We start from the raw sequence: 144,179 nt of genomic DNA, 5'->3' as shown, positions 1-144,179 counted from the left end.
ACATATCTCCACCTGCTTAGCTGGACCTTTGCCTGGCTTTGTTGTAACTTATTTCCTTTGGGAAAATTTAGTTGCTTTCTGTTATCAGCAGCTGTAATGGCTACTGTGTTTGCAGTAAGTCTCTGCTGTGCACATCTGCCCTTTGGCTCAAAGCTTCAAATTAAGAAAGAAAACCTTTGCTGCAGATCCATTTTTCTACTTAGATGCCAAGCTTGGTGTATATTGAAGCTTTAAGAAACTGGCCTCTTCAGCAAAATAATCGTGATTAGAATCACTTACTGTATCTCCATATCAAAATTCTGAGCCACAAATCCTGCTGCATTACCATTTCAAGAGCTAAATACACATTCGGATTCCTCAGTACTTAAAATGGCAGCTGGCTGATACAGCTACAAACAACAGAGAAGATTTTCCAATTTCCTGCAAATGCGTTACTATGGGGGAAATAATAATGGTTCATTTTGGTACTTCATACCCTCTAAATCTGAATGATGGATCAAAATATAAAATATTGCACAAGAGCAACAGAAAAAGACCGCATGGGAGTAAAATCCAATGACTCCCCAAAATCCCTATTCAATTCTATGATTCTGACCGCATTATTTATAGACTATTTCAGTGGGAGGCTGCGGATAGAGAGAACTGCTGAAGATGGCCAGCACTCTGCATTCCAGTCCTTCCGATGGTTTTCGACCCAAAATGTCGACTGTATTGATTTCCATAGATGTCCCCTGGTCTACTGAGTTTCTCCAGCATTTTGTGTGTGTTGCTCAGATTTCCAGCAGGATTTCCAGAAGGATGTGGCTATTTCCTGGGAACATGCAGCAAACTGAGACAAACATATAAACTTTTTAATCACATAGGGGACATTGATTTGAAGGAATACAGTGAGATCTTGCTTTTTCATGGGAATCAGTCAATCGCCAATGATCAGGCCAAATGTACAAGACATCTGTTACTGATGGGGAAGCACTAGGTAAATACAATGATCTATAATGTTCACAGAACACCAGACTTCCTACAGAAGCTTTAGATACAGTATAATGTCTTTGCGCTCATTCACACCTTGGTGTTATTGGGCATAAGATTCCTCTGGGAGACAAACTGATTATTCTAGGCCAGGGCTGTAAGCTGCAGGTAGAGGAGGTCCTGTGGATGGTATATATGAAAATCATTAACATAATGTGTCCGGGGCTTTGTGTACAGGCTTGGGATTGATCATGTGATGTCCTGCTCAGTGTGAGATCTCTACAGGCTATAGTTGCCTGTGGCTCCTTTGCAAATAGAAGTAGCCAGGCCAGGCCTAATAGAAGACGTTAATAGGCTTCAGTTAGAAATATAGTATTTCCTCCGGCTAATTGATAACCATTCAAGGAGGGCTGTATTTTGGATTGCGCACCTCAACAGAGTACACAGAAAAAGCAATCTGAGGAGATATTTTCGGACAGAGCATTGAAAAGCTGGATGCAGGTAGCACTATTCTAAGGTAAGGTCGTGGCTGATCTTTTAACTCAACACGACTTGTCTGCACTAAATCCCATATTCTTTCATTGCTTTTAATATTTAAACATTTGGCAAATTTTTTCATCCAATGGGATCCATCATAAATTGAAATCCTTGCAACCCAGTGTTCATTGGGAAGGCTGAACAATTGGCCAGCTGCTAAAGAAAACAATGTAGAGACAGTTGCTGGACAAATGTGCCAAGCAACTTGCGAATCACCAGCTAGTATTCTTTCTTGCTACATACAGGACTACCCTCTTTCCGTCACATGATATTCCTTGACTAAGATGCTAGTATTTGCAGACGATGCTGAGCTTGATACTGTCTAACTTGAGAGGACAGGTGAAAGCGAGGAAGACAAAGGCAGACAGTCAACAGTAGGAGACATTGTTAGAGTGTTGTGGCCAACATTTCATGGAGGATTGTCAAGATGGAGCAGTGAGGGGTTTGTGGAAGGACTGGGAGTCAGGAACTTTAGGGTGGGTATGAGTGACAAAGCACAGTGATGTCCTAAAAGTTGCTGATTAAAACATGAGGTACAAAAGAGGAATGAACAAGAATTATAGAATGGTTCCTATGATGTGAAAACTACTGGACAGGCCATGTGTCAGACGCCACAGGAGAGACACAGCAGAAAGGATATCACATGTATTATACATTGATTGATGACATCATCTGACTTTGGTATATGTAATATGATGTTCACTGTTATTTGTATATTAAATCTGCATGTCTGTCACAGGCATACTTTGGATCTCAAAGAGCAGTCAGATCCTTCCATATGTGGGTACTTCAGACTCCAGGATGGCCCACTGAATTTATGATAGCAGTCTTATTCATGATCATTAATTTCAAATAATACAGGAGTAATTTCATTGGGATCTGCAGATGAGAGATATGCTACTTTCTCATCAGCTGCAGAGTTGCCTTTTTCCTGGGTGCCAGTTTTGCCATCTGAATTTTAAAAAAATGAGCATACTCTCCTCAAAAGCATTTATCAGGATCGATATATATAGTATGCAGAGCAAACAACAAAGGCTTATTTCTAGTTAGAGAAGAGAAATTAAACGGGAATGCCCAAACAATATTTTAAATAATGTTTTCTGAATTAACTTATTTAACATCCAAGAGTTTACTATTCTTATTTTAACTACACGTTAATTATTTTGAATAATTCACATTGAAATCAACAGCCTTTTTACAAATATTTTTATGAGTAGTGTGTAATATACAGTATGTGACATTATTTACCAGTAGAACACCAGGTGTGCTGCTTGGATAATATTTGTTAATTTATAACTCTGAAGCCTGAATGGTGTATAAGTGCTTTCAAATTCTGAGATTAAGGTATGTGTGGGAGAAAGGGGACTAAAAGCAATTTGTTCCTTGCAAAGAAAATAATTTGCAGTATTATCATATATATATATATATGTATATATATATGATATATATTATATATATATACAATGCAGCAAATGGAAGATTTAAATGTGCAACTGAATCACATTTTGTATGATAATTATTTTCAATTAAACTTCTTTTAAATACCTACACTAATGCTTTTCTCTGTTTCACATTTTCAGCAAACTCACTTATGGACATTTATAAGAAGATTTCTTCTGGTGCTACTTATCTTGAAATTCCCACTAGAGTTGTTCATGTAAGATGAGATTGAGCTGTCTATCTGAGATCACCAGGAGCTATCTTTCATTCACCAGTTTCTGAGAATTAAAGGTAAAGCCATCTTTGATAAGACTGTGTAATGTTTGTACTAGTATCTAAGATGGTATGGTTCTGACAGAATTTGAATTGTATATTACTAAGCAGCTTATGGGTGAATGTGTAAACTTTTATTATATTTTCTATTCCAATGATTTTTTTTTCCTCTTGGAGTTTAGATGCCAGGGAACCTAGCTGTTCTCTCTTTTTTTTTACACATTTATGGAGGCTTTTATCCTTTCCATTTTGATATTCCACTCACTTTCAGTTATTTCTTTACAGAGATATGATATATTTAAAAAACACCACTAAAAGAAACTGTAGTTAACTTTAAAGTTTATCTTGTGGCACTGCAAAACATGGTAAGTGGAATATTCAAAGCAGATCTGACAACTTAAAATTCGGCATTGACAAGCACCTGCGGCAATCAATCCCAGTTGAAATGTAGGCCACTGCAATCTGTAACATGTGGCCTTGCATATCCTGAACTCCACTACTATTATCAAGTTATGTATCAATACCAGTTTAATGAGGAATGCAGAAAGGCATGCCAGGAGTAGCATCAGACATGACTAAAATGACAAGTAGCTGTCCTGGTGAAGTTGCAATGCAGGACTAAACAGCAAAAAGAGTTTTCAATAGACAGCAAGCTCATAACCAGTGGATCAGATCAAAGCTTGCTATCTTATCTTGTAATGAATGGCAGTAGATATTAAATAAGCTATGGAAGGAAAAGACTGCAGGAACTTACACATCCTTAACATTGGCACAGTTCAGCTTGTCAGTGCAAAAGAAAAGGCTGAAACATTTGCAAGCATATTCTGCCAGAAATATTGGCTTCTTCCTGAGATCCCCCATCACAGAAACTAGTTCTCAGCTGCCATATGCCATCAATACATGCTTCAATGCATTGGATAGAACAGAGGCTTCGGGACCAGTACCATACCTGCAATAGTACTAAATACTTGTGCTCAAAAACTATTTGCACCTCTAGTTTAGCAGATATTGGTTGGAGTTGATTGCTAAGGATGTGGTTTCGGAGTAATTGCAGGCACATGACAAAATAAGCCAAAGTTAGCATGGTTTCCTTAAGGGAACTCTTGCCTCAAAAATCTGTTGGAATTCTTTGAAGAAATAATAAGCAGAATGGACAAAGGAGAATTGGTGGATGTCCTGTACTTACATTTTCAGAAGACCTTTGACATGGTATCGCACATGAGGCTGGTAACCAAGATAAGGGCCCAGGATATTACAGGAAAGGTACTAGCATGGATAGAGCATTGGCTGCTTGGCAGCGGACAAAAAGTGAAAATAAATGGATCCTTTTCAGATTGGCTGCCGGTGACTAATGTTGTTCTACAGTGGTCTGTGTCGGGACAGCTTCATTTTATGCTATTTGTCAATGATTCGGATGTTGAAAGTTTGCAGTAGAGGGGCAGGTAGCGTTGAGGGAGGTAGAGGCTACAGAAGGACTAGACAGATTAAGAAAATGGGGCAAAAAGGTGGCAATGGAATACAGTTTCAGGAAGTGTGTGGTCATGCTCAGACTCAAAATAGAGGGTCATTCATTTAGAAATGAGATGAGGAGGAATTTATTTAGCCAGAGGCTGGTAAATCTGTGGAATTCATTACCACAGGTGGCAGTGGAGGTCAGGTCACCGGGTGCATTTAAGGTAGAGGCTGATAGGTTCTTGATTAGTCAGGCATGAAAGATTATGCGGAGAAGGCAGGAGAATGGGGTTAAGAGGGGAATGGATTATCCATGAGGAAATGGTGCAGCAGACTCAATGGGCAAAATAGCCTAATTCTGCTCCTATTTCTTTTGGTCTTATGGTTTTCTAGTACAGTTACAGCACTAGCAACTACCAGACGATGTGGAAATTTTACGTGTTATGCCATAACTAAGGAGAGCTAAGGTACCGGTGACCCCTGTTTCCATCCAGGGGGTCAGCGTGGACATGGTGGAGGATTACAAATACCTGGGGATACGAATTGACAATAAACTGGACTGGTCAAAGAACACTGAGGATGTCTACAAGAAGGGTCAGAGCCGTCTCTATTTCCTGAGGAGTCTGAGGTCCTTTAACATCTGCTGGACGATGCTGAGGATGTTCTACGAGTCTGTGGTGGCCAGTGCTATCATGTTTGCTGTTGTGTGCTGGGGCAGCAGGCTGAGGGCGGCAGACACCAACAGAATCAACAAACTCATTTGAGAGGCCAGTGATGTTGTGGGGATGGAACTGGACTCTCTCACGGTGGTGTCTGAAAAGAGGATGCTGTCCAAGTTGCATGCCATCTTGGTCAATGTCTCCCATCCACTACATAATGTACTGGTTGGGCACAGGAGTACATTCAGCCAGAGACTCATTCCACCGAGATGCAGCACAGAGCATCATAGGAAGTCATTCCTGCCTGTGGCCATCAAACTTTACAACTCCTCCCTTGGAGGGTCAGACACCTTGAGCCAATAGGCTGGTCCTGGACTTATTTCATAATTTACTGGCATAACTTACATATTACTATTTAACGATTTATGGTTCTATTACTATTTATTATTTATGGAGCAACAGTAACGAAAACCAATTTCCCCCGGGATCAATAAAGTATGACTATGACTATGACTATGACTATAATCACAAAAAAATCCCTTGTGGTTAATTACCAGTCAAGCAGTTTCCCTATCAGTAGAGAGATGGACAATGCTGTTGACAGTGCTTACAGTACTTTCTCATCAGTAACCTACTCGTTATGCATGATTTTGGTTCTCTAGGACCACTCAGCTCTAGGTATCGCTACATTCTTGCTCCAAATATGGACTGAGTTGCTCAATTCTGGGTGTGAGGTGAGAGTGGCCTTCCTTGACATCGGTGCAACTTTTGACCAAATGTGACATGAAGGCATTATGGTAAAACTGATGTCAATGGGTATCAAAGAGAAAGTGCTCCAGTGGTTGTGTCATACCTTACAGTAACACTCACAACACGCTGGAGGAATTCAGCAAGTCGGGGCAGCATCTGTAGAAATGATCAGTCATGGTTTTGGGTTGGAACCTGACGAAGGGTTCCGGCCCGAAAAGCCGACTCATCATTTCCACGGATGCTGCCGACCTGCTGAGTTCCTCCAGCGTGTTGTGAGTGTTGCTTTGACCCCAGCATCTGCAGAGTATTTTCTGTTTACGAATACCTTACAGTAAGGAAGGTAATTATGTTTGGTTGTTGGGAATCAATCATTCCAGCCAAAGGACATCACTGCAGGAATATGTGAACTTTAGTCCTCGTCCAACCATCTTCATCTGCTGGATCAGTGACTTTTTTTTGATCAGAAAGGTCAGAAGCAATGATATTTTCCAGTGATTACACTATATTTTATCCCACTCACAGTTCCTCAGCAATTGAAGCAGCCCATGCCTGCCTACAGCAAGACCTACAAAACATTCAAGCGTTTGACAAGTCACATTTGCACTGCCAAAGCAGCAGGCGCTGGACCTCTCCAACACAAGAGAGTGCAGCCACATGTTCTTGAAATATTGAGTTCTCTACCACCGGTGTCCCGAGAGTTCACCACTGATCAGAAAGTCACCTGGAGCAGCCATACAAGTATTGTGGTGACAACAGCAGAGCAGAAGCAAAGTATCCTGCAGTGACTGACTTACCCTCTGATCCTCTCAGCCCTTCCACCATCCATACCAGGAGCTTGATGCAATTGCTGGGATGAATGCAAGTGCAGCAACGTTCAAGAAACTTTCCATCTTTCAGGGCTAAGCAGTCTGTTTGACAACCTATTAACCACAGAGAACATTAATTCCCTCCACCACAGGCACCCTCTGTGCCTTCCACTAAATGCACTGAAGTTACTCACCCAGAAAGCTCAAGCAATACATCCAAATTCAAATTCGGTGACATCTACGCCCAGGAAGGACAAGGTCAGCAGCAACATGTTCTCCCCCAGTTTGCACACCATCCTAATTTTGTAGCCTGGGGAAAAGCACACACTCAGGACAACAAATACTTTTTCGTGTTTTAATTCCTTTATCTGTCTTAGATGGTTTAGTGCCAGAAGAGGATCTCAAAACAAAACAAACAAGTTTACAACTAACACACATCAAAGTTGCTGGTGAACGCAGCAGGCCAGGCAGCATCTATAGGAAGAGGCGCAGTCGACGTTTCAGTCTGAGACCCTTCGTCAGGACTAACTTTACAACAACAACTAAGTTTACAACTAGTTCCTGCCGTTACACTCAGTTTAACTTTCGATCCACACCCTTGTGTATTGACGAATTGCGTATGCAGTATAAAAATACATAAAGCAAACTGCACAAAACTAATATGGTAGTGACAATTCTGAAGGGACACATTACAAACAACATTAGAATCCCACCAACCCTGTATCTTATACATAGCAGCAAAAATGTAAGCAAATACATCTCATCTAAGGCGTCTACTCCCTTTTAGTACACACATGCTTAACTTCCAAACAGAGACTATACATTCACATTCTGCTGTTACATTCACAATCAGTCATGATATAATAAAGTTAGACAAAAGGTACACTTTGGCACAACTTTTACAAGATGTTGCCTGGTAGTTAAATTACAGGAAGACAGACCTACTTGGCCGGTAAGGAACTTTGCACAACCCACATTGTCCAGCGCTGATGCCCTCACTCATGAAAATCTAAAGCATCCACATGTAAACATGTCAAATTACTGATATTCTCGATTCGCCAACAAGCATAAATGAATTCACATGGATTTCATCAATTAATACTCACCTTTCCTCACCATGCCCAGTTTCTCTGGGAGGAACTTAATCTCAAAGCCTCACAGCTGCTTCTGCAGAAAACAAAAATGGTCTCCCCACTATCCCGCACGTGCATAATGACATCACCGTCTCTACTTAAAGGCACAGACAACTATTCTAGCATTACCCGGATGGATGCCTAAGTACACTTTTAACGATAATGAATAAGATTCAACAGTCACTCGTTTACACTAATATGGAAATATATTGCCATCCTTCATTGTGGATATCCAAATCCCGGAAATTCCTATGCAACATCTTTATGACTCTATCTTCAATCAGAATGCAGAAGTCAACAAGGACAGCTCAGCTGGTCCTCCTCTAGGATGCTAGGGATGTACATTAAACATTAGCCTTGTTAGTGACAATAAAATAGACCTTTCTTATCTCTCCTGATCTTCCTTTTATTGTAGTTTTGATGCTATTAATTAAAGTCACAGATTCTGGGAGGAATTGCATCATGGTATTCCTTTGGTATTATTGTGTTTTATAACTACATATCAATTAAAATAAAAGCATTTATGTGGGAGAGCTTTAAATGGTGTACTCACATTGCAGAGAGAGAGAGACAGCACAGATCAAAGTGCATGTGTGGACAACAGATCAATGTGCATAGGTAAGTTATCAGTCCATAAGTAATGCTAGGGGGAGTCATTGCTCTACCATACATTATAGGTATATGCACAGTATATCCAGTCTCTAGGCAAAGTCCAGTGATACAAACTTAACATGAAACATTAAAATTGTGGTTCTTTATAATAGTTTCCTTTCAAGCAGAGGGATGAGAACCAGAGCGCCAGAAAAATAGTAGATAGCTTGTGGTGACGTATTGTTAAGAGCTCAAATAAAGTCAGAAATCAAAAGGTTGAGCATGGTGCAACTAATATTCTGAGCTTTGAAAATTTCATTCCAGGAAGTATTGTAGGAAAGGCAGGTGAGCCAAGGGTGTAGAGAAACACATGATATCGTAGCCATTTGTGAGACTTGTTTGCTGGAGGGGCAGGACTAGCAGCTCAGCATTCTGGGGTTTTGTGGTTTTAGACACAACAGAGCAGGAGGGATTAAAGAGTGAGGGGTAGCATTACTATTCAGGGAAAATGTCATGGCAGTGCTCATTCAGGACAGACTGGAGAACTCACTTAGTGAGGCTTTATAGGTGGAACTGAGGAATAAGAAAGGTATGACCATGTTCATGGGGTTATATTATAGACTACCCAACAATCTGTAGGATTTAGAGGAATAAATCAGTAGAGAGATTGCAGACCGTTGCAAAAAACAGAGAGTTGCCATAGCAGGCGTTTTTAACTTTCCACATATTAACTGGGACTTCCATATTGTAAAAGGACTAGATAGGATTGAGTTTTTCCAAATGTGTTCAGGGAAATTTCCTCAATCATACATAGAACTCCTAACAAGAGAGTGTATGATACTTGATCTTCTGTAAGGGAATGAAGTAGGGCAGGTGACAGAAGTTTGTGTAGGGGGACACTTTATATCTAGTGATTATAACTCCATTAGTTTCAAAGTAAATATGGAAAAAGATGGAAACAACAGGAATTCTGCAGATGCTGGAAATTCAAGCAACACACATCAAAGTTGCTGGTGAACGCAGCAGGCCAGGCAGCATCTATAGGAAGAGGCGCAGTCGACGTTTCAGGCCTGACGAAGGGTCTCGGCCTGAAACGTCGACTGCGCCTCTTCCTATAGATGCTGCCTGGCCTGCTGCGTTCACCAGCAACTTTGATGGAAAAAGATGGGTCCAGTCTGTGGATTGAGATTCTGAATTGGAGAAAGGCCAATTCGATGGTCTCAGAAACGATCTGGCAAGTTTGGATTGGGACAGGCTGTTTCCTGGCAAAGGTGCATTTGGTAAGTGGGAGGCCTTCAAAAGAGAAATTTTGGGAATACGAAGTTTGTATGTTCCTGTCAGAATAAAAAGTAAAGTAATGGGTCTAAGGAACCTAGGTTTTCAAGAGATATTTAGGCCCTGATTAAGTAAGAAAGTGAGTTGCATAGCAGCTCTAGGCAAGTAGGAACAAATGAGGTACATATGAAATATGAGAAATGCAAGAGAACACTTAATTAAGAAACCAGAAGGCCTAAAAGTAGGCAGGAGGTTGCCCTAGCTGTCAAGGTGAAGGAGAATCCTAAGGGATATGTTAAAAGCAAAGGTTTGCAAGGGACAAAATTGGTCTTCTGGAAGATCAGAATGGAAATCTTTGCATGTGTCCAAAAGAGATGGGGGAGAACTTAAATGGATTATTTGCATCTGTATTTCCTCAGGAGATGGGCTCAGAGACTATAGAAGTGAGGCAAAGCAGCAGCAGTGAGGTCATAGACCCTATACAGATTGCAGAGGAAGAAGTGTTTACTGTCTTGAGGCAGATTAGGTGGATGAATCCCCAGAGCTTGACAAGGTGTTCCCTCAGACTCTGTGGGAAGTAAGTGCAGAAATTGAGGGGCCCTATCAGATATACTTAAATCACCCTTAGTGACAGGTGAAGCACCAGAGAATTAGAGGGTAGCTAATGTCGTTCCACTGCACTGATTAAGAAAGGCTCCAAAAACAAATCAGGAAATTATAGGCCCGTGAACCTGACATCAGTAGTGGGAAAGTTATTGGAAGGTGTTCTAAGGGACCGGATATATGAATATTTGGATAGACATGGACTAATTAGGAATAGTCACCATGGCTTTGTGCATGGTAGGTCATGCCTAAACAATCTTATAGAGACTTTTGAGGAAATTATCAGGAAAGTCAATGAAAGCAAAGGAGTGGATGTGTTTATGTAGACTTTAGTAAGGCACTTGACAAGGTCCCACATAGGAGGATGGTCAAGAATGCTGCTTGGCATTCAAATTGAGGTAGTAAATTGGATTAGACATTGGCTTTGTGGGAGAAGCCAGAGAGAGGTAGTAGATGGTTGTCTCTCTGACTGGAGGCCTGTGACTAGTGGAGTGCCACAGGAATAGGTGCTGGGTCTGTTCTTGTTTGTCATCTATATCAATGATCTAGATGATAAACTGGATTAGCAGAATTGCAGATGACACCAAGATTGGGGGTGTAGTGGACAGTGAGGAAGACTATCAGAGCTTGCAGTGGAATCTGGACCAGCTGGAAAAATGGGATGCAAAATGGTAGATGGAATTTAATGCAGACACTTGAGAGGTGTTGCACTTCAGTAAGACCAAACAGGGTAGGTCTTACACAGTAAATGGTAGGGCACCAAGGTGCGCGGTAGAACAAAAGGGATTTGGGAATACAGGTCCATAATGTGTTGAAAGTGGCATCACATGTAGATAGGGCTGTAAAGAAAGTTTTTGGCACATTGGACTTTATAAATCAAAGTATTGAGTACAGGAGATGGGATGTTATGTTGAAGTTGTACAAGATGTTGGTGAGGCCTAATCTGGAGTACTTTGTGTGCAGATTTGGTCACATGAAAGATGTAAATAAGGTTGAAAGAGCATAGAGAAAATTTAGAAGGATGTTGCCTGGACTGGAGGACCTGAGTTACAAGGAAAGATTGAATAGGTTAGGACTTTATTCCTTGGAGTGTAGAAGATTGAGGGGAGACTTGATAGAGCCATACAAAATTATGAGGGGTATAGATAGGGAAAACGCGACCAGGCTTTTTCCACTGAGATTAGGTAGGATTCCAAATAGAAGAGTGAAAGATAAAAAGTTTAAGGGGAACATGAGGGGAAACTTCACTCAAGAATGTGGAACATACTGCCAGTGCAAGTGGTGCATGCGAGCTCCATTTCAACAGTTAAGCAGTTTGGATAGGTACGTGGATGACAGGGCTATGGTCCGGGTGCAGGTCAATGGGACTAGGCATCTTAAATGTCTCAGTGCAGAGTAGATGGGCTGAATGGCTTGTTTCTGTGTTTTACTCTTCTATGACACTATGTCTCAGAAACAATATATATGATATGTGTTAAATCTAATCTCAGCAAAACTAAATTCAGCACCAAGTGCAAAGCTCTAATACTGGTATATAATAAAACTTCTCCTTTCAATAGTAATCTTGTATGATGTTGGATCTTCAAGTTAAAAGGTCCTTCTGTTTATCATTGAATAAATGATGCAAACCAATGAAAATTAATCCTAAACTGTGTTTGCTGAAGATATAATATTCTGCTTGACAGAAAGTAGACTTGTTTCAAAATATGTTAGCTTATTCTAAAATCTACTCCAAGATTACGTGTCAGCTTCTTTGATTTATGCAGTGAGTAACTTGGCCAAGAAAACCCAGAATATGTGTGCACTTCAAAATGGTCAACAATGGATTACTCACGGCTCTTTTTTTAAACCTTAGGACAAGGATGGCCTTCAGATCTATCAGGTTCAGCTGCGATAATGGATGGTGATGCAGCTCTCGTAAAGAAATAAATTCAATCATTACAACATATCTGGTCTGGCTGCCACTAAATTAAAGACTGTGGTTCTCCACTGTCCAAATGTAAAAGCCATTTTCTAATGAGATGTAAGGAAGAAAATAAATGAAGTAAATGCCCTCTGCCTTTGGCTACAGTTAAACTTTAAACAATCATTTAGTCTGGTGAGCTGATTAGAATCAACTAATGAAGAAATACTGCATCTCGTGTATGGTGAGGTACGCGTGTTACAGGAGGAAAGTAAAATGTTGTTACGGGGAATCAGATTCACAGAGTCAGTGATTGGGACAGAAGACGCTAATTGTGAGTAAGCACGTTAACATTTTATTTACAAGACAAACAGTGAAACACTCAACCAAATATCTAAGTCCAGCAAGTTCAAACAAACTTGAGTCAATGAAAAAAGCTTGACAGTTGTGGCAGGGCCTGAATACTATTACCTCTTACAAGTTAAATCAAGCAATATAGGCAACAGCGGGGCTTTGCATTCAGGTGAGCTCAATGCCTTCTATGTTTGCTTTGACCATCAAAACATGGAGGGACCCTGACAAACTCCCACAGCCACCAACAATCCTATGATTTCCATCTCTGAGGCCAATATGTGAACAGCCTTCAGGAGGGTAAACCCATGAAAGCATCTCGCCCAGAAAGGGTACCTGGCCAGGTACTGGTTTGTGCTGACCAACTGGTTGGAGTGTTCACTGAGATCTTTAACTTCTCACTTTAGCAGCGTGCTCAAACAGGGTTCAATTATACTAGTTCCTAGAAGAGCATTGTGACCTGTCTCAATGACTATCGCCCAGTAGCACTTATGGACATTAACATTGATGATGTGTTTTGAGATTTTGTTGATGAAACATATCAACTCCTGCCTGAGAAGTGACTAAGATCTACTCTAATTTGCCTACCAGAGCAACAGGTCCACAGCAGATGCCATCTCATTGCATCTCATCTCATCACTCCACCCTGGAACATCTGGACAGCAAAGATGTATACATAAAGGTGTTCTTTATTGACTACAGATCAACATCCATACCGTCATTCCCTCAAAACTATTCAATAAGCTCCAAGATCTTGGTCTCAATATAACCTTGTGCAACTGGATCTTGGATTTCCTCATTTGTAAACACCAGTTAGTTTGGATTGGCAACAAAATCTCCTCCATGATCTCCATCATTGCAGGTACACCACAATGCTGTGTGCTTATCTCCCTGCTCTTCTTGCTTTACACTTATGACTATGTGGCTAAGATCCAATACCATATTCAGATTTGCTGATAACACCACTGTCATAGGCCGAACCAAAGGTGGTGATGAATCAACATATACAAGGGAGATTGAAAATCTGGCTGAGTGGTGGCATAGCAGTAAACTCTTACTCAATGTCAGCAAGACCAGGGAGCTGAATATTGACTTCAGGAGAAGGAAATGAGAGGTCCATGAGCCAGTCCTGGTCAGAATGAGAGGTGGAGAGAGTCAGCAACTTTAAATTACTCTGAGTTATTATTTTGGAGGACCTAACCTTGGCTGAGCATCTTTAATTCCTTAGGAGTTTGTGGAGATTTGGCATGATATCTAAAATTTCAACAAACTTCAATAGATGTCTACTGGAGAGTATATTGACTGGTTGCATCCCAGCCTAGTATAGAAACACTAATGTGCTTGAATGGAAAATCATACAAGCAGTAATGGATTTGGTCCAGTCCATCATGGGTAAAGCCTTTCCATCATTGAGCACATCTATATGAAACACTGTTGCAGGAAAGCAGGATTCATCATCAGGGACCCCATCCACCCAGGACATGCTCTCTTCTCGCTGCTGTCATCAGGAAGAAGGTACAGGAACCTCAGGACTCACACCACCAGGTTCAGGAACAGTTATTACCCTTCAACCATCAGGCTCTTAAACCAAAGGCAATAACCTCACTCAACTTCACCTGCCCCATCATTAAAATATTCCCACAACCAATGGAGTCACTTTCAAGGGCTTTTCGTCTCATGTTCTGGATATTTATTGCTGATTTATTTATTGTTATTATTTCTTCTTGTATTGCACAGTTTGTTGTCTTCCGCACTCTGGTGGTACACCAAACATAAAAATTGCTGGTGAACGCAGCGGGCCAGGCAGCATCTATAGGAAGAGGTACAGTCGACATTTCGGGCCGAGACCCTTCGTCAGGATGTCTCAGCCCGAAACGCTGACTGTACCTCTTCCTATAGATGCTGCCTGGACTGCTGCGTTCACCAGCAATTTTTATGTGTGTTGCTTGAAATTCCAGCATCTGCAGATTTCCTCATGTTTGGTGCACCAAAGTTGGGCAGTCTTTCATTGATTCTGTTATGGTCATTATTCTATAGATTTATTGAAGATGCCCACAAAAATGAACCTCAGGGTTGTATATGGTGACATATATGTCCTTTATAATAAATTTGCTTTGAACTTTGACCTTATCTAAGCCCCCTAAGTTACAAGACCACAAAACTAAACGTTCAATGACCCTTCAAGCTAAACCCAGTTACAGATTTTTATCTCAACTGAGCTCCCAAAGTCGAAGGACAAAACAGACAATAACCATACACACAGAAGAAAGTGCTCAACTAGAGTGTATGGACTGGTCTTCTACTCTACTTCATATCCCCGTCTTTACTGTTTCTGCAGCACCCTCATTTACCTAGTCCACGGTGGCCTGACAGTATAAAGAGGCCACATGATTACCATGCACTAGATTTAAAACCCCACCGGCACCGTGATGTCACCAGCTAAGCAGAAGCTCATGGGAGTGGTAGCAGTGCTCCTTACATGGACCAGTCCTAACCTCTCACAGTGGAGTGGTTTTCAATGAGCAGGTAATTTAAGATCTTTACTGCAACAGATGTATATTACATAAGTTAACGAGGAAACCCATTGTAACCACAGCTTCTGAATTTTGGCCAATAGTCAAATTGAAATATAGAGATCAAGATTTAGCTACTCTGCAAATGTTGCTCTGAAGAATTGTGTGTTTGATTGTTTCCCTCTCAGGTACACTCTTGGAGGAGTGCTGTTAATCATTTTAATCAAGTAGCTTCCTGGGTTGCCTTTCCTTTGATAGCCTTTTATTTCTGCTTATGTCTCCTGTGTCTGAGGTTGGCTAATGTTTAATCTAAATCTGAGTACTCAAATAACCTCCACTGCCCTCTCCCCAACACCCACCCGTCCTTGTGGAGTTTGGTAATGGATGAGGAAAGTAGAATGATAAAAACAAAATGAGTTTATTCTATGTAATATTTTGAATGGCAAATGGAAGGTGTTCATGGATTCATAAAAATTACAGCTTTTTACAGGGTATGCATTTGGAAACCTCTGGTCTAAAATATTACATTCAAGCATCCTACAGAGTCAACCACTGTCCTCTGTTGCCATTTATCTTCATTACTGCAGTTCTTCAAAGAAGCAAATATGCTTAGATTAGATTTCCAATACCTGATTTCCATTAACATCAAGGTGGCAGTCTTCTGGTATATTGTACGTTGAATCTAGTATGACTTTGCTCTGTGGCAGCCTTCAATGATCACTTAATCCTCCTCACTGTTGTATTCCAAGCTCCTGGACATTAACAACTCCATTTCATTCTGTCATTCTTCAGTCTGATCACCAGGGGGCCCCAGCGTCCTCCAGGTTCTGATGTTTCTCCTCCCCTGATTATTAGTTGGGTGGTTTCACCTGTGTCTCGTTATAGGTATTAGTGCATACGTGCCTTGCTTTGCTTCTCTATTTATGTTTCCTCTGTTTTGTTTGTCTTTGCTTGGTCTTGAGTCTACCTACTCTGTGTGTAGTGATGCTTAAGTCATAGTCTGTATTCACTACAAACTAATCCCCAAGAAAAAGTTCTTTGTTCAACTCCATCACCACCTTTTGTCTGCTCTGCCCTTGATCCACCTGATCTAAACCTCTCCTAGTAGTTCATGGGTTAAGTATACAGAACTTCACCATAACAACCGCAGATCAAACATAGCCTGGCAACTACCTCTGTTAGGCATTCACTGTGTATCTCAGTTCCAATATTCCTGTCCTTAGCTGTATCACTGAACATTATTGAATGGATCTGATTTTGCTTGCTGTCACTGATGTTTTACTTGAGACTGGGAAATCAAAGTCTGATTTTAAGATAAGTTTCATTATTATGGTACGAAATACATATATCTGCTTCTGCTGGATCTTTTGCTATCATGCAGAGTTCCCAACCTTTTTCTGGCCATGGTCCAATACCATTAAGCAAAGGATCTGGGGATCTAGGGTTGGGATCCCTGTTATCATGGATCAGTTATCACTGTGTCCACTCACATCTCTCGCCAAAACATCTGTTCACTGGCAAAATCACTCTCAGCATCCTTTAGCTTACTCTGGGTGACTGCATAGCAAGGTCCTTGGCTTGAATTATTATCCATGTTTATTTATCCATAGATGCTATCTCACTAGCTGAGTATTCTAACCACTTTCAGTGTTTTACTCAAATGTCAATTATTTGTAGTACTTGGCCTTTTACATTTCACTAACTGCCACTACCCTGTTTATCACCTTCGCCCTCATGTGCAACAAATCAAAGAGCTCACTGGCTTTGTCACGATGATGGATAGCACCTAGTTTACTGTTTTCTCCCCAGCTCTGATCCTAAGCTCTATTTTTCTTTATTTTCTCCAGGTTCACGAGAGTGATTTCCTCCTCCATCTGCTCTCAGGACGAGGTTTTTCATTCTAGGACGAGGGAGATGTCTTCCTTTTTTAAAGAAAGGGGCTTCCCTTCCTCTACTATCAACTCTGCTCTTAAACGCATCTCCCCCATTTCACGTACATCTGCTCTCACTCCATCCTCCCACCACCCCACTAGGAATAGGGTTCCCCTGGTCCTCACCTACCACCCCACCAGCCTCCGGGTCCAACATATTATTCTCCGTAACTTCCGCCACCTCCAACGGGATCCCACCACTAAGCACATCTTTCCCTCCCCCCCCCGCATTCTGCAGGGATTGCTCCCTACACAACTCCCTTGTCCATTCGTCCCCCCCATCCCTTACACATGCCCTTACACTTCCTCCCTTACCACCATTCAGGGCCCCAAACAGTCCTTCCAGGTGAGGCATCACTTCACCTGTGAGTCGACTGGGGTGATATACTGCGTCCGGTGCTCCCGATGTGGCCTTTTATATATTGGCGAGACCTGACGCAGACTGGGAGACCACTTTGCTGAACATCTACGCTCTGTCCTCCAGAGAAAGCAGGATCTCCCAGTGGCCACACATTTTAATTCCACATTCCATTCCCATTCTGACATGTCTGTCCACGGCCTCCTCTACTGTAAAGATGAGGCCACACTCAGGTTGGAGGAACAACACCTTATATTCCGTCTGGGTAGCCTCCAACCTGATGGCATGAACATCGACTTCTCTAACTTCCGCTAGGCCCCACCTCCCCGTCGTACCCCATCTGTTACTCATTTTTATGCACACATTCTTTCTCTCACTCTCCTTTTTCTCCCTCTGTCCCTCTGAATATACCTCTTGCCCATCCTCTGGGTCACCCCCTCCCCTCCTTGTCTTTCTTCCCGGACCTCCTGTCCCATGATCCTCTCGTATTCCCTTTTGCCTATCACCTGTCCAACTCTCGGCTCTATCCCTCCCCCTCCTGTCTTCTCCTATCATTTTGGATCTCCCCCTCCCCCTCCAGCTTTCAAATCCCTTACTCACTCTTCCTTCAGTTAGTCCTGACGAAGGGTCTCGGACGACTGCGCCTCTTCCTACAGATGCTGCTTGGCCTGCTGCGTTCACCAGCAACTTTGATGTATGTTGCTTGAATTTCCAGCATCTGCAGAATTCCTGTTGTTTCCTACTCCATAAAGCAAGTTCAAACGACTTCCCTATTAATCATATTTTAGCTGATGTTATTAATCATTCTTCTGATTTATTTTGAAAGCTGATTGTCAAGTAATCTTAATCCCTGCATTACTGAACTCCTGCCATCCTACCTTCAATGTCCATTTCTTCTCTATAGTCTTTATGCGTCTTGTGTCCTCCCATCCTATCCTTGTCCTTACTGGGACTCCTCCCAAGAAGTCTCTGTGCTGCTAGTGCATCGAAATATGTCTGGTCAAAATCACTGTTGGCATACTACAGTACTGTGCAAAACTACTGTACATATATATAGCGAGAGTGCCTAAGCCATTTCCACAGTACTGTGCTTGACAGCCTGCAGCAGGCAGCCAGTCTGTAAATCTGATGAGGGCAAAGGATGTTCGGCATGGCGAGGATGGAGTGCTGCAGGATGGGTGTGGAGCAGATAACAGAGAAGGACTACCAGGGGCGTGATGAGTTGCAGGTGCGGACACACCTAGTTCTCAGACACCAGACAAAGCAATTTGATTCCAAACAATTTACTTTCGTTATCATTATAGAATGTCTCACTGGTGCCTCCCGTTCCTTCCTCTCTCCCTTCCCCTCTTCCCAACCATGATTCACTTTTCTCTGCCCTCTTCTCACTTTCTGCTCTCAGTCCATATAGGAACCCACATCAGAATCAGATTTATTATTGTTCACAGAAGCCATTACATTTGTTGTTTTTTTTTTGAATTTCAGAAGTGGGGATCAGAGTAGAAAGTGCCAGGGATCAGCTATAATTGGTGGAGCAGGCTTGAAGGAGCCGTATTGGCTATCTTCGCATTTATTCCTCATGCTCTTATGTTATCTGCCTTGCAGCAGTTAAATCTGTTCAACGTTCGGATCTCATAAGTCTCATCACTAATATTGTCTGCTTTCTACTTCACCACCATCATGCTGCTGCTCTACTCAAATCAGCTACAGGTAACATTTCTATGCTGGCTTTTCATCTCCAGAACCACTGAGTTCAATGCACTCTTCTTGATCTCCTCTGTTCGTATTTTTATGTGATAGAGGTAATTTAAAGCTTTGCTACTAGCTAGTGCATTAACAAGAAGGTACTACATGATTTTTAACAGCAAGAAAAGGACATAATCAGACAAAGGCAATCTATCTTTGGATCTGATGGAAACAGCAGTGCTACCGCTCTGAGTCATGAGAGATGGTGGATGATTCAGCAGCTGGTTGGAGACAGGAGGAGATGTTCAAAGAATATTCTTATTCATAACAATGACAAGGCCTAATTTTGGATTGCTAAAGACAAGACTGAAGTACTTGCAAGTGTGCTCAGCTGGAAGGACCAGGGAGATGATCCACCTAGCTCAATTTCCTTCTCAGATCTACATCTGCACAGAAGGCAACTTTAAATCAATTCAATTCACTCTGCTGTATCTGTTTCAGGCATTTCTTGATATCACACAAAGGCTATAAGGCCTGTTAATAGATGATGTATGAGGGAATGATGGGCAGATGGAAGCAAGTAGGGGCAGGGGATGGGAGTGGGGAACAGAGAAAGAAGAACTAAGTGGACTATTAAGTGAGGTCTGAGAGAAGAACACTGGAGTTGTGGGTTACTTGAAATTACAGCATTTACACCATTGGTTTGTGAACTGCCTAGGGGGAATCTGAGGGGTACTCCAATTGGCATTTCATCAGTCTATAACAATGGAGAAATCCATAGATAGAGAATATCCCTAGGAATGCAGATTATAAAAAAAGATACAAAGGGGTATCACCACCTGTAATTTCTTCTCCTAGTTGTACACCATTCCAGTCTGGAGATGTATTGTTGATCAATAGATCATCATCACTGGATATAATTTCAAGTCAAGATGCTGAAGAGTGATCTTGGGGGACCTTACTAGAAGGTCAGCAATGCTTTAAGAAGCTGGCTCACCAGCACTTATAGGGAATTATAGACAACAATGCCATTACCTGAAAATGAATACAAAAATTACTGCAGTTAATCTGGACAATAAAGATCTTACTTCCTCAATATTTTTGGTGGTATCTTATGGATTTTGGGCTGCTGATCATGAAAATTGCCATGAAAATTTCCTATCACAAACCTTTTCTTTTTGAAATTGACTATTTTTGTTATTTCAATTCATAATACAAGTCAGAGTAGCATTATTAAGGTCTATTGTTAAGGACCTCCAGCACCCAGGGCCATGCTCTTTTCTCACTGTTACCATTAGATAGGAGGTACAGAAGTCTGAAGACACACACTGAATGATTCAGGAACAACCTCTTCCCCTCTGCCATCCGATCCCTAAATGGGCATTGAACCCATGAACACTACCTCACTTTTCTAATATATATTATTTCTGTTTTTTGCACAATTTTTAATCTATTCAATACACGTACGCTGTAATTTATTTATTTATTATTATTTCTCCTCTTCTTCTATATTATATATTGCATTGAACTGCTGCTGCTAAGTTAACAAATTTCACGACACATGCTGTTGATAATTAACCGGATTCTGATTCTGATGCCAAGATAAAGGAAGGCATTTTTGTTGGTCCACAAATCAAATAGCTCACCAATGACAGGCAGTTCAATGAACTTCTAGTGGGACTGCTGGAGAAAATCAAACGGAAGGCATTCGAGGCTGTTGTTGAAAATTTGCTCTGCAACTACAGAGCACCAAGCTACTTGCAGCTGATTGACAACATGCTTCAAGCATACAAAAACATGAAGCACAACATGTCACTAAAGATTCATTTTCTGCATTCCGGTTAGACTTTCTCCTTACAAATCGTTGTGCTGTCATTGACAAGCATGGTGAAAGACTTCACCAGGACATTGCGGTCATGAAGAAATGGTATCAGGGCAACTGGAATCCATCAATGTTGACTGATCAATGTCTTAAGCAAGAAGCCTCAGACATTGACTACAAACAAAAATCATCAACAAAACATTTTTAGCTTAGTTGAACTATTGCAAAGTGTCAGCTCTGTTATGCAAGTAAATGCATTATATTCAATAACCGTTAATTTCCTGTTTCTCCAAGTTCCTACGTGATACAAGTAGTCTGGAATTATTCTTGTGTTCAACTTCAAGAGGTCTATCATAAACTAAAAAATATGAGGAAGCAACACTTTCTAAAAAAATTTGTTGTCCAGTGTTATGACCTTTTCAACGTAAGTTATGCTGGTCTATACCAGCTGTTGGTAAAACATTAACTCTATTTTAGAAATTTTCATCCCTGTGTTCAGATGCAACTGCACTTTCATCCTTATTTTATCCGTGTAGGTCTTGCATTCTCTTATTCCATTTTTCAGTCCTTCCACCACTGTCAGCTGTGCTATCCACTGCCTAAGTTTAAGTTCAGGAATTTCCTCTCTAAATCATCCTGGCTTTCATTCCACCCTCACAGTGCTCCTCAAAGCTATATATCTGACTTCCTGTTAGTCATGTGTAGTAATCTCTCGTTATGCAACTGTGCATCAATGATGTGATAATCTTCGTGTGAAGTAGGTATATACAGTAAATATGTTTTATTTATATGAAAGAATCTATATAAAGAAAGGCTTGTTATAATTTTGGTTGAACATATGCATTTTAAAACTGTGTTATTGCCAGACAAGTTTGATTTATGTCAGCTGTTCAAAAACAATGTGTGTACAGCTAATATAGCATTAGCCATGTTTATATCATAAATAATAATGATTAGTTCTCTGTTCTCTTCTTTGCATTCCTTTAAGTTCACTGGCAAGGTTAGTAGACCAATATAAGTGCCCTTTCCTGAGCTAATATCCCTAACACTGACCTCAGTGTCCTGATTACACTCAGATGGGCAGACAGCATTGTTCACATCCCTACCATAAAGAGTAAAGCAGGCTCTTTATTTTGAGGTCTGTCATGTAACAGATTGGCAGAATGGACAGGAAAAAAATCAAGGACATGTTTTAAGCTTTCTTGGAAAAGTGCAACCTCCCTCTCAATTCCTGAGAAAGACAGCTCAAGAAGAAAGAAGCAATTCTGAAGGTGCAGCAGAGAGCACTCTTGTTATATGGAAGATACTTGTGCAATCGACATCAATACCTTAATTATTGTATTAGCATCAGTAATAATAAGAAGAATAGCAAATATGGCAATTATGTAGCCCTAAATCGTTTTCAACAAATTTTATGCAAAAAATAGTGGTCAACTTAGACCACTAAGAAAACTTCCTTTCATATGAGAATTACACAGAAACTTTTTATCAACTTTCTTGATAGCAGCTGTCAATCAAATCAAATCTTTTTTCTGTCAGAGATTGAGATCATTGATTTTCAAGGAAGCAGTTTGGTGTTTTTGCTAATTTTACTGTCTGAACAGTTTAGGACTTTAGCACAGTTCTTTGTTTGATTTATACATTTTTTGGCACATTGTAATTTTCATATTCTCAGTAATTATACCTAACTTGCCATCATGAAGAACCACTCAAACTAATAAATTGCACTAATGAAAAAGAATTAAGTGATATGAATGTTTTTAACAGTTAATTATAGACTTGGAAACCATTTTAAAAACAAGAAAATAAAAGTTAGTGGTTAGAACATATTACTGATAGGACTTTGATTTTTTTCATTTGTTTTGCAGTGCTTGCTTCCTGTGATATAGTATTCTATACACTGGGATGACCAGACCCATGTTAGCTGTGTGGTCTACAGAACCCCTTTGCTCATGGCCCACTTAGAGTTCACCTGGCACTTGCATGGGTCACATAGTGTCCTCTCTACTGGTCCTCCCTGGGTTATGGATGCCAGGCTTGTGCTCAGACCATACGTATAATTGAGCAGCTCCGGACTGGCAGGATGGATTGAGTTGGATTTGTTGTCAGACATCTTCTGTTTGGTGGGAATGGGGCCCTTCTATGTGCATTCTTTCCCAAATCTAGTGCTGCAATAATGAAGATAGGGTCAATCTGAGCTCAACTGCATGTATTCAGCAGATTTGATCACTCATTCACTGATTTAGTGAGTCTAGCTGGCAGCCACTCTTCCTGTACCTGTCTGCTTTCCCCTAACAGTGGTTTCTATGGAGACACAAATCCATTTTTTGCAACCCTGGAGCAAAAAAAATTGAGTTGCTGGAAGAATTCAGAAGATCAGTGATCCGTGGGAGGCAACGGGCAGCTGTTGTTCTGGGTGAAGACCCTTCATCTGGACATTACAGCTCATTTTGTTATCTCCCACATACTGCTTTTGATCATTTCTGACTTAAGATGAGTTTGGATAACCAGCAGCGCTGAGAAACTGAATCCTGACATAAAATTGGGGAGTGCTTATTAAATAACAACAGAAAGAACAGGCAGGAGATGAGGCTTAATCATAGCCAATGGTATGAGTTACAGGGTAATAGAGGCATGGTGCAGTTAGAACAGAAAACAACAAATACTAGTCTGAAAGTGTTATATTTGAATGCACACAGCATAAGGAATAAAATGGACAATTTTATTCTCTATGAGAATCTATGGGTTGAGCTAAGAAATGGCAAAGGTAAAAGGACCCTAATGGCAGTTGTATACAGGCCTTCAAACAGCAGCTGGGATGTGGATTACAAATTACAGCAGGAGATAGAAAAGGCGTGTCACAAAGGCAATACCATGATGATTGCTGGGGATTTTAACATGAAAGTGGATTGGGAAAACTAGGCCAATACTGGACCTCAAGAGAGAGAATTTGTAGAATGTCCAAGAGATGGCTTTTTAGAACACCTTGTTGTTGAGCCCACTAGGGGATCGGCTGTGCTGGACTGGGTGTTGTGCAATGATCCAGAGGTGATAAGACAGATTAAGGTTAAGGAACCCTTAGGGAACAGGGATCACAATATGATCGAGTTCACATTGAAAGTTGAGAGGGAAGAAGATAATCCAATGTGTTGGTATTACAGAAGAATAAAGGAAATTACAAAGGCATGAGAGGGGAACTAGCCAAAGTTGACTGGAAAGGGACTTTTGCGGGAAGGACAGCAGAGCAGCAATGGCTAGAGTTTCTGCGAAAAATGTGGGAAGTGCAAGACAGTAGTTACATTCCAAGTAAGAAGAAATTTTCAAAGGGAAGAAGGACATTAACGTGGCTGACAAGTGAAGTCAGAGCCAAAGTAGAAGCAAAAGAGAGAGCATACAAGGAAGCGAGAGCTAGTGGGAAGATAGACGATTGGGAAACTTTTAAAAACTTGCAGAAAGAAACTAAGAAGGTCATTTCGAAAGAAAAGATGAATTATGAAAGGAATCTGGCAACTAATATCAAAGAAGATACTAAAAGCTTTTTGAAGTATATAAAAGGTAAAAGAGAGTCGAGGTAGATATAGGACCAATACAAAATGACACTGGAGATATTGTAATGAGAGATGTAGAGACGCCAGAGGAAGCAAATGTGTATTTTGCACCAGTTTTCACAGTGGAAGACGTCTTCAGTATACCGGACATTCAAGAATGTCAGGGAAGTGAAGTTTTGCAGTGAAAATTATAACTGAGAAGGTGCTCAGAATGGTCTGAGGTGGATAAATCTCTTGCACCTGATGGAATGCACTCTCGGGTTCTGCAGGAAGTAGATGGAGAGATTGCAGAGGCATTAACGATGATCTTTCATGAATCAATGGATTCTGGCATTGTACCAGATGACTGGAAAATTGTAAGTGTTACTCCGCTATTTAAGAAGGGTGGGAGATAGCAGAAAGGAAACTATAAACCTGTTAGCCTGACATCAGTGGTTGAGAAGTTGTTGAAATCTATTGTTAAGGATGAGATTATGATGTACCTGGAGGCACATGACAAGATAGGCCAAAGCCAGCATGGTTTCCTGAAAGGAAAACCCTGCCTGACAAACCTACTACAATTTTTTGAGGAAATTACAAGCAGATTAGACAAAGGAGATGCAGTAGACGTGGTGTACTTGGATTTTCAGAAGGCCTTTGACAAAGTGCCGCACATGAGGCTGCTTGGCAAGATAAGAGCCCATGGAATTACAGGGAAGATACTAGCATGAGTGGAGCATTGGCTGGTCAGCAGAAAACAGAGAGTGTGAATAAAGGGATCCTATTCTGGCTGGCTGCCAGTTACCAGTGGTTTTCTACAGGTGTCAGTGCTGGGACCACTGCTTTTTACGATGTACATCAATGATTTGGTCTACAGTATTAATGGATTTGTGGCTAAAATTGTTGATGATACAAAGATAGGTGGAGGAGTAGGTAGTGTTGAGGAAACAGAGAGCCTGCAGAGAGACTTAGTTAGTTTAGGGGAATGGACAAAAATTCAGTTGTGAAGAAGATGAATGCAATGTTGGCATTCATTTTGAGAGGTATAGAATATAAGAGAAGGGATGTGATGTTGAGGCTCTATAAGGCACTCGTGAGACCACACTTGGAGTATTGCGTGCAATTTTGGGCTTCTTATTTTAGAAAGGATACACTAACACTTGGGAGGGTTCAGAGAAGATTCACAAGGATGATTCCAGGAATGTAAGGGTTACTGTATAAGGAACACCTGGCAGGTCTTGGGCTGTATTCCCTGGAGTTCAGGAGAATGAGGGGGGATCTTGTAGGAACATTTTGAATGTTAAAAGGCCTGAACAGATTAGATATGGCAAAGTTATTTCACATGGTAGGGGAGTCTAGGACAAGAAGGCATGACTTCAGGATTGAAGGATGTCTATTTAGAACAGAGAAATGGAGAAATTACTTCAGTCAGAAGGTGGTAAATTTATGGAATTTGTTGCCCCGAGCAACTGTGGAGGCCAAGTCATTGGGTGCATTTAAGGCAAAGATAGATAGGTTCTTGATTAACCAGGGGATCAAAGAGTACGGGGAGAAGGCAGAGGAGTGGGGATGACTGGAAGAATTGGATCAGCCCATGATTGAATGGCGGAGAAGACTTGATGGGCCGAGTGGCCTACTTCTGCTTCTATATGTTATGGTCTTATGGAAAGTGCTGGAAATATTCAGTAGTTCAGGCAGCATCTGTGGAAAGAGTAACCAAGTCATTATCTGCAGCCTCCCACAGAAACACAGTGCAGGAATGTTTAGTTTCACAGGGAGATTTGGGTAGATATATGTACCTGAACCACAATAAAAAAGTAAGGTCCATCCAAATATTTAGTACCTTAAATTCAGATCTGAAAAAGAAAATCAGTTTTCAATCGGGAAAATCAAAATTAGCTTCCCTTTAGGCTACGGAGATCTTCCTAACGGTATTTTATAAAATCTAAGAGTGTGGTATATATCCTCATGCTAAGCCTAGTTTACCGGCACAGTCTGAGATTTCTGGTTGTTTTATTACCACGCACATTCTATTTTATTAAATATATTTTGATTAGAGATACTCTTGCATTCTCCTCTCTTGCTTCTACCCAATCTGCGCTACAATGACAAAACAGGTCAAAGTATCAAGAGCCATAAAAAATGACAGAATTTAACTGAAAATCTACAAATAATTTCTGGATTTCATATCTATGATCACTTATATTTCTGAACAGGAACGTTTTAAAATTTTACTAGATAGAACCCTGCCAACGGGTTTTGGCCTGAAACATTGACAGTACTCTATTCCTAGAAGATACTTGGCCTGCTGAGTTTCTCCAGCATTTTGTGTGTGTTGACACATAACTTGAAGTTACCTAGATTTACATAGCAAGACTAAATGCAAAATATAGAGGAAACTTAGATCACTTGCATATTGCGTGCAATCATAATTTAATCTGATTTCAGGGTTTATTTTTCACTTGAAGTCTGTTTTCTTAAGCAATATGTGGCTTATTTATCAGACATATTTTTACATTCATTATGATTATTCGAAAGGGTGAATGGAAAAGTTTGCATTTATATGGCACCTTTCACAATTACTCTACAGACAATGAAGTACATTTTTAGAAGTGTAATTGTACTTCTGGAATGTGACAACCAATTTGTGCACACCTTTATGGTAAAGACTGCTATTGGAGCTATTGGTTGAAGGATAAGTATTTGCCCTAGAATACCCAGGAAAGCTTTCTTGTTTTCCGTGAAATGGGGCATTGTGATTTTCTAAGCCCGTTTAGAGGGCTTCATGGTCTCAGGTTAGTTAACATTTCATCTTGAAGCTTTTTTGCCACCAATATCATTTTAAAATCAAAATAAATATTGAAGAGCAGATGTGGATACCTTTAACAAAAATGCCACAAGAATATGATGCCATTCATACTAAGGTACCTACAATTTGATCTAATTTTGGTTTGTTTTACTTCTGAAATAAAGAGAAGTGTGACCTTTTAGGTTAGTTGTTCTTTGGTTATTTACGTGGCATAACCAAATGCAAGTGAATGTAAGTAAGGCAGTGTAGTGGATAACGCAACTTTAGTGAGCCCTTAGCTCAAGGCGTCCTGCAGTTCAGAGTTCATTCCATTGCAGTTCTGTGAGGAGTCACTGTACGTCTTCTCCGTGGTTTCCTCCCACAGTCCAAAGCCGTACTGGGTTGGTTAGTTGATCATTGTAAATTGGCCCATGATTAATCGTGGTTGTGGGGTTTCTGGGGAGGTGTGACTCAAAAGGCCGGAAGAGCCTACTCCACGCAGTATCAATAAATAAAAATAAAACAAATAAATTAATGATAATAACATTGAATCCACAGAATATTTTCCATTAACTAGAATATCATGTCTTGTTAAATGGAATGGATCAAATCAAGATGATTGTTGAAAAAAAATGATTCCAGTGTAGATGCTAAACAACAACCGCTAATCCAAGTACAGCATTATCTTCAACTTATAATCAGCCTGAGAAAGGGCTTATAACCCTGATTGCATTTTCCATTTACCAGTAAGTTTGCTGCCCATTCTGCTCCTTGTCATCTGAATCCAGAATTTCTGACAGTAATTTACCTTATACATTGCACCCCACTAATAGCTTTCAGAAAATCCAAAAATCCAAGCATCCCAAAACTTATCTAGTCTTCCTCTCATTTCCGGAAAGAATCTAATAAGGTTAGTAAAGCATGTTCTTATTTTTTTAATCCATGCTGTCGTTTTTTGTTTTAATCTGTTTCTCTTTTGCATGACAGTACAGGAGATGATGCAAGGATTCCATCACCTTTTCCAGACTGACATCAGATTAATTGGTCTATAGTTCAAGGGAATTATTCATTTTGCCTTTTATGTGCATGTGATTCACTGCCTGCTAGTTTTTCCAGCAATATTCACATTATATGCATGTAAATGTTACAGTTATATCATTCTGTCTGATACCCACAAAATGCAATGTATTCAATTGATTGGTTTTATCCCTTGTTTATTGTGCATAATGTAGCAGCTATCTCATGTAATTCTATCTTAAATGTCTTAATATCTGTTTTTAAATATCTCATTTTAATGTTGTGATCATTGTATTAATTTCCTTAATAAACAGTGTCACTGAATTATTATTTCATATTTCTGCCATTTCACTATCATTTACTATGCTTATTGGGTTGGATCACTGATTATTGTGACCAGTTTCAAATTGGTTGGCCAGCATATAGCCGTTTAAATTGCAGTGTATACCAGGCTTTCGTGCATGCATCATCAAATGAGTACGTGTAGCTTCCTGAGAGACAGAGATTGCCTGATTTGAGTGTTTATGGTGCTGAAAATAAAACAAAATTTCAGATTCTGGAAGTCTGAAATAAAGAAAAAAGAAAATATTGTAAGCACATAGCAAGTCAGGCAGAGTGTGTAGAAAGAGAAATACTTAATGTTTCAGCTCTGGGGCTCCTCATTGGTTTAACGGTTTATGTGCTGTTGGTCAGCATGTATTAGATCTGGCACAGGATCCAAGAATTGGCTTGCATCAATTGGGATTGTACTGTAGATTTGCAGAAATGAAACTAAGAGTAAATTAAATCAATCTTACTTTAGTTTAATATTTTAATTGCTTAAATGTTTAGATTTATCCCTACTTTTAATTTAAAATATATTTCCTTCAGTTGTAATGGTTTTATCTGTCTCTGAAACTGGGAGCAGTGTTTTTCCAGCAGTGAGAGATTTGAGGAGGGTGTAGGTGCATGGGGTTACTCAGTGCATCCGTACAGGCTCTAGTGTTGCACTGTTTGTTCCTGCAGAATGTTTACTATTTCTTTTCACGGTTCTTAATAACTTAATTTCATGATTTCTTAGTTTAGTTCTTGTGAAACCTGTCGAATTCTTTTCTTGCCATTCCCTCTTTTAATGCATGTAGTTAATCTCAGTCTTCCCTTTCTGCTGCTTCATTAATGGCTGAGCTGCTGTTACCTTTTAATGGGATATATTTTTCTTGGCCTTGATTGATTAGTTTTGAATATTTTCCACATGTACTTTCTACATCAGTAATTTCTATTTTGTTTTAATTGATTCTATTCAGATTCTGTCTGCCGATGTCACAGACTTCTCCATTATAATCTGTGGCTCTACCCTGTCTTGGCACATCTCTTTGTGAATACAGGAAGACAACTGAATTCTTCATCCCACGTTAGGATGAAGCTGATCAAATGAGAGCCAAGGATAAAACAGAAGCACTTAAGTTATGGTAACAGAGTAATTATGCTATTGGGCCTACAAAGCTCCAGGAAGATGACTTCAGATCCCACACTGGACCGGGAGCATTTAGCATTAAAAGCTAAACAGATCTGCTAAAAAGTTAGTATCATAAATGGTATTTTTATAAAAAAGCATCTTGATCACTAATAGCAATCAAGAAGGAAAAGTTTCCAACATTCCTGGGATTGATTTAATGTGACTCTGGCTCTACAATTTGGTTGATGAATTTCTCATTGCAAATTATTGACTCCAGATTCTCTTTCTTGTTTGTATACTGTGGAATTGCTCAAGTTACCTTATTCTTCATAGCTCCTTTGTATTTATGCTGCAAAACTATTTATTTCGATTGAATTTCTTCCTTGCTTGGCCTGATATTTATTCTCACTTCCCATCAAGTTTCAGGTCTATTATTTTAACCAGATCCTCCCCTGTCTTTCTAGTTTGTCTTGTTGACAGTGGGAAACTATTTCCATCTCAGCTATCATGGAATCTGTCTCAGTAATCACCTCCTTGTCACTGACTTCATGCAGACTTGTGTGAATGAGTGAGTGCCTTTGAGAAGCTAAACTAAAAGCTAAAGATGAACCAGGAGAATTGTAATCTGTTGAAGGCAAGATCTGGGGTATTTAAGACCGGTGATCCAGAACTATACAGAAAATCCAGGTCTGACCTACAGAAGACTATTTTAAGAGTGAAAAAGCAATTTTGATTGAAGTTAGAGATGGAATCAGATGCACATTTACTCTGGCAGGGTTTGCAGGCCAGTACTTCCTTCAAGGCAAATCCTAACATCACGAATGGCTGTGGTGCTTCACTCCCAGATGAGCTCAATGCCTTTTATGCTCACTTTGAAAGGGAGAATCTAACTACACCTGTATGAATCCTTACAGCCCTGTGACCTTTGTCTCAGAGACTGACATCAGAACATCTTTAAAGAGAGTGAACCCACGCAAAGCATCAGGCCTTAATGGTTACCTTGTAAGGCATTGAAAAACTGTGCCAACCAACTGGCAGGAATGTGAAAGAACATCTTCATATCTCTCATTGCTCCAGTCGGAGGATCTCGCATGCTTCAAAAGGGTTACCAGTGTCCAAGAAGAGCAGGGTGATCTGTCTCAACAACTATCTCCCAGTTGTACTCACATCTACTGTGATGAAGTGGATGAAGGGCTTTGAGAGGTCGGTCATGACAGAATCATCTCCTGCCTGAGCAAGCACCTGGACCCACTGCTATTTGACTATTACCACAATAAGTCGACTGCAATTTCACTCACTCTCCACGCAGCAGAGAATCACCTGGATAATAGCAATACCCACTTCAGGCTGCTGTCCATTGACTGCAACTCAGCGTTCAACACAATCATACCCTCAGATCTAATCAACAAGCTCCAAAACCTGGGCCTCTGTACCTCCCTCTGCAACTAGACCCTTGACTTCCCCACTGGGATAGCACAGCCTGTGTGGATCAGAAATAATATCTTCTCCTCATTGACCATCAACACTGGTGCCTCTCAAGGACGCATGCTTAGCTCACTGCTCTACTCCCCCTGCACCCACGACTGTACGGCTAGGCACAAATGTCATCCATAAACTTGCTGATGACACAACTATTGTTGACCGAATTTCAGATGGTAACCAGGAGACGTACAGACATAAAATAGGTCAGGTGCTTAAACAGTGTCACAGCAACAATCTTGCTCTCAACATGATTAAGACCCCGACTGATTGTGGACTTCCACAGGGGCAAGTCTGGGGAACTCCCAGTAGTCCTCACCAGGGGTCAGCGGTGGAAACGGTGAGCAGTTTCAAGTTCCTTTGGTGTCAACATTTCTGAAAATCAATTCCGGGCCCAACATATTGATGCAATTATAAAGAAGGGATGACAGTGGCTCTACTTCATTAGGAATTTGAGGATACCTGATATGATACCAAAGACACTCACAAATTTATACAGATGTACTGTGGAAAGCGTTCTAAAATGAACGTATGTCCATCGTTGTAGAGGTTATTCAAAGAAAATAAATGACCTTTTCTTCTCTATATCACTGCTCCCAATTAGAAATAATCCTTGCACAGTTGAATAGAATATGGAGGATGACCATCTCCCAGGCCTGTTCAATCTAAACCTCCTCCCATTCCTTAAGAAGAGTTGTCTGTGTTGCTTCTTCAAGGATATCAACAACCAGTAAGTTCTGATTAGAATGTTAACAGTGCACAGATGCTTCCTGCTCTGACCGATGATTCAAATTCAGATTTCTGGCATCCGCAGTATCTTCCCTTCATAATGTTTACTCACAGTTAGCCGCAAAGCTCCTGGAAGTCTAGAATGGCTAGCTGATGCCACAAAGGGAGCAGCCAATGTGGGTTTATCGATGAAGAAAAGTGACATCAGGCAACTGTGATAATCTGACAGTGATTTGCTAACAAACACAGAAACAGACCTCATTAGAATATGCTCAGGGAGACAAGACATTTATCTGCCACCTGCAGACTGGAACCTGACAACTTCTCATAACTGGAACTGAAATACAGTGGGATTATTTTCTGCTGACAGATTGAATGAGAGGAATGTCTTAAATGATTGTGATATTATGATCTACAATACTCCAGGGAAATGCTGTTGAAACAAAGAATCTGGTGCAGCATTCCCTGGGCTATTCTGCATTCATAAGAAACTGTGTTTATCAAAGATGATCTCTAAACAAACCAAATCAAAAGGAGGTCGAAAAAGGAAGTGGACCGTTCCATTTAATTTACGCTAAACTTTTGAGGGAAAAGTGGAAATCACATAATGGTCACAATGGTCACAAATTGTTCAAAGACTCTTGTGACTCTAGCCATTGCTAGATGTTCTGCTTCAGAGAAAGGTCTGCTAAGGGCACAATGAAAACAATCACAGAGAAAAACAAGCTTTTATTAGTGTAATACACTGGTTCCTTAAGGTTGTTACAGTCGGGGGTGGTAATGGGGACAAGCTCCCACTACCTATTGAATGCTCCCAATGATGTGTGACTCAAATAGTCTCAGACAAACAAGTCCTGTTCCTGGCCTTCACGTGTAGATTAGCTACTAAGCCCGGTGAAACTATTTCTACTGACAGGAGAAGGAGAAAAAGCAGGTTACTGATGGGGCTCGTCAGCTGTAGTTGACAGCTCACCTAGGAGAAGGAAAACTCTGCTCTCAAACCACTGCTTCCTTGCAGCTATACCCGCTCATGTGGACGACTTTGAGAGTAAACCCAGAGGGAAAAATCAGGAGCTGGAGTCCCTAAGGCAGTCCTACGATGAGTTCAATGCTGACTGGCAACTCCTGCAATGCTGCTGGTGCCAAACTCTATCGTCTCTGGTGTTCCTTCAGGTCCATCGGGTGTGTGGAGGGGGCGAGTTTGCCTCATGGGCAACAACTTGCTCTCCATATTCTACTGCCCAGGCTTGCATATCGAGACAACTAGGATGCAATATCCATAGTCAACTCTGATCTACAGAGGCCCTCACCTCACCCTCGTCCTGTTCTAAGACCATACTTTATTTTATTAATACAGTTAATTACATTTTACAATCGAGTGTTTAATTTTTGCTGTTTAAAATAAAAATTCAGTTGATTGATAAGTTAGGCTTGTTGAATTAGCCAATAGGGTTTGTCTTTGGAACATTCTAGAGAGAGTGTGGGATCAAAGAGGGAGAAATAAAGAAAATGGAAACAGACAATGAACAGGAGAAGAACATATTGAAATGCTCACAGAACACATTTGGAAGGACAAATATTGCTGTTGGGAAAATCAGGCAGAAAATATTCTCACAGAGAATGTGCAGATAACTTATAGTTAGCTAGTTATCACACAACCTTGGAGAAATCTGACACCTTTGTAGTTGGATGTTCTATGGATATTTATTCATATTTTGCTTGGACTGGGTTTTCAGACAGAATTCTTCGGTACTGTGAGTCACCGAAGTGAAGCAAACTGGATTGATTATGCAACAATGAGCTCCAATAATTATGTGCACACTATGGACTGATATATATGTAATGGGCCCTTTTTCTTTATTTTGTTTGTTATAGTTTAAAATATTTATTAACACAATATTGTGGCGACCCACTTTTTACACAAGCGAACCGGCTCATAAAATAGCCTGCACGCAGGGAGAGACTTTTGTAATGCACCCCTGACGTCATTTCCGCCCGGAGAGGGCTGAAAGGGGACTGCTTAAAAGTCAGTGCTGCGAAGTTTGAATAAACGAGTCTCGAGTGCGACTTACAGACTGCGTGTCATTATTTCTAGCTCTGTGTGTAGCACATCACTACACTGGTGACGCCGACAGTCCAAGTGGGATTTGGACCAAAGATGATCGACTCTTCATCTGTTCACGCAGTTTCGCTAAAACTGCCAACTTTCTGGACGCTGCGACCACGCGTGTGGTTTGACCAAGCAGAAGCCCAGTTCCAGATTCGGCAGATATCTTCGGATTCCACACGTTACTATTACGTGGTGAGCTCCCTTGACCAGGAGACAGCCGCACGGGTTGGGGGTTTCATACAGTCACCCCCCCCGCCCGAAGAAGGCAAATATGCAGCATTCAAAGCGCTGCTCATAGAGACCTTTGGCCTCTCATGGCGTGAGCGAGGTGCCCTCTTGCTGCACCTGGACGGTTTGGGAGACAGGCCGCCGTCAGCATTAATGAACGAGATGCTGGCCCTGGCTGAAGGACACAAACCCTGCCTCATGTTTGAGCAGGCATTCCTAGAACAACTGCCCGGGGACATACATCTGCTGCTGGCCGACGCAGATTTCAGAGACCCCCGGAAGGTGGCGGCCCGGGCAGACTTGCTGTGGAAAGCCAAGAGGGAGAGCGGGGCGTCCGTCGGACAGGTTACCAAGCCACGCACCCAACAGCAGGCCAGACCAGGCCTGGCAACGGAGTGCGCACAACCCAGAGGCAGGAGTGATGAGGCCAATGAACAGTGGTGTTTCTACCACCAGCGGTGGGGCACAGAAGCCCGCCATTGTCACCCGCCCTGCAAGTTCCCGAGAAACGCCAGGGCCAGCTGCCGCCAATGGCTATGGCGGCTGGCCACCAGGACAGCCTCCTGTATGTCTGGGACAAACAGTCGGGACGCCGCTTCCTGGTCGACACCAGAACGGAGACCAGCGTCTTACCCCCAACGGGGTATGACACCCGTAACAGGGCGACGGGACCCACCCTGAAGGCCGCAAATGGCAGCACGATACAGACCTACAGCACCCACACAGTGCAGCTAGAGTTTGGCGCCAGCCGGTTCACATGGGACTTCACACTGGCCGCTGTGGCCCAACCACTCCTGGGGGTGGACTTCTTGCGAGCTCACAGCCTGCTGGTCGACTTGCAAGGGAAAAGACTGGTCCATGCCAAGACTTTCCAGACATTCTCCCTGGGTGAAGCCAAGTTGCCAGCCCCACACCTGGACTCCATCACGCTGTCTGACAACGAATTCACCAGAATCCTGGTGGACTTTCCATCGGTTCTGGCACCGCAGTTCACGGCAGCCATGCCCAGACACGGAGTACAGCACCACATCCCGACCCACGGACCACCCCTCCACGCCCGTGCACGAAGGCTCCACCCGGACAAGCTCCGACTGGCGAAGGAGGAGTTCAAGAGGATGGAGGAATTGGGGATCGTACGGCGGTCCAACAGCCCATGGGCCTTCCCCTTGCACATGGTGCCCAAAGTAGTCGGGGGCTGGAGACCATGCAGCGACTACCGCAGACTAAACGAGGCTACAACTCCAGACCGCTTCCCCGTGCCGCACATACAGGACTTTGCAGCAAACCTGCATGGGCAAGCATCTTTTCCAAAGTAGACCTCGTCTGGGGGTACCATCAAATCCCGGTACACCCTGAAGACATCCCCAAAACAGCACTCATCACCCCGTTCGGCCTGTCGGATTCCTCCAAATGTCGTTCAGCCTGAAGAATGCCGCACAGACGTTCCAGCAGCTAATGGATGCGGTGGGATGTGACCTGGACTTTGCGTTCATCTATTTGGATGACATCCTCATAGCCAGCAGTAGTCGTCAGGACCATCTGTCCCACCTCCGTCAGCTCTACTCCCACCTGAGTGATTTCGGCCTCACTATCAACCCGGCCAAATGTCAGTTCGGACTCGACACCATCAACTTCCTGGGCCACAGGATTACTAAAGACGGGGCAACCCCTCTGCCCGCCAAGGTAGACGCAATTCGCCACTTCACCAGGCCCAACACAGTCAAAGGCCTGCAGGAGTTCGTTGGTGTGGTGAACTTCTACGACCGCTTCCTCCCCTCAGCAACCCGTATCATGCGCCCTTTGTTCACCCTGATGTCGGGTAAAGGCAAGGACATTACTTGGGATGAAGAGGCCGCAGCCACTTTCGTTAAAGCCAAGGAAGCCTTGGCAATGGCCGCGATGCTGGTGCACCCCAGAACGGACGTTCCAACCGCCTTCACAGTGGACGCATCCAACATAGCAGTCGGTGGGGTGCTGGAGCAACTCATCGAGGGGCGCTGGCAACCCCTGGTGTTCTTCAGCAGGCACCTACGACCACCCGAACTCAAGTACAGTGCCTTCGACTGGGAGCTGTTGGCACTATATCTGGAAATCCTGCATTTCAGGTACTTCTTAGAGGGCAGGCCGTTCACCGCGTTCACGGACCACAAACCGTTGACCTTCACGTACACAAAGGTGTCCGATCCCTGGTCGGCCTGCCAGCAGCGCAATCTGTCCTACATTTCCGAGTACACAACGGACATCCAACATGTCTCTGGAAAGGACAACGTCGTGGCGGACACACTCTCCAGACCAGCTATCCAGGCCCTGTCCCAGGGGGTGGACTATGCAGCACTGGCCGAGACGCAACAGGCAGACGACGAGATGCCGAGCTACAGGACCGCAGTCTTGGGTTTGCAGCTGCAAGAATTCCTCGTAGGCCCAGGTGAGAGGACCCACCTGTGTGACGTGGCTACTCGCCCCATCATCCCGGCAGCCTGGCAGCGGCGAGTTTTGGACTCCATACACGGCTTAGCACACCCATCTATCAGGACAACCGTCCGGATGGTCTCCAGCAAGTTTGTGTGGCATGGACTTCACAAACAGGTCAGCGAATGGGCCAAAACATGTATGCAGTGCCAAACAGCCAAGGTGCAGCGGCACACCAAGGCTCTGATGCAGCAGTTTGAACCCACCCACTGGAGGTTCGACCACATTCATGTGGATATCGTGGGACCTCTGCCAGTGTCACGAGGAGCGCGGTACCTCCTAACTATGGTAGACCGGTTCATGAGATGGCCAGAGGCGGTCCCGCTCACCGACACAACCTCCGATTCCTGCGCCCAAGCACTGATTACAACCTGAGTAGCACGCTTCGGGGTACCGGCCCACATTACCTCCGACAGAGGCGCCCAGTTCACCTCCAGCCTGTGGTCGGCTGTGGCCAGCCTGTTGGGAACATAATTACACCACACAACTGCCTACCACCCACAGTCGAACGGACTAGTGGAGCATTTCCACCGTCACTTAAAGTCAGCTCTCATGGCCCGCCTGAAAGGGCCTAACTGGGTGGACGAGCTTCCCTGGGTCCTGCTTGGAATCCGCACAGCACCCAAAGAGGACCTGCACACCTCGTTGGCCAAGCTGGTGTACGGTACACCCCTGGTAGTCCCAGGAGAGTTCATACCAGCCTCAAGGGGGCAAGAGGAAGAACCTGCAGGAGTCCTGGACAGACTAAGCGAAAGGCTCGGCAACCTGGCCCCCGTACTGACTTCACAGCACAGACAGATCCCGACCTGCGTACCCGCTGGTGGTAGACCTGAGGACAGCCAAGGTCCCGGTGACCCCTGTTTCCATCCAGGGGGTCAGCGTGGACATGGTCGAGGATTACAAATACCTGGGGATACGAATTGACAATAAACTGGACTGGTCAAAGAACACTGCGGCTGTCTACAAGAAGGGTCAGAGCCGTCTCTATTTCCTGAGGAGACTGAGGTCCTTTAACATCTGCCGGACGATGCTGAGGATGTTCTACGAGTCTGTGGTGGCCAGTGCTATCATGTTTGCTGTTGTGTGCTGGGACAGCAGGCTGAGGGTAACAGACACCAACAGAATCAACAAACTTATCTGTAAGGCCAGTGATGTTGTGGGGATGGAATTGGACTCTCTCACGGTGGTGTCTGAAAAGAGGATGCTGTCCAAGTTGCATGCCATCTTGGACAATGTCTCCCATCCACTACATAATGTACTGGTTGGGCACAGGAGTACATTCAGCCAGATACTCATTCCACCGAGATGCAGCACAGAGCATCATAGGAAGTCATTCCTGCCTGTGGCCATCAAACTTTACAACTCCTCCCTTGGAGGGTCAGACACCCTGAGCCAATAGGCTGGTCCTGGACTTATTTCATAATTTACTGGCATTATTTACATATTACTATTTAACTATTATGGTTCTATTACTATTTATTATTTATGGTGCAACTATAACGAAAACCAATTTCCCCCGGGATCAATAAAGTATGACTATGACTATGACAATGACAAAAACCTGCAGAACTGTAAGTTTGTATTCGTACGAAGGGGCGCACACCAGGCACCACTACAGCGGCCGTACGAGGGGCCGTTCAAGGTGATCAGTAACAACGGGTCCACGTACGTTCTGGACATTGGGGGGAAAGAGGAGGTTTTCACGGTGGACCGACTCAAACCGGCCCACGTGGACTTGGCGCAGCCAGTCAAGGTTCAGGCACCGCGGCGCAGAGGCAGACCGCCTAAACAGAGACTGATCCAGACTGTGGAGATTGGGGGGGTGTATCACCGGTTCTGGGGGGGGGGGTGCGTGTTATGTGGCAACCCACTTTCTACACAAGCGAACCGGCTCACAAAATAGCCCGCACACGGGGACAGACTTTTGTAATGCACCCCTGACGTCATTTCTGCCCGGAGAGGGCTGGAAGGAAACTGCTTAAAAGCCAATGCCGCAAAGTTTGAATAAATGAGTCTCGAGTGCGACTTACATACTGCATGTCATTATTTCTAGCTCTGTATGTAGCACATCACTACAATATCAATTTAAGTTTATACTTGTGTGAGTTAAATTATTGCTTCCTGGCAAACAATAAATTTTCATGGCTGTGTCATTATTCATTCATATATCAGTCCTGTGTTTGTCCATCATCGACGTCGATGAGGACCTCGACATCATTATGATGGTGTCGAGACTAGCGCATGATTTGGATTTAAGTGAGGGAGAGTTGTGCAGCGTCACCCTCACTCTCTCTTCCCAATTCCCATCTGGATCCAGTGGCAAGACAGAGTCGAGACAGCTGGAGATGGAACTAGGTGCAGTGGTTGACCAGGATGTCTTCTGTGTCTTGTCCTGCTCTACACGTTCCACGACGCTTGCAGAGACCGCCTTCTTGACCGTTGGACCTTTCATTGGTCTCGTCCACTCAATCCGCTGGAGTCTGTTTTCACATACTGGGATAGACAACTCCCTATCTCACCGAGGGTTTGAGACCCGTCGGCTACCCTCACCTGGTTTAGCCGGCTTGTCGAAGCCGTTGCCCGGGGTGTGGCCGCTGTCACATGCAAATAACCACGGGGAGCCTCAGGTGAGAGCTGAGTGCCAGGTGGGGACCAAAGTTGGACAAACCGCCTTGAAAAGGACACGACATGTTCCCCCACCAGAGGTGCTACCCCTCCCTGACACCCCATAACAGTCCTACTTTCCCTTATAGGAACATTCAAACTTCTATGTGTTGTGCTTACCTGAATCATATTTATCCTAGACGTGTTTATTTTATTGGAAATGGCCTTTTCATTGTTATTCACCATGCATTGTCGAGTTAGGTTGCTGTTAGCTTCTGCTGTCAGTAATAGCTAACTCATTATGAGCCTAGAGTGAGAGGGTTATATTGGTTTATTAATTTTCTTGGATTTAGTTCTCATTAGCAAAGACAGTGTTTATTGCCCATTCCTAATTATTGTTGCAAAGGTGGCAGTGAGCAGCTCTTTGAACTGCTTCAGCTTTCTATGATTTTCTGTAAATGCACTGGAACAGTCAACAATTATAAAAGGAAGACCAAGTATGAAATATTAACTATTTCTTTTTCCACAGTTGCTCACCTGACCTGCTGAGTGATTCCTGCTGCTTTTTTTTTATTTCAGATTTTCACTATCTGTAACTTTTTTTCTGATTTTCGTTTACTGCAATAGTCAGGTTTGAAGATAACAAAAGCATTAGCACAAGCCTCAGTAGTAGAAGTGATGGAGAAGGTGAACTATCTGACAACATCCCTATCTGGGAAACAGCTTTCAATTATTCCCCAATCAAGATGCAAATTTCTCCAAGCCATTAACAATAAATATATCACAAAAGAAGTATTGCTAAATGTGAAAAAAGACTATAATCAGCCATCTTGAGAATGTTAATTTGATCGATGTTAAGCTTCCAATTGAAGTAAATAGGGTCAGTCATATTCAATAATTCTTCTCAAAAATGGGGGTTCTTCATTGCTTCTCAGCTTACTGTTTTTCTCATTCATGCTCACCCATTTTAATATTAAACTATTTCTCATCTTAACATCTTTGATCATTCTGGTTCCTTAAGGTTGTTATAACTGGGTGGTAGTGGGTATAAGCTTCCACTATCTATTAAATGCTCCCAATGACATGCATCTCAAATAGCCTCTGACAAAAAGTCCAGCTCCTGGCCTTCACATGTGGCTCAGCTACTAATCCTGGTGGAACCCTTTCTACGGACAGGAGAAGAGGCTAAGAAGGGTTACTGAGGTCTTACAACCAGTCGCTTCAGGCAGATGGGGCTCATCAGCAGTGGTTGGCAGTTCATTTAAGAGAAGGAAAAGTCTGATCACAAACCTCCTCTGCCTTGTAGCTATACCAATTCATGGGGAAAATCTGGAGATGATTTCCCCAAGGCAATCCAATGTTGAGTTCAACACAGACTGGCAACTCCTGTGAAGACACTGGTGCCAAACTGTATCTGTCTCTGCTGTCCCTTTGGATTCATCAGCTGTGTGGAAAGGGGAGCCTGCTACACAGGCCAGCAGCTTGCTCTCCATATCGTACTGCCCTTGTTTGCATATCACTTGGATAGATGGGACACAACATCCATGTTTGACCCTGACCAATGGAGGGCCTCACTTCTCATCATTCTAATCTCTCTTAGAAGGCCTTCTGTCCACTTGCCAAGGGTATCATCATTATGATATCAACCGTGAACTCAAAATTACTATCAGAGTAGCTCTAGGAATCCATTCCAATTCAGAAAAATGGGTTTGCCAGTGGAATTTTGAAGCAGCTTCATTGCAAGCATTTTCCAGAGAGGAAAATCCGTTCAGGTGCTGCTGCTCAGTGATGCTGCAGAGTTCACTGGATATTCATTCCATGAATTTTCATGAGAAGGCAGACAGATTCAGTTTCTGCATCTTTCCAGCCCAATTTCCTTGCTTTTATTCATGAATAGATAACACAGTCAAATTATAAGCGCAGGAGATTCTGCTGATGCTGGAAATCTAGAGAAACTCATACAAAATGCTGGATGAAAATGAATAAACAGTCAACGTTTCAGGCCAAAACCATTCATTAGAACTAGAAAGGAAGGGGGAAGATGCTAGAATAAAGTGGTGGGGGAGGGGAAGGAAGAAAGGCAAGAAAGTGATAGGTGAAGCTATGTGGCTGGGAAAGGTAAAGTGATGGAGACAAAGGTACCTGTTAGGAGAGGAGTGTGGGACATGGGAGAGCAGGAAGAAGGAAGGACACCAGGGAAAGAGATAGGCATGTGAGGGGAGGAGGTAGAAGGCCAGAGTGGGGAATAAAAGAAGAGGGAAGGGGAGGGGAGGATAGGAAAAGTACTGGAAGGAGAAATCAATGTTCATGCCATCAGGGTGGAGGCTACCTAGACAAAATATGAGGTGTTGCTCCTCCACCCTGAGAGTGGTCTTGTCATGGTAGAGGAGGAGGCCATGGATTAACATGTTAGAATGGAAGTGTGGATAGAAATTAGAATGCTTGGCCACCAGGAAATTGTATTTCTGGCAGATGAGTGAAGGTTCTTCATAAAGCCGTCCCACAATTTATGTTGGGTAACTTATAATTCACTGTCAAAATTATCCTTTTGATTTAATATATAACTGGAATATTATTTATCCATTTTGAAAACAGACAAAGGAGGACCTATTGTGTAGTTCGAGAAGAACTTCCTTGCATTGATTTATTTTTCCCCAGTAATTGTTACAGTCCTTCATTGTAGATTTCACTGCCCTTGTGAAACAATTTCATTGTGATTAACACAGTTACAAGTAGACAGAATGATCAAGCGAGAATGATCAAGCATAGGAAGATTAAATGAGGAATTGTCTATGCAGCCCTTGAGCCTTCTGCCACTCAATGAAGTCATGACTTAGTTATCAAATTCCATATGGCTAACTTTGCAACATATCCCTTAATATGGTTAATAAAATGAGGTTTTTAGTTAATGATTGCCTGAGCATTAATTGATGTTTGCAGATTTGTAGTGTTCCAAACTTCTATTATCCTTTGCATATAGGAGTTTTTATTCAGCAATGGTTGACTCCTAGTTATTATTCTATAGCAACACACACACTAAATGCTGGAGGAACACAGCAAGTCAGGCAGCATCTATGGAAAAGAGTAAACAGTCATAGTTTTGGGCCGAGACACTTCAGCAGGGCTGGAAAGCCCTGGTTCTCCAAAATAAAAAAAATGGTGGGGGGAGGAGAGGGAGGATAGCTAGAAGGTGATAGGTGAAGCCAGGTGGGTAGGAAAAGTAAAAGTCTGGAGAAGAAGGCATCTGATAGGAGAGTGGACCATAGGATCAAGGGAAGGAGGAGGGAACCCGGGGGGAGGGATAGGCAGTTGAGAAGAGGTAAGAAGCCAAAGTGGGGAATAGAAGAAGAGGGGAGGAGGAGGAATTATTTACCAGGAGGAGAAATTGATATTTATGTCATCAGGTTGAAGACATTTTTGGAGTGGGGGTCCTCTTCAGGGGGTATGAATAGTAAATGTCAGAGAGGTGGAGCCTGGCCTCAGCAAGGCAGAGGTCAGTCTGCCACACTACAACAACTCCTCCTTTGTCTGCCGGTTTGATGGTAAGGCTGGGATTGGTGCGGACAGAGTGGAAGTCAGTGCGTTCAGAGGTAAGCCCAGTTCTGTGCTGCAGAAGGCAGAGAAGGAGATGAGGAATGCAGTAGTCATAGGGGATTCCATAGTGAGGGGAACAGACAGGAGGTTCTGTCAGCCTGATAGAGATACCCATATGGTGTGTTACCTCCCAGGTGTCAAGGTACGGGATGTCTTGCATCGGGTGCAGAGTATTCTGAAGGGAGAGTGTGAACAACCAGAAGTCTTGGTACACGTTGGTACCAATGACATAGGTAGAAAAATGGAGGAGGTCCTGAGGAGAGAATTCAGGGAGTTAGGTGCGAAGCTGAAAAGCAGGACCTCTAGGGTAGTAATCTCAGGATTGCTGCTCGTGCTACGTGCTAGCGAGTCTAAGAATAGCATGATCAGGCATATTAATGTGTGGCTGAGATGGGTTATACCTGAACCCAAAGGGGTCCAATATCCTAGTGGGCACATTTAATAGAGCTGTTAGGGAGGGTTTAAACTGATTTGGCAGGGGAATGGGAACCAGAATGATAAGGTTGAGGAAGGGGAAAACAGAAATAAATCAAAGATAGCGTGCAACAGAGATTATAGAAAGAACAGGCAGGGAATGAGGCTTAATTACAGCCACTGGCATGAGTTACAGGGCATTAGAGGCATGGTGCAGTTAAAACAGAAAGCAACAAATACTGGACTGTAATTGTTATATCTGAATGCATGCAGCATAGGGAATAAAATGGACAATCTTGAAATTCAGCTACAGATTGGCAAATATGACGTTGCGGCCATCTCTGAAACTTGGCTAAGAATTGCTGCCATTGGGAGCTGAACATTCAAGGATATACAGTGTATCAGAAAGATAGGTTTGTAGGCAGAGGGGGTGGTGTGGCTCTGTGTATAAGAAATGATATTAAATCATTAGAAAGAGTTGACATAGCACTGGAAGGTGTAGAGTCTCTATGGGTTGAGTTAAGAAATGGCAAAGGTAAAAGGACCCTAATGACAGTTATATACAGGCCTCGAAATAGCAGCTGGGATGTGGATGACAAATTACAGCAGGAGATAGAAAAGGCATGTCAGAAAGGCAATATCATCGCTGGGTATTTTAACATGAAAGTGGATTGGGAAAACCAGGTCGGTACTGGACCTCAAGAGAGTGAACTTGTAGAATGTCTAAGGGATGGCTTTTTAGAACACCTTGTTGTTAAGCCCACCAGGCGAACGGCTGTGCTGGATTGGGTGTTGTGCAATGATCCAGAGGTGATAAGAGAGCTTATGGTTAAGGAACCCTTAGGGAACAGTGATCACAATATGACCAAATTCACATTGAAATTTGAGAGGGATAAAATAAAATCCAATATGTCGGTATTTCAATGGAATAAAGGAAATTACAAAGGCACGAGAGGGGAACTGGCCGAAGTTTACTGGAAAGGAACATGTGCAGGAAGGACAGCAAACGTGGTTGCAGGAGGGGTGTTACTGGCAACTAAATATTCCAGGATTTCATTGCTTCAGATGTGATAGAATCGGAGGGGCAAGAGGGGGAGGTGTTGCATTCCTTGTCAGAGAATACATAACAGCGGTGCTCTGGCAGGATAGATTAGTGGACTCGTCTAGGGAGGCTATTTGGGTGGAATGAGGAATGGGAAAGATGTAGTGACGCTAATAGGGGTGTGTTATAGACCACCTAATGGGGACCGAGAACAGGAGGAGCAAATTTGTAAGGAGATAGCAGATATTTGTAGTAAGCACAAGGTTGTGATTGTGGGAGTTTTTAATTTTCCACACATAGACTGGGAAGCCCATTCTTTAAAAGGGCTGGATGGTTTGGAGTTTGTCAAATATGTGCAAGATAGTTTTTTGGAGCAATACATAGAGGTACCAACTAGTGAAGAGGCAATGTTGGATCTCCTGTTGGGGAATGAGACAGGACAGGTGACAGAGGTATGTGTTGGGGAGCACTTTGGGTCCAGTGATCACAATACCATTAGTTTCAGTGTATTTATGGAGAAGGATAGGACTGGGCCTAGGATTGAGATTTTTGATTGGAGAAAGGCTAACTTTGAGGAGATGCGAAAGGATTTAGAAGCAGTGGATTGGAACAACTTGTTTTATGGGAAGGATGTAACAGAGGTCATTTAAAGGTGAAATTTTGAGGGTTCAGAATCTTTATGTTCCTGTTAGGTTGAAAGAAAAGGTTAAAAGTTTGAGAGAGCCATGGTCTTCAAGAGATATTAGAAACTTCGTTCGGAAAAAGAGAGGGATCTTCAATAAATATAGGCAGCTTGGAGTTAATGAGGTACTAGAGGAATATAAAGAATGTAAAAAGAATCTTAAGAAAGAAATTAGAAAAGCTAAAAGAAGATAAGAGGCTGCTTTGGCAAGTAAGGTGAAAATAAATCCAAAGGGTTTCTGCAGTTATGTTAGTGGCGAAAGGATATTGAGGGATAAAATTGGACACTTGGAGAATCAGAGTGGATGGCTATTTGTGCAGCCAAAAGAGATGGGGGAGATTTTGAACAATTTCTTTTCTTCGGTATTCACTAAGGAGAAGGATATTGAATTGTGTAAGGTAAAGGAAACAAGAAGGGTAGTTATGGAAAGTATGACAATTAAAGAAGAGGAAGTACTGGCACTTTTAAGGAATATAAAAATGGATAAGTCTCCAGGTCCAGACAAGATATTCCCTAGGACCTTGAGGGAAGTTAGTGTAGAAATAACAGGGGCTCTGACAGAAATATTTCAAATGTCATTAGAAACGGGGATGGTGCCGGAGGATTGGCGTATTGCTCATGAGGTTCCATTGTTTAAAAAGGGTTCTAAGAGTAAACCTGGCAATTATCAGCCTGTGAGTTTGACGTCAGTGGTGGGTAAATTGATGGAAAGGATTCTTAGAGATGGTATATATAATTATCTGGATTGCCAGGGTCTGATTAAGAACAGTCAACATGGATTTGTGCGTGGAAGGTCATGTTTGACGAAACTTATTGAATTTTTTGATGAGGTTACTAAGAAAGTTGATGAGGGTAAAGCGGTGGATGTTGTCTATATGGACTTCAGTAAGGCCTTTGACAAGGTTCCACACAGAAGGTTAGTTAGGAAGGTTCAATTGTTAGGCATTAATATGGAAGTAGTAAAATTGATTCAGCAGTGGCAAGATGGGAGACGCCAGAGAGTAGTGGTGGATATCTGTTTGTCAGATTGGAGGCCGGTGACTAGTGGTGTGCCTCAGGGATCTGTACTGGATCCAATGTTGTTTGTCATATACATTAATGATTTGGATGATGGGGTGGTAAATTGGATTAGTAAGTATGCAGGTGATACTAAAATTGGTGGAGTTGTGGATAATGAAGTAGGTTTTCAAAGCTTGTAGAGAGATTTCGGACAGTTAGAAGAGTGGGCTGAAAGATGGCAGATGGAGTTTAATGCTGAAAAATGTGAGGTGCTACATTTTGGTAGGACTATTCAAAATAGGACATACATGGTAAATGTTAGGGCATTAAAGAATGCTGTAGAACAGAGGGATCTAGGAATAGTGGTGCATAGTTCCCTGATGGTGGAATCTCATGTGGATAGGGTGGTGAAGAAAGCTTTTGGTTTCCTGGCCTTTATTAATCAGAGCATTGAGTATAGGAGTTGGGATGTAATGTTGAAATTGTATAAAGCATTTGGAGTATTGTGTACAGTTCTGGTCACCGAATTATAGGAAAGATGTCAATAAAATTGAGAGAGTACAGAGTACGTTTACTAAAATGTTGCCTGGGTTTCATCACCTAAGTTACAGAGAAAGGTTGAACAAGTTGTGTCTTTATTCTTTGGAGCGTAGAAGGTTGAGGGGGGACTTGATAGAGGTGTTTAAAATTATGAGGGGGATTGATAGGGTTGACGTGGATAGGCTTTTTCCATTGAGAGTGGGGAAGATTCAAACAAGAGGACATAAGTTGAGAGTTAAAGGACAAAAGTTTAGGGGTAACGTGAGGGGGATCTTCTTTACTCAGAGAGTGGTAGCTGTGTGGAACGAGCTTCCAGCAGAAGTGGTTGAGGCGGGTTCGATGTTGTCGTTTAAAGTTAAATTGGATAGACATATGGACAGGAAAGGAATGGAGGGTTATGGGCTGAGTGCAGGTCAGTGGGACTAGGAGAGAGTAAGAGTTCGGCATGGACTAGAAGGGCCGAGATGGCCTGTTTCTGTGCTGTAATTGTTATATGGTTATATGTTATGAAGGAAAAGATGAATTATGAGAGGAAGCTGGTGACTAATATCAAAGAAGAAACTAAAAGCTTTTTTTAAGTATATAAAGGGTAAAAGAGAGTTGAGGATAGATATAGGACCAATAGAAAATGACGCTGGAGATATTGTAATGAGATTCTCAGAGATGACTGAGGAACTGAATGTGTATTTTGCGTTAGTCTTCACTGTGGAAGATGTGTGCAGTATACCGAACATTCAAGAGTGTCAGGGAAGTGAAGTTTGTGCAGTAAAATTATGACTGAAAAGTTACTCGGGAAGCTTATTGGCCTGAGGATGATAAATCTCCTGGACCTGCTGGAATGCACCCTTGGGTTCTGAAGGAAGTAGCTGGAGAGATTGCGGAGACATTAACAATGATCTTTCAAGAACCAATAGATTCTGGCATTGTATCGGATGACTGGAAAATTTCAAATGCTACTCCGCTATTTAAGAAGAGTGGGAGGCAGCAGAAAGGAAACTATAGACCTGTTAGCCTGACATAAGTGGTTGGAAAGTTGTTAGAATCAATTGTTAGAGATGAAATTACAGTGTACCTGGAGGAATATGACAAGATAGGCCAAAGCCAGCACGATTTCCTGAAAGGAAAATCTTGCCTGAAAAACCTACTGCAATTCTTTGAGGAAATTACAAGCAGATTAGGCAAAGAAGATGCAGTAGGCGTGGTGTACTTGGATTTTCAGAAAGCATTTGACAAGGTGCCGCACATAAGGCTGCTTAGCAAGATAAGAGCCCATGGAATTACAGGGAAGTCACTAGCATAGGTGGAGCATTCGCCAGTTGGTAGAAACAAGAGAGTGGGAATAAAGGGATCCTATTCTGGCTGGCTGCCGGTTACCAGTGGAGTTCCACAGGTGTCGGTGTTGGGACCGCTGTTTTTTACGATGATTTGGACGATGGTATTAATGGATTTATGGTTAAGTTTGCTGATGATACAAAGATAGGTGGGGGAGCAGGTAGTGTTGAGGAAACAGAGAGCCTGCAGAGAGACTTAGATAGTTTAGGGGAACGGGCAAAGAAGTGGCAAATGAAATACAATGTTGGAAAGTACACTTTGGTGGAAGAAATAAACGGGCAGACTATTATTTAGATGGGGAGAGAATTCAAAATGCAGAGATGCAAAGGGACTTGGGAGTCGTTGTGCAAGATACCCTAAAGGTTAACCTCCAGGCTGAGTCAGTTGTGAAGAAGGTGAATGCAAAGTTGGCATTCATTTCGAGAGGTATAGAATATAAGAGCAGGGGTGTGATGTTGAGGCTCTATAAGGTACTTGTGAGACCACACGGAGTATTGTGTACAGTTTTGGGCTCCTTGTTTTAGAAAGGATATACTGACATTAGAGAGGGTTCGGAGAAGATTCACAAGAATGATTCCAGGAATGATAGGGTTACTATATGAGGAAAATCTGGCAGCTCTTGGGCTGTATTGCCTGGAGTTCAAGAGAATGAGGGGGGTTCTCATAGAATGTTAAAAGGCCTGAACAGATTAGATATGGCAAAGTTATTTCCCATTGTAGGGGATTCTAGGACAAGAGGGCAGGACTTCAGGATCGAAGGAAGCCCGTTTAGGACTCAGATGTGGAGAAATTAGTCAGAGGGTGGTAAATCTGTGGAATTTGTTGCCGCAGGAGTCCGTGGAGGTCAGGTCATTGTGTGTATTCAAGGCAGAGATAGATAGGTTCTTAATTAACCAGGACAACAAAGGGTATGGGGAGAAGGCAGGGGAGTGGGGATGACTGGAAGAATTGGATCAGCCCATGATTGAATGGCGCAGCAGACTCGCTGGGCCGAATGGTCTACTTCCGCTCCTATAGCTTATGGTCTTACAGTGTTATGGGCAAGGTTCGAGGAGGAGAGAGGAATGCTGACGTCGACAACATAGAATGTAGAATAGTCTGTAATTACTGAGTCAACTGGGAGACTGTAGTATATATTCTAGCCCTCAATGTATAATTTTAATCACACATATTTTGACATGGTTTTGTTTAGAACTGCATTTAAGAATATTAAAATGTTATTGAATATCCAGTAACAAATGTAGATTTAAATTCAGTTATAATGGGACAATGAAAAATTCTCCAAGGAATGTTATCTATTAAGCTTAAAGATTCAATGTTCCACATAATACCAGATTAGTTGTTTTTTATGCATTGACATAATTATGGCTTGAAGCAGTATTCTGCATAACAATGCATTAGCTTAAACAAAACATGATATTCAAATTTATATACTTGAGCTGCAAACTATTTAGAATTCAAACTATATATTGTGTCATACTGATCATCCATTTGTAATACTTGTACAAGATTTTTTAGTAGCAAACCATGAATCAATAACAGAAAGATAAGTATATGTTATCAGAGGAAGACATTGTGGACCGATAGCTCATGTTAGCAATATAAATTATATTGATTTTTTTTTTCATTGCTGTTCCATCATGGTTATCCCCAAAGCTGCTTTTGATTTCAAGGAGATTATATATGTAATTGTACTTTCCAGTAAATGCAACTTGCAAGTAGTTAGATCTGAATTTGGTTAAAAAGTGAAATTGGTGAAGTGAAAAGTAAAATAAGTAGGAACAATATATAGTCAATATTCTCTTCTCTTCGGTTGTCCATCGAAATACGATGACAACATCCACTCCTTTAATGGTGAGATCTTTGATGACTGTACAGTCCTATCCTGGACCCACAAGCTCTATTGCAGGTGGGACATGTATATGTGGTAGTGGTGGCGATCATGGCTGCATTTCTCCTGGCTCTCTTCTGCTGATCATACCACTGGGTGACAATTATGTAGAGATGGGGTTCGTATTCTGGAGATCGAAAGAACAACCAGAAGACAGCAGAGCAGTTAATATTACAAATGCATTAATATGCTAGAAAAGTATCAAGATTGGCCAGATAGTAATAGATAAGTGTTTTGCATATTGAAACATATATATTAACCTACCAGAGGCCCACATCTTACATGATAACTTTTTGAAAAAAAACTATGCGACACTGAATACCAAGTCAGTGAAATTTTGATTCAAGCTACTGATAATGTCTTTTTAATATATATTTGCTACTGAGATGTATATTTGATTTAAATAACCCAGTTACTATCACTATTAATGCTTATGCAACTAAATGATTGTCACTATGAATTTTAATGCTACCTAGTTTCTGCCACTATTAATAACGATACCTAACCCAAAGATTGTGTCTATTGATCTTCATGTTGACATTGGCATTGAGTTACTGTCACTATTAATACTTACAGTTAAATTAAGCATTATTATATTAACCAGTTACTATCACCATTACTGTTTACATAACCAGTGCTCCAGTGATAGATGGAGACATCCACTATTAATACTTAAACAATCCAGTTACTACCACTATTCGTGTTTTTCTTACACAGTTTAAGTAACCATTAATATTTATATTACCCACTTATTGTCAACATTAAAGTTCCGATAAGCAGGTTACAGCAAGAAAGAGGATGAGATATTGATTGTTTTAAAATTAGCTCAGCGAATTTGAGCAACATATAAAACAAACAAACCGACAGAAGCAGTACTACCTTCCTGAATTGATGATTAGTGAATGCAATTTATGATCTCAGCAATGTGAGATGGATATGGAGAAGACAACTCAAGGGCTTGATATATCTCAAAGAAATTGAATGATGTCAGAAGAAACTACGCCAGAATACCATTAGGGCAATGTTTGGAACATGGGATGTGATTTCAAGCAATACCAATGCATTGCCTAGATCTCAGGAGAGTAGAAGTAAATTCATGTGTCAGATATATGAAGCCACACCTGTTTTTGAAAGCAGATTGGAAAGGTTTGCCTTCTATAAAAGTCAGAGTTTGATGTAGACGTCTCTGGTGTAATATGAATATGAAATCATCCAAGGTGTGAGGAGCAGTAGATGGATTCATGGAGGAAGGTGACTGAGGTTTTGAAGTTTTGATCTTTGTTGCTGAGCAATAGCTGGAAAAACCCAACAGCAGGTAAAATTCTTGATGCCAATGATCAAGAATCTATAGCTGTACACCCATGCAATTGGGGATCCTCAAAGAAAGTTCATCTGTTCTAGTAAACAACCCAAGCAAGAAAATTCACAATAATACCACTCTTTGAGTCCATCTTTACACCAGCAATCCTATCTAGCCAAAGAACTGAATGTATATCTGGTAAGAATAACGTTGGTACTTATGAAAATAGGCTGGCATTAAAGTGGCATAGATGTTTAAGAGGCTTTATCTTGTTCCATACTTTATGTTGTTATTTTAATGCCTGTATGGCAGCTGCTAGATTGCAGTGCAATTGGAGGGGTAAATATATTTTCACCATAAATCAAAGACTATACAACACAAAGTTCAAAGTTCAAATTAAAATCTATTATCAGAGTGCATACATGTCACCACATACAACCTTGAGATTTTTTTTCCTGCAGGCGGACTCAACAAATCTATAGAATAATAACATAAGAAATAGGTGCGGGAGTAGGCCATCTGGCCCGTCGAGCGTACTCCTCCATTCAATAAGTTCATGGCTTGTCTGGCCATGGACTCATCTCCACCTATCTGCCTTTCCCCTATAACCCTTAATTCCCCTACTATGCAAAAATCTATCCAACCTTGTTTTAAATATATTTACTGAGGTAAACAGTAACTGTAAATAATGAAAGAGCAGGATCATAGAAGACAGCATACAGTGCAAATGCGAATATAATTAAGTAGCAAAAAATAAAAAGAGCATGAAATAAAAAGATAGAAATCCTTAGAGTAAGATCATTAGATGAGTGTAATTATCCTCTTTTGTTTAACAGCCTGATGGTTGAGGAGTACAAACTTTTCTTGAATCTGCTGGTGCAATTCCTGATGCTCTTGTACCTTTTACCTGATGGTAGCAATGAGAAAAGAGCATGGCCTGGGTGGTGAGGATCCTTGATGATTGATGCTGCTTTTCTATGACAGTATTTCATGTAGATGTGCTCAATGGTTGGGAGGGTTTTACCTATGGTACACTGGTCTGAACCATTACATTTTGTAGGATTTTCCATTCAACAGTAAGTTAGAAGAAATACAAGTTTGGCACAAGTGTTGATAAGGAGTTATATTGTGAATAACTAAGCAGTATTAGTTAATGTTCCTGTGTGAACATTGCGAGAGCTGATGTGATAGACTCAGTGGATTAGAACATATACAGTAAGTAGGAAATACAACCCAAACATTAGAAAGTCAAACTAATGATTATTATGAAGTTTATTTAGAGCTATATTAAATAAAATTGGAAAGAATTTTATAAATTCATCAAGTGTAATATATATATATATAGAGAGAGAGAGAAATACAAATATTATGAACTATCAAATTGTTGATTGCTAAATTAATGGAGTCCCATCTCCAGGACTGGAAAGTGCTGATATCAGCCAGGAGCTTCCAACTATGTGTAATGAAATATGTCCTAGGAGTTATCACACTAGTCAGTATAACATTTAAAAACAGTGAAAATACAGAGACTGCCCTGGCAATGGGCAAAGACCTCATGACACAGAAATTCCATTTACACAGAAATTCCATTTACATTCCATTTCCATTCAGCTTTCTGTGGTCTTCTCACAGATAGGCCACTAAATCCATTTAAATTATGTGTATGGCAGCATGGCCACACAGTAAATTTAATGGTAGGTTTGCTCTGATGCTTTCTTTCGTTTATTATGGCAGAGGATGGATCACTTCTTTATTAAAGTAATCACTGGAGGATTCCTCAAAAAGTGACCAGATTAATTAGCGCCAATTGAGGTAAGTGCAGAAACAATATTAATCATGATGTTGTTGTCCATGTCATCAGTATTGCTGTCGGTGTCCATTCTCCTCTTAGCTTTGCATGTTTTACATCTCACTCTTCCTTCCCTTTGTCTGTACATTTCTGGTGAAAAGTTCTGCTCTGCACCAGGGAGACCAAACACAGATCTGGTGTCTGTTTTGCAGAAGGCCTTGATTTTGCTCTGCAAGCTGACTCTGACCTGACAATCACCGTTCTCAGGTTCATTCTAACCTCAGTATTTTCTGCCTTCAATTGACCTAATGAAGCCTGACGTTAGATCAGGCAATTCCCCACCTTTTCACGAGGCATATTGCAGACTTCCAGACTCAATGATGTCTAGTAAAATGATCTTCTCCAATACAGCCTTTTGTTTATTTGTTTGCCTTATTATTGTTTTCTTCTGAAAATCAAAGAAATGGAAATCTGAAATAAAAACCAATGCTTCTGGAAATACCTAGCAGCTAAAGAAATATTCTATGGAGAGAGAAACAGTTACCTCTATTTGGATACTCTCAGTATGTCATTAGCCTGGTGTAAGAAATTGCACAAAAGTATATAATCATGCTGACTTTGCTGTACTAGTTTGAATGTAGGTCATTTATGATATCACTACAATATCATCTCATTAAAAAAGGGATTTATGATTCTTGTGCTCCTTGCTTAACTTTAATTCCACATCCAGTTATGTCTGCCCTTCCATAGTGCGTCAAGTTCTCATACCTTACAAAATTTATTTCACAGTGATGCTGAATGTGTTAAAATTATGACATAATTCTCCCAAGCTGAATCATTTGCATTGTCATACACAGCACCAAATGCAATTTAGGCTTATTGCAAGATGATAACCTAATGAGATCCAAATAGTATTCACTATCATTAAAATTTCAAGAGATATAACCACTTAAAGACAAGGAATTGCATTGGGATCATTTACAGTGCAACAGAGGATGAAGCACGATGCATAACTGGTAACTTTAAGGTATGTTTTTCTACACTGGAGTAGTCTAGATGACTGCAATGACTGAATTCACAAAACATCCAATTCCAATGCATGAGTTAATTTTAAATGCAGCAATCTGTATTTCTGCAACATCTGAACAGAATAAATCATCCCAAGACATTTTGCAGGAGTATCAATGTCAAGATTTAATAGGGCACTCAGCAATACATATAAACAGAAGGCCATAAGATTTAAAGGAAAAAAGATAAATGAGGAAACTCCAGAGCTTTGTCCCTTGGCAACTGAAGGCACAGCCAGTGATGATGGAATAATTGCATTTGGGATTGACCAAGTAGTTAGAACTGCTAGGATAGAGCAGATTAGAGACGGATAGGGGCAATACATGGAAGGAATTCAAATTGAGGATAAATATTTCATGGGTTTCCACTGGGTGCTCAGGTTTCCTCCCACATTCCTACTGATAATTGGCCACATGGCTGTAATTGGGCGGTGCAGGTTTACTGGGCTGGAAGGGCCTGTTACTGGGCTGTAAATAAAATATATCCTACAGAATTTAACTACAGGACTCATTAAACCGTGTTTCCCGCTCACAGAATGCCTGATTTCCAAACTCTTGAGAATTGTTCTTGAGAATGTGCTGGTGAGCAGCTTTCTTGAACTGTTGGAGACCTTGTGCCCAGACTGAAATGCAACTGTGATTGCATCCTGCTTGAATTGAATAACGTTCAACGGATGATGCTCTGCTACAATTCCCTTTAGAAGGAGAGATCTAGAGTAGTCCTAGGACAATGATGGGAACCCAAGCTGGGGAAGTCCTCTTTGAGCCCTTTCATTTATGTATTTTTCCATCATCACTCCTCTAAAACCACTAGACAATAAACTCATGAGCTGAGTGTCAGACTCTGACCATATCCATCCTCACAAACATCTTAGCTTTGAGTACAAACCAACCAAAACAAGCATACTTTGATCTTTGAATGCCACAGACCCCGGTTTCAAATACCTAGGCAATTCAGGACTAATTCCAATATCCCCACCTTCACCTTGGCTTCTGATCTCAAGATACCTCAATAGGTCTTGATATACGAGCACAAACAGGAGAGAATCTGCAGATGCTGGAAATCCAAGCAACATACACAAAATTCTGGAGGAACTCAGCAGGCCAGGCAGCAGCTATGAAAAAAAGTACAGTCAACGTTACGTGCTGAGACCCTTTAGCAGGAGGGTCCTATCAAAGGGTCTTGCCCCGAAACATCGACTATACTTTTCTCTATAGATGCTGCCTGGGTTGCTGAGTTCCTCCAGCATTTTGTGCTGACGTACGAGCATTATCTTCCATCTCCTTTGGTACTGGGCCTCTGTCCATCCTCCTTCAAATAGGTTAATCATCCAGAATCTTCCTTTGCCACCTGAAAACCCACTCTATCATGAACCTTGCAGATTATGTGTATGAGCTACCCTCCCACGGGCCTGACTGTATGCCTAAGCCACTCCCAACCACTGACGCTCCAACTCCTATACCCTGAGACTACATTTTCTTATAGCTCATCAACTAATGCTGTCGTATATAACCTCTGATTAAAGATTAGCTTTATTTGTCACATGTACATTGGAACATTGAAATGTGCAGTGAAGTGCATTGGTTGTGTCAATGACCAGCAGAATCTATGGATTGTGAAGGAACCGTTGATGGACTGTTTCACAACACTTCCAGCACCAACGTAACTTGCCAACAACTCACTTACCCCAACTCTGTGTACATCTTTGGAATGTGGGAGGGAACCAGAGCACCTAGAGGAAACCCCCTGGGATCATAGGGAGAACATACAGTCAGTGATGAATATTCAACCCTTACTGGTGATCACTAACACTGTAAAGTGTTGCACTAAATACTATGCTACCATGGCATGATCCTTTCCCCCATTCCTTCCCCTCAGTCATCTCCGTACCTATCACATACCCACTGCTGCACGTACCTTAACAGTGAGATCTGAAAGTGGCAGGGCATACAGAGAAAAGACCAATGTGCTCAGTCCTAAAATGTGAAGCTGGCGCACATCCTTGTGAAGGGTAACTTTAACGCACTGTTCCCAGAATGGAGGAATTTCTAGCTCCATATGCTTGTGGTGGAACCTCCAACCTCCATCTAGAAATGGCAGGTTTATAGTTACAACTTATAAAGTAAAGGCATTTGGGATTCTCCTAATGTTCTGTTATCTTCTGAAATAAACAATATTTTGGCAATTCTAGTCTTCTTAACAAGGCGGGGAATATAATAAATATTTCTGGCTGTTGTCACAATGCTGTGTGAATTGGATGTGGAAGATTAATTCACAAAGGGTCCACATTTTCAGAAGCAGTAGTACGACAGGCTGTATATCAGTTCTGCACATAAGGATGTAACTATCTTTACAGACAATGGATTACAGAAGCCTCTGTATTAATCAAGTGTGCTTTACTGCTACTGACCTGTGCCATCTGCATCAGAATTTGTTACCTGCAGCCTCAAAGACTGGAATAGCTCTTCTCACAAAAGGACAATGTATCAATGACATTAAGTTGCTTTGCAGTAGCATCTGTCCAGCACTGCAAGGGATATTGCCAAATCATCCAACCTACTCCTGATTTCTGCACAGAATAAGTGGCTGATACCATTTTGACATGGAAAATGTGGCTTATTTCATTTGCAATGAAGGAAAGAGAGCAATCTAGAAATTCATTAGCTTAAAATGGGAATGATAAAATTGTGTTGCAGGCTAACTTTAACAGTTGCCAGAAAATTGAGCTTTTCAGTCACTATGTTCATGCAATGTCATGGGTGTATGGTTTTTTTCTCCTCAATACTGCATTTTGATTCATTTTTTTGTGATGTGGACCAACATTTATTGTTTCTCACTCATTGCGTAGAGAAACTGATTATAAAGCTGCCTTCTTGAAAGCCTGTATTACTTCTAATAAAGGCATTGTTAGGAAATGTCTTCTAAAATTTCAACTTTAGAACAGAAATATATCTCCAAATCTGCTCTCCATGATAGTAAAAATGGAGTTTTGGAGCAACAATAACTGCGGCCTGGGTGAGTAAATGCAGTGTATTTTGAAGGTAGGCTACACAGCGATATTGAGTGGTGGTGGTGGGCGGGAAGAACATTTAGATTGGTGAATCAATTACCAATCAAGTGGACTACATTTCTTGAATGGTGTTAAAAGTTTTAATCATAAGATCTATGCTCATCCAGTCTGAGGTAGACAGATGTTTGGACTATCAAGAGTCTTGTGGTACAAGCACAATAGTGGAGTTATGGCCAAGGTTAGAGGAACCTGATCTTATTGGATAGGGAGCAGTTTAGAGAGGGTGAACTTCCTTCTTCTAATCCTGTTCTTTCACTGCTTCACTGGACCATGGTGATCAGAAAGTAGACAGCTATTTTGTGGGAGGTGGTCCCCAATTATGGTGACTGCAGATATAGTCACAGCAAGTTTTCATACTGTTCCCTACTCATTATAAGATGGTGTATAAGATAGACAACATTGATACACAGGATTGGCCCTTTGACCTCTATTTGTAAAAGTAAACAGTCTTTTACATTCTTCCATTGCTTTCAAATGTAGGAATATTAAAGCAGATTCAGGAATTATTGCTAAAGGAGTAAGAGTATTCAAAACCTGCTATGCTATTCATAAGAAGGCAATCCGTGCCACAATGTATTACACGTACACCAAGACCCGACGCAGACTGGGAGACCGCTTTGCTGAACACCTATGCTCTGTCCACCAGAGAAAGCAGGATCTCCCAGTGGCCACACATTTTAATTCCACATCCCATTCCCATTCTGTTATGTCTATCCACGGCTTCCTCTACTGTAATGATGAAGCCACACTCAGGTTGGAGCCACAACATCTTATATTCTGTCTGGGTAGCCTCCAACCTGATGGCATGAACATTGACTTCTCTAACTTCCGCTAATGCCCCACCTCCCCCTCATACCCCATCCGTTATTGATTTTTATACACACATTCTTTCTCACTCTCCTTTTTCTCCCTCTGTCCCTCTGACTATACTCCTTGCCCATCCTCTGGGTCCCCCACCCCCCCACCGTCTTTCTCCCCAGGCCTCCTGTCCCATGATCCTCTTATATCCCTTTTTCCAGCTCTTGGCTCCATCCGTCTCCCTCCTGTCTTCTCCTATCATTTTGGATCTCCCCCTCCCCCTCCCATTTTCAAATCTCTTACTAACTCTTCCTTCAGTTAGTCCTGACAAAGGGTCTCGGCCTGAAACGTCGACTGTACCTCTTCCTAGAGATGGGGCCTGGCCTGCTGCGTTCACCAGCAACTTTGATGTGTGTTGCACCATTTCAATGTGTTAGGATTTTGCCCTAAATTTTAATTATATCATAGAGTTATTAGGATTAAGTATTCTACAATGGTAATGATTAGAATTGCCTATAATGTTTCAGCATGGCATTCTATTTAACAGAAAAATGAGATACAATTATTAGATTTAGCTTATTGGCTGACACTTCAATTGGGAACTTGATCCTAGCTATAAATCTATTATGGCAGTTAACTTCTGGCCTAATTTTTCCCATTAATCAAAATAAGCAACTGTGTTGTTTGTTATGAGGCATTTGACCTTGTCTAGAGAGTGACAGAAGTGTGATACGTTCATGCTGATGTAAATTGCATTTAACAGTTGAAGCAGCCATCATAGAAAGATCTGTAGTAGGTCTTTGCAGGGGGTATTAACTCTGTGCTCAATTTCAGGGGTTGTGGCCACAAACTGTCTCAATTCTTCTCAGCCCTGTCAATGTATGTAGGTACAAAGAGTAGCTATCCTGGTTGCAGATAAGGCTATCTTTTGCAAGAATTATGGTCTGCTGAAAACACCTAATCAAATTGCCAGTGTGATATTAAAATGACCTGGAATAGTTTATTGTTGCATTTCACTCCAGGGAAAAATGGTTATTCAGTTCCATGATCTGAGAAAAAAAAGTTGTGAAACTATATTTGTAAACCTTTGTTTGTTTTGACAAATTTTTCAATAGCCCTGTGGGTTATCCTCCCAGGAGTCCACTTTCTAAAACCTCTGCTTTTATAAAGACCAAGGTGTATCATGTCAAACATTTACCTTACCTCAGATCTCAATAGGGTTATCCTGCACACTAAGACATGTTATTCAGGGAAGGTTACTGCTATTCTATCTCCTTGGAGTGTACTTTTATTTGAAACAGGAATAGAATAAATAGCTTGATGTTAAGATGTCGATGGATCTTGCAGCCATGGATCATTACCCCAAGAGAAGAAAAGGGTGAATTCTATAGGTTGCTGCCAAATAATGACAAAAATGTTGAAGCAATAGTTTCATTGTTTTGACAGCTTAGAAGGGCTTATGTTAACAGTCTGTTCAAATTCACTAAAGTTGTTACTCTTCTCTGCATTGTGATGGATGCTGGATGCAGAAAGTACGATGGAAATTTATGGTTTTGAATATCTTTCATAAATCTTTCTAGTAACCTTCTCCAAGGAGAAAATCTCAAATTTCTGCATTTTTTGCACATTCGTATTCTGACATCCTTCTAAGAAACCATTATACTTGTATTAAGATATAATATCTTTCAGAAATGTGCAGTTCATGACAGGCCACAATACTCTAATTGAAGTATAAATATTATTTTATAAATGTATTGAGTAACCTTCTTAGATTTTTGGTTCCTGCCTCTATTTTAAACAGAAAATGATCTTACATCTCAGGAGCCATGTCAGTTTCACCTGCCAGCATCTAAAAGCTTATATATCACCAGAGCTTTACCCACTTCTGTAGCTGCAATAAAATAATATCATTCAGTTTTATTCGGACTCCTCATTCTAAAATCATGTACTTTATAGTTGTCTGCATAACCTATATCAAATGATTTCATCTATTTGTCTTCATTTCCCTGAATTTGTAATTGTCAAGTTTATCCTCTGACTTTCTTTAAACAGGGGTAGAACCTTTGTAAACTTTCACAGGAGGGCAAGCAAAGAGGAACAGGAGAAGGCCATCAAGCACCTTAAGTTTACCTCAAAATCTAACGTAATCAAGAGTGATCTATGTTGGCCCCTATTCTTCTTCTGCACCACTTTCATGTAGCTTTTACCTTGAAATTCCAAATATTTTATCTAACTCCATCTTAAATATTTCTAATGATCTTGCCTCCACCATCCTCTGGGGCAGAGAATTCCTAAGAATCACTACTTTTTGAGAGAAGAAGTTTTGATGCACCTCAGGATTAAATGACTGGCCCTGTACCATGTGACTATGCTGCTCCTTGTTTGTAACTCCAGCTTCAATTTCAGATGGTGATGAAAGGCATATAGGAGCGAGATATATCTGCTAGTTGAGTGGTATCGCAGCAACAACCTTGCACTCAATGTCAGTTAGACCAAAGAACTAGTTGAGGACTTCAGAAAGGGTAAGATGGGAGAACACATACCAGTCCTCATAGAGGGATGAGAAGTGGCAAGACTGAGCAGTTTCAAGTTCCTTGGTGACCACATCTCTAAGAATCTATTCAGGGCTCAACATGTCATTGCAGTTACAAAGAAGACACAGCTGTGGCTGCATTTTGTCAGGAGTTTGAGGAGATTTGGTATGTCATCAAAGGCATTCACAATATCTACAGATGTACTGTGGAGAGCATGTTAACTGGCTGCATCACCATCTGGTTTGGGGGAGGGGGCATTTCACAGGATTGAAATAAGCCACCTAAAGTCAGAAAGTTGTGCACTCAGTCAGCTCCATCTTGGGCACGGGCCTCCCCAGTATCCAGGACATCTTCAAGGAGCGATGCCTCAAAAAGGCTGCATCCATAATTAATGATCCCCATCACCATTGGACATACCTACTCATTGCTTCCATCAGGGAAGAAGTACAGGAGACTAAAGGCACACACTCATCAATTCAAGGACAGCTTCCTTCCTCTGCCATCAGTTGTCTGAATCAGCATTGAACCCATGAACACCACCTCACTACCTTTTTTTTTGCACTGCCTATTTAATGTAACTTTTATATATACTTTTATATACTTACTGACATTCAAAGTTTTTTATTATTATTTATTGCAAGGTACTGCTCTCGCATAACAACAAATTTCATGACATACGCTGATGATATTAAAATTGATTCTGATTCCTGTAAAACCTTCTCAACATCCACCCTACTAAGCCCTTCATTACCCTATATCTAGTGCCATGTTTTACTCCTTTATCAAAAGGAAGGTAGAGAAAATATCATATAGGAATAATATTTCGTCCAATTCATCTCTGCCTTTTTTATCCTTCACATTGATTCATGTAATGTCAATAAAACATCATTGCCACATACACCTATATATATTTAGTGTTTGGGGATTATACATCTCTTATCTTGTGTTCTTAATTTCATATGTGCTTGTCCTAAACACTAAAAAGCCCATGCAGACAGCTGACAGATGGTAAGAAAGTAGATGAACTAGAAAATGAAGAAAAAATATCTAACACAAAGCATTCAGACTTATTGGTCAAAGCAAAATTGCTCATTCTGAGAACCAAAATTTCAGCCAAGTAGATAACCCTATATGAAAAGCTTGAAGAAGAGAAAATCTGCAGATGCTGGAAATCCAAGCAACACATACAAAATGCTGGAGGAACTCAACAGTCCAGGCAGCTTCTATGGAAAAAAGTACAGTCGACACTTTGGGCTGAGACCATTCGACAGGACTGGAGATAAAAAGCTGTGGAGTAGATTTAAAAGGTGGGGACAGGGGAGAGAGAAGCACGAGGTGTTAGGTGAAACTTGAAGGGAGAGGGTTTAAATAAAGAGCTGGGAAGTTTATTGGTGAAAGAGATACAGGACTGAAGAAGGGGAAGTCTGATAGAAGAGGATACAAGGCCATGGAAGAAAGAAAACGCGGGAGGAGCACCAGAGGAAGGCGGGCAAGGAGTTAAGGTGAGTGAGGGAAAAGGGGATGGGGAATGGTGAAGGAGAGGTGAGGGAAGTTCGAGAAATCGATGTTCATGCCATCAGGTTGGAGGCTACCCAGATGGAATATAAGGTGTTGTTCCTCCAACCTAAATACGGCCTCATCACAACAGTGGAGGAGGCCATGGATAGACATACCTGAATGGGAATGGGAAGTGGAATTAAAATGGATGGCCACTGGAAGATCCCGCTTTTTATGACGGACAGAGCGTAGGTGCTCGGCGAAGTGGTCTCCCATTCTACGTCAGGTCTCACCGATATACAGGAGTCCACACCCGGAGCACTGGACACAGTATATGACCCCAACAAACTCACAAGTGAAGTGTTGCCTCACCTGAAAGGGCTGTTTGAGGCCCTGGATGGTACTGAGGGAGGAAGTGCATGGGCAAGTGTAGCACTTGTTCCGCTGGCAAAGGTAAGTGCCAGGAGTGAGATCAGTGGGGAGGGATGAATGGACAAGGGAGTCGCGTAGGGAGTGATCCCTGCGGAAAGCAGAAAGTGGGGGGGGGGAGGGAAAGGTATGCTTGTTGGTGGGACCCCGTTGGAGATGGTGGAAGTTGTACTGGATGCAGAGGCTGGTGGGGTAGTAGGAGAGGACAAGAGGAATACTATCTCCAGTAGGGTGGCGGGACGATGGGTAAAGAGGAGAAATGCATGAAAGGGAAGAGATTCAGCATTGTTGATGGAGGAAGGGAAGCCCCTTTCTTTGAAGAAGGAAAACGTTTCCTTCATTCTGGAATGAAAAGCGTCATCCTGAGAGCAGATGCGGTGGCGACGGAGGAATTAAGAGAAAGCAATGGCGTTTTTACAAGTAACAGGGTGGGAAAAGGTATAACCCAGGCTGCTGTGAGAGTCCGTGGGTTTATAACAGACATCAGTAGATTAGCTGTCTCCAGAGATAGAGACAGCGGGATTAAGAAAGGGGAGGGATATGTTGGAAATGGACCAGGCAAATTTGAGGGCAAGGTGGAAGTTGGAGGCAAAGTGCATGAAGTTGGTGAGTTCATCATGGGTGCAGGAAGCAGCTTGAACTTATTACGGGAGAATAATTGCCAAGGATTCCATTTTGTTAGTCTAGAATAAACCCAGAGAGTTTTCGTTCTGGATGGTTCTAATAGAAGACACTGCCCTGCGGGATGAGTCGAGGGTGGCGGTAGCTTCCCCTACTTTGATGCTGCTTACACTAGAGTGATGAATGCAGACAGGAAAGCCCCACAAACGCTAAGAAAATCATGAGAGACATTATTAGTTTAATCAGGATTCCATTTGTTTTCTGCATCTGTCTAGTGTGCCGTCTAGTTCACGTCAAGCAGATAGAGAGTTTTCATTGCTGTATCATCTAGCAAACTGTTGACAGTAGCCAGTGCTGGAAAGAAGCATCAGGAAACCCAGAGCCTGAGGTCCATGAGGTCGAACCCAAAGGAACATTGGAACTAGACCGGCAAGAGAAAGAAGGGGTCTTCATTTCTGTACAGCTTCATCTCCCAACTCAGCAAAGAAAATGATTGTCAAAATGCAATTCCAAACACTCCTTGATGAAGGGAAACTCTTCTCCAGAGGATCCTGAAAATCTATAGACCACAAGGCAAACAACGCCAACTTGATTGACTGAACAAACCAGCTGGAGGAACTCATATAAAATATAAACATCTTTCACATTGTGTTTGTTTTGTGCAGTTCTAGTTGCCACTTCATAGGAAGAATGTGGCATGTGGAAGAGGTTCACAAGGGTGTTGTCTAGATGAGAGAGTATAGAACAAACTTGGATTGTTTTCTCTGGGCATTGGAATCCGAAGGGTGATACAAATATTTAAAATTACGAGAGGCATAGATAGTGTAGATAGACAGTCTTTATTTTCCCCCAGAGTGCATATATTGGATACTAGAGGAGATATTTTAAGGTGAAAGGGGAAAAGTTTACAGGAGCAAGTATTTTACATAGAAAATGGTAGATATGTAGAACACAGTGCGGGGTAATGCAATTGGAAGAAATGTACATAATTCACAACCACCAACATTGAGTTGGGGTTTCGCTTTAAGAGGCTGGTCTGACATGATGATGTTATTATGTAAAGATCTTTAGCATGTTTGTGTGCTTAGGTTTTGGGGTTCAATAAAATGTGCTATGGTTTCATTAAATATCTAAAGCCTCACTTCTTTTCATTTGCAAAAACCTGCATTGGTGACTGCAGTGCTCTAGGATGTCTCCGGAGTTATTGCACATGTTGGCCAGTGCAGTTGCTTTGAAATGACTGGTTTTCCGGAGCGAAATGTTGCCGCTTGGTTTGTACAAGTTCGCGCTCTGAGAAATCACCGCTGAAGACACCAAATTCTGCTACTTGATAGCATTGCTCAGCAATTCCATGATTGCAAGAAAGGTGAGTCTGAACACGATAAGTACCAATCGCTGAAAACTCACCTTTAGCAAACTTTTGGACTTTCAGAGTCTGAGCGTGCCAAACAGTTACTCTCCTTTACTGGTCTCAGCAATGCTAGGCCTTCAGAGCTAATGGACCACATCCTGGGAAATAACTCTTTTAAAGAACTCTTCATATAGCAAATGCCTGGTGAAGTTCGCATAGCCCTCGCTAAAGCACGTGTAATGGACTATAACGAGCTTGCTAAAATGGCTGATGGTCTACACTCAGCTTGGCAGCGATGCATCATTCCTCTTCCTTTCTCTACCTCAATAAGCCTGGTCAGCAAGGCCTCCAACTTAAGGATGACCACAGCTGCCAAATGGACAATGCTGGGTCTGTGTTTTCACCGTGCTCACTTTGGTACGAACACTAGAAAGGGCCAACGGCCCTGCAGCTTCGACAGTGCCAGAGCATCAGAACGTCAGAGGCCAATGAGCACCGTAGGTTCCAGCTGCCAGGGTTGTCTACTGTCCATTACAGACACCCTTTCTGTGCGATATTTCATGTGTGACATGGGTGCTCAAGTGAGTGTGCTGCCAGCATCACCTATTGATGAGAAGGCAAAGAGTGACAAAACCTCACTGGAGGCCACCAACAGCAGCAGGATCCAGACTTACAGGACGTGAAGGGTGATAGTCTGCTTCTGTGGGCAATGTTACACATGGAACTTCGGCCTGGCTAAAGAGGCTCGGTGCAGATTTCCTGTGTGTCCAAGATCTATTAGTTGATCTTAAGAACTGTCGGCTCATGGATGTCAGAGAATTTGGGTTGTTATCCTGTACCCTCAGTAAGTTCCCCATGACAACTTTGTCAAGTGCATGCACCACCATCTGTAAATTTACTTGTCTGCTGGACAAATTCCCAAACCTCACCAAGCCTACATTGTCCATGACGATCACAAATCGTGGGGTCAAGAACCACATTCTCACAATTGGCACACGTAGACTGGCTCCTGAAAAGCTGGCAACTGCGAAGGCTGAGATTGCCAACATGGAAAGACTCAGCATTGTATGTCGGTTGAGAAGCCCCTGGGTTTCACCCCTCCATATGGTCCTTAAGTCCGATAGTGGTTGTGGCCCATGTGGTGATTACCAATGTCTCAATGAGGCCACCATCCCCAGTCGTTACCCAGTCCCATACATTCAAGAGAAAACAACGTGTTTAGCTGGAAAGTAAATTTTTTTCCAAAGTCCATCTAGCTAGGGGCTACCATCAGGTGCCTGTGTGCTTGGAGATCATTCCCAAACCAGCTGTGATAACCCCATTTGACTGTGTTGAGTTTCTGTGCATGCCACTTGGACTGGAAAAGGCAGCACAGATTTCCCAGTGGCTGATGAACTCTGTATTAAAAGATTAAGATTTTCTTTTTGTTTCCCTGGATGACCTACTTGTCACCAGTGCATCCAAATACGAACACGTATCTCATCTCTGCACATTTTTCAAACGCTTAAGCCAACGCCAGTTGATTATTAACCTTGCTAAATGCCAGTTTGGGTTGTCAACCATTGACTTCCTCAGCCATTGCATCTCGATAGGAGGTGTGAAAACCCTCCCATCAAAAGTAGCAACTATTATGGATTTCCCACCGTCCACACTACTAAAACACTACAGGAGTTATTAGGTATGGTAAATTTCTATCACTGCCCCATTCCACAAGCTGCTGAACTTATGTTCCCCTGTAAAGTGCATGAAAGGAAATACCCCCAGTCACATGCTTGACCGGTCAGCGGACATGACCGGGGCATTTGATGATACCAGATGAGCTCTTCCTAATGTAACACTACCAGTGTTCCTGCTCCCCAATGCACCCATAGCCATTACCACTGAAGTCTCAGATTATGCTGTCGGTGCTGTGCACGAACAGTTGATTGGAGGTATGTAGCAGTCGCTCACCTTCTTCAGCAGTCAGCAGCTCCGTTCCCTCCGGAAAGAAGGAGAGCACGTTTGTCTGTGAGTGCCTTGGTCCCTATCTGGCTGCCTGCCATTTTAATTTTCTTCTAGGGGGTCACCATTTCACAGCGTTCGTTGACCGCAAACCCATCTTGCATGCAACAGCCAAAATATCAGAAGCCTGGTCTGCATGGCATCAATGCAACCTGGCCTACATATCAGAGTTCGCAGCTGACAATTAAACAGACCAGTTAGCACGACTTCAGTGGTTGGGAAGATGTTCGAGTCAATTGTTAAGGAGGAGGTGATGGAGTACTTGGTGACACGGGACAAGATAGTACAAAGTCAGCATGGTTTTCTTCAGGGAAAATCATGCCTGACGAACCTGTTGGAATTCTTTGAGGAGATTATAAGTAAGATAGATAATGGAGATGCAGTGGATGTTGCATATTTGGACTTTCAGAAGGCCTTTGACAACGTGCCACACAGGAAGCTGCTTGCCAAGTTAAGAGCCCATGGTATTACAGGAAAGTTACTAACATGAATAGAGCATTGGCTGATTGGTAGGAGGCAGAGAGTGGGAATAAAAGGATCCTTTTCTGGTTGGCTGCCAGTGACTAGTGGTGTTCCCCAGGGGTTGGAATTGGGACCACTTCTTTTTATGCTGTATATCAATGATTTAAATGATGGAACAGATGGCTTTGCTGCCAAGTTTGCAGATGATATGAAGATTGGTGGAGGGGCAGGTAGTGTTAAGGAAACAGGTAGGATGTAGAAGGACTTAGACAGATTAGGAGAATGGGCAAGAAAATGGCAAATGAAATTCACTGTTGCAAAATGCATGGTCATGTACCTTGGTAGTAGAAACAAATGTGCAGACTATTTTCTAAATGGGGAGAAAGTACAAAAATCTGAGATACAAAGGGTCTTGGGAGTCCTTGTGCAGAACACCCTTAAGGTTAACTTGTAGATAGAGTCAGTGATGAGGAAGGCAAATTCAATGTTAGTATTCATTTCAAGAGGTCTAGAATACAAAAGCAAGGATGTGATACTGAGGTTTTATAAGGTACTGGTGAGGCCTCACCTTGAGTATTGTGAACAGTTTTGGGCCCTTCATCTTAGAAAAGATGTGCTGGCATTGGAGAGGGTCCAGAAGAGGTTCACAAGGATGATTCCAGGAATGAAAAGATTATCATATGAGGAATGTTTGATGAATCCTCTGGGTATGTACTCGCAGGAATTCAGAAAGATGAGTGGGGTATCTCATTGAAACCTTTCGAATGTTGAAAGGCCTAGACAGAGTAGATGTGGAAAGGATGTTTCCCATGCTGGGAGAATTTAAGACAAGAGGGAACAGCCTCAGGAAACAGGGGCATCTATTCAAAACAAAGTTGCTGAGAAATCTCTTTAGCCAAAGGGTGGTGAATTTGTGGAATTTGTTGCCACATGCAGCTGTGGAGGCCAGGTTGTTTGGTGTATTTAAGGCAGAGAATGATAGGTTCTTGATTGGACAGGGCATCAAGGTTACGAGGAGAAGGCCAGGAACTGGGGTTGAGGAGGAAAAAAAAAAAGAGGCTCAGCCGTGATTGAATGACGGAGCAGACTCGATGGGTCAGATGGCCTAATTCTGCTCCAATGTCTTATGGTCTTACATCAAGAAGGAAAGTAATGCTGTGAATGATTACCTCTCATGGCCAGTCTTTGAGGCCATACACATAGGGGTTGACTATGCCAGCATGCAGCTAACCAAGCTACTGACCCAGGGGTCCAGGCTTACCGAACAGCAGTTATGGGCCTGCAGTTGGCTGTCATTGTGTTTGAGGAAGCTGGGGTTTCTCTTCTGTGTGATGTCTCAACCAGTCAGTCGCTCTTGCCCATCGTGCCTGTGAACTGGATGGAGATGGACTATTTTCAACTCCTTGTGTGGCCTCCAGGCTGGAAGGACTCAGAAACTAGATGCACTAAATTTTGAGTGACGCAGCCTCAGAAAGGATATATGTGATTGGAGTGCAGCCTGCATGGAGTGCAAGTGGGCAGAAATTAACCGTCACATTCAGGTGCCATTGGCACCTTTTGAGGTCCCAGAGCGATAGTTTGACCATGTCACTGTGAACATTGTTGTTTTCATGCACCGTCTCACCATGGTGGACCCTACCACCCGATGGCCAGAGGTTGTCTCTCCAGCATCAATGACAGCCGCAGTTGTGGCTCGGGCACTCACCAGCACCTAGGTTGCTTGGTTTTGCACCCAAATTATATTTTCTCTGACCGCTGTCTCCAGTTCATTTCAAACTTCTGGGCTGTGATGGCTCAAAACTTTGGCATCACCCACAGTCCAATGGCCTATGCGAGCAGTTTCACTGCTCCTTAAAGGCTGCTCTGAGGGCTTCTCTGACCGATGATTGTTGGCATGATTGGCTCCCATGGGTCCTGCTGGGGCTCAGAATTGCTCCAAAAGAGGACCTGCAGTCGTCCGTGGCAGAGTTGATATACGAGCAGCATTATGAGTGTCAGGTGATTGCATTTCTGATGCCTGGTCTGCCTTTTAACATCATTCTACCCTCCTCAGTAAATTCTATTCCTTTTCACCTGTTCCTACCTTCCATCATGGTGTATAGCACCTTGGGTTTCTGTTGACTAACATTCCACCTCATTTGTTTTCATCCACCATGATGCACACCAACATCCCCTTAGATTAGATTAGATTAGATAGATTAGGTTCAACTTTATTGTCATTGTGCCGAGTACAGATACAAAGCCAATGAAATGCAGTTAGCATCTTAGCAGAAATGCAAAGAATAGTGTTATTTACAAGATAACTGCGAATAAAAAGTAAGTGCACACAAATATAAAAGTACTGAGACAGTACAATATGGGTGCAATACTGCTTAGCGCTGTGATGTGAGGTTCAGCAGGGTCACACCCTCAGGGAAGGAGCTCTTCCTGTGCCTGCTGGTGCGGGAGCGGAGGCTCCTGTAGCGCCTACCAGATGGGAGGAGAGTAAAAAGTCCATGGTTAGGGTGAGATGCATCCTTGATAATGCTTTTCGCCCGGCCCAGGCAGCGTTTATGGTAATGTTCTCAATGGTGGACAACTGGGTGCCGATAATCCGCTGGGCAGTTTTCACCACACGCTGGAGGGCTTTGCGGTCCGATACGGGACCATTGCCATACCACACTGAGATGCAGTTGGTGAGTATGCTCTCAATGGTACAGCGGTAAAAGTCCGTCAGTATCCTGGGACAGAGGTGAGGTTTCTTGATGCTCCGCAGGAAATAAAGGTGTCGTTGCGCCTTTTTGATCAGGATGGAGGCGTTCAGAGACCAGGGGAGATCCTCGGAAATGTGGACACCAAGGAATTTGAAGCTTGATACATGCTCCACCACAGTTCCGTTGATGAAGGTGGGGACGTGAGTGTGACTCCTGGCATGCCTGAAGTCCACAATGATCTCCTTGGTCTTCTGGGTGTTAAGGGCCAGATTGTTGTTGGCGCATCACGCAGCCATGTGCTGGACCTCGTCCCTGTAGGCTGTCTTGTCATCCCCTCTGATCAGGCCAACCACAGCAGTGTCATCTGCGAACTTAATTATGGAGTTAGAACCATGTACAGGAACGCAGTGTTACGTACCCCGAAACTGGGTTGCCAAACCAGCAGAAATGGATCACTCAGTTGGAGTCTGGATTACTAGAACTAAGAAAGTTTTATTAAAGAAACAAGCAACACAGTAATCGAAAGGATAATAAATGCAACAGTTCAGCAATGATAAACACACATGTGCACAGAATTAAGATAACAGCATCAATCAAGCTCTATCGTTGTCTAGGGGTAAATGACCAAATTTCAAAGTGACACAAAAGTTCAGTCCAATTTAGTTCAGTTCGCAGTAATCGTTGCCATGGCGATGGACAACATGGGGGGAGGGAGAGAGAGAACGGGAACGACTGATCATTCAGACATGGCTTCCACTCACAGACCGGCGATATGGCTCACAAGCAGCTTTCGGGCAGGTCCTTGGTGATGTCACCTGAGGTCACCGACTGTGACCCCTCCTCCAGATGCGGTCGATCCTCTGCAGTGAACCCGGCACCCAAGCGAGGGTGGACACACACCGGGTTCCCGCTGATCGTATCTTTCCACCCTGTGCGTTTAAGGTCCGGTACTTCCCACTGACTCGTGAGAGGCGCACTGCTTCCAGGGTCTTGTTACCTCGGGTGTCGTGTGTCCTGCCTTAGCGAACCTGTCCCTTTTTATCCCCCTGCTGGGGTATCGCCTGTCCATCACTTCAAACAGTTCAGGGTTCAAAGGGGGAGCCGCTCCAGACAGCTCTCTCTCTCCCGTCCCTTCATTACACATCTCCAGATGCTGTTTCATTGTGTTCCTTATCTCTCTCTTGAAGACAGGTGGCAGACCGACTGCTGATCACACAGGACAGCTAACATCTTATCTATGTGTATTCTTGTCACACTTCCCCCCTTTAAGGATTTTTACCGGGAGGTAAAAATTACAAACATGAATACATTATTTGATACACACACAAATATACATCTTTATCAGCTATTTGGCTAATACAGAGAATTTGAAGTTGTCAACACCTTGACAGACAGTCATCGCATTTTCTGTTCCTTTTATATGTGTTATTAATAATCCCTTAGACCAGGCTCCAACTCAGCAAACTTCATAGTGGCCAAAAATACTGATGAATTGCGACCAATGTAACCTCTCATCTGATTTTGTCCTGGACCACAATAACAAGGGTCGTCCCATTCCGACTCAGTTTTCTCTCGCAAGGACTTAGTAGGAGGGGGAGGGGTATTGACCGCAGAGTTATTGCAAAACTTCCTACAGTACCCCACCATCTCCAAGAGCCTTCTGAAGGCCCTCTTGTCTGTCGGTGTTGGGAGGTCAGCGATAGCCTGCACTGTAGCTTGCATCGCTGCCAGCTGCCCCTGTGTCACCACAATTCCCAGGTAAGTGACCCTCGTGTGGCCGAATTCATTTTTTTCAAGGATCACTATCAAGCTGGCTTCAGACAGCCGTATTATATTGCCAATACACACCTCTGTGTTCATCAGCCCTTTAGTCACTGAATTACTCATTATATATGAAGGTTGTTTGCTAGGCTGACCTATTGTAACAGACATCACCCAACGTCCCAGTTCTTTGCATTGCCTCAGGACAATCAACCACACGGGTGCGAGTCGTTTAATTTCTCCTAAAGAGTCACTTTGTTCGGGGATTAAGGGAGAGACCTTATCAGTAGACCTGGCCAAAACAATAGCCTTCTCCCATCTGATCGATCCCATACTAATCTTTTCAAAATGTTTTTTTCTCTCTTATCAGGGGGCCCCTAGCTTCATTGATTTCCACGCTAACACCGACTAGGTTTGTTAGCATATCAAAAGCCGGTGACCGTCTCAGTTCGCGTTGGTCATGATCAATAACATTCTTCCCCTGGGCAGTCAGTAAACCTTTTTCATGATTCCACCAACTGTTTCCTCCAGCACCACAAAATGTCTACCGGGGGGTACCTCGTGGGCCATGTTAAAAACCTCATCCCCATAACCCTTTTGCACCACCCCCCACTCCTCATCTGCGGGTACTGTACTTGATTTCCCTTTTTTCCTTAGCACTTCGTCCTCCACACAATAGCCTACTAGTTCCCTTGTTAAAGCTGTGTCAGAGAGAGCTGTCTCTGCCAAAACCATCAGCCCCTCGTCTCGCTCCTGCGTCTGCACAAATTCTTTCCTGGCTACTGCTATGTCTGTCCCAGCTCCCTCACTGCCTCTTGTCTCACTACACTCTTTCTTTTCATTTTCTACCCTCTTCTCGTACAAGGTTGGCAGAAACGTTTCAGCTAAATTCACTACCGCGGTCCCGTGATGAACCTGTGAGTCCATGGGCGTGGCCTCAATGCTGGCAGGCTGACCTGTCAATCTCACGACTGGGAACATGATTCCCCCGGCAATGTCATTACCGAGCAAGACTTCCACGCCTTTCATCCGTAATTCGGACCTCACCTCGATCGTGACTAGTCCAGAGACCAGGTTGCTTTGTAAGTGTATCTGGTGCAAAGGGACTGACTCTGTCCCTTCCCCAACACCTTTGACCTCTACCTCCCCAGTCTGGGTCTCTGAGCTAAACTCTAATAAACTCTTCAGTATTAGTGACTGACACGCTCCCGTGTCTCTCCAGATCCGCACTGGAACTGGTTTTAACCCCTCCTTCACTGACACCAATCCGGCCGAGATAAACCTCTCGCGCCCTTCCTGAACTTTTTCAGACCTGTCCTTCCCTAGCGGTTCGCTTAACAGCTCGATACAGCCATTCAAAATTGCCGTTTTTCCTTTTCCCATCTCCTTCTTTGGGGCAAAGCACCTGGACGCAAAGTGTCCGGCTTTCCCACAATTATAACAGACGACCCCAGGGAACTTCCTACCAGACTGCTCCCGGTCTACCTTATCCTTTTCACTAGTCCCCGGCTTACTTTCTGACTTGTCCAGCGGACTCTCCCCGCTGTCCTGACTACCCTTCTGGTAGCCTTTACTCGGGGCAAACTTCATTTTATGCGTCAACGCATACTCATCCGCTAACTTAGCAGTTGCGGCTAACGTGGCTGCCTCTTTCTCATCTAGGTAGGGTCTCATACCCTCAGGGACACAACCTTTAAACTGCTCAATCAGGATCAGCTGTAGCAGTCTGTCATAATCCCCCTCTACCCCCTTTGAGGCGCACCAATGCTCACAATATGTCTGCATTTCACGGGCAAAATCCAAATACGTGCGGTCCCATTGCTTCCTCGCATTCCGGAACCTCTGTCGGTATGCCTCCGGGACCAACTCATAAATCCTGAGGATGACCTCTTTCACCACCTCATACCTCTGGGCATCTTCTGCGGACAAAGCGGAGTAAGCTTCTTGGGCTTTCCCTTTCAGTACACTCTGAAGTAAAACAACCCACTTATCCCTCGGCCAGTCCTGACTTATAGCCACTTTTTCGAAGTGGAGAAAGTACCAATCCACATCGGTATTGTCAAATGGGGGAACCAGCCTAACCTCCTGGGTCGCCCGGAACCCTCCACCTTGGTTCAGCACGAGCCCCTGCTCAGCCCTTATCTTTAACTTCTCCAGCTCAAATTCCCTTTCCCTCTGTTTCCCTCTCTCTTCTCGCTCCCATTGCCTCTCTTTCTCCTCTCTCTCCAACTGTCTCTCTCTCTCTTTCTCTTCTCTCTCCAACTGTCTCTCTCTCACTTTCTCTTCTCTCTCCAACTGTCTCTCTCTCTCTTTCTCTTCTCTCTCCAACTGTATCTCTCTCACTTTCTCTTCTCTCTCCAACTGTCTCTCTCTCTCTTTCTCTTCTCTCTCCAACTGTCTCCCTCTCTCTTGCCTTTCTACCTCTTTCTCTTTCTCTTCTCGCTCCAAATGTCGTACCCGGAACTCGTGCTCGAGTCTCAGTTTTTTCAGCTGCACCTGTACTGCGTCTCCAGCAGGTTTTTCAATAGACACCACCCCCAGCTCGCCTTGGGGAAACACACCCTTAGATACATAGTGCTCTACAATAGCTCTGTGTAGCTTTGAGGCACACCAGTGTTCAGGGTGAGAGTGGAGGAGGAGAGGTTGTCTAACTTAACTGATTGGGGTTTGTTAGTCAGAAAGTCTGAGTTTCAATTGCAGAGGGATGAGCTGATACCAAACTGGCGAAGTTTGGCAATCAACTTGGAGGAGATCACAGTATTGAATGCCAAACTAAAGTCAATGAACAGCATTCTGACATAAGAGTTGGGGCTGTCCAGGTGGGTCAGGGCAGAGTGAAGTGCCGTGGAGATGGTGTCCTCTGTTGACCTGTTGGTGTGATAGGCAAATTGATGGGGGTCCAGGGTAGTGGGCAGACAGGATTTCAGATGTGATAGAACCAGTCTCTCAAAGCACTTTGCAATGGTGGGGGTGAGTGCAATTGGGTGGAAGTCATTCAGGCCCATGGCAGTGGAATGCTTTGGCACTGGCACGATGGCAGCGATCTTGACGCTTGTGGGGACAATTGCCTGGACAATTGCCTGGGCCAGGAGCAGATTAAAAATGTCTGCGAAGACCCCGGCCAACTGCCCTGCACAGACTCTGAGCACACGGCCAGGTATTTCATCCAGACCAGCTGCCTTCCGTTCATTCACCCTGCTCAGGGTGGTGCAAATATCGGAGGTGGAAAGTGAGAGAGGCAGTTCCCCAGGTGGGAGATCTGCTTTGAGGGTTTGAAAAGGGAGAAAAGACTTTTATTATAGATAAGAGGGGTAAACCTGAACACATTTTGGTTGACTGCTTTAAACGGGCGACCAAGGTTAGAGTATTCTGCTGCCTGCCCTTGGTGTCACAATATGACGACGAGTTGTGTCGACAAGCCAGAGGCACCTGCTATTCCTCCACCCATAGAACATAGGACCCAAGCCAGGCGGCTTGTCTGAGTTCCAGACAGGCTCACAATGCTGGTTTTAGTGAGTTCTTGAAGGGCCCGTATTGGATAACATAAATGTGCGTAATTCACAACTACTAAAATTGAGTTGGAGTTTCACTTTAAGAAGCTGGTCTGACGTGATGACGTTAATATGGAAAGATTTTTAGCACATTTGTGTATTTAGGTTTTGGGTTCATTAAAATGTGAATGCAAATTAAACATAATTTAATTTGAGTTATATTAAACATAAAACACCTCACTGATCCAGCTGCTACCATCCAGGAAACGGTACTACAGCATAAAAGCCAGGACCAGTAGGCCATCAGACTGATTAGCTCATGCTGAAGCAATTGTATTTTTATGTTATATTGACTGTCCTGTTGTACACACTACTTATTACAAATTACGATAAATTGCACATTGCACATTTAGACTGAGATGTAACGTAAAGATTTTTACTCCTCATGTATATGAAGGATGTAAGTAATAAAGTCAATTCAATCCAATTCATTTTATTTGTGAAAACTTACAACAGTACCAGTGAAGGTGGTCAAAGCAGAAACAGTAGAAACACTTAAGAGGCATTTAGTCAGACGTATGATATGTTGATCAGGCATGGAATGGAGGGCTATAGGTCAAACGCAATGGGTGAGGTTATTTGGATTGACATGGCTGTGCAGACGTGGTAAACCGAGGGGCCTGTTCCTGTACTGTGTTCTCTCTTTGTTCACCTGTGCTTATTTTATCAAATGAGTTAATTATTCATTGTTAGGATTATATAAGTGGCTGCCTAGAACTTCTCTGGTATTTTCTGATGAGACCTTCATTCAAGGGAGCCCCGTACTGTGGCTCAGAGGTGACTAATAAGGCCACTGTGCAAAAGCTGCTACACTCCTTCTGCCACCAATACTGGGCAGTCCTGTGTTCCTGAGGAAAGTAATTGAAGAGCCAAGTATGAAGTTAAACTTCTTGCTCTTTATCTCAGACTTCATTCACAGAGTGTTAAAAACATTTCCATGTCTTGGATGATCCACTGCCAGACCTACTACTACTGAGGTCTTAAGATATTTTAACAACTGAAATATTTAGAAGTGATTATGTCATTGTGGGAACATTGTAGCAGAATGCTACCAACAAAATGATCAGATCAATCATAACAATATAATTGTTAAGGCATAATTGGTAATTGGTAATGGGAACTGGTAATAAAAGTAGTAATTTCTCCAGAGATGAAATCAAATCAGAGTAAACCTAATGGAAAAATACATTTGTGCCTACTTTGCAGTTAATTCAGCTATTGTTTTGTTATTTTGAAGTGCAATTTACGAAAATGCACAATGCGGAAGCTTCATTTGACCAGTCACTGCTTGTCTCCTGCAAAACTAAGCTCTTCAATTATAGTTTCTAAATTAGAGGCACAACCACATGGCAGCGTAATGGAGGAGAACTGTGATTTGGTGAAGGGAGAAAATTAACAGGATTTAATTTTTGTACATACTCTGTGGGAATCTTGTTCCCTACCTTGTCTTTTATTCAATTTACAGAGCTTGATCTTCTGTGATCTAATCTTTGTATGGCCTTTTTATGGATGATTAGTGAAACTGCTTTCTCTATTTTTGTTGCACATTTGATGCTGTGAAATGCTTAGGAGAGGAGAAAGGAATGGTAAAATAGAGGAACATAAAGTAATATTTTATACCCCTTGTTCAAATATTACACATTTATTGCTGTTAATAATTAGTTGCCATTCAAAATCAACTTTCAAACAACAAAATCATCTGGTGATCTTGTATTTGATTCCAGAGTGCCACTCACAATACCTTGCAAAACATGGAAGCCCAAACTTGTAACCTTTCTGTGTACCTCTTCAGAAGACTGAAAATTTGATTTACATTTTGACATCCAGAACTAATCATAGTACTCTTGGTTAAAAACTGGGCAGCTTCATCTTCATGACCTTCCGATTATTTCCCTTGATTTTGCAAAATTGGTTAGATCTGTGCCAGGAATCAGTGGATGCCTAATTCAAATCAGCCCACAGTGCTCTGAGGCTATACAATTCCTAATTCTGTAGTTTCTATTCATTTGAGTTATTAGCATAAGCTCCTTGTGCTGCCAGCTGGCATAATATAGGAAGTACCAACTTTAGCAGCTCAAATTTATACTAATCTGTGCACTTAAGTGGCTCCATTTAGAAGCAAATATTGGTTCAGCCTTTATAAAGCTTCAGACTGGATTTCAATTTAAAATATTTTCTAGCCTCTTCTAAGGCTGAAATGGGGGAGCTAAGAGAGAGTCAAGAATAAAATGGAAGGAAATTGAATACAGGATAGTTAGTGACATGCAGTAACATTACCAAAGCCTCCTTGAGCTGTGTAAGGAAGTGACAGATCTACTGTTTGAAATTAGATTTGGTGAATTTTTTGACACCTTAAAGTGGATGGTGTTGAAATTAACCAGCCCTTCTGATTTTGGGCAGTAGAGTTAAATGCAATGCTCTGTACAAATATTCATAGTCATAGTCATAGTCATGGTCATACTTTATTGATCCCTAGGGAAATTGGGTTTCATTACAGTTGCACCAACCAAGAATATATAAATATAGCAATATAAAACCATAAAAAAATTAAATAATAATATATAAATTATGTCAGGAAATAACTCCAGGACCAGCCTATTGGCTCAGGGTGTCTGACCCTCCAAGGGAGGAGTTGTAAACTTTGATGGCCATAGGGAGAATTCACTTGTTCCATCCAGTCTGCTCTTGGGATTGCTGACACTCAGTAAACATTCTCTGGCTGGTCTGTATCCTTCCTCTATAGGAAGTTATGAATATATTTCTGCTACGAAAAAATGTGTGCAATTTGCTCATCCTTCTTAGATTCTTATCCTGTTTGAGAAACATCCTTTAAAAACAACAATTCTAAAAAAAAGAAAAGAATCAAGCACAATGTTCAAAGTACATTTATTATCAAAGTATGTATACATTATGCAACCTTGTGATTGATCTCCTAATGTGTGTGTGGCCGCCGCTAGTCATGGTCGACCGTGGGTACTGGAGCTGGAGTGGCCTCTCCAGGGCACAAGCCATGGCAGAGTTGACATGGAGATCTGTCTGTTGCCCATGCAGTGGGACCCTCCCCCACCCCCATGCTGATGACAGGTCCAAAGGAACGGCGAAAGTCGATACAGTTTGGTGCCAGCAGCATCGCAGGAGTTGCCGTGCCGGTGCTGAGTACAGCAGTCAGCCGCCTTCGGGACTCCAACTCCGGATTTTTCCTTGGGGTTTACTCCCAAAGCCTTTCCGGTGAGCGGGTATAGCTGCAAGGCAGCGGAGGTTTGAAATCGGAGTTTCCCTCTCCTAGATGAGCTACCATTCGTGGTTAACGAGCCTCATCTGCCCAGAGCAACTGGTTTTAAGGCTCCAGTGGCCCAGCTTTTCCCCTTCTCCTGTCAGTGAGAACAGCTCCGCCAGGCATAAGAATTATGCCACACATGAAGGCCAGGAGCTGGAGTTGGTCGCCAGAGGCTGTTTGAGACACACACTATGAAGAGCATTTGTCCAGCAGTGGGAGCTCGTCTCCACTACCACCCTTCAGCTATGGCTACCTTTGGAACCAATAGGTAACCACAAAACAAAGACACTTAAAAGGACCTATATTAAAAAAAGAAGACTGTGAAACATCCAATCTGCAGAAAAAATATACAAATCAAGCAAACAATGAACACAAGTAATGGCATTCTGAACTGAAGTCCACAGTGAGACCGCCCCCAGACCTTTAGTTCAGCACAGAGCCGAGCAGTGAGCTGAACCAGCCTGTCCCTCACCGTGGGGTCCCGGCATCCTGAATGTTTCAATCTAGCCTGGCGCCTAAATCGTCATCCAAACATTGAGTTCAGACACTTCAGTATACTCTGGCTCTGGGACCTGGAACCCGCTGCCTTGATTTGGCTTGTTCCCGACCTTCCTGGTGCGACCCGGCACCTAAATCATCGTCCAAGAATTGGGATCAGTGGCTTTGGTACACACTGGGCCTGGACCCTACTACCTTGATCTGGCCTGTATCTGACCTTTCCAATTTGGCCCAATGCTTAAATCAATTGAACCTCCTGTCTTCCTCACTCTTGGCAACAGGCCCACGGCCTCACCTTGCCACGTCAAATTACCTCCAATTAAGCCCAAAGGGATGTTACAGATTATTGTTTGCGATGATTGTTTATCAGAAAAAGGGTGATTAACTAAGTATTTAGTTGTTTTTCTTGTTTCATTGGCCACCAGCCAGGAGTCGCTGAGATTTACCAGAACCATCTTAAGCCAACCATCTCATTCAGAACTCTCACTTAAATATTGTTTAACCTTTTGAATTCTGGGTCTTTTTGGAATACTTATGAGATGCAGTTTCATCCATTGTTTAATAAACATCCAATGATTTTGATGGATGGACCAGAGCAATAAGATGCCCGTACATCTATAAAGAAAATATGCTAAAAGTAATCCATATAGTTGGTGAGGAGATTGGGATTGCATGACATATTTGCCTAAAGTGGTAAGTTTCTATTACCGATGCATACATAAACAATATAGCATATTTTCAGGGTGATCCAAAGCATCTCAAGACCAATTCATTACTCAAAAATATCAGCACCTTCATTGAGTGAGAATGCAGATTTAACATAGTCGAACCAATTAGGTGATTTCCTGAAACTGAATAGACTGCACAGTAAAGTGGAATTTTAGTAGATTTTTTAAAACTCCTATGTTTTCTAGTTTGCTTAACTGAATGAGATAGCACTTTAGATAAAATGAGAATTTACCATTTACAGCTGAGCATCCTACCAAAGGTCACTCCATTGAATTTATACTGTGCGAAACGAAATGTGAAAATTAGACAATTTATATACAAATTGCAGGCACTCAACCTGAATGGTTGCTACAATTACTGAGTCATGACTTGTAGCAAAAGCAATAGGAAGATGTGAAGAAGACAGCAGAAAAGCTTGAATTAGTACATAAATGTACAATTATCCAAAAAGACTTGAATTTCATCTGCTCATTCTGGGCTAGATTGAAATTTAAATTCTGACGATAGAAGAACAACATACAGCATGCAAAAGCACACAGCTGCCTCAGGGTATGAATTGATCAAAATGATTTTAACAAAATGCAGAACAAAACAACAAATTTGAGGGGGGGTGTAGAACGAGAAAGAAAAAGAGAAAACACGAGGAAACCACAGATCCATTAGCCTGGTAGCAGTAGTAATGAAAATACTAGAAACTATTTTGAGGGAAGTAGTAACATTCAACTTAGAAGAGTTAAGGTGGACTTATGAAAGAGAAATTAACAAACCTATAACTTTATTGTGGCTACAGATAGTGGGGAACCAGTGGATAAAGTGCCAAACCAGAATTTACTAAACCAAATCAGAGCACATGTGATTGAAAATAATATAATGGCACTGAATGAAGACTGGTAGTAACAGAGGGAAAATATAGGGATAAATTAATCATTTTGAAATTGGGAAGCTTAGTCTGATGGGGTGTCACAAGGGTTAGTGCTGGGCTCTGACTGATCAGAATTCGTATCAATGTTTTGCATGAGGAGACCAAATGTAATATATCCAAATTTACTCATGTTACAAAGGTACCATACATGTTAGTTTAGTAAAAAGGATATTGAGAAGATCCAAGGAGTTTTAGATGGGTTATGTGAATGGACATTAAGGTGTCATATGGAGTATAATATGAAAAAATAAGGTCATGCATTTTGGTAAAAATCATTTTTAAAATGTCGAGATCTTTAAAGGTGCTAATATTTAGAGGAACCCAGGCGTTTTTATATTTGATTCTCTGAAATTAAGAGATTCACTGCAGAATTAGGAAGCACTTAGGGAGGAAATTAGCACATTAGCTTTTATTGTAAGAGTGCAGGGTAAAGGTATCTTACCGGAGTTATTCTGGACCATAGATTTCCTTGAATTTTGTGTGTCTCTCCCCATGAATGGATATGGTTGTGATAGCGAGAATGCAGTTAAGATTCATCGGATTGATTCATGGAGATAAGGTGTTACCTATAGGGAAAGATTTAATAGCCTACATCTCAGCTTTGTTTCTCCTTCCATAGCTGCTGACTAGTGTGTCCAGCATCCTTTGCTTTTGTTTCAGATTGACAGGCTCTGTGGTGTTCATTTACATTTGTACTTGAGATTACAAGATGCAGAGTAATCCAATTGAAATTCCAATAGAATTCCTATTGAGCTAAACAGAGTAGGTATAGTGCTGATGCTTGCCCTGGCTGGAGGGATGAGCACAATCAATCACAATGTCAAAAGCAGAAAGTGGCCATTCAGGATTAAGGGAAGACATTTCTTTATCTACTGGATAGTGAATCTTCAGGATTCTTAATTCAAGAAAGCTATGGAAATGTTTGAGTGATTTCAAGGTATAATAGATTCTTGAGTTCTAGCAGACTTTAGGGATATGGAGTTGGTTCAAGAAATGGTGCTGAGATAAAAAATAGGACATATTCTTATTGAAGAGCAGGGAGGGTACAAAGGGCTGAACAGACTAATCTTTTGTTTACTAAAGAGAGTATGAAATAGAAATCCATGAAAATAGAAGAAAAAGAATTCTTTTTTGAGAATGTTAGGACAAAGACAAGATTTTTTTTGGCATTTTAACTCAATGAGTCAATGCGTCATGAGAACAGTGTTTTTTAACATGGAGCTGACTGCTTAGTCAAAAGTTTTCTCTTTCTAACTATGGCTCAAAATTTTACAAACTGATTGCTCTGCCCATTTCATTGATATTTTTCCAAAATTTTCTTCTTCATGGAACTTTGGAGGACTTACTTCTATTTATAATTTGTGGGTTCTCAGTTGGTCAATGAGGCCAATGTGGAAACGATAGACTCTCCATAGTTGGGCAGGAAATAATTGGTAGTGAAGGCAGGTGGGTATATCATGAAGTGTTGTGCTTCATCTGCTGGTTTCATATGGCACTTTTTTGGTTTCAGTACATGATGTTGTGGTTCCTAATTACATTCAGCATACTCCTTTTCCACTTTGAGCAAAGGCCAGAGATTACTAGGAATCGGTGGGGAATTTGCATTTTTTTTCTCCAGTCACTTGTCAGTCTCTTCCCATGACAGAGCTCAAAACAGGGTGTCTATTTGGGAGTTTGGTATTGGGCAGGTGACAGGCATGTGTGTCAGTGTAATCAGTTCCTTAGTGGTGGGGATATTGGCCAGGGAAAGGACACAGGTGTTGCTGTACTTGTACTTCCAGTGAGTATGAAGAGTTTTGCAGAAATGTCATTAATGGGTTTCCATTATATCTTCTGCAGCCAGATCATGCCTTTCAGATTACTTTGCAGGTGGCGGATATTAAAGACTGCAAGGAACATTGGATAATAGATGTCCCCTTTGTATTTCAAATTCACACCTTCAGCTGACAACATGTTATATTTATTATGGACTGCCCCCACCCATGTGAAGTTGTCATCAGGTCCTTGTTGCTCAAATCCAAGAAATATCACAATGTCTACTCTCACATACCAGTCCATAAATTCTAGGCCATTTCCCTCTGCAGATAACATTCTCTCCCAATTCCTCTCTCTGCATCAACCACAGCAGCAGTACTATGTTTTGAGAAAATTTGATCAGCTCATTTATGTACATCTGTACTTAGAATTGCCAATCCTGTTCCAAAGCAGATATTAAAGATCTACTTTCCCGGATCCCAGTCAATGTAATCTATCAACTTTGTATTACATTCATTGCCAGCTGTATGAGGTAATGCTTCAGGAATTAGTTGTGTTAGCTGTTCAATATAAAGATAACTTACATTAAGTAGTTGCTTATTTTCCATACTTAACACCATGCTGTTATCTATTCCTGATGACTAATTTCCAGTATAAAATTAATTTATTCTATTAGCTATATTTTTTGCAAGATCCCGGTGGAGCTGTGCAGAGCCTAAAGCTCAATCAGTGAGTATGGGCATGTGTGCACCTGCTAGGGTTTTAAACAGCAATGTGTTAGGGATATCAACATTTATGTGGATGAGTCATTTAATTATTAAATTTATGCAAACTGTTATATTTGTCATTTTCAAGCAATGACAAAATTAACGATGCTTCATATCTACATATATCTTGAGTACTTTCTGTAGTTATCTGTGTGATGCTTGGTTAAGGAACACGGTATTTATGGCATCTGCTGACAGAATCAAGAGCTAACAGGGTAGGTACAGGCTCAATTATAATCTGAGGCTAAGAATCTGCTCCTTTTTTAATGATACTGAAAATAAATCAGATCATGTACTCTTCACAAAACAAGCAGGGAACACTGTTCTCAATTCACTGTGAATGTACAGTCCTGAGAAAGGGTCACAGCCACTTAATAGTAAAGGTCTTTATAGAGACAAGGGACAAAAAATTATCTTTCCTAAAAGGTGGAAAGTATTTTTGAAAGGCAGCATAAAATAAAAAAATAAATAATATGCAGACCGAAAAAAAGAAAATAAATGAAATGTTTGCAGAAATGTATTTGCCAATGGTGAGATACTGTGCCACCCAGTATCCTTCTTAGTGTAATGATGGCAGAGGTGTAACGAGTGGTTCCTTTTTTTGGTATTTTATTGTAATATCCGTACAAAATTATAGTATTCTAAGGCTAGCAAGGAATAATATCAAATTCTTATATAGTGAGAGGTTTACAAAAGAAAGGCTATTTACCAGTACAATGGAACAAATAAATGACGGGCCACACCAAACACTGATGTCGATGCCCTATCTGTAGAAGGGTCATTGAGCTGAAATTCTAACTTTGTTTGCCTCTCCATAAATGCTGCTGAGGATTCCCAGAACACTTTTTTAAAAATGTTATCTACTGATTTTGCTTTTCACTCGGCTTCATATACAGTACTGTCTTTCACAGATCATCTCAAAGTTCAGTCAGTGAAGTGTAGCTGCCAATGTTGGGTCAGAAATAGCACTAAATATCAATGGACTAAAAATCTCACAAATAATAATAGAACATTTTGATCAGTAGGATCAAAATCAAGGGTAATTCATTTGTTTTTCCAAGCTGTGACATGAAGACTTCTATCCACACCCTCTGTTTTCTCTTAGGCCACCCGTAAACAGGTTAATAATCACCCTTAACCTTGTGACTCTTGCCTTTTATAGTAAACTTTTATGTGGTGAGCTGTTGAATGCCTTTTGAAAATCTAAAACATGACATCTACTGATTATCCTTAATCTACCCTGTTTGTGACTTTGTAAAAGGACTGTAGCAAATTTGGTAAAAATACCTTTTGTTTCACAAACCATTTGGACTCTATTGTTTTATGATTTTCCAGATGTCCACTTATTACTGCTTAGTAATGGACTCTAGTATTTTACCACCTTAATTGCTGGCCCATGTTAAGAACATGTACGTAGTTATAAATCTTCCATGACACCTCATGCACACATATGTTAGCAATGAATATATATAAGCTTATTTAAAGCCTTTGTATACTCATATCTTCCAAGAGCTTAACATGTTGCTGAGCAGGAAAATCACTCTCACTTTCCCTTAAGACTCATAAAAGTTGCGGTTTGCTTTTTACTGCAAAATTATTTTTAAAAGAAGTTAGATTATCTCTCTCTGGTGCTCTGGTTTTCATTGAACTTGCTGAGTCCAACTTGGCTTCCCTGATTTTCCGCATTACGGTACTACTGCAGTGACTGGAACATATGTCGGGCCATTTTGTATCTGAGAAAGTTGCTGTTTAAGTGAAGTGTCTTTCATTCTCTTTTTCTTTGTTGTTTTAGCACATGATAACAGAAGGCTATAGATCGTCTGCAGAAGGATTTAAACCCAAAGCATATCGAAGGCACACTTGACCAATATTCTAATTTCTTAGCATCTACTGCATTATTTTGCAACTAAGACAGCAAGCAAAGGTTTGTCTGCACCTTCACAATAATCCCTTTAATTTTAGGGATAACAGAGCATTGTGATTTATATTAACTGAAACCACTGGTATAATTAAGCTAATTCCACTAAAGACACTTTTCTAGTGTGCAGAACACGGTCCAGATTAAACGTGGCAGAAATTGGTCAGTGCCCATTGTTTGTTATGTAGAGATACAGCTACTTCAACTCATTAACAGCTTGATTTGTACTTTCATTTGGCAGTTTCTCTGATGAAATTCCTGAAATGTCATTCCATAGACCCCACCTCCAAAGCTTGAGACTCCTTTGGGCTGAATACATTATACTTCATGAAGCAGCTGCTTCCAGGACCACCAATCTCAATCACTGATCTGATGAAACATGGAGGAACTTGTGTACTTCCCCTGCCAAGGTGTGGTGTTAGGAAGGCAGGGTGCAAAGGCAAAGTGTTAAAAGTTAAGACAGCAAGCAGAAGGTGGACGTAAGTGAAAGTGGAGCTCTGTTCCAAGTTGCACCAGAACATGGTTGTTCAGTGAGGCCTCCAGGTAAATTCTTAAGTGATACTTCATATTACTCTCTCTTCAGCTCTGAACCACTTGTAACTCCACTGCTCATCAAATCTTCCTTTCGTTCTCTCATAATCTTTGCATGATTCCTAATTTTCCCCTCGCTTTTACAGGCACACTTCACCCCAGTCAATTTCTCAAAATTGCCTCCCTTTCGACACACTGCAGAGGTTTTGCGTTCTAAGGGTGTCTTAACAAGTTATTGAAATAAACAGAAAATCAAACTTCAAAATAATAGTTACATTGTGCTTGAATTATAATCCTCCTCTTCATATAATTTCATCACACCTTTACTAATACATTTTCACCTTTCTTTTGGAGTTATTTCTCCTGTGGGGAACTTCAGTGCCATCCCTGCTGCTATGGTGCATAATGTCACTTGTGTCAATCTGAACCAGCCCTGTAACACGGAATTCCAGAACCAGAGTTCCTGATGGCTATTTAGGTCTTGAGAATGGACTTGAGTTTGTAGCAAACATCTCAGAATCATAGAATTATGGAACAGTACAGCATAGAAATGGGCCTTTAAATCTAGTTAATTCACACAATCCAAGATGCTTATCTATGCTAATCACATTTGCTTGCATTAAGCCTCAGTGGCTTTCCTAGCCAAAATACCTTTTAAACACTGCAATTATATGTTGCTCCAACATCACCTCTGGTAGTTCATTGTACATATTTACCACCCTATGTGAAAAACCTACCCCTCAGGTTTCCTTTAAATTTCTCCCCTTTCACATTAAGCCTGCAGTCTTTTATTCTGGATTCCTCTACCCTGGGAAAGAGAATCTGACTATCTATCCTATCCCTACCCCTTCTCAATTTACAACCCTTTGTACACTCACTCCTCAGTCTCCTAAATTCCAGTGGGGATAACCCTGTAAACCTAACCTATCCAATCTCTCCTTATAATGAAAGCCCTCTGCCTCTGGGAATATCCTGGTGAATCCCTACTGCACCTTTCCTTTGCTTCATATCCTTCCTGTAGTGTGGCAAATGGTACTGTATACCATACTCCAGGTGTGCTGTAGCCATTATTTGGTACAAATGCAACATGATGTCCCATATCTTATTACCAATATCTTGGCCTATGAAAACAAGCATACAAATGGCCATTTTACTATCCTTTCCACTGATGTCAGTACTTCCAAGGAGCTATAGACTTACAACTCAAGGTCTCTTTACTTCAATGCTTTAAGTATCCCTGCTATTTACTCTGTGTGTTCTACCAGAATTTGACTTCCCTTTTAAAAGCGACATGATTAATTGTTTGATCATCTGTGAGGTTAAGACATAGAAAGTGCTTCCTGCAGATCTTTGTAGTGTGAAACTCACTGCAGTTTCCCTTCTCTCCCTGTCTTGCAACTTCCTGAGTGGCGTCTATTTCAATGTAAAGACCTTCACTATCAGACTTAACTTTCCAGTTCAGGTTACATAGCACCCCACCAACATGGCAATTGATGGAATTATGATGTACAGTGTTTGAATGCGATCTATGCCTGAAATCACTGAAGCTCAGTCTCATTCCAACTACTTTATACTTTATAGAACTAGATCTTCAACCTGAATCATTAACTTTAAACATAAACACAAGAGGTTCTGCAGATGCTGGAAAACTTGAGCAGCACACACAGAATGCTGGAGGATCTCAGCAGATCCGACAGCATCTATGGAGGGGAATAAAAAGTCGACATGTGGGCTGAGGCCGTACGTCAGGACTGGAAAGGAAGGGGGAAGAAAACAGGATTAGAAGGAGGCAGAGGGAAAGAAGTCAAAATTGGCAGTTGGTATGTCAGAGCAGGTGAGGGGGAAGGTGGTTGGATGGGGGGAGGGGGGATGAATTAAGAAGTTGCGAACGACAGGTGGAAGAGGTGAAGGGCTGAGAAGTGGGAATCTGATAGGAGAAGACAGTGGACCATGGAAGAAAGAAAAGGAGGAAGGGCTCGAGAGTGCAGGGTGAGAGGAGATCCAGAATGGGGAATGGAACAAAAGGAAAAGGGAAAGGTGGAGAGATTACCAGAAGTTAGTGAAATCAATGTTCGTGCAATCAGGTTAGAGGCTACCCAGAAGGAATATGAGGTGTTGTTCCTCTGGCCTGAGGGTGGCCTCATTAAGGCCCCTTCTCTTCTCTTCACCTGCATATCACCTCCCTTTGATGCCAATCCTCCTTCCTTTCTTCCATGGTTCACTGTCCTCTCCTATCAGATTCCTTCTTCTTTAGCCCTTTGCCTCTTCCACCTATCACTTCCAAAACTTTTGTTTGGTTTTGTTGTTTCGTGTCCAGCTGACTATTGCAGGCTGTTTGCCGCTACTCTGAGCCAAGACACGAATTGGCTGTCGTTGTTTGGTTTTGTCTCTTATTTCATCCTACCCTCTCCACTCATCCACTTTCACCCAGCTTGTTTTAGCTATCACCTGCCAGCTTGTATTCCTTCCTGTCCCCCACCTGGCTTCTCCCCTCTTTCTTTCCGGTCCTGATAAAGGAACTCATCTGAAATATCAACTGTTTATTCCCCTCCATAGATGCTGCCTGATTCCCTCCAGCATTTAGTGTGTGTTACTCAATAACTCTAATTACTTCCACAGCTGTTGCCCGAATAGCTGAGTGTTTCCAGTATATTTTGCTTTTATTTCCAATTCTGTCCTTAAGCAATCTATACCCTATCCTGTTCCAAACTCCACCTTATTACTTAAGTATTGTGTGGTCCTTCATAATATCTATGAGAAAACACTCCATAGTTATGTGTCTATATTATAAAATGTACAGTAAAGACCAGTATATTGACCAAAGCCTATGTTGAGAGCATGGTTATATGCACAAGTACCTCTTGTATATGCATTGTTGAAATGAAACTCTTACTTGCAGCAAATCATAGATACAGAGCATCATACCATGTTAAAGGAACTAATGTGTGGTAATTAACATCATTAACATGTATGATTGCTCTGTTAACAAATATATGTGAGAGCTGTTAAAAAACTAAAACATTTCGGAGTGAACTCTGGCTAAATCTGGTTGTTAGTTTATTGTGTTTCTATTGCTTAAAAAATATAATTGGACAAATTGTTGCACATTTGTAAATTGACCAGCAGAGGGCAAACTGGTTCCCTGGTACCTATTTGTAAATTATTTAGTTGGTTCCACAAGATTTATTTTATTGCATATTATTTTATAAAAATATTATGTTAATTAAATTATTTTTGATGTTGTGCACATAATTGCATAAATGTTTTTAAAACTACAGATCAAGAAAAACATTGGGCAATCTTCTGTGGAAAAATTACCTTCTGCATTGTGCTCAGTTATGCTATTAAGGTAAAAGAAAGAAATGTATCAGATTAATATGAACTTATGATTCACAACCTAACATATCGCACTTTAAAGGGGTTTAAGTAACTAACTTGTCTGATTGGGCTAAAGGGCCTGTATACAATTGCTCTATAAGACAGCTGAATGTGCCTTATTGTCTCATGTCAGTGTGCAGTGGATGTATCTGGAACATATTCTTGCAAGGCCTCCGATACAAGGTAGCCTCAGAATAAAGGGCTAACATATTGCCAAGTGTGATTGAAATATAACTTATTATTCTGTCACGGTCCGGTCCGTTGATTCCTCATTCCGGTTGATTTCCTTTTCCCCGTGTTTTACCTGGCTCCTTGATTAAGGCACCTGATTCTCATCCGAACCGGCAACATAAAAACTCTGGCTTACATCTGCCAGGGGCTGGACCGTCACTTGGGCCAGTGCAGCCATGCATGTTCCGTGCCACCGAGAATAGTGGACTCTAAGTTGCATCGGTGCCTGGGGTTGCTTTGGGAGTTCTGTCGTATTCGTGTCCAGCTGAGTGCTGTCAGCCGTTTGCCGCTGCTCCGAGTCAAGATGCGAATTCTGTCATTTTCGGGTCCAGCTGAGGATTGCGGACCATTTGCCGCTACTCCGAGTCGGGAATCTGTCCCTTCGTGTCTAGTTAAGTGATTGCCGGCCATTTGCCGCTTCAGGTGCTGCTCCGTGTTAAGATACGAATTGTCTGTCATTGTTTGGTTTTGTTGTTTCGTGTCCAGCTGACTATTGCAGGCTGTTTGCCGCTACTCTGAGCCAAGACACGAATTGGCTGTCGTTGTTTGGTTTTGTCTCTCCGTGTCCATGCCTAAGTTTGAGTCCTGACTCCATGTCCAAGTTCGAGTCCCGGCTCCATGTCCAAGTTTGAATCCCGGCTCCATGTCCAAGTTCGAGTCACAGCTCCATGTTCAAGTCTAAGTCCAAGTCCAGGCTCTATGGCCAAATCCAAGTCCAGGTTCCTCCAGTTTGTTGTCCAACGCTTACGTTCATGTAACCATCTAATCCTCACTCTCCAGCCTTCCTGGCATCTATTAATAAACACTCTTCTGTTAATGTTATCTCCGTGTCTGTGTCCTGCACTTGGGTCCAATCCCTATGCCCTTGTAACTAATTCTTTTTCCAGCAAGAGTACTGTCATTGAAATAAATAACTTCAAGGATCCTCTGTCTAATGTAAACAAAAGCCTAGACAAAGGGAAGATTTTCCAGCTGTGTGACATACCATTTTGAAAATACATTCCCTGACACGGTATCCAGGTCCTCAGAATTGCCTGTTGAATCTGACACAGGGAATGTACACTTCATGCTATTCCAAATAACTGCTCCTTGCAGCCAGCCCTATCTGTGATATTTATTGTTATATCACCTCAGTAGAGAGCCTGGTTTGAAAATGAACAAGTAAGGTTGTTTACATCTCTCATACAAGGAGGTGCAACATGACTAATTTAGATACTGACAAGTATTCTGGAAGTTATCCAGATACCACGGGGGTGAGAGCAGTCTGTACTGAATGCCTTGGTGCAGTTGATACATAGAGAGATATTTCTCGCTGTTTGCAGGGAGCCCTTAGTCCCAGTCAACTTGCTCTGAAGTGGTCATAGGAGGAATTGCTGTAGAAGGCATTCCCAGGAGTCATTCTCTGAGGACCTGTGTGACGTATCGTGAATGCAATTTCAAACAGCATGTACCACAGATGAGCTTGTTGAGAATCTCGGACAATAATGCTGGGTAATCTTTTCTCAGGTTGGTGCTAGGTTAATCTGGACATAGGATCTATATGGTTATTCATTTGAAAGGAAATATTCCAGCTAGAAAAAGAAGAGTAAATTATATTTAATCTTGTTGCTTGTTTTGAATTAATTTAAAGTCTTTGTATGTCACCTGAGGTGATATTAAAAATCCAATCATTTATAACTTATTTGTTTATTTCAGTTCTAAAACTTTTTATGAATATTTCTGAAGGCAGAATCCAGCAACAGAATAAATCCAGAACCCTGTTTGTGAACGTCAGCCAGCAAGTTCAGTACTTATGTATTTTGCACAGGAGGCTAGAATTTTACAGGCACTTAACTAGGAAAATCTGGGCCCTAATCGTCAGTGAGAAGAATTTCCTTACCATATTTGGAAATTCCATTGGCATTATGTGACAGAAAGAGGAATGAAAAATATTGAAGATGACTATATCCTCATGCCTAATCCTTCCTCTCCTACCTCACATCCAAATTATCATTCGGTATTCTGATACAAAAGCTTCTGATGATGTAAGTGCATATTGCTTTCTTTCTCACGCTTCCCATATGGTGTTGATTGTGGTACAGCAGTTTCGTGGATGTTGTCCAAGTATGTGTGGGTGGCACATTGGAATCAAGAATCTTCTCAGTTGAGGATCACTCTAATTGGTAGTGGTTGTTTTTTTGCCAAATACGGGAGACAGAATGGTCTGCTGTAGAATGAGGGATATAGACATCAAACTGAATAATGTTCTGTTTATGATTGCACACTAGCTGTACATTGAGGAAGTGAATCCCTGTTGGTTCCAGTATGGGACAATCTTGTATCGGAGGCCTTGCAAGAATATGTTCTAGATAAATCCACTGCACACTGACATGAGACAATAAGGCACATTCAGCTGCCTTATAGAGAAATTGTATACAGGCCCTCTAGCTCAATCAGTCCAAGCTGACTCATTCAAGGAAACCAACTGGAACCTCCCTAACAGAAGAGTGAAAATGTGAGATGATGGAAGTATCTAACTCCGATGTAGAAGAATTTTTTCTGCAGCTAACATCAAGTTTAACCTAACCTTGAATGTCACAGGGATCCAATCTTTACCCAGCTTTAAGGTTGCTATTCTGACTTCAACACATGACAGATTTCAGTGAGAATGTTTGTGGTGAAGTGCAGATGTTCTGCTGATTCTCTTGGAAACTCAGGCCAGAGAACATTCGACCACCTGAAGCAAATGTGCATCTATGGTGTGTCCTCCAATCTTTCTTCCTTTCATTTCTAGAAACTTACCTTGTTCAGTGTGGCCTTGCTCATTTCCCCAGTCATGCCACATCATCAATAATTCAGAGATATTTACAAACAGCATTATGTTATGTTATTTCGCTAAACTTTTAGTAAGCGTAGTTGTTTGTCATTGCGGACATTTATTGTTTTTTTTTGATGGAGAGCCCTTCAATTTAATGTTCATCTATTTGAAAAATTGCCTTGCAAAATACTTTCCTTCCCCTTTTATCTTGTCTTATATAGAATTTGAAAAAAAATAGAAATAGCATATCTCGTGTTGCATAAATCATGTTATATCTGTTCAGATGTGGTTGAGCAATCTAATCATTTCAATCACATTTGGAATATGCATCTAGGTCTTGGTGAACTTTGACTTAGAGTTGGTGACCCGGAGTTCAATATTACAACATTGTAGTGCATTAGAGAGGGGAAAACAAGAACTTTGGTACTTTGTTGACAAGTTCACCTCTTAGAATAGCTACTGCAGAACTGGTTAGTCAAAAATAGAATGAACATATGACAGTCAGTGAGGCAGGCATGGAGATCCAGAAGGCAGCCTTAACCTTGAACTTGTCCAACAGGCACAAAATTCTTGCAGCCTTTGTGCACATGAGCAGGGACTGCAGAAATACTGAGAAAGCTGACCATAGCACCATGATACTGTGTTATTATATGTGTACATAATAATGAACTTCAGTTCCCAGTGTGCAATGCGGGCGGTTCACCCAGAACCAGAGGTGAGGTTGGTGAGCTGGTTGCATGAGCTTGAGTTGAGCTGATGCCATTACTGTTGAGTCCTGTAAGTAAAAGATGTGTTAGTTTTTACCCATGCTATTTGTCTTTATTATGAACAAATATAATATGGTGTCAGAAGTCGGCGTGAGGATTATACATGGAGTGTAAATGTATGGTGAGTGATTAAGAAAGAGACGTTAGGATCCAACAGGGAGAACTTAGCGGCCAGAGAGTATGTAGTGTCCTGAAGTTGTTGCTGTTCACTGAATTCACCAAGAAAGAATGAGGAGAGAGCCTGAAGACTCTGGCATGGATAAGCTAAGACCTCCCATACCTGTGCTGTTTCCTGGCAATCTAACTGATAACTGGAAATGCTTGAAACTGCAATTCAATATATATTTAGTGGTGAGTAGAGCTGGAGGTGTGGATTAAAAATTGAAAGTGACTATTTTTCTACATGTAATTGGGAAAGATGCTTTGGACATCTAGAATGGCTTTCGAATTGACAAGATAGCCGTTACATTGGTCAGTCTGATGACAAAATTTGAGGAGTATTTTGTCCCCAGTAAAAGCATCATGCTTGAAAGATACATGTTTTTTTGTGAGCAGAAACAAAGTGTTGGCTTCGACCAATACGTAGCTGAGCTTCACACACTGAATAAGTCCTGTGAGTTTGGAGATTTGAGAAACTCAGTAGTTAGAGACGAAATAGTTTGAGGAACTTTGAACAATGGGCTCAGAGAAAGCATACTCTGTGAAACAGATTTACACCGGACAAGGCTGTGGATATGTGTGGGGCAGCGGAGACTACACAGCACAAGCCAAGGAGCTGCACACAACAGAAACAACAGTGCATACTGTGAAAACAGAAGGGCAGAGTGCAAGGTGTTTCTCAAAACAACAGTGAAGTAGAGAGGTGGCTTTCTAGCGGGGGGTTTAAACTAGCAGGGGGAGGAGAACCAGAGTGTTAGAGCAGATAGTGAGGTGGAGGAGGATAAAGGTCATGCGAGAACTGTAAGTATAGTGCATGGAGTAAAGCCAGATCTAACATTTAAAGAGGTTTTGAGGGAAGAGAAGCAGAATAAAGGATGTAAAGGTAGTAAGGTAGAAGGGCTAAACTGCGTGTACTTCAATGCAAGAAGCATCAGGAACAAAGGTGATTAACTGCGAGCTTGGATACATACATGGAATTATGATGTAGTGGCCATTACAGAGACTTTGCGGGCACCAGGGCAGGAATGGATTCTCAATATTCCTGGATTTCAGTGCTTTAAAAGGGATAGAGGTGGGAAAAGGGGAGGAGAGGTAGCATTACTAGTCAGGGATACTGTTACAGCTACAGAAAGGGTGGGTAATGAAGCAGGATCCTCTTTTGTGTCATATCGGTGGAAGTCAGGAACAGGAAGGGAGCAGTTACTCTACTGGGGGTATTCTATAGGTCCCCTGGTAGCAGTAGAGATACTGAGGAGCAGATTGGGAGGCAGATTTCGGAAAGGTGCAAAAATAACAGGGTTGTTATCATGGGTGACTTTAACTTCCCTAATATTGATTGGCACCTGATTAGTTCCAATAGTTTAGACGGGGCAGAGTTTGTTAAGTGTGTCCAGGATGGATTCCTGTCACTGTATGCTGACAGGCCGACTAGGAGGAATGCCATACTTGATCTAGTATTAGGTAACGAAGCGGGTCAGGTCACAGATCTCTCAGTGGGTGAGCATCTGGGGGACAGTGACCACCGCTCCCTGGCCTTTAGCATTATCATGGAAAAGGATAGAATCAGAGAGGACGGGAAAATTTTTAATTGGGGAAGGGCAAATTATGAGGCTATAAGGCTAGAACTTGCGGGTGTGAATTGGAATGATGTTTTTGCAGGGATGTGTACTATGGATATGTGGTCGATGTTTAGGGATCTCTTGCAGGATGTTAGGGATAAATTTGTCCCGATGAGGAAGATAAAGAATGGTAGGGTGAAGGAACCATGGGTAACAAGTGAGGTGAAAAATCTAGTCAGGTGGAAGAAGGCAGCATACATGAGGTTTAGGAAGCAAGGATCAGATAGGTCTATTGAGGAATATAGGGTTTGGAAGAAAGGAGCTTAAGAAGGGGCTGAGGGGAGCAAGAAGGGGGCATGAGAAGGCCTTGGTGAGTAGGGTAATGGAAGACCCCAAGGTATTCTTCAATTATGTGAAGAACAAAAGGATGACAAGAGTGAAGGTAGGACTGAATAGAGATAAAGGTGGGAAGATGTGCCTGGAGGCTGTGGAAGTAAGCAAGGTCCTCAATGAATACTTCTCTTTGGTATTCACCAATGAGAGGGAACTTAATGATGGTGAGGACAATGTGAGTGAGGTTGATGTTCTGGAGCATGTTGATATTAAGGGAGAGGAGGTGTTGGAGTTGTTAAAATACATTAGGACGGATAAGTCCCCGGGGCTTGATGGAATATTCCCCCAGGCTGCTCCACGAGGTGAGGGAAGAGATTGCTGAGCCTCTGGCTAGGATCTTTATGTCCTCGTTGTCCATGGGAATGGTACCGGAGGATTGGAGGGAGGCGAATGTTGTCCCCTTGTTCAAAAAAGGTAGTACGGATAGTCCGGGTAATTATAGACCAGTGAGCCTTACATCTGTGGTGGGGAAGCTGTTGGAAAAGATTCTGAGAGAAAGGATCTATGGGTATTTAGAGAATCATGGTCTGATCAAGGACAGTCAGCATGGCCTTGTGAAGGGAAGATCGTGTCTAACAACCCTGATAGACTTCTTTGAGGAGGTGACCAGGCATATAGATGAGGGTAGTGCAGTGGTTGTGATCTACATGGATTTTAGTAAAGCATTTAACAAGGTTCCACATGGTAGGCTTATTCAGAAAGTCAGAAGGCATGGGATCCGGGGAAGTTTGGCCAGGTGGATTCAGAATTGGCTTGCCTGCAGAAAGCAGAGGGTCGTGGTGGAGGGAGCACATTTAGACTGGAGGGTTGTGACTAGTGGTGTCCCACAAGGATCGGTTCTGGGACCTCTACTTTTCGTGATTTTTATTAACGACCTGGATGTGGGGGTAGAAGGGTGGGCTGGCAAGTTTGCAGATGACACAAAGGTTGGTGGTGTTGTGGATAGTGTAGAAGATTGTCGAAGATTGCAGAGAGACATTGATAGGATGCAGAAGTGGGCTGAGAAGTGGCAGATGGAGTTCAACCCGGAGAAGTGTGAGGTGGTACACTTTGGAAGAACAAACTCCAAGGCAGAGTACGAAGTAAATGGCAGAATACTTGGTAGTGCGAAGGAGCAGAGGGATCTGGTGGCACATGTCCACAGATCACTGAAAGTTGCCTCACAGGCAGATAGGGTAGTTAAGAATGCTTATGGGGTGTTAGCTTTCGTAAGTCAAGGGATAGAGTTTAAGTATTGTGAGGTAATGATGCAGCTCTATAAAACTCTGGTTAGGCCACACTTGGAGTACTATGTCCAGTTCTTGCCTCATTATAGGAAGGATGTGGAATCATTGGAAAGGGTACAGAGGAGATTTACCAGGATGCTGCCTGGTTTAGAGAGTATGCATTATGATCAAAGATTAAGGGAGCTAGGGCTTTACTCTTTGGAGAGAAGTAGGATGAGAGGAGACATGATAGAGGTATACAAGATATTAAGAGGAATAGATAGAGTGGACAACTAGCACCTCTTCCCCAGGGCACCACTGCTCGATGCAAGAGGACATGGCTTTAAGGTTCGGGGTAGGAAGTTCAAGGGGGACATTAGAGGAGGGTTTTTTACTCAGAGAGTGGTTGGTGTGTGGAATGTACTGCCTGAGTCAGTGGTGGAAGTAGATATACTAGTGAAATTTAAGAGACCACTAGACAGGTATATGGAGGAATTTAAGGTGGGGCGTTATATAGGAGGCAGAGTTTGAGGATCGGTGCAACATTGTGGACTAAAGGCCCTGTACTGTGCTGTACTATTCTATGTTCTATGTTCAGACAGCATATTGCAAAGACATGTGTCACTTACGGAGAGTCTTGCAATCATTGTGGGAAGAAGAATCGTTTTGCAAAGGGAGGCAAAGCTGAGGCTACCAAGAGAAAGGTGCACATGGTTGCTGTGGAAGTGGAAGAAGTCTCTCTGGATTCTCTATAGACTGTGAATGCTGGTAAAACATAATGGATTGTTCCAGTGACTGTGAATGAGACAATAATTCCATTGAAGCTCGACACCGCAGCCCATGTGAATCTGTTGTTCATGGATGATTGCAAGACTCTCACAGTGAAGAGCAAGAAGAACCCAGAGAAGTTAAAAGTGACAGGCTGTACTGGAGAGAACATTCCAGTAAAAGGGGCCTGTATAGTGACCTTGAAGCACAAAGGGCAACGCCTAAAGGCATTATTAACACCTCATTATGGAAAATAAATACAGCTAATATTAGGTCCAAGTGCATGAGAAAAAGCTCAACTTGATGAAAATAGTTTTTGCAGTGGCTTCACAGTCCAAGGATGACCACACTTCATTCATGGAAGAGTACACGATTGTCTTTGAGAGACTTATTTTGCTTACCTGGTGTAAACAAATTTCATTTAGATCCTGTTGGTTCCTGTTGTCCATGCATGCAGCAAAGTCCCGTTTTCAATCAGAGACAAACTTAAACAAGAACTAGCACACATGGAGCTGATAAATGTCATGCAGAAAATTGCAGAACTAACAGACTGAATGAGCTCAAGAGAAAGCATTTTAAAATACCAACGGAGGAGGAGATCATGTCGTGGTTTGCAGGTAGCAAGTGGTTTAGCAAACTGAGCACATCAGCGGGGTTTTGGCAGATGAAGTTTGATGAGGCAAGTTCAAGACTGTGAAATTTTAACACACCAGAGGGAAGATAGTGCTTTCTTCAGCGACTGTATGGGATTGTGTCTGTACCAGAAGTCTACCATAAAACCACCCACATGATCTTTGAGGGCATACCTGGTGCCAAGACCATGATGAATGACACCATCATCTGGGGATCCACCAAGGAAGAACATGATGAACCACGGAGACAGGTACTTGACATGACGTGGAATGTCAATTTGAAATCAAATAAAGAGAATTGTGAGTTTGGTGTTACGACATTGACTTTCAAAGGGGATGCCATATCAGAAGAGGGAGTGAATCCTGACCCAAGAAAGATGTCAGCCATTGACAATGTGGAGTGGCCCCAAAACAAAGAGGAGATGAGATGTTTCCTGGAGATTGTGACTTACCTAGCTGTTCATGCCTTGACTTCCTACAGTGTCAGCACCACTTAAGTCACTCCTTGAGTGGTGAAGTGAGTGGATTTAGTCTCACGAGCAAGAAGAATGTTTCCAGAGGCTGAAAATAATCCTAACTGAAGAGCCCATGCTGAAGTTTTATGATCCAGAAAGGTGTAGTAAGTTCTCAGCTGATGTGTCCCTGTATGGCTTTGAACGACTAGAGCAGCATGATGTCACATAGTAACCAGTGGACTATGCATTAAAGACTTTAACAAGTGTGGAAACCAACTATGCACAGATAGAGAAAGAGCTTCTTGCCAGTACATATGCATCCAAAGGGTTCCATCAGTACATCTATCGACAAGCTTTGGAAGTGGAGACAGACCATAAACCATTAGTCTCACTTATGTCCGAACCTCTGAAAGACTGTCTCATGAGCACATGCTGACAAGGCTGCAGATATATGATGTGAAGATGACCTGGACACCGCTAAAATAATGTTTCCTGCTGATGTGTTGTCTCAAGCAGTCAACAAGAAAGAAAAGAGTGACCAAGATATTAATGCTGTTATACAGGCCTATGTTGACATATTTATCATCTCCATTCCAGTATCTCCTTATGGAACTGGGAATATTAAGACAGCAGCAACAAGGTCAGATACAACAATGGAAGTACTCAAAGAGACAATACAGAAAGGATGGCAGGTAACCAAAACTGACTGTCGAATGGGTATTTGGGATTATTGCGCATGTAGAGCCAAACTGTCAGTAGTCGAAGAGATGATCTACAAGTGGAATAGGTTTGTGATTCCAGTGTTGTTACTCAAGGAAATGCTTCAGAAGATACATGAAGGGTATCTTGCTGAGGAAAAAATGTAAACGAAGAACTCATGAAGTAACATACTGACCACAAATGAACCAAGATATCAATAGACCACTGCTTCATGAGATATGTGTCTTATCTACAGACCAAAACAGCAAGCAGAAACGTTTATACCACATACCACACCAGACAGGTCGTACTTTAAAGTTGGAGTGGATTTGCTTGATTATAATGGGAACAGTCACTTTGTTGTCACTGACTACTTTTCCAATAGCCCAGAGCTGAAAGCTGTGTTTGTGAAGCATGGAATTCCATGTGAGGTGGTATCCAACAATAATCCACAATTTCTGAGCTCTGAATTGGAGTCCTTTGCCAATGACTGGAGGTTTGATATATAGCTTCAAGCACACATCACCCAAAATCTAATGGCCTAGCAGAGACGCAAACACGAGGAATTCTGCAGATACTGGAAATTCAAGCAATACACATCAAAGTTGCTGGTGAACGCAGCAGGCCAGGCAGCATCTCTAGGGAGAGGTACAGTCGACGTTCCGGGCTGAGACCCTTCGTCAGGACTGGCGAAGGGTCTCGGCCCGAAACGTCGACTGTACCTCTTCCTAGAGATGCTGCCTGGCCTGCTGCATTCACCAGCAACTTTGATGTGTGTGGCCTAGCAGAGAGTTCAGTCAAGGTAGTGAAGGGCAAGATGGATGAGAGGACTTTGACAAAAGTCTGATGACTTATAGAAGTGCGCCACTGCAGAATGGCCTTTCACCGGCCCAAATGCTGACGGGTCAACACATGCACACTAACCTTCCAGTGCACGAAAACCTGTTGCCATCTAAAGGAGCACAGAAGGTCAAACTGGCTAAAGTAAAAGGGAAAGAAAAACTGAAACAACATCACGACAAGACTGTGAAAAGCCTATCAGTCCTGAAGCTTGGAGATCAAGTACAAATCTGAGATCGTGATTCTGGTACATGGTCTATGGTAGGATATGTGCAAGAGGAAGTTGCTCCACATACCTACCAGGCGGAGCGATGAACACCTCTGAGAAGGAATCATGCGGATCTACAATCACAAGCTCCCAGACGTAGCTATGACACATTACCTGTCAGTACATCAAAGGGGCCAGCAGATGTGAAAAATAAACTTGTTGTCTTGAGTTCTCAGGGGTACATTTATATTAACAGAGTAAGTGATAGCAATACATTTGTGGAGACAAATAGCAGACCAAAAAGAATTATAAAACCACCTCAGTGACTCATTGAGAGTTGATGAGTGAATAAGGGATTGTATTTGTTCATTGAAATTGAAGTTAATGTAAATATCTTTTTTGGAAAGCATTATTGTTTCTTGCATGTTTATGAGGACATAGTATTGTGTTTGTTTTATCTTTAAAGGGGGTAGGGGTGTTACTATGTGTGTACATAATAACAAACTTAGTTTCCAGTGTGCTAACAGAACTGCAAGTGGCATTAGGGAGTAGGTTGCTCGTGCTCAGGTCGAGCTGAAGCCATGAGCTGGTCGCAGGCACTTGTGTGGAGCTAGAGCCATCACTGCAAATATGTGTTAGTTTTACCCATGCAGTTTGTCTTTATTAAGAACAAACATAAGAGGTACCAAAGGAAGAGTGAAAAGAAATGAAGTAGAATTAGCAGACAGTGTACTTAGTTATTGCTGTCTGTGCCACAAGCATAATCTAAAAGCTTATTGCCTGCTCAGGGCTATTTAAACTCATCTTTTCAGGGACATTGTCCTTCTACGAACAAGTGACAAGGGTAACTCGAAGAAGAAGGTTCTGCTAAAGGAGAATGATCAAATAGGTTTCAAATGAAAATTAGCTCAACTATAAAGGTATTGATTTCTGAATCACTACTTGATCCCGACATGAAAATTAGACTGAGACAATAAGATCATAGAGTTTGTTGAGGAGAAGTTGCTGTGTACATAACCTTAGCAAGTTTTTTCCCAAGGTCCTGCATTGTAGTAGGAGGCAGAGGGTGGTTGTGGAAGATTGCTTTTCACTTCAAAGGCCTGTGGCATGAGGTGTCCTGCAGAACTGGTGCTGGATCCTCTATTGTTTGTCATATATGTTATTGATCTGTATGAGAATGTAGTTGGCATGATCAGTAGTTTTGCAGATGACACCAAAATTGGTGTTATCTTGGAAAGTGAAGGTTGTACAAAGTCACGTGAAAGTTAAATCAACTAGGAGAGTGGGCAAGGGAGTGGCAGATGAAATTTAACTCCATAAGAATAAAAGAAATAGGAGTAGAATCAGGCCTTTCAGCTCATTGGTTTTGCTCTGCCATTTCATCATGGCTGATTTATTAACCCTCTCAACACCATTCTCCTGCTTTCTCCCTGCTACCTTTGATGCCCTTACTAGTCAGGAAACTATCAACCTTCTGCTTTAAATACAGTGAAACTCCGATTTTAGGCACCTGGATTTAAAGAGAATTTGGATATAATGTGATGAGTCATTGGATCCATGTCCCATGGATCCAATGACTCATATCCATCCATATCTATGTCAATCCATACTTCCCCTACTCCAGCCTTGTCTCCCTTTTGCCAATCAACTTTCCAGCTCTTGGTTTCATCCTTCTCCCTCCTGCCTTCTCCTATCATTTTGGGTCTCTCCCTCCCTCTCCCACTTTCAAATCTCTAACTGTCTCTTTTTTCTGTTAGTCCTGATGAAGGGTCTTGACCAGATGCTGCCTGCCCTGCTGTGTTCCACCAGCATTTGGTGTGAGTCTGGGGCCAGCCTTTTCATCACGCCAATCCACCACGGAAGATGATGATGACGAGCCAGATTTGTACAGCTTTACAGAGGAAGATGTGCTTGAGGCACAGAAGCTGTCTGAATGGAGCAAAGAAGAGCTACGCCAGTGGTACTCTACCGACAACAAATGCCCAACATATGAGCACCTGACGGATGCCGAGATCGTCCGTAACGTAACTATAGCACCGGCGGAGGCAAATGTACCGGTTATCAAGCCACAAGAAGATGATAATGAAGAGCCTCCACCCCCAACCCCAAAAGTGTCTGAAGCCATGGAACACCTCGAGGCTAGGCTCCATTGGCTGGAGACCCAGGAGGTGGACCACGAAAAACCTCCAACTCAGAAGCATTCTAGATTTCGCTCACAGCCAGCGACATGCTGCGTTCAAGCAAGGAACACTCGATCACTTTTTTAAGAAATAAACTGTAAATGATGATTGCTAATATTCTTGAATGTTTTTATTTGTTGTTTTGTGTATTAAAAAGCTTTACTAAAAATTAATTTGTGTTTTAATTTCTACAGTAACAACAACCTTGATTTTGTGTGACCCCGCTTTTTTCACGATGACATTTTATGGACCCAAATGATCGCGTTATGATGGGGTTTCACGGTATACCCAATAACTTGATCTCTAGCACTGTCCGTGGCATTGAATTCCACAGTTTCACCCCTATCTAGTTAAAGCATTTCCTCCTCATATTTGTTCTAAAGGGATGTACATCTATTCTGAGGCTATACCCTCTGGTCCTAGACTCGCTCACTATAGGAAAAATCTTCTCCATGTCCATTCTATCCAGACTTTTCAATAATCTATAGGTTTCAGTGAGATCCCCCTCATTCTTCTAAGCATTCAAATGATCGTCATACATTAACACTTTCATTCCCAGAATCATTCTCATGATCCTCCTCTGGACCCTCTCCAATGTCAGCACATCTTTTGTTTAGATATGTTGCCTAAAACTGCTTACAATCCTCCAAATATGATCTGACCAATGCCTTATAAAGCCCCGGTATTATATCCTTGCTCTTATAGTCATCACAAAATGAATGTTAACATTGTATTTGTCTTCCTTAGTATCAATTCAATCCATAAATTAATCCTTAGAGAATCCTGCTCTAGGATTTCCAAGTTCCTTTGCACCTCTGATTTCTGAATTTGCTCCCTATTTAGAAAATAGTCTTCACTTTTCTTCCTTCTACCAATGTGCATGGCCATACATTTTCCTGCACTGTATTCCATCTGCCACATCTTTGCCCATTCTCCTGATCTGTGTAAGCCCTTCTGCAGATTATCTGCTTCCTCAGCACTACATGACCACCCACTTATCTTTGTATCATCTACAAACATGCCCACAAAGCCATTAATTTTGTAAACCAGATCATTGACATAGAATATGAAAAGAATATGAATACGGTCCCGTGACCATCCCCTGTGGGACATCCCTTGTCACCAGCAGCCAACCAGGGAATGCTCATTTTATTCCTACTTTTTTTGTCTCCTGCCAGTCAACTATTTCCTTATGCATGCTAGTATCTTTCATGTAATACTGCAGGCTCTTATCTTAGCAACACACACAAAATGCTGGAGGAACTCAGCAGGCCAGGCAGCATCTATGAAAAAATGTACAGTCAACACTTCTGGCCGAGACCTTTTGGCAGACCCAAAACGCCGACTGTACTTTTTTTCATAGATGCTGCCTGACCTGCTGAGTTCCTCTACCAATTTGTGTGTGTTGTTTGGATTTCCAGCATCCAGGTATTCCAGGTCAATGGCAGGGACTTGTGTGTTCCAGATTTTCTCTTGTTTCTGTTTAGGCTCTTATCTTGTTTAGCAACCTTATGTGTGACACTTTGCCAAAGTCCTTCTAAAAAATCCAAATAAACAACATTCATTGACTCTCCTTTGTCCATCTTGCTTGTTATTTCCTCAAAGAATTCCAACATATTTGTCAGAAAGATTTCCCTTGAAGGAAACTATGCTGAATTTTGGCCTATTTTATCATGTACCCCATCTCTGATAATGGACATCAAATAATTAACTTGGACAAGTATGAGGTGATGTGCTTTGGAAAGATTTCCAGGTCAATGGTAGGGAACTGAGGAGCATTGTTGAACAGAAATACCTAGTATACCAAGTATATATTTCTTTGAAGGTAGCATCCTAGGTAGACAGGGTGGTTTTATGGTATGCTCACCTTCATTATCTGAGGCATAGAGTACAGCAGTTGGAACATCATGCTGCAGTTGTACGAAATGCTAGTTAGCCATATTTGGAATATTGTGTGCAGTTGTGGTTGCCATATTGTAGGAATGATGTTAATGAACTGGGGAGGGTGAGGGAAGGATCAACAGGAACATTGGCTGGATTGGAGGGCTTCAGGGAGAAGATGAGATTGGGCAGGCTGGATCTATTTCCCATATCTACCACCAGGGGGCATAGGTTTAAAGTGAGAGGGAGGAGGTTCAAATGCACCTCCCAAAAGAGAACTGAAGGGTAAGCTTTTCACACAAACAACTGTTGCTATTTCATGGAAACGGAGACAGCAACAACATTTAGGAGGCATCTAGGCAAGTACATAAATGAGCAAGGTATAAAGGGATATGGATTTAATACTGGCAAGTAGGATTAATTTAGATAGGCACAATGGTTTGGCATTAATGAGCTGGGTTTAAGGGTCCCTTTCTATGTTGTACAACTCTATGACACTATACTTTAATGGTAAATTATACCTGGAAATAATATACTAGATTGAATTCTCATTTGAGGATGGATATGGTTGTGATAGAACTCTGAGGCAGCAAAGTTTCATCAGATTGATTCTTGGAAAGAGCAGATTGTCTTGTGGAGAGAGATTAAACAGAATGGGCCCAAGATATCTTGAGTTTAGAAGAACATGAAGAGATCTCACTGAAACACTTAGATTTCCGAAGCATAATCTCAAAATAAACAGTTGACCATTTATTTCCTCATCTGTAAGGTAGTCAGCATTTGGGAATCTCCATCAAACAGGATTCTGGAGATGCAGTCACTCACCATATTTAAGAAAAAGATGGATTATATTTTCAATATTGAAGGAATCAAGAGAAATAAAAAATAGTTCTGGAAGGTGTTGCTGAGTTAAAATATCAGCTATGATCTTAGTAAATAGCAAAACAGGAATGTGGATGTAATGGCCTATTCCTGCTCCTTTACATTTTCATATCAAGACTCCTGCCAAATATGCTGGAGTTATCTTGATGTGAAACTCTACTAGTCAAGCATTACCTCAAGCTAAGTGAATCAATATGGAATTTTGTAGGAATTAAAATGTGCCAGTTTTTTTTTTGTGTTCCAGAATCCTAGTTCATAGTTTTTAATTGTACTCCAGTAGTGTGACATCTTTCCAACTTATTTCATGGCTACTTAATAGTATATTTTAGACTTCAGTGCAGAACTCTCCCTGGTCCCACTAAACAAAAGACTGACATTTAACATAAGTTACTTACATTATCTATCGATTTATTCAAAAGCTGGTAAGAAATTCCTGGATTTAAAAAAGTACAAATGTGAGTGAAAGCTTGGAATTGTGCCTAATTAAAAAATGAAACTGTAAGGCTGACACCAACATTAAAGTTATATTGTCTAATTCAAACTATTTAATCATAGTTTTAACAGGCATGACATTGCATAAATAGAAACCTAATTATCTGTCATACAAATTTCTTTTCTAAGCTCTGAAGTAAGAACACAAATACAATTAGGGCCAGCACATTTATCAGGGAAAATGTGATTTATATTTATTCCTCACAAAAGAAAATTTATTATGGAAAATTGGAGAAATGTCAGTTTCATTTAGAGTTAAGTTCTGAATGTTTTATGTTTGCCTGTTTTTGCAAAATATGTCTTCTTGCACTGCTTTATTTGAATTAATACATCTTTGAAGAATTATTTTAGTAACATTAGTAGTATATTGTCATAGTATATCACAATCAGTAATACGCAGATTCAATCCTGGGGAAAATTCTGAGCAGCATCTTCATGTTTTTAGAATCTATCCTGTATAATACGTACAGTATTTACAGATTGTGACAGACAGAAATGTAAAAATCTCAGAAGATCATCTGAACAAGGTGTGAAAATGGGCTCCATCATGGTACACAGCAGTAACTTGAGTTTAGCACAAAATTTTCAGGCTAACTGATGATTTCAATGGTTTACACTTTCCAGTGATAATGAGGATGATGCCTTTGGCAATCCCATTTGTTACGCTGTCAAACTGTCACAAATTTAAGGGATTCCATGCAAGAGAGACTTTAACTAAGCACCCAGGGTTACATTTCCAATGTTCCACTGTACTGGTTTACAGTTGTCCCTACATTGAAAGATATAAGATAATTAATACAGTAAAAAAGATTTGCTCAAATGGACTGAAAATGCTGTATTTTGTTGAAAGAATTATTAATGAGTTAGCAACCCATCATACTGTTTAACAATCTTTCTAGTTCTAATTACGTAGATATTTACATATGACAATAATAAAGCAATTGCAATTCCAATTTCAATAAATGCTTCATTTTTTAAATACTGTAACATAATTATAATTTTCAAGGATGATTACTTCAGATATTTCACTTCCGCCTTTAATCATATAATTTACAATCTTTATTTCATATTTTCCAATATGCCAGAAACTTGGGGGATTCTAAGCATGAGAAGCTTTAACCAAGAACCCAGAGTTATAGTTAGCTGCTTAATGCTCTGCTGCACTTTGCACTGTTTTGCAGTTGTCCCTACATTAAAAGATATAAAATAAGATATTAGCCAGAAGTTATGCTTTTTCTTTCCTGACATACTGACTGTGCAAGGTATTTAATGAGATTGAATGGTCCACTAGATTGACATCATAGACACTTGATGTCAGGGGAATAAATGTGAGGGGAAAGAATATTTATGCTCCCCTCAAAACTGAGATTATTAGATAGTCATACGCAGCTCTAATTTCAAAAGTGACTATCATTGTTTCAGCATTGATGTAGCCGGGTCTTTAATGTATTGGAAGATGCCTTTTTTGTTTACTTCCATAGATGGTCAGCTCAGCATTCTGATTTTTATTGTAGGAGGCTTGCTGAAACAAATGCATTTTCCTGTGTATAACAGACTCAGGAAGAAGAACAGATCCCTCACAGCTTTCATTCTACACATATCCTTCACCATCACATCCCTGCTACAAATATGAGAAGGAGGAGGGGATTATGTTGATGACTGTACTGTAGCAATTGGTAGTCTCATACTCAAATTCATTTGATTCCTGTTTGCTGGACCTGCATGTTTGCTTTAAGTAACTCCATATGCAGGGACAACCAGGTCCCTGGGCACAGCAACATTTCCAACTTAAATAACTTACTGAATTTCTGATCAAAGTAGTTAAGTCCATCTTTACCGATGCAAAACCACAGCAGTCAAGTATTTCCCTACCAACTCAACTTGCATAAATCACCTTGAAACTTCTTTACCTCGTCTGCACAACCCACAGTCTCACCTAGTTTCATGCTGTCAGCAGATTTAGAAGTAGTATATTCAGTTTCCTGATCTAAATTATATGTATATCTCTAAGCAGAGTTCAAAATACAGAGCTCCGTAGTGCACCACAAGTCACTACTGCTTCAGGAAAATGCCTGCTGAGTCTTCTCTGAAGGGATGGAAGATGCATTTTCACTATGGTTACTGCTGGACTCAGAACCCAGGCTCTTCATCATGGGGAGGATAGTGACTTGGAGTCAGCAATATTTGCAGCCTTATGTCATGTCATCCGCTGGCAGCTGTCACAGCTCCAAACTGTTTACCATCAGTGTTCATGTGGCCTTGCTGTCCTCACACAATCAGCATTCATCTGGAATATCTATTCAATGATCATTTAATGCTTTTCATCTATTGTAAAGGTCACATGCTGTGTAATTTATATGCTCTGGATTTGGCAATATAGTTCTTGACATCAGAAAAGCAATTATTTTGATTTCCAGTGTGAATCAAAAACATTATGGAATCTTTTATGCATTATCTTGCTTCGGCATATCATTGAATTAATGAAAATTATTTTTATTTGGTAGATAAATTATGTAATCAGTAGATAATCACCCATATTACTTACAACAAGTCCCTTGCAGTTAGGAAGAAACAAGTACTATATCTTTATCTTTTTAGCTGTAAACATTATCCACTTGAAATGTTCACCTAAAGTGTAATCCAAAATCTAAGGTGACACTTTGATGAAGAGTGAGGTAGTGCAGAACTGTTAGAAGCATTACCTTTTGGGTATAATTTTATACCAGAGCAACATCTGCACTCATGGTGGATGTAAAAGATTCTCTGCTACTTTTCCGAGGAGAAGTAGGGGATTTGGCCAATATTTGTCTCTCAAACAACTTTAGTAAAATTGGATAACCAATCTTTATCACATTTCAGTTTGTGAGAATGTACTCTCTAAAAATGACTGTGATATTTCAATAGTGACTACACTTTAAAAGTGTTCAAAGTTCAGAATTCTAAGTAAATTTTATTCTCAAAGTACATATATATTACTTCATATAACCCTGAGATTCATTTTCCTTCAGGCATACTCAGCAAATCTATAGAATAGTAACTGTAACAGGATCAATGAAAAGTCAACTAGAGTGCAGAAGACAATGAACTGTGCAAATGCTAAATAAATAGCAATAAGTAATAAGAACATGAAATAACAAGATAAAGGGTCCTTAAAGTGAGATCATTGGTTGTGGGAACACTACAATGGATGGTCGTTGGTCATAAAGTCTTTTAGCTGCTTGCCCAACTGTGCACCAGAATGTCACACATTAATCAAAACATCTTAAGTCTGTCTTCGATACGTCATTATGTCTCTGGCTCTTTAATGTGAAGTAACGTCGCTGTAGCTGAGCATGTATAAGAGAGGTCATTATCTACAGCTACAAATTTGATCTTTGAAAACACTGAAAAATTGACAGATTGCTGAAGGTCCAAGGAATCTAATGTGCTGTTTACAATGTCATATATGATCTCTCCAATCTCCAATAATGTTTTTGTTCACGAAAATTGCTGGTCATAGTGAAGCTCCACTATATTTTCCTGTACTGCAGCTGGTAGTCGAGAGAAAAAAATAGGATAAAATTGTTTGTTCTGAATAAAGATCTACCAGTGCCTCGTTTGATGGATCTGTGCAGAATGGTTTGGATATTGTTTAAAATATAGCTCAAAATGAGTTCAACTACACATCAGTTTACACAAATACTGAGTAATATATTTATAACATGAGCACATGCATTTTTAAAGGCTCTTTTCTAAGTCACATATGATAAATTCAAGATAGGATTTTTGCACATTCTGCACTAGTAATACACTTGGGATTTTGTTTGACAGTCCCAATCCTTCTATAGAGCACTAAACCTCATGTAGTGCAAGTTAATACACATTCCTGTCCAGATGGATTAATTTTATTGCATTTGGTTCTGCTTTCTTAGATTGATTCATCTGACAGCATCATGTATTTCTTTGATTGGAGAAATATGGTTGAATCTGCACATGGTCAATGTTGCCAAGGGCAACAGTGAGTGCTATGCCACTCAACTTAATGGACAGGCCACATGAAATTAAATATAAACATAATAGAGATGGTTATTTGAAATACTGGGGCTCTCCATGTTACTGATGACCAATCCGTGGAAATCTCAGTTTAAGCAAACTCTCCTATGCATTTTACGGCATTTTTCAAGATCTTAGTAATAGTACTAGTAATAGTAATAACAAGTTGTGCTATTCATTAATAGCTAGATGTAATACATATTCCATTGGTCTAATTTTGAGTAGTGTTAGAGTCAATATTCAATGAAATGAAAGAAATATAGCAACTGTACATGGAGCAAGACAAATAGAAAATGGATGTTCTAGACTTAAAGGGAAATCAACTTCTTGACAATTTTCAGGAATGGATTTTTTATGTAGCAGTGGAACCATTTGTACACCACAATGAAGAGAGCTGTTTTCTTGTATAATGTGCTGAAGACAATCCTGATACCTGCAGAATATTTATGGTTTAAATGCTGAACATAATAAAATATTGATGGATGTTTGCAAAAGAATAATAGTGTATTTTATTGATGTTTTCTTTAATATTTTAAAAATTAAACTTATAACTGATATTTCTTCCTGGATGAAACTGAAACAGATATCCCAACTGCCATTCAATACAAACACAAAGCTGGAGGAACTCAGCAGGCCAGGCAGCATCTATGGAAAAGAGTACAGTCAACATTTCGGGCCGAGACCCTTCAGCAGGACTAGAGGAAAAAAGATGAGTCAGAGTTAGAAGGCAGGGGCAGGGGAGGGAGAAGCACAAGGTGATAGGTGAAACTGGGGTATGGAGGGAGGGGCAAAGTAAAAAGCTGGGAATTTGATTGGTGAGAAAGATACAGGGCTGGAGAAGGGAGAATCTAATAGGAGGGACAGAAGGCCATGGAAGAAATGAAAAGAAGAGGAGCACCAGAGAGAGGTGATGGACAGGTAAGAAGATACGGTGAGAGAGGGAAAGGAGGATGGGGAATAGTGAAGGGGAGGGCCATTACCAAAAGTTTGAGAAACTGATGTTCATGTCATCAGGTTAGATGCTTCTCAGATGGAATATAAGCGTTGCTTCTCCAACCTCAGTGTGGCTTCATTGCAACAGTAGATGAGTCCATGAATTGACATGTCGGAATGGAAGTGGAATTAAAATGGGTAGTCACTGGGAGATCCCACGTTTTCTGGTAGACGGGGCATAGGTGCTTGGCGAAACGGTCTCCTAACCTACGTCAAGTCTCACCGATATACAGGAAGCTACACTGGGTGCACCGGATACAGTAGATGGCCACAACAAACTTACAGGTGACATGTTGCCCCATCTGGAAGGACTATTTGGGGACTTGAATGGTAGTGAAGGAGGAAGTGTAGGGGCAGGTACAGCACTTGTTCTGCTTGCAAGGATAAGTGCCAGGAGGGAGATCAGTGGAGAGGGACAAGTGGACAAGGGAGTCGCATAGGGAGTGATCCCTGTGGAAAGCAGAAAGTGCGTGGGAGGGAAAGATGTGCATGGTGGTGGGAACCCGTTGGAGGTGGCAAAAGTTATGGAGAATTATGTGCTGGACATGGAGGCTAGTGGGGTGGTAGGTGTGGACAAGAGGAACCCTATCCCTGGTCAGGTGGTGGGAGGATGATGTGAAGGCAGACATGTGCGAAATGGAAGAGATACAGTTGAGGGCAGCATTGATGGTGGAGGAAGGGAAGCCCCCTTTATTGAAGAAGGAGGACATCTCCTTTGTTCCAGAAAGAAAAGCTTCATCCTGAGAGCAGGTGCAGTGGAGATGGAGGAATTGAGAGAAGTATATTTATAAGTAACAGGGTGGGAAAGATATATAGTCCAGGTAGCTGTGACAGTCAGTGGATTTATAATAGACATTAGTAGATAAGCCCTCTCCAGAGTTAGAGGGATCTAGAAAGAGGAGAGAGGTGTTGGAAATGGATCAGGTAAATTTAAGGGCAAGGTGGAAGATGAAAGCACAGTTGACAAAGTTGACTAGCTCAACATGGGTGCAGGAAGCAGCACCAATGCTGTTATCATTGTAGCATAGGAAAAGTTGGTGGGAGAGTGGTGACACCAGTGTACGCTTGGAACATAGACTCTTTCACGTAGCTGACAAACAAGCAGGCATAGTTGGGACCCATGCAAGTACTCGTGGCTACGTCTTTTGTTTGAGGAAGTGGAAGGAGCCAAAGGACAATTATTGAGTGTGAGGACAGGTTACACGAGATGCAGGAGAGTGGTGGTGGAGGGGAACTGGTTAAGTCTGGTGTCCAGAAAGAAACGGAGAGCTCTGATGCCTTCCTGGTGGGGTATGGAGGGATATAGGGATTGGATGTCCATGGTGAAAATAAGATGCTCAGGGCCAGGGAACTTGAAATCATTGAAAAGATCAGAAGTGTTGATCAGGAGCACAATTTCTATTTCCTGCTAGGTTCTATCTCAGAGATATTTTATTCTGCTTAAGATCTAACTGCTTGGCTTGATCCTTCACCCACCCCTCCCACCCTCATTTGAATTTCGACACAACCTCTAAGTACATTCATTCTACTTATGATCTACCTGCTGCAACATGGAATAGAGAGGTTTTTAAAGCACACAGAAGATTGGAAAAAGATCCCAGCTACCATTCTTTAACCAACTGTTTCTTCTGAATGTGCAATCTGCTGCTTTCAATGCCAAAAGTGGAATTTGATTCAGCTCGCAATTCTAATATTTACACAAACTTTCTAAATATTTATGCTATTTACATTGTGTAATTTAAGTTATTGGATAACTCTATTTACTTTGTAAAAACTTTCAGACATAAATTGTTCTAAAGATAAATTACACATTTCAATCACACCCCGAGGCTAGTTTTCCAGCATGTAATACTGGGCAAAATTCATGTGGATCTGCATGTGCAATCTCTCTTATGTCTATGGCTCTCACAAACTTCAACAGATGCACGACTAAAGTGTCCTGACCAATTGCATCATAGTCTAGCTCAGCAATTGAATGCATAGGAATGTACGAAGCTGTAGAGAATGCTGAACTCTGCCCAATACATTGTGGGCAAATTCAGATTCACAATCACAATCAGAATCTGTACGCAACATCGATGGCTGTAGTGGTGCTGCTTCCTGCAGCCATGTTGAGCTTCCCATCAATGATAGTATCTACTGCCTGAACAGAATAATATCTATTGTCAATGATTTGCATTATCTGGACCAGAACGTTTTTTTGCAGCTACCATCAGGGAGGAGGGAGAGAAGCATAGGATTCCACACCAGCAGGTTCAATAAAAGTTACTTCCCTGCAACCGTTCAGTTTGGTCCAACTGACACAATCCTGCTCATGATGGCCACTTTGATGACTTTGAACAAAAATAGATCTTGATTTTTTTTTGTTCTAATTGTATTCGATTGTAAATTTTTTTGGTATAATTTACATTTGTATAATTTACATTTAATTTATGTTTTTCTCATGAATGCTGCTTAAATTATGCCATGTGTCTGTGATGCTGTTGCAATTAAGTTTTACATTGCATCTGTGCATACATCTAATGGCACATACGTCAATAATCCTGACTAACTTGAATTTGATGTTTATATTCATAGGTCTTGAATCTGTTGAGTCCATGTTAGAGAATAGGTGTTGCATCCTCTGTGTGCTTTTAAGACCTCTCCATTACACACTGCAGCAGTGAAGGATAACAGGCAGGTCAGTAGTAGAAGATGAACGTGCTCAGAAGTTGTGTAGAAATTTAAGTGGGGGAGGGGGTGAAGGATCAAACCCTGAGGTTAGACCTTAAGCAGAATAAACCATCTTTGAGATGGAATCTAACAGGAACCTAGCAGGGGTGTGTGCCTATCCCACTGCTTTACTCTCTATATACATGACTGTGTGGCTAGGCATAGCTCAAATGCCATCTATAAACTTGCTGATGATGCAACCATTGTTGGTAGAATCTCAGGTGGTGACAAGAGGGTGTACAGGAGTGAGATATGCCAAATAGTGGAATGGTGATGCAGCAACAACCCGCACTCAACGTCAGTAAGTTGAAAGAGCTGAGTGTGGGCTTCAGGAAGGGTAACACGAAGGAACACATACCAATCCTCAGAGAGGGATCAGAAGTGGAGAGAGTGAGCAGCTTCAAGTTCCTGGGTGTCAAGATCTCTGAGACTCTAACCTGGTCCCAAAATATCAAATTAGTTATAAAGAAAGCGTGACAGCAGCTATACTTTATTAGGAGTTTGAAGAGATTTGGCATGTCAACAAGTACACTTAGAAACTTCTATAGTTGTACTGTGGAGAGCATTCTGACAGGCTGCATCACTGTCTGGTACGGAGGCACTCCTGCACAGGACCGAAAAAGCTGCAGAAGTTTATAAATCTAGTCAGCTCCATCTTGGGCAGTGGCCTACAAAATACCCAGGACATCTTTGGGGAGTGGTGTCTCAGAAAGGCAGTGTCCATTATTTAGGACCTCCAGCATCCAGGGCATGTCCTTTTCCCACAGTTACCATCAGGTAGGAGGTACAGAAGCCTGAAGGCACACACTCAATGATTCAGGAACAGCTTCTTCCCCTCTGCCATCCGATTCCTAAATGAACATTGAAGCTTTGGACATGTTACGTAACCAGCAACAAAGAATATCAATCGAGACAGTTTACATAAAGACAACCAAACATTTATTATACACGGATAAACAATAAAAAAACAAATGAAAACCTTAACTGGAAGTTAACTGCTATGCAGCCGTTCAACAAATTGTCACTCGCCACTGGTTCTAAAAGCGTTAAATGCGAAAACAGTTCTTAAAGCGGTAAAGTCAGGTATAGTTCTTAAAATGGTAAATTTTAAAGTCCACCAGGTTTATACGTTCAATTAGGAGAGACTTCTCTGGAGAAGGATTTCTTCATAGGTGCGACTTTCCTGTTGGTTCTGTCCAAACCATTCACGATGCACGAAATAAACAGTTTAAAACAACTGACTTTAAATTCTAGGGAGCAAACTTTGCATGAACTCTTTGCTCTTTTGGCAAGAGTTATCTCAATGCAGGGTCACTACTCCTTTGACGAAGACTCAATAAGTTCGATCCTTTGTTAAACTGCCAAACGATACTGACTGCTCTCAATCCTTCGGGTCCTGTACTTCGATAAAGTCTTCACTGTCCTGTACTACTGCTGGAATAAGGTACATCAACACATCCAGCAAAAATTTCCAGTCCAGCACTATTGTACCTTGCAACAGAACACAACACTCCGTTTTAAAAATGAAACTGCGTCATAAAAACAAATACGCAACAGAAATGGAGACACAAACGCACGTTCTAGCTGAAAAACTAAAAACTAAAAACTAACTGCGTCATTTGAGGTCTTCCCTTATATACCCGTAGTGCACATGTCATCACGTGACCTCACATCGGCGGGAAAATTACATCAGGTGACCTCCAAAAGACCATTACATCACTCTCACAAAAAAAAATCGCAGATCTCCTTGAGGTATGTAACAGACGCGACCTCACTTTTTTTTTTAAAATATACAGTATTTCTGTTTTTGCTTTTTTAAAATCTATTCAATATACATAATTGATTTGCTTGTTTATTTATTTATTATTATTATTATGTTTTATTTTATTTATTATTATTTGTTTTTCTCTGCTATATTATGTATTACATTGAACTGCTGCTGCTAAGTTAACAAATTTTATGACGCATGCTGGTGATAATAAACCTGATTTTGATTCTGGTTCTGAAATTGTGCCAATTCTCTCACTGCTGTAATGACCCTGTGCTTGATTCCACTGCTGTAATATCCAACACCAAACTATACAACATATACAAAACGCTTCGGGAACTCAGCAGGTCAGGCAGCATCTATGGAGTGAAATGAACACGTTGTGTCAACAAATTAAGTAGCTTTCTTACATCAATGAAATTTACATTATGTTTTGTTCACTGGTGTGTGACAATTGGGAGTAACATTATTTTTTAGCATGTTGTTATATATCCTGAATATATTTAAAACAACTGTGGCTTTATGTCTGCCTGGGTGGGCTAAATGTGGGCGAGATACAAGTGCTTTATCAAACTATGAATTGATGCATCACAGAAGGCCATCTGCTCTGTTGTGCCGATAGCATTTTCCGATTCTCAGCTCTTTCCCCACAGCACTGAAGAAGGAATGATTTTCTGTCATCAGCAAGCTTTGAAATAATGCCCTGTAAGCCTTTCCAGTTCATTAGCAAATATCTTTAACGCTCAATGTTTTGATTTGAAAAAAATCGATAGGACTCGGCAGATTAATGGCTCGGCATATACTAGATGGACTGAAGGGACTGTTTCTGGGCTGTGGTGTTCTTCTATTCTACTAGTAAATTGGACAAGTATGTTTAAGTCATATTTGGAAGAATGATAGTTAAACCCTCCATTCAACGACCGGACTACTGTATGATATCTTTACTGGGGTCTTTGTATAATAACATTTCTATCCGGAAGCAATAATATTATAGGAGATACTAAATCATTGATGGTGATAATATATTATTTTGAAATTCTTACCCTTTCCACAGATGCTACCTGGCCTATAATTTCTATTTTGATTTCAGATTTCCAGCATCAATAGTTTCTTGATTCTTACTTTTTATGTTATTTCCTGCCTTCTGACTGGCACTATCCAATGCTCAGCTGAATAGTCTATCTGAAGGTTCCAATCTGCTTTGTTAAACCTATCCAATGGAAATTTGCAATGCAGCCCAATCAATTGGTTATGGAAAATGTTCCAATTTGATAGATTTGATCTTTGCATCAGAGATGAGATGATGAGATACCAAGTGTTTGTATGGCATCAGACACACTGGCAGAATCGCTGAAACTCCTGAGTGGTGGTTATGCCAAGGTTACAAGTCTGGAATTATCATGTTCAATAAATGATGAAAGCTCTTTTTTCCCATCAGTCTTGCTAACTGAATCACGCAGTCTGGGCAGGCTGCCAATGATGCACCTATATGGGAGACCGTAAAGTCAGTACTTTTTCCTCTGACAGATCCTGAAAAGGCAAAATTGATTGATCTTGTGGTCATCCATCAAATGTCACCATTGCAAGCATTTCTTCTTGCGCAATTTCTAATCCCATCTTTGGAGTGTCACTAAAGTGGGGCATGTGACAGGTTGAGTGAGCCATTGGAAATGAGCTGAAGGCCTACCACCATCAAACAGACACCATTACCCTTTCTCATGCAAATTGTTGTCCCAAGAAGGACTCACACCATATATCTGTGAAATTTTGGTTTTCCCTACTCTTGTGGATCTATCAGGTTGTATATTTTTTTTATTTTCCAAATAATTAAAACCTTTTAACATATTTCCCTAACCATGGGTAAGTTGTATTATGCCTGAATTTTGAAAACTACTGATCTTGCAGCTGAGCAAAACATAATATGATTCATTCTTAAGGTTGTGGCTGGGAAATATTTATTACTCTTTGCTTGTAGAATGTCTCTTTAGCTGAACACTCACTCAGTGGCCACTTTATTAGGTAACTCCTGAGTGTATGTTTGTGGTCCTTTGCCTCTGTAACCCTTCCACTTCACACTTCAAAATGTTGTGCTTTCGGAGATGTTCTTCTGCACACCACTGTTGTAACACATAATTATTTGATTTACTGCCATCTTCCTGTCAGCTTGAACCAATCTGGCCATTCTCCTCTGACAACAGGAATTCTGCAGATGCTGGAAATTCAAGCAACACACATCAAAGTGGCTGGTTGAACGCAGCAGGCCAAGCAGCATCTATAGGAAGAGGCGCAGTCGACGTTTCAGGCCGAGACCCTTCGTCAGGACTAACTGAAGGAAGAGTGAGTAAGGGATTTGAAAGCTGGAGGGGGAGGGAGAGATGCAAAATGATAGGAGAAGACAGGAGGGGGAGGGATAGAGCCGAGAGCTGGACAGGTGATAGGCAAAAGGGGATACGAGAGGATCATGGGACAGGAGGTCCGGGAAGAAAGACGGGGGGGGGGTGACCCAGAGGATGGGCAAGAGGTATATACAGAGGGACAGAGGGAGAAAAAGGAGAGTGAGAGAAAGAATGTGTGCATACAAATGAGTAACAGATGGGGTACGAGGGGGAGGTGGCATGAATATTGACTTCTCTAACTTCCGCTAGGCCCCACCTCCCCCTCGTACCCCATCTGTTACTCCTTTTTATGCACACATTCTTTCTCTCACTCTCCTTTTTCTCCCTCTGTCCCTCTGAATATACCTCTTGCCCATCCTCTGGGTCACCCCCCCCCCGTCTTTCTCCCTAGACCTCCTGTCCCATGATCCTCTCGTATCCCCTTTTGCCTATCACCTGTCCAGCTCTCGGCTCTATCCCTCCCCCTCCTGTCTTCTCCTATCATTTTGCATCTCCCCCTCCCCCTCCAGCTTTCAAATCCCTTACTCACTCTTCCTTCAGTTAGTCCTGACGAAGGGTCTCGGCCTGAAACGTCGACTGCGCCTCTTCCTATAGATGCTGCTTGGCCTGCTGCATTCTCCTCTGACCTCTGTCATGAACAAGGCATTTTTGCCCACAGAACTGCTTCTCATAGGAATTTTATTTTGCACAATTTTCTGTAAACTACAAAACTTTTAAATGTAAAAATCCCAGATCAGCAGTCTCTGAGATACTCAAACCACCCCATACAGCACCAACAACCATTCCATGGTCAAAGTCCCTTCGATCATATTTCTTCGCCATTATGACTTTTGATCTGAGCAACAACTGAACCTCTTGATCATGTGTGCATACTTCTCCTTCATTTAGTTGCCGCCAGATGATTGGCTGATCGGATGTTTGCATTAACTAGCAGGTGTATGGCTGTACCTAATAAAGTGGCCACTCAGTGTATATTCAATTGGCAGAATAGAACTTGACACCAAGCTGGACTTGGGCCTATCAGGCAGGTCATCAAATGTTTTCCAAACAAATGGAATTTAAGGGAGCATCTCAAAGGAATACTGCGAGACATGTGGAAGTGTGGAGGCTTTGGGAGGCAATTTCTTCACTCAAGGCCTAAACAGTTGAAAGCATGGCCGCCAGTGATGGAGCAACCAAAAGTGGAGTGGAGTATAGAAATCAGAAAAAGACTAAAAGACTGGATACATAAAGAGGAAAAGTGAAGTTAAAGGATAATGGAGACAAATAACTTGCTGACAGATGTGGTGGTGAAAACAAATGCAATCACTAAATTTAAGGGGTATTTAGATAGGTGGTTAAATAGGTGAGGCATAGGACAGAAATAATGCGGAGAAATGAGATTAGTATAGGTGGGCAAAATTATTGGCATTGATATGTTGGGCCAAAGGACTTATTTCTGTTACAGAATAAAAAACAACTGCTGAAGGCAGTCTGCAAGTCAGCTCTGTGGGCCCATTTCTGTCCTGAGCAACTCTATAACTCCATAACCATTACGTGTGAATGAAGAAAGTTATATTCATCCCAAGAATAAGTGTCTGGCCCCTTATCCTCAGAATATCATTTAGAGACAGATGCACAATAACTACTAAAACTTATTTAACATTAATATTTCACAGTCTAGCACTATTTAAATAATACACCCACTTTCTGTTTTTCTTTACAAAGTAGATAATTCACATTTATTCACAATATATTGCACTTGATAAATTTTGCCCACTGATATTTCCTTGAAGCCTTCTTCATTTCTGCTCATGAATCACAATTCCATCCAGTTTAGTGTCAGTAGAAAACTTAAAAATATTACATTTTGTACCTCATCCAAATTATTACCTTATCAGCTGCTGTGATAATCCTTTTGTTATTACTCTATTCAATACCTGTCATCCAAAAAAGACCCATTTATTCCTACTAACACATCAAAGTTGCTGGTGAACGCAGCAGGCCAAGCAGCATCTGTAGGAAGAGGTGCAGTCGACGTTTCAGGCCGAGACCCTTCGTCAGGACTCACTGAAAGAAGAACTGTAAGCTCTATCCCTCCCCCTCCCCCTCCAAACATAGAACAATATGCTGAAACAATTATATTTGTAATCAATATAATTGAAATGAATCTCACACTAATCGCCTACACAATGTCCATATCCTTCCATTTTCCTCTCATTCATCTGCCTATCTTAACGTTTCTTAAAAGTACATAATGTCTCTGCCTCTACCATCACCCTAGGAAATGCCACTCTCTGTGTAAACAAACATTTTCCCCACACATCTCCTTTGAAATTACACCCTCTCATCTTAAATGCATGTCCTCTGGCATTAGGCATTTCAACCCTCGGAAAAGATAATCTCTGTCTACTCTATTCCTCTATCAGATCTCCCCTCAGCCTCTGCAACTCTAGAGAAAATAACTCATGTTTGTTCAAACACTTGTTATGGCACATACCTTTTAATCCAGATAACATCCTTGTTTACCTTCTCTGCACCCTCTCCAAAGCCTCAGCATCCTTCCTATAATAGAACTGTATACAATACTCCAGTGGTGGCCTAACTAGAGTTCTATAAATCTGTGGTACAACATGCTGACTTTTGAACTCAATGCCTCGACTAATAAAGGCAATCACGCTATATGCTTTGTTGTCACTTTATGGAGTTATGAACTTTGACTCTAAGATTCCTCTGCTTATCAACTCTGTTAAGAGTCTCGCGCTTAGCAGTGTACTGTCTCTTTATATTTGACCTTCCAAGATGCAACACTTTACATTTGGCCGGGTTAAACTCCATCTGCCATTTCTCCACCCATATGTGCAAATGATCTATAACTGTTATATTCTTTGTCAGTCTTCTCGGCTATCCGCAACTCTACCAATCTTTGTACCATCTGCAAGCTTACTAACCCACCTACCTACGTTTTCATCTTGGTCATTCATATACTACACAAATGGCAATGGTCCTGGTACAGATCCTGGCAGAACACCACTAAACAGATACGTTTAGCTGGAATAAGTCTCTACAACCACTACCCTTTGCCTTCTATGGGCAAGCCAGTTCTAAATCCATACGGCCAATTCTCCATGGATCACGTGCATCTGAATCTTCTGGATGAGTGTCCCATCATGGATCTTGTCAAAACACCTTACTAAAATCCATGTACACAACATCCATAGCTCTGTCTTCACTAATCACTCTTGTCACCTCATCAAAAAACTCAATCAAGTTAATACTACATGACTTTCCTGCACAAAACTATGTTAGCTTTCCCTAGTTAGGCCATGATTTTCCAAGTGCTCATAAATTCTATCCCTAAGAATTTTCTCCAGTAACTTTCCTACACTAATGTGAGCCTCACCTGTCTATAGTTTCCAGGATTACTCCTAGTTCTCTTCTTGAATAATGGAACAACATTAGTTACTTGCTAGACCTTCAGGAACTCATCTATGACTAGAGAAGACATGAAGATATTGGTTAAGATCCCAGCAATCTCTTGTTTTGCTTCTCTCAATAACCTGGGGTATATCTCATCAGGCCAGGTGGACGTCCACCTTAGCACTCTTTAAGAGACCTAACACTACCCCTTCCTTTACCTTAAAATCCCCAGCATATCAATACACCTAGCACTGATCTCCCTATCTGCCACATCCTTCTCCTTGGTAAATACTGATGTTATGTTCTCATTAAGGACCTTATCCACATTCTCCACAGCCAAGCAAATGTTTCCCCTTTTATCCTTGAGAGATCCTACCATCTTCCTAGTTATCCTCTTGCTCTTGATGTATCTATAGAATGTCTTGGGATTCTCTTTGTTCCTATTTTCCAAAGAATTTTCATGGTCCTTCCTGGCTTTTCTAATTCCCCTCTTGAGTTCCATTCTGGCTTTTTTATAATCCTCAAGGGTTCTCTTTGGCTCTAGCTTTGCGTATATTTTCTTTTTCTTCTTGACTGAATTCACCACCTCTCTCAACATCGAAGATTTTCTTTCCGTGCTATCCTTGTTCTTCCTTCTGACTAGAACATGCCTGTACTATACTTTATGCAGGTGGTCTTTAAACACCCACTAGATGTTGGATGTGGACTTGCCCATAAACTGCTGTGGTTCCGGTACTATTGGAGCCTGTGATCGACAGTTTGATGTCTGCTTTCAGGCTAATTGAGCTTGACAAGGTGCTTTGCTGTCTTGGAGATGGTGCCTGGAAGCAAGTGGCCTCAAGGCCAAGAAGCCTAGAAACGGGCGCAAGCCCATGATCAACTCCATTTCCCATTGACCTTGCCGATGACAGCATCGAGAAAGATTGAGTACATTGAAGTGAACGTTGCAGACGAGTGAGTGTTCAGCGCCGTCTATGAGTGTCTTGCTCACTACTGACGGAGAAAGGTGTCTGTGCGTGACGGTCTCTCTCCCTCTCTCACTCGCTGCTCCCGAGGGAAGACAGATGCGTTTGAATGGTCTCTCTCTCTCCCTTGAGGCTGTCGGAGGATGGTACCATAATTCAGGATCTGCCTTTTTTTAGATTAGACTGCAGTTCCTTGTTGCTTCTTTTGCTGTTGCTTTTTTGCTATTTCAGGCAACTTAGAATTGGGGCAGTCTGCAGATGATGAACACTGAACTGAACTGAATATGGACCCTTTCCATTTCTTGTTTTACTTTCCGTGTTTTCGCTCATTCATTTTTGTTGCCATTTGCATGATTTGTGTTTTGCACATGGGCAGGAGTTTGATATTTTTCTTTGAATGGGTTCCATGGTTTTCTTTGTTTCCGGTCTGTCTGTAGAGAAAACGAAATTCAGGGTTGTATACTGCATACATACTTTGATAATAAATGTACTTTGTATCCTTTGAATATCTGTTCCTCAGTGTGCTGGTGGCTTTGGGGGATCTGTACCACAATCCCATCAGAGTGATTGCGCCCATCCTATCTTTGAGTTCTACTCATATAGATTCAGTGGATAAGCCCTCCATTATGTCCCCTCTGAATGCAGCTGTGATATTGTCCATGATTTGTTGTTCAACTCCAACACCTCTTTTACCTTCCTCTCTATCTTTTCTAAAACTTCGAAACTCTGAGACATTAAGCAAACATTCCTGTCCCACTCTCAACTAAGTCTCTGTAATAGCCACAATATCATAGTTCCACCTACTGATCCATGCTCTAAGTTCATTACTTTTACCCATAATATACACACATCAAACTATCCATCCCATCGTATCTATTATTTTCTTCTAGCATGTTTTTATTGGCCCTGATACCTACCTTCCTCTCCATCCCTCCACCTTCTAACCTGGTGCATTGGTTCCCATCCTCCTGTCAAACTAGTGAAAACTCTCCTGTGTAGGAACAAATTCTTCTCAAGCTTCCAGTCGGGTAAAAGTATCGATTTTAACTGACAAACTCTGCCATCTTCATCAGGGATGATGCCTGGGTATGTCTAGTCCAGTCGTATTTATACCCCCAAAGTCCATCCCTCCTGGGTCTCAGGTTATTTTTGACCCGCATAAGTTGTGATTTGAGCTTCCTTATGAGTTTGTGGATGGTATTAATCTGGTATTTCTTCAGGATCCAGGCGATCCTTCCACAAACCATGGAAATATAGGGAAGACAGATGGTAGTGACGAGATCCTCCTTGTTTTTAGGTTTCCTGGTTTTTCTGTCGGCCCTTTAAGGCCTGATTGATTTCTTTCACCTTGTAGCCCTTCTGTAGGAACATCATGTGTAATCGCCTTATTTCCTAAGAAAACTACTGTACCACACCAATGGCTTTTGGGACTGCCTGGCAAAGGAAGCCATTGAAATAAAACTAGAGGAAAATAATTTTAACAAAGATGAAGGTCTCTCTCTAAGTAAGAACTGGAATTCGATTGTAAACAAGGTGGGTCAGTGGAAACCTGGTTGTATGAGGTCTCACTAACCAGGAGGGATGGACAGCAGGGATATAAAATACCACCAGACTAGACATACCCAGGCATCTTCACTGATGAAGATGGCAGAGCTTGTCATCAAAACTTCAGTTAAAATCGAAACTTGTACCCGGCAGGAAGCCCAAGAAGAGTTTATCCGTCATATACGCTGGGAAAGCACTAGGTCCTTTCTCTCATGTAGCTTTAGCAAACTTCCTGGTCAGGATATTGGTTTCCCTCCATTTTATCCCTCTTGTGCAGGTCACACCTACCCTAGAAAAACTTCCAGTGGCCTAAAAACCTGAAACTCTGCCCAGTGCACCAGATCTTTAGCCACTCATTCATCTGCCAAATCATCCTGTTTCCACCCTTATTAGCAGGTGGCTCTGGGAGTGATCCAGGAATGACTACTTTGGAGGTCCTGCTCCTCAGCCTCTTTCTGAGCTCCCTGTTCTCATTTTCCAGCATCTCTTTCCCCTTTCTACCCGTGTCATTGGTGCTAACATGCAGCACAGCCCCCAACTGCTCACCCTCCCCCTTGAGAATATTCTTCAAATGCTCTGAGACATCCTGGCTTCTCTTTCACCGCCACAGAATCTCCTCTCTGTCCCCCTAATTATTGAGTCTCCTGTCACTATTGCTCTGCCTGAGCTTCAGAGCTAGTCACAGTACCATTTGCATTACTGCTGCTGCACACAGAGTGAGTGTGAGATGAAGAATTAAAGTTCAATTAAATTAAGTCTCAGAGTTGTCCCTGAAGACTGAGTATAAATGCCTTGCAAAGACATCACTCAACCTGCTTTTTGTTTCTCCAGTTTAGGAAGGCCACACTGTGAATGCCAAATGCAATACAATGGATTAGAATAATGTTAAGGGAACCACTGTTTCACCAGGAAAGGGTGGTTGAGCCCTGGGTAGTGGGTATGTGTGAGCTGAAAAGATGGACATTGCATGGGAAAATGTTGGAAAATGGAAATTCATTGAATGGAATGAAGAGCACATCAAGGAGCTGCACAGAGAATCTGTTTGATGGGGGATTCACTTCAGAACTAACGGAAATTATGAAGGACAATCTACTGAATGCAGAGGCTAGAGGAGCAGAATATCATGTCCAAGAAAATTGTCCAGGAGGACAGGGGGAGAAAGCAGAGGTGTGGGTTATAGATGGCATATGGTCACGAGCTCTGTCAACCGTAGTAGAGGGAATCCATGCTACAGTAAGAAAGAAGGAAGTTCCATCACTGAGGTAAATACGACAAAGTTAAATGGTTGGTAGAATGAAATAGAGTCCATATAATGAAGCAACTTAGAAAGAAGTATAGTTAAGCTAGCTATAGGAGTGTGTGGGTTTTCATTTCTCACATGGCATCATCCTTTACATTACCAGGAGGCCCACACAAAACTTCCATCAACATTTCACACACATTTTGATGCTTTCAAGTGTACCCAGACTGATCACATATTTCTGAACTAAAAACCTTCCTCACTGATTTCATCATTCACTAACGATCAGTAACCCTACCCCCCCCAGCCTCTGCTGTGTGTGTGTGTGTGTGTGTGTGTGTGTGTGTGTGTGTGTCTGCTGTGTGTGTGTGTGTGTGTGTGTGTGTGTGTGTGTGTACGCGCGCGCACTGGTGGAGTTTATTGTTAGTGAATGGTGAAATTTTAGCCTCATCAAATCAACTTACTCCTTACTTACAAAGTTAATTCTTCTATCTTTTCATGAATGATCTGTGCTAATACATACAACACCTTAAGATTATCTGGTTTTCCAGAAAGATTAACATTTTTAATTATTATTATTTAATATACTGCCATTTGTTCTTTCCCTGACAATAAATGTTAATGCATTTTGTTACTTGTATGCACTGTCTTGGACTGACAAAATCTAATGATCCTTATCTAATCATTTTCCTGCTCTGCTTTCTTCTTGTTCCTCTTCAGCAACTAGATTTCTCCTCAATGAGACCTTAACCCTTCTACCTTATTTAAATCTCATTTTACCTCCCAGATTATTCAGTATGCTTGAACTCTGGTTCAGAGTGTTTCAGGTGTAGACATCTCCTAACTGAACAGTTCCTCTTTCCTGACTTCTGATGCTGGCAGGCACGAATCAAGACCTACTTCTCCTACCCGTGCATTCATTTGCCTGATCTGATTAATTCTGGAGACATAAGAAATTGCAGATGTTGGAATCTGGTGCAACACACAATCTGCTGGAAGAACACAGCAGGTTGAGCAGCATTGGTGAAAGGAAAGAAAATGCTGACATTCTGGACTGAAACCTTGCCTCAGGATTGAGAGTAAAGAAGAGCCGTTTAATGTGTAACTGGTTTGTTGCTGGCTTGGATGGTAGCTTTGTAAATATATCTTTGTAGTTTTCTTTCAGTTTAGTCCTTATTTGTTCAAACTTTCTCATCAGAACCTCTTTCTTTATTCTACATGTTTTGGTACCTATGTAGGCTCCAACAACTTCCCTTCTTATTCGAAGTTCGTCTCCATCCTGAAGGAGATGTCCCTGACCAGGCACTGGGTAGGGACCACAGCCCATTGAGTCTCTTTGTCTTGGCTGCAGAGGGTATCATCTACCCCACCCGCTACACATCAACCTTTAACATGAGCAGTTTTTTGCACTGTGGTGCACCAGTCAGTTTACTTCTTCAGGGATGCAGACTCCTGCAATACCGTCTCTTAAACTTGATTTACTTGCTATGACACTGTCATGTACTTGAACACATGTCGATTTTAAATTTAAGAGGTGTCACTGCTTGGAGCAAATGGGACAAAGACCCACACTCAACATTTTAAGAACAGCTTCTTCTCCTCCTTCTAAAAACCACTTCATATCTTCCACTGTACTGTTACCACAAAACAACAAATTTCATGATATGTGTGAGTGATACCAAACCTGATTCTGATTTAGTTGACTTTCTCTCTCCCTGGTGCTTTGCCAAGTCTGTAATTGAGATTCCAGCTCCTCAACCCAGAACCAAAACTTCTTGAGCTGCAGTTATTTACTCCTGACTTAGTGCAACATGGAAAAGTTAGTTAATAATAAATGTTAGCAATGCAAGGACAGTTCAGGAAAACTGACCATTGCCCTTTAATTTATACAGTACAATGCTACTTCATGTTCTGAAGTGCTTGTAATCAGAATCAGAATCAGAATCCTTTATTATCGCCAAGTATGTGGACATATACAGGGAATTTGATGCCAGTTTCCCTGAGCTCTCGCTGTACAGAATCAAAAAGCAAATAAAACAACAGTGCAAATAATCGTGAACTATATACAATGAGGTATACCTGTGTATGTACAGGTGGACTTGGTTTATAATACACTAAAATTCAAGTGTTCATAAGACTGATGGCATACGGAAAGAAACTGTTCTTGTACCAATTTGTCCTGGCATACAGTGATCTAAAGCGCCTACCAGAAGGAAGGAGTTGGAACAGGTAATGTGAAGACTTGAGCTCCAATTTATTGATTGGTGACATCATCATCTAGGAAATGGTCAGGGTACACTAAGATCACAGATGGAAATGCCCAGTCCACTATCAGGATTGGTGTGATATACCTGAATGTGTAATCTCTTTTTGGTAAGATTAATTTTGTTCATTGTAGCACTAAGAAAAAAAACAGAATGTCATGATCCCGTCTTCTAAAACAAAATTATCAATGACCTGGAATTGGAATGGAAGGTGCTATTCAATCCCTGAAACAAGATTGTAAGATTGTATGTGGACAGGCCGACTAGGGGGAATGCCATTCTAGATCTAGTATTAGGTAATGAACTGGGTCAGGTCACAGATCTGTCAGTGGGTGAGCATCGGGGGGACAGTGACCACCACTCTCTGGCCTTTAGCATTATCATGGAAAAGGACAGAATCAGAGAGGACAGGAAAATTTTTAATTGGGGAAGGGCAAATTATGAGGCTATAAGGCTAGAACTTGTGGGTGTGAATTGGGATGATGTTTTTGCAGGGAAACGTACTATGGATATGTGGTAGATGTTTAGAGATCTCTTACAGGATTTTAGGGACAAATTTGTCCCGGTGAGGAAGATAAAGAATGGTAGGGTGAAGGAACCATGGGTGACAAGTGAGGTGGAAAATCTAGTCAGGTGGAAGAAGGCAGCATACATGAGGTTTAGGAAGCAGGGATCAGATGGGCCTATTGAGGAATATAGGGAAGCAAGAAAGGAACTTAAGAAGGAGCTGAAAAGAGCAAGAAGGGAGCATGAGAAGGCCTTGGCGAGTAGGGTAAAGGAAAACCCCAAGGCATTCTTCAATTATGTGAAGAAAAAAAGGATGACAGGAGTGAAGGTAGGACCAATTAGAGATAAAGGTGGGAAGATATGCCTGGAGGCTGTGGAAGGCATCGAGGTCCTCAATGAATACTTCTCTTCGGTATTCACCAATGAGAGGGAACTTGATGATGGTGAGGACAATATGAGTGAGGTTGATGTCCTGGAGCATGTTGATATTAAGGGAGAGGAGGTGTTGGAGTTGTTAAAATACATTAGGACGGATAAGTCCCCGGGGCCTAATGGAATATTCCCCAGGCTGCTCCACGTGGTGAGGGAAGAGAATGCTGAGACTCTGGCTAGGATCTTTATGTCCTCGTTGTCCACGGGAATGGTACCGGAGGATTGGAGGGAGGTGAATGTTGTCCTCTTGTTCAAAAAAGGTAGTAGGGATAGTCTGGGTAATTATAGACCAATGAGCCTTACATCTGTGGTGGGAAAGCTGTTGGAAAAGATTCTTAGAGATAGGATCTCTGGGCATTTAGAGAATCATGGTCTGATCATGTACAGTCAGCATGGCTCTGTGAAGGGCAGATCGTGTCTAACAAACCCGATAGAGTTCTTTGAGGAGGTGACCAGGCATATAGATGAGGGTATTGTAGTGGATGTGGTCTATATGGATTTTAGTAAGGCATTTGACAAGGTTCCACACGGTAGTCTTATTCAGAAAGACAGAAGGCATGGGATCCAGGGAAGTTTGGCCAGGTGGATTCAGAATTGGCTTGCCTGCAGAAGGCAGAGGGTCATGGTGGAGGGAGTACATTCAGATTGGAGGATTGTGACTAGTCGTGTCCCACAAGGATCTGTTCTGGGACCTCTACTTTTCGTGATTTTTATTAACGACCTGGATGTGGGAGTAGAATGGTGGGTTGGCAATTTTGCAGACAACACAAAGGTTGGTGGTGTTGTAGATAGTGTAGAGGATTGTCAAAGATTGCAGAGGGACATTGATAGGATGCAGAAGTGGGCTGAGAAGTGACAGATGGAGTTCAACCCAGAGAAGTGTGAGGTGGTACAATTTGGAAAGACAAACTTCAAGGCAGAGTACAAAGTAAATGGCAAGATACTTGGTAGTGTGGAGGGGCAGAGGGATCTGGGGGTACGTGTCCACAGATCCCTGAAAGTTGCCTCACAGGTGGATAGGGTAGTTAAGAAAGCTTATGGGGTGTTAGCTTTCTTAAGTCGAGGGATAGAGTTTAAGAGTTGCGATGTAATGATGCAGCTCTATAAAACTCTGGCTAGGCCACACTTGGAGTACTGTGTCCAGTTCTGGTCGCCTCACTATAGGAAGGATGTGGAAGCATTGGAAAGGGTACAGAGGAGATTTACCAGGATGCTGCCTGGTTTAGAGTATGCATTATGATCAGAGATTAAGGGAGCTAGGGCCTAACTCTTTGGAGAGAAGGAGGATGACAGGAGACATGATAGAGGTGTACAAGATAATAAGAGGAATAGATAGAGTGGATAGCCAGCGCCTCTTCCCCAGGGCACCACTGCTCAATACAAGAGGACATGGCTTTAAGGTTCGGGATGGGAAGTTCAAGGGGGATATTAGAGGAAGGTTTTTTACTCAGAGAGTGGTTGGTGCGTGGAATGCACTGCCTGAGTCAGTGGTGGAGGCGGATACACTAGTGAAGTTTAAGAGACTACTAGACAGGTATATGGAGGACTTTAAGGTGGGGGGGGGGTTATATGGGAGGCAGGGTTTGAGGGTCGGCACAACATTGTGGGCCGAAGGGCCTATACTGTGCTGTACTATTCTATGTTTAGTGTTCTATGTAAATGACTCAGGCACATCATTTCAAATTAAATCTACTCTTCAGGTGCTGTTGTATGCCCTCAACCTGTGCTGATCATGCACATGGACTTTATTTAAAATTTTGTTAGAGTCTGGTGTAGATTCAGTACTTTCTTTTAAAGGAAATGCATGTTAGGATTCAACAAATCATTTTGTATTAGGATTTTTTGTATTTTGTATAAGTGCCTCAGGATTTGCACCACCATGCTTAAGGGTAGTTACTACCCCTCAATAATCAGGCGCTTGAACAAAAGGGAATGACGACACTCATTCTATTTCTGATGTTCCCACAACCAAAGGTCTCAATTGAAGGACTTTTTATCTTGTTGTTTCATGCTCCCGTTATTTATTGCTATTTATTTATCTTTGCATTTGCACAGTTTGTTTTTCATTGATCCAGCTTATGGTCACTGTTCTATAAAGTTGCTAATTATGCCTGCAGAGAAAGAAGCTCAGGGCTGTAAGTGGTGACATGAATGTATTTGATAATAGATTTTACTTTAACTTTACACTTTGACTCCACATATGTTATGATAATACTATGTTTCTTTGTATCGTCTAGCAATAAACTCTGAATGGTTAGTCTGTATTTTATTCATATAATTCTGTAATCATAGGAATATAACTTCAGGAACTGTGTGGATCAAAACAAGATAATTTGTTTTCAGGTATTTAGCATTATACCATTAGATACGGTATATATTGCATATTCCCATGATTTTGCCTCTGCTAACAATAGACACATGCCTTTTCAACGTAATTTGATTTTGCAGATTGGTCACTCCTGAGAGCAATTAATGAATTTTTAATTTTTATTCAAATAGAGCAGAGCAATGATATTTTGCATAAAATGTATGGATATATTGGGAGATTAAACTTCCAACTTAAAACAGAGGCATTAACTTTACTAAAGGAATATGTAAATTGAGTAGTAGGACTAAAATGGACCATGAAAAAGCCTAATAAAAAGTACAAAGTAAAATTGAAAGCAGAAAAGATTAGGAAAAAAAATATATAAGGGCATCTCGAGTGAAAAGGAACATAAATTTGAAGAGGATGGCAAAGAAAAGAATTAAAATATAGTGTTAATGTCTATACATGGTATTGAGTGTGCAGAGTATAAAGTGCATGTGGCTTGTTCCTTTGTCTTCCAGTACTTGATGTGAACCCCTTGAATCAGTGAGGTTCCAACATGTCAGAAATGACTGCTCCCTATGATCTTGCTGATATTAGTTACCTTGGCCCCCATCTGCAGTCTGACCAGGCACAGTGAGTCTGATACCCATCCTGACCTTATACATCAAAGTTCAAAGAGTAAGTCAGTTGGTACAGACCAGTAAAGTGTAGATAAGACCTCCAATATAGTCACAACAGCCTCTTACATAAGCACTGTGAGGAAAACCTGTTGCACAAGCAGGCAAGTAAGTAGAAGTTAGATGTTGGCATTTAATGTTGTATTGCCAGCCCCCTCACCTGCCACTTTGTTCTTGGCTTGCTTTTACTAGCCAGTTTCAGAAAGTCTGACAAACCCACAGACCCACAGATAAAATGCAGTAGCAATTTTAACATCACTGTGATTGAATGGTTCACCTTGAAATTGACAAATCGCCTCTCCGGAGGATATTGTTGGCTTGCAGCCTAACGTGCTCCAGTTAAATTTGGAAGTTGGTGGATTACAGACAACTTTCTAATATGCTTTCAGCTTCCTCAGTTTTAACCCCTAGCCCATTCCCAAACCCATGTGCTCTTCCATTTGAAATTCTCTCCCTTGTGTCTGTGGCTGTTGTTCAGCAGAACATATAGCCGATCAGTTCTATCATCATATTTAATGAAACACAGTTGTTCCAGGTGGACTGCCTTTGCCAGCCTTTACTCAATAATGAACAAAGTTAAGGAAAGTTACTTAGTGCCTGGAGCAACTTAAGGACAATATTATCATGTGCAGTTTAACTGAGAAATGAACCGATAAATACAATTGCTGAGCCATTTAATGGTGAAGCTAGCAGGAAGATAGTGAAATCTAGTCATTTATAGTTCACAACACAACATGTTGAAGTTGACTCCACAGGTCAAACTACAACTTTAAAGTATTCCAATGATATGTCATTGCACAACTTGCTGTCCTCTTCCCTCATCTACTGTGGCTAACCATACTTTCACAGCAGTTTTCCCCATCTTTTTCCCCACTTCTTTGCTTCACCTTTTTGTTTGATTGGTTGACAAAAATTCCATCCATGATTCTTATTGTGCTCTTTTTCCATTGTCTAGTTCTTTTCAACCAAATCTCTCACTGTTCCTCTCACAGCATATTGCACCATTCACAGCTTGCAGAAAGTGGTTTGGTTTGGATCATTATTGATTCCAAAGGCAAAATGTGTTAGTGCTGGAAAATGGGATCATAATGTACAGTTTATCAGCAACTGCTCGATCCCAAGTTTATGTTGCCTGTGACCAGATAGCATCAATAGCAATGCAATTAGTTAAGTCCATTACCACAAGCCCAATCTGGTGAGCGGTTTGTAGCAATTCATTCTTTAAGTTGCAGTTCTATGCCTTGCTGGATGATGTGGCGATGTCCTCCATCAGCAGGGAAACAGGAAGAGTTCTAACAAATTCTAATCTAGCAGCAGAGGAGACATGTGGTCAAGATCAATGAGCAATCTTCAGAAGTCACACCCCACCTGCTCAGATACTACCTGGTGAATCACACTGTATCAATCACCTACCAGGGATTTTTATTATTTCAATCACTAAATAATATCTAAGGCAATCATCAGAATCACGTTTAATATCACAGGCATGTGTTGTGAAATGTGTCGTCTTTGCAGCAGCAGTACAATACCAAATGGAATAATAGAAAAAAATGTGAATTACATTACTTATGTATATATTAAATAGTTAAATTAAGTAAGTAGTGTAAAAATAGAAATAAAAAAGTAGTGAGGTAGTGTTCATGGGTTCAGAAATCGGATGCAGAGAGGAAGAAGCTGTTCCTGAATTGCTCAGTGTGTGCCTTCGGCCCTCCGTACCTCCTTCCTGATGGTAGCAGTGAAAACCAGGCATCGCCTGAGTGATGATTAGATTAGATTAGATTATGAGGACACTCAGTCCTCATTTATTGCCATTTAGAAATGCATGCATTACAAAATACTACAATGTTCCTCCAGAGAGATATCAGAGAAACACAGGATAAACCAAGACTAGCTGACAAAACCACGTAATAATAATATATAGTTACAACAGTGCAAAGCAATACCGTAATTTGATAAAGATCAGACCATGGGCATGGTAGAAAAAAAGCCTCAAGTCCCGCTGGCCCTAACATCTCACGCAGACAGAAGCGCCGCAAACTTGCCGATGCATTGGAGCACCCGACTGCAGCCGACACTGAGTCTGTCCGACAACTTCGAGCCTCCGACCAGCCCTCCGACACCGAGCACCGAGCACCGAGCACCATCTCTGCCAAGCGCTTCGACCCCGCCCCGGCCGCCGAGCAACAAGCAAAGCCGAGGACTCGGGGCCTTCCCCTCCGGAGATTCTGGATCACACAGTAGCAGCTGCGGCGAAACAGACATTTCAGAAGTTTCACCAGATGTTCCTCCGTACCCTCACGTCTGTCTCCATCAAATCAGGATTGTGCACGGCCCCTACTTGACAAATAACAGATATTCATCACCGGAGTGGCCATTGCAAGCTGCGCCGTGCCGGCATAATGATGAGAGTCCTTAATGATGGATGCTGCCTTTTTGGGGCATTGCTCCTTGAAGATATTCTGGATGCTGCAGAGGTGAGTGCTCATGATGGAGCTGACTGAGTTTATAACTCTCTATGTCATTTCAATACTGTGCAGTAGACACACTGCCCCCCCCACCTAATACCAGATGGTGATGCAGCCAGTTAGAATGCTCTCCTCAGTACATCTGTAGAGATCTGCGAGTGTCGGACATTTCAAATCTCCTCAAACTTCTAATGAAACATAGCTGCTGTTGTGCCTTCTTTGTAGCTGCATCAATATGTTGGGTCTAGGCTAGATCCTCAGAAATATTGATACCCAGGTACTTTAAGCTGCTCACTCTTTCCATTTGCCACGGACAACGCGATTCTTTTTGCAGCAATGTTATTTATTCTATTTCAGCACATAGCACTTAATTACTCAATGAATAATAGTATTCTTGATTCATTCCTTAAAGATTTAGTATTTGGCCAAATATATAATAAACTCTGATTGTAACTTTAAAACATTTGCTTCATTTGCTACTGTCAGGAATCTATCTGGAACAGAAAGCTTGGTCTATTATTTTGAATGATAGCAATTCTAAATTAAGATTCATATCTAGTAACGGAAGATTGATTGATTGATTGATATCATAAGCATCACTGGCAAGAGTTTGAAGGAACCTAATGAAAATGTATATGAATCAAATCATTTCAAACTTCTTATTTATATTTCAGTTTTTTGTTTGTTTGAGTAGGACAACCATTTATCTTGGGTGGACATGTAGGTGTTATTTTGAGAATTAAAAAAACAACTTCTACACACTAAATTAGGTTTCTTTTGCCATATTTGTAATTAATAGATTTTGCTTTCCTTGCCAGCAGTTGATAAGGCAACTTTCTGGTCACAAGGTTGGCAGTTAAGTTGACTATTAATAAACTATTTATCACACAGGACTGTACAAAGGTGTAACTGCTCATTCAGCACTGAAGCTCAGTGTTACACCTTGGATATCTTCATGGTATGGCATGACATTTTGATTTACTGTAAAAATAAAACTAAACTTCAATCTCAGGGACAGCATATGTTAAAATATTCTTGATCTTCACAATTCAAAGGGGAGCTCAGCCACATAGTCAAAGAATTTTTGGCATGTTATTTTCATTCCGCCACTTGATGGTACATGGATTTCAAACTCCTCCACCTCTCCACGCTCGGCAGATTTTGAATACAAAGGACCAGATCATGAGTTATAACCCAGAATCTCGAAATCCTGCCATATCCTACTGAGCTTCCACATTCTGTAGTAAGAGCAGTAAATAGGATCTAGCTATGACATTTGTTATATAGGCTGGAGCCTGTTTAAGTTGCAAGAATTACTGCCAATTGCGGTAACTGACTTCACAACATAATATTAACAGAAACTTAAGAGGAGTGCCATATTCATTGCTATCCTTCATCGAAATCTTAGTGTCTGGATCCAAATGGACATGAAGCTTCAGGACAAGTTTTAAAAATGTGTTTCTTTTCGACTCCATATGAGCCAGTTCTCTGATCATGATTTAATCTGCGCTTATTCCTGATTACACACACTGAGGGACTCATCTTTTTTTCCCTTTGAGGGAACAAGACTGTTCCTAAATGCCTTCTGACTTCCAAACAATATTTCCGTTGGTTCATGGTGAACGCAGCAGGCCAGGCAGCATCTCTAGGAAGAGGTACAGTCGACGTTTCAGGCCAAGACCCTTTGTCAGGACTAACTGAAAGAAGAGCTAGTAAGAAATTTGAAAGTGGGAGGGGGAGGGAGAGATCCGAAATGATAGGAGGAGACAGGAGGGGGAGGGAAGGAACCAAGAGCTGGACAATTGATTGGCAAAATGGATACAAGAGGATCATGGGACAAGAGGCCTAGGGAGAAGGAAAAGGGGAAGGAGAGAAGCCCAGAGGATGGGCAAGGGGTATAGTGAGAGGGACAGAGGGAGAAAAATAAAGTGCGTATATAAATAAATAAATAAGTAATGGATGGGGTACATGGGAGAGGTGGTGCATTAGCGGAAGGGTCTCGGCCCGAAACATCGATTGTACCTCTTCCTAGAGATGCTGCCTGGCCTGCTGTGTTCACCAGCAACTTTTATGTGTGTTGCTTGAAATTCCAGCATCTGCAGATTTTCTTGTGTTTGTGTTTTCCATTGGATCATGACTGCTTTCTTCAGATTGTGAATTCAGCTGAATATGTGGGGAACACCAAAACTTAATGTGTGAATGAGTCCTTGGTATTAAATTTACCAGGGTCCCATACCCATAAATTAGCCACTGTTCAGCCCATGGCTCAGCCTTCCTAACTGAAGCCATAATTTACAAGTTGACCAAGATCAAGGACCAGAATCATAAGGTAGAATTCAGATGTGACTTAGCATTTATGTGTTGTATTTTTGCACCATGCGATTACCAAAAAAATAATAGATGCAAAAATTTGAAAGGCAAATTGCCAGTTTATGCTAGGGTAACCTTTTGGAAGAAAAAGCTTACAGATGCAACTAGAGAAAGAAGCCACCAAGAAAAGGATCCAATTAATTGCAGTGCCATCATAGCATTGTGGGGGATGCTGCTTACTTGTTTAAATCTATATTTAAAAGATATATATGAAGGATAAGCAAAAATTGAAACTTAAAAGCAAACATTTTAAAAACAGGGGTCAGCATTGGAATCTTTTGAATAATGTAAGGCTTTGAGCAAGACTCATGTATATACATATACATTTTTGAATAAACAATAAGGCATGGTTAATCACATAACTTCAGAAAGCCTGGATGACTCATGAGCATATTCATCAAAAATACCTTATCAGATATTTTTCCATAAATAAATTTAATGATTTATGACTGATTTATTTCGAAGTGAAATGTTTCTACAATTGCCTGCTTGTTTAACATTGGATCAAGGAGGAAATTTTGACCTATGTAACAACATTTACATATTTCAAGGCTCCAATTAGAATTTACTGAATCACTAGATGTACATACAGTATTACATCTTGGAGAATCATTTCTCTATTTCAGTATTCTTCATTCTCCAGATTTCAAATCTTTCGATTCACCAGAATCATCTGGAGCTAATCTTAAAGAGCATATATCTTTCGTAAGGATATCAAAAGGATATCAAAACTATTATTATACTAATATTATTATTCACCATTGTTATACTTGTTCTTCTGCCATTACTCTTTGAAAGTGAAGCACAAGCAAACAGGGTGGAGACAGGAAAAAAAAGAGTGATATGCAAGGCACACAATCAGAGAAGTGTTTAGAATAATGGGACAACTGGTCTGTGATGTTCTGTTGCCGAGGTAGGATTAAGGTTGTGCAGCATGGTTCAAGAACCTGATGGTTGTAGGAAAGTACTTGTTGCTAAACCACCTTCAAGCTTCTGTATCTCCTGTCATAGCTGTATAAAACTTCAGTTAGGCCACGTTTGGAGTATTGTATGCCTTCCTTGTTGCCTCATTACAGGAAGGATGTGGAGGATTTAGAAAGGATGCAGAAGTAGTTAACCAAGATTTTACCTGGATTGGAGCATATTAGCTAAAAGAAGAGGTTAGACAAGTTCGTATTTCTTTTCCTGGAGAGGCAGAAGCTGAGGGGAGATGAGATAAATGTACATAGAATATTAAGAAGCATAGATAATCTAGATTTCCAGAATCCCTTTCCTCAGGATGGAAAAGTCAATTACTAGAGGGCATAGCTTTAAGCTGACAGAGAGATAGCATGAAAGAGATCTATGAGTCAGGATATGTTGCACTGTTCTATCTCCTGCTCTCCTCTCCTTCCCCACTCCTTCCCCTCTCCCTCTCAGTCTCCACCTTTTTTTATTCCTCTCTCTGTCTCCACCCCCACCTTATGCCCAACTCCAGAAATATATGTTGCCTGGCCTGCTGCATTCCTCCAGCATTTTGCGCGTGTTCCTTAGGCCAATCTTGTGGATGCTAATCAATGCTAACCTTACTTGCTTGCATTGGGCCAATAACTTTCCACTCTTTTCCTATCTAAGAACCTGTTCAAATGTCTTTTAAATATTGCAATTGCATTAGCCTTCATTTCCTCCTCTAGAAGCTTATTCCAAAAATTCACAATCTTCTCTGTGAAAAATAATTGCCCTTTTACAATAAAAATTTCATCAAAACTGGTCAATAAGTTCCAATGCCTTAGCCTCATTACCTTCTTATGCAATTGGATCCTCAATCTCCTCTCCTGCAGACCCCAGTCAGATCAGATTGATAACAATTTCTCCTCCTCAATCTCCATCAGCACAGGTGTGCCATGGCACTGTGTGCTTAGTTCCTGCACTACTCGCTTTACGCTTACAAGTGTTTGGCTGGACACAGCTCCAATGCCATATTCTAGTTTGTTAATGACACCACTGTTGTTGGTCAAATTGAAGGCAGTGATGAATCAGTATTTAGGAGGGAGATTGTAAGTCTGGCACCATAGCAACAACCTCTTACTTAATATCAGCAAGACCAAGGAGCTGATTCTTAACTTCAGGAAGAGGAAAGCAGTGTGCCATAAGTCAGTCCTCATTGGAGGATCAGAAGTGAAGTGAGTCAGCAATTTTAAATTTCTCTGTCTTATCATTTTGGAGGACCTGATCTGCGCCCAGCATGTAAGTGCAATAGTAACGCCTTTACTTCCTCAGGAGTTTGCGAAGATTCAGCATGACATCCTAAACTTTGACATACTTCTGTAGATGTGTGGTGAAGGGCATGTTGACTGGCTGCATCACAGCCTGGTATGGAAACAGCAATGTCCGTGAATGGGAAATTCTACAAAATATCGTGGATATGGCCCAGTCCATCATGGGTAAAGGCCTCCCAACCACTGACCACATCTACACAAAACACTGTCACAGGGAAATAGCATCCATCATCAGGGACTTCACCCCCATCACCCAGCACATGCTCTCTTTTCACTGCTGCCATCAGGAAGAAGGCACAGGAGCCTCAAGACTCACACCACCAGGTTCAGGAACTGTTATTGCAACTCATCCATCAGGGTCTTGAACCAAATGGGATAACTTCACTCAACTTCACCTGCCCTATCATTGAAATACTCCCACAACCTATGAACTTCCTTTCAAGGACTCTTCATTTTATTTTTCAGTTAATTATTGCTTCTTTATTTATTATTATGATTTCTTTCTTCCTGCACTTGCACAGTTTGTTGTCTTTTGTACGCTGGTTGAATACTCAAGTCGGTGTGGTGTTTCATTGATTCTATTTGGTTATTATTCTATTATGGATTTATTGAGTATGTCTGCAAGAAAATGGACTTCATGTTGACATGTATGTATTACTTCGATAATAAATTTACTTTGAACTTTGAAAATTCTTTTCTCTCATCTTAAATGTGTCCACTAGTTTTAGATTCTTCTGCTCTTGGGAAAAAAATCCATTTATCCTGTCAATGCCTCTAATAATTTTTCTGAACCTTTAAAAGGTCACCCCTTAGCTTCCTATATTCCAAAGAAAATAAACACAGCCTGTCCAGTCTTTTCTTATGAGTACAGCTGTCCATGTCAGGTAACATCCAGATGGTAATATTTTCCGTGCTCTCTCAATTGTTACTCTATCCTGTTTATAATGTCTTGAATACAACTGTGCACAAAAATCTAAATGCAATCTAACCAAAGTTTTGTACAACTGTAGCATGACATTCCAACTCTTATTCTCAGTGCCTTGGCCTATGAAGGTTAGCATACCAAATGCTTTTATTAATGTATTTTTCACCTATGTTATTACAAAGGAGCAATTGACTTGCATCCTAAGATCTTTCTGTACATCATCTCTCCTAAGATTTCTACAATTTACACTGTATATCCTTTTTCCTCCCTCTCCTCCTCCTCCTTCTTCTTCTTCTCCTCCTTGGTATTGAGAATTATTTGTCTTCGGCTAACTGTTTTATGTACTCCAAATCTCAGGTATATATAGAGGTGCATGGGGTGTCAGGGAGGGGTAGCACCTCTGGTGGGGGAACGTCACATCCTTTTCAAGGCAGTTTGTCCACCCACCTTTGGTCCCCACCTGGCACTCAGCTCTCACCTGTGGCTCCCTGTAGCTATTTGCATGTGACAGTGGCCACAGCCTGGACAACAGCTTCGACAAGCCAGCTAAACCAGGTGAGGGTAGCCGACGGGTCTCAAATCCTCGGTGAGATAGGGAGTTGTATATCCCAGCATGTGAAGACAGACTCCGGCGGATTGAGTGGATGAGACCAATGGAAGGTCCAACAGTCAAGAAGGCGGTCTCTGCAAGCGTTGTGGAATGTGTAGAGCATGACTAGACACAGAAGACGTCCTGGTCATCCACTGCACCTAGTCCCATCTCCAGCCGTCTCGACTCTTGTCTTGCCACTGGATCCAGATGGGAATTGGGAAGAGAGAGTGAGGCTGATGCTGCGCAACTCTCCCTCACTTAAATCCAAATCAAGCGCTAGTCTGGACACCATTATGGTGTCCAGGTCTTCATCGAGGACGATGGATGAACATGTAACGTGTATATACAGAGGAGAAAGGAACACTGTTCTGTGTTCCATGATGAATACTCTTCAAGGTTTAAGATAATGATCTTCAACAAGCCCTTTCCTAAGTGTAAAACTGTACTGGCACACAAAAGGGATTGTGAGTTTTAGTCTCAATGTCTGCTTTTGTTGAGATATGACTCCTGAGATGTGGGAAGTGGTTGATGCTTTCCCAAGTCTAGCTGTGAACTTTGCTGTTGAAGGACAGTGTGGTACGATGGGCAGTTGGTAGAAGACTTTCATCTTGCAGGGGTTGAGTGTAAGGTTCAAGCCTTGATGTGCTTCAAGTTGTCAAAGGTTTGGAGCTCAGTCTCCTTATGTGAAAAATCAGGCATTGTCTTTATATTGCAGTTCAGTTACTGAGGTATCAAATATAAAGATCAGATTAGCTTTGTTTTTCACGTGTCACGTGAAATATACAGTGAAATGAGTCATTCTCATCAACAACCAACACAATACGAGGATGTGCTGGCAGTCATGTCACCATCTGCAAGTGTCCCCATCCTTCTGCTGCCAAAATAGCATGACCTCTAACCCTATCCCATTCTTCTCTGGAATGTGGGAAGAAACTGGAGCACCTGGAGGAAACCGATGCAGTCACAGGGACAATGTACAAATTCCTTTCTGTCCGCTTCTGATCACCACAGTGTAAAGCATTACACTAACTGCTATGCTGCTATGCCACCCTATATATATTAGTGAGTAAGTGTTATCAGCAATAGGAAGTCAGAAATGTCAAAGTTCTATCAAGCACTCTCTAGTATGCTGCGGGATCCATTCCAGTGTAGGATCTCTCATGGAGTTCATCTGGGAGGAGAACCTTGGGCTAAGCAGCCTAATCTTACATTGTGCACGTGCCAAGTCCAAGGAAGTGCAAACTTTCTTTTCCTTTGATTTGAATGGAAATAGACAACATGGAGAGTTTCAAAGAATAGGCTTGTTAATTAAAAAAATTTTAAAGGGCTTATTTGTTTAAGGTGCATCCTTCTAAAGGTTTCCTGTACTTTTGGAATCTCTAGTTGGCTTATTAATTAATTCTTTAAAAGTATTTTGAAGTGTTATAAAATTAAGTGCTTTTGAACTTCAAAGTGCTTAAGCTTAGTTAAGCTCTTTGTTTACATGTGCAATAATGTTTTAAGATTTTTGAGTATTCTGGATGTTCCAGAAAATCTCATGGTGCACAGAAACAGGAATAGCTGTTGGCCACTCCTTCCTTTAAATCCGTTCTAAAATTTAGTAAAATCATAGGTGATCTGTTTGCATTATGGGTGATCTGTCTGCACTCTCAATTCCATGCTCCTGTATACCTGAGCAGTATTTGACTCCTGTTGAGAAATATTCAGAGCATTTTTGATAATCTCACTACATCTTGCACCGTGGCTTAATTACCAGTCAAATTTTCTTCTCATTTTGTTGGTAGAACTGGTTTTGCAATTTAATCTGATGTTCCAATTAACATGACCATTTGATAAGGGGAAACCATCTGCTGCTTTACTGGTTCGTCCCTGAAGGATCACCATTTCTTAACAACAATGATTTGCAATCTGATATTAATTTTCACTCTCTGTAAGAGCTGAGCTATTGTAGTACCTGGGCTACTCGTAGAGCAGTTTGTCATTGAGCCTACTAAGGGATCAGCTATACTGGACTGGCTGTTATGTAAAGAACCAAAAGCGATTAGGGAGGTTAACGTAAAATAACTCTTAGGAACCAGTGATCACAATATGATTGAGTTCAACTTGAAATTTGATCTGGAGAAAGTAAAGTCTGATGTATCAGTATTTCAGCAGAGAAAGGGATATATCAGTGGAATGAGAGAGGAGATGGCCAAAGTAAATTGGAAGGAGTTGCTGGCAGGGATGTCAGCAGAGCAGCAATGGCGTACATTTCTGGGGAAAATGAGGAAGGTGCAGGACATGTGTATTCCAAAAATAAAGAAATACTCAAATGGTAAAACAGTGCAACCGTGGCGGACAAGGGAAGCCAAAGCCATTGCAAAAGCAAAAGAAAGGGCATACAACAAAGCAAAAATTAGTGGGAAGAAAAGGGATTGGGAAGTTTTTAAAAACCTACAGAGAGCAACAAAAAAATCATTAGAAGGGAAAAAATGAAATATGAAAGCAAACTAGAAAATAATATCAAAGTGAATCGTAAAAGTTTTTTCAAGTATGTTAAAAATAAAAGAGAGATGAGAGTGGATATAGGACTGCTAGAAAATGACGCAGGAGAAATAATAACAGAGGAGTTGGAGATGGATGATGAACTAAATGAGTATTTTGCATCAGTCTTCACTGTGGAAGACACTAGCAGTATGCCTGCTGTTGTACTGTGTGAAGGAATAGAAGTGGGTGCAGTTAATATTACAAGAGAGAAGGTGCTCAAAAAGCTGAAAGACCTAAAGGTACATAAGTCACCTGGACCAGAGGTAGCGTTAGAGATTGCGGTGGCATTAGAAATGACCTTCCAAAAATCATTGGACTCTGGTATGGTGCTAGAGGACTGGAAAATTGAAAATATCACTCCACTTTTTAAGAAAGGAGGAAGGCAGCAGAAAGGAAATTATAGATCAGTTAGCCTGACTTCAGTGGTTGGGAAGATGTTAGAATCGATTGCTAAGATTGAGGTAATGGAGTACTTGGTGACACAGGACAAGATAGTACAAAGTCAGCATGGTTTCCTTCAGGGAAAGTCCTGCCTGATTAACCTGCTGGAATTCTATGAGGAGATTACAAGTAGGATAGATAAAAGGGATGCTGTGGATGTTGTATATTTTTTGACTTTCAGAAGGCCTTTGACAAGGTGCCACAAAAGAGACTGCTTACCAAGTTAAGACCCCATGGTATTACAGGAAAGTTACTAACATGGTTAGAGCATTGGCTGATAGGTAGGAGGCAGCGAGTGGGAATAAAAGTATCTTTTTCTGATTGGCCGGCAGTGTCTAGTGGTGTTCCGCAAGGGCTGGTGTTGGGACCACTTCATTTTATGCTCTATATGAATGATTTAGATGATGGAATAGATGGCTTTGTTGCCAAGTTTGCAGATGATACAAAGATCGGTGGAGGGGCAGGTAGTGGAGGGGTGGAGGAAACAGGTAGGATGCAGAAGGACTTAGACAGATTAGCAGAATGGACAAGAAAGAGGCAAATGAAATAGAATTTTGGAAACTGCATGGTCATGCACTTTGGTAGTAGAAATAAATGTGTGGACTATTTTCTAAACAAGGAGAAAATCCAAAAATCTGAGATAGAAAGGGACTTGGGGGTCCTAGGCAGAACACCCTGAAGGTTAACTTGCAGGTGGAGGTGGAAGGCAAATGCTATGTTAGCATTCATTTCAAGAGGTCTAGAATACAAGAGCAAGGATGTGATGCTGGGGCTTTATAATGCACTGGTGAGGCCTCACCTCGAGTATTATGAACAGTTTTGTGCCTCTCATCTTAGAAAAGATGTCCTGGCATTGGAGACAGTACAGAGGAGGTTCCAAGAAAGAAAGGGTTATCATATGAAGAATATTTGATGGCGCTGGGTCTGTACTTGCTGGAATTCAGAAGGATGAGGGGGGCTCTCATTGAAACCTTTTGAATATTGAACGGCCTAGAGAGAGTAAATTGTGGAAAAGATGATTCCCATAGTGGGAGGGTCTTGGACAAGAGGGCACAGCCTCAGGATAGAGGGTGCTCTGTGCTACTTTCAACCTGAGAAAATGGGCATCTTCTTTCCTGCCTAATTCTCATGTTTTTTTTTGTTTTGCAGAGTAGAAATGCAACACTTCCCTTATTCATATTGACCTGGTCCTTCAGCTTGTATGAAACATTCTTATTTACTTATGACTCAAAAGGCAATTTCCTCTGTCAAGGGCATGACGGCATTGTGCTAAATAATTCTATCACTTTCATTCCTTAATCCCTATTTTTCTGTAGCCCTGCAGCTTATGCTCTCTCACATCTCCATCAGCTCCCCTCAGGTTCCTTTTCCATGCAGTAATGCTAATGCGCATCTAACCTACTAGCACATTTTTGATAAATGAAAGGAAACTGAAACACTTGATGGGAACCAATGCAGTCTTAGGGAGAATGTACAGACATCACGCAGGCAGTACCAGGGATCAGGATTGAATCTTGGTCCCTGGAGATGTGAGGCTGTATTGGTAACTGCTGTCCCACTACACTACATCAACCAGAATCTATGACTTAAGAAACCCCTGTTTCCATTTGACATATTCAATGCCAAATGACTGTCACTACCTACCCCCCCCCCCGCCACCTAACCAATGATCTGTCACAGTCTCCCATTGGCCAATCATGACATGAATCACAGTCTTTCCATCCATAGCCATGAGTCACCATTGCCTCATCCCAAAACCAATCACTTTTGCAGAATCAGAATCAGGTTTATTATCACCGGCATGTGATGTGAAATTTGTTAACTTAGCAGCAGCAGTTCAATGCAATACATAATCTAGCAGAGGAAAAAAAAATAAACAAAAAATAATAACAATAGATAAATAAACAATTAAATCAATTACTGTATACGTATATTGAATAGATTTTTTTAAAGTGCAAAAACAGAAATACTATATATTAAAAAAAGTGAGGTAATGTCCAAAGATTCAGTGTCCATTTAGGAATCAGATGGCAGAGGGGAAGAAGCTGATCCTCAATAGCCTTCAGGCTTCTGTACCTCCTACCTGATGGTAATAGTGAGAAAAGGGCATGCCCAGGGTGCTGGAGGTCTAATAATGGACTCTACATTTCTGAGACACCACTCTCTGAAGATGTCCTGGGTACTTTGTAGGCTAGTGCCCAAGATGGAGCCGACTAGATTTACAACCTTCTGCAGCTTTTTTCAGTCCTGTCCAGTAGCCCCTCCATACCAGACAGTGATGCAGCCTGTCAGAATGCTCTCCATATTACAACTATAGAAGTTTTTGAGTGTATTTGCTGACCATGCCAAATCTCTTCAAACTCCTAATAAAGTATAGCTGCTGTCTTGCTTTCTTTATGACAACATCAATATGTTGGGACCAAGTTAGATCCTCAGAGATCTTGACACCAGGAACTTGAAACTGCTCACTCTTTCCACTTATGATTCTTCTATGAGGATTGGTATACGTTCCTTCATCTTACCCTTCCTGAAGTCCACAATCAGCTCTTTTGTCTTACTGATGCTGAGTGCAAGGTTATTG

Source organism: Mobula hypostoma, chromosome 4 (assembly GCF_963921235.1).
Source record: "Mobula hypostoma chromosome 4, sMobHyp1.1, whole genome shotgun sequence".
NCBI classification, from domain to species: Eukaryota; Metazoa; Chordata; class Chondrichthyes; order Myliobatiformes; family Myliobatidae; genus Mobula; species Mobula hypostoma.
This window is presented reverse-complemented; position numbering follows the sequence as displayed.